Source organism: Apostichopus japonicus, chromosome 7, assembly GCF_037975245.1.
Source record: "Apostichopus japonicus isolate 1M-3 chromosome 7, ASM3797524v1, whole genome shotgun sequence".
Classification (NCBI taxonomy): domain Eukaryota; kingdom Metazoa; phylum Echinodermata; class Holothuroidea; order Aspidochirotida; family Stichopodidae; genus Apostichopus; species Apostichopus japonicus.
Window position 1 is genome coordinate 7,493,896 of NC_092567.1, and position 128,160 is coordinate 7,622,055.

The 128,160-nt window shown below is 36.9% G+C and overlaps 3 protein-coding genes and 1 long non-coding RNA gene across 11 annotated transcripts in view; all 4 read left to right on the forward strand.

The window, feature by feature from the left end:
• Positions 1 to 48,517, forward strand: part of LOC139970061 (uncharacterized) — a 126,865-nt gene extending 78,348 nt beyond the window's left edge. The window contains exons 5-10 of the mRNA XM_071975693.1: positions 17,548 to 17,756; positions 27,080 to 27,156; positions 33,666 to 33,721; positions 44,661 to 44,696; positions 47,260 to 47,357; positions 47,818 to 48,517. Of these exons, the coding sequence (XP_071831794.1) occupies positions 17,548 to 17,756; positions 27,080 to 27,156; positions 33,666 to 33,721; positions 44,661 to 44,696; positions 47,260 to 47,322 (441 nt within the window). The 3' untranslated portion in view covers positions 47,323 to 47,357; positions 47,818 to 48,517. The remainder of the gene's footprint in view (positions 1 to 17,547; positions 17,757 to 27,079; positions 27,157 to 33,665; positions 33,722 to 44,660; positions 44,697 to 47,259; positions 47,358 to 47,817) is intronic.
• Positions 1,770 to 5,338, forward strand: LOC139970142 (uncharacterized). 4 transcript variants are annotated; one of them, XR_011794044.1, is made up of 4 exons: positions 1,770 to 2,130; positions 3,026 to 3,183; positions 4,272 to 4,387; positions 5,040 to 5,338. It is a non-coding gene; the product is annotated as an uncharacterized lncRNA (long non-coding RNA). The 4 variants fall into 4 exon arrangements; XR_011794046.1 differs by having other exon boundaries at positions 2,130 to 2,161; XR_011794045.1 differs by lacking the exon at positions 1,770 to 2,130 and adding an exon at positions 2,195 to 2,234.
• Positions 48,518 to 69,594: 21,077 nt separating the features above from the next.
• LOC139970015 (NACHT, LRR and PYD domains-containing protein 3-like) lies at positions 69,595 to 119,637 on the forward strand. Of its 5 annotated transcripts, XM_071975534.1 has the most exons (17): positions 69,595 to 70,019; positions 81,804 to 81,875; positions 101,876 to 102,068; positions 102,656 to 102,751; positions 104,287 to 104,333; positions 105,509 to 105,542; positions 106,190 to 107,673; positions 108,519 to 108,736; positions 109,453 to 109,529; positions 110,064 to 110,116; positions 110,596 to 110,715; positions 113,115 to 113,323; positions 113,840 to 113,916; positions 115,529 to 115,593; positions 116,568 to 116,615; positions 117,148 to 117,173; positions 118,022 to 119,637. In XM_071975534.1, the coding sequence occupies exons 4-17, from the start codon at positions 102,745 to 102,747 to the stop codon at positions 118,110 to 118,112; spliced, it is 2,556 nt and encodes an 851-aa protein (XP_071831635.1). In that variant the 5' UTR covers positions 69,595 to 70,019; positions 81,804 to 81,875; positions 101,876 to 102,068; positions 102,656 to 102,744; the 3' UTR covers positions 118,113 to 119,637. The 5 variants fall into 5 exon arrangements, with proteins under 5 accessions (XP_071831635.1, XP_071831634.1, XP_071831637.1 ...); XM_071975533.1 differs by lacking the exons at positions 69,595 to 70,019; positions 81,804 to 81,875 and adding an exon at positions 96,120 to 96,278; XM_071975535.1 differs by lacking the exons at positions 69,595 to 70,019; positions 81,804 to 81,875 and adding an exon at positions 96,130 to 96,278 and having other exon boundaries at positions 101,886 to 102,068.
• On the forward strand, positions 75,530 to 76,960 carry LOC139970203 (uncharacterized). The gene has a single exon (XM_071975841.1). The coding sequence runs from the start codon at positions 75,530 to 75,532 to the stop codon at positions 76,958 to 76,960; it is 1,431 nt and encodes a 476-aa protein (XP_071831942.1).
• Positions 119,638 to 128,160: the final 8,523 nt, after the last annotated feature.

Below are 128,160 nucleotides of genomic sequence, written 5' to 3' on the forward strand. Positions count from 1 at the left end.
AGTGGATCTGGTGACACTGTGCATGGAACTGTGCCTGGCTCTCTATGTTACTGGTTTTGTGTACACCTTATTTGAATGATGCTTCTTTAGCCTCACAAGATGTGATTGTGAATCTTAGAACTGGTGTGCGACAGTTTATCAGGAGTTTGGCTAAAATTAACAAAGAAGAAAAGGAGATACAAACCCAACCATAATCTTCAGCTGATATGATAGACAGCTTTGAGATGAATATCAAAGGTGGAGTTGATTTGCATTCTACTGTCCAATTTTATATTTCAAATCATATTTCCAATATTTAAGCAAATGCTAAAAACAGTAATCTCTACTGTACTACAGTCAATAAATATCATAACAAACATAACACATTAAATTTCAAGATTATATCCATAGTTGTGTGACATATGTGTGACCTACCTAAATTAATCAAGGTGTTCTTGTTTTGATGGAGTGTTCATTACAAATACTTCTAACACAAAGCTCAGCAATACAGACTTAGTTGACTTCTTTAATGTTTCTACAGCATTATGGAATATCTAAAATGGTATTTCAAGTTTTTTTATTTTAATCTGAAGAAAATAAGTACCTCAACAGAAGACATATTTGTAGGTAACCCAAGCTACTTTCATATAAACCAACAAGTTGTCTTCCAGTTTTACAATTCTGGGAGTGTCAGGAGTTCTAGAAGACTTTATTCATATGAGTCTAGAAGGCAATTTTTATTTCAGTTTGGCAAATGGTAAAATGTACCAGAGGGTGTTGAGGTAGCTATTGTGTCATACTGTAGCAAGGTCATTACAAACATACCAAGTACTGGATTAATCCAGCAAGAATCCGATCGTTTTAATGTCCTTACTAGGGCGTAATCCTGTCAGTTGTATTTTGAGAAGATGAGTTAAAACTTTATATACATTATTTTAGTGCGAGTGAATGGAGATAAAAGAGTATTCCTAGATCTGCGACGCTATCCATACAATCTACCACACATCTTTGAAACGTTATCAATACTGTTCAACACTTACCATTAATGTGATTACCATCACATGGAGGAAATATCAGATGATGAACCATTCATTGTCCTTGTCAGCACAGTATGAACGTGACTTCCATCAAAAACTGGTAACTACAGGTGGAATAGGTGATCCCCTAACAGCTCGCTTCATAATTAACCTAATGAAGAGAAAAGAAAGTGATGTCAATGAGATTTAAGTCCTAATTATAGGAGACATTGAGAATGTCAGTCAGAAATAGTCTCTGGCTAACTACCATGTATACATGAACAATCACAGAGAAAAAAATACAGAGGAGTGAAAGTACACTTCAGTTTCCAATAACCAGGTATTAAGTGTAAAAACAATTAGCCAGTTAAGCATCAAACTTGAACCGGATTGTCCGTTGTTTAGTGGAAGTGGCATATAAATGTGTGGTGCAGTGATATAAATGAGCTCCCAAAGGAGAGTCCAACCTCACACAAACCCTACCATGCATGGTTTGGGCTTGACTGAGAAATTTGTGAGATTTCGCACCTCTCTTTCCTATTAAAGACAGAATGTCTTTGAGTTTCCACTTATCAGGAGATAATTGTATCTAATTTAGTGTATCAGCTTGTGAATGGGTTTTTTATATTATTTTTCTTCATTTAATGGCACCAGGCCTCTGGAGATTGCATTGGCTACATTGACCTAGTTACACCACTCTCGGGGGGGGGGGGGAGTCTCTTTCTAGATTTTAGATCACCAAAGGTTTATAAAGTACCCTGTTCAGCTGGTCAATACACTCTAAAAACTGTTGGGCAAAACTGGTTGGGCAAACAAAGCATTGCCCAATATGAGTAAATATTAACCAACAACTGAGTAAAAGAAATTACACAACTGATATGGGTAAACTTTGTTGGGCAAAAATTAAGATGTAGTTTATTGTTACTTTCTGTTGGGCAAACCAGCTTGATTTGCCCAATGTTGTGCAAAAACCAGCATTTTTGCGCCATTACTATACTGGTACTCTGCGCGATGTGCATGCATCATGAGTAGATCGTATATAGTGAACGTGTTATAACTTACACAATGGCTGACGAATTTGTTAGCGCAGTACTCAAGAGGTGGGAAATGCCAGAGTTATGTGCTACATTTGAAGGTGAGCGTAAAGAAAAACAATCCTCTGCTTGGTGTGTGCATCGAACACTACGATCTCTACATACCAGTGGTATCGAATGATCGTTCGTTCTCTCGGTGCTACATGTTGGCTATACCAGGCATACGTAAAGGCTTCTAATACTAATTGTATTTCCAGCATAGTTGTATTACGTTAGGCTAGCTTGTAGTGAAGCGATTGAAAGGCTCCACAGGCGCGCCCGCAAGTGTGTAACTAGGTCTAAGTTACTCACATTGTATTAACGTTGCGAACGCCTGTGTAATGCAGATCCTTGTCAACTTACGGTAAGCTATGCGTACGCACCAGGTCTCTCTAGCCTATATCTTGGCTAGACAAGGTTTCATTGTAGCACATTTTCGTTGTAAATAATAAATTGTACTCCCTTTTTTAGTTTTATATGGCAAATGACCACATGAACCCTTATTAGCTTAACGTTAGACCTAGCCTGTCATAACTTAGGCCTAATGTTAGACTTACACGTACGTTGTTAATGCTAGTAGTAGTACGTACATACAGTAGTATAATAATGGACCCTTCGAAGTTCGAACACTTTAGCACTAAAATGCTCCAGAATTGTATCTGTTCACACTTCTTTTAAAATGATACTATCGATGGCAGAAGAAACATTCTCGTTAGAAAAAAAGTCGCTTCATAGGTTTCGTCAAATTGATCCTATTGTATTTGTGCCATGGTGAAATTATGCATTCGTTAGGGGTGTCCGAACTTCGAGGGTTTTTCAAACTTCAAAGTAGCCTAAGTTATAGGCCTGGCATTTAATGAGTTCTAGGCTATAATAATATTAGTATAGCATAGAACATCAGCGCTAGTAATGTTATAGGCTTATAATGCTGTTTGCATATTTTTCTCTTTCCTACAGGTAGAACAGGACTTCGAATTATTACAAAAACCAACTGCCAACAAATTATACAACAGAGTGGGATATTTGACAATGGACATTTTGTGCTATACAGGCGATCATCCCAAACTGGCCGAACTTTTTGCATTTTGAGAAGACGTTGGATGCACTGACTGATGGTAAGCCAAATTTATTATATAGTCATGGCCTGTGAATTCATAGCTAGCTTCATTCAGAGCTTATGCCATGACAATGTAGTTTCTCTTTCCAGTATGTCTGTAAAGATGGGTCAATATTTGGATTAACCTTCAAAATATGTTTTTGGTGGTTTGTTACTTTTTAAAAATCTATCAAAATCAACTGATCTGAAAGGACCAAATCAGCTGGTTAATGTCAAATGGTGGCTTCTGAACCTTTCTGCAAACTTTCTCCAAACATTGCACTCAATATGATTAACTGGCTACTATTTTATTTGTAGTCGCGTTCGGGTTTGTGTGTGGTTGAAGTGAGACCCAGCCCTGTTATAATATTAACTCAATGACAGTCACTTGGACATGTATCAGTGTTGTTTGTAGGTTCCACAAAGGGTTTGAATAATTCCTGTTGATTTCTCAACAAGTGAAATATTTTTTGTCAGCAGGAGAGATGACTGAAAACCTCATTATTAGCCCTGTTTACTCATTAATGCTCAATTGAATATAATATTTGGATTAATTCTACTGTCGATAAGCACAAACTTGAAAATGGCCAATGAGATGGATTCCTTATGTGTATACTTTTCCAATGCTGAGGAAAAGAAATTAGCTTGTTGTGTTGTGTACTCTTCTCAAGATGTTTTATGAGCAGGAAGATTAAACATGTTAAAACGTCTAGAAGTTGATTTTTCCAAAAATCTTTGGACAATTGTATTCAGATTTTAGTACGACTGTGTCAATGAAAGGTTAGCACATACTATGGGCTTTTTTATTTTTTTCCTTCAAAATCTTATAAAATTTGGCTTGAAATTAGTGTGTAGGGTAGGTACTTAAGTCTTCTAATACAAATGTGTAGGTCCCCTATGAGTACACATGCCACATTAACTTTCATGTTGCTGTTATTAATGTGTATGAGCATAAAGTTGTAGAGCACATTTAGGGCGGTGTAGATCCCTTGAATTTTATCCTCAGTCCTTGAAGTTTAATATGGTCAGACTATAGTGTGCCTTATTAATGTTTTTGTCGTTTATATCTGCAAGCATTCTCATTTCTTGCCCTAATCTCTTTTACAGATGAAAAGAAGAACTAAGCTTTCTTTCTGTTGCCATTGCTTTTTCGAGGACTGGCAAAGAAAAGCGGATCTACTACGGTGACTAGTTGCCTTCAAGCATTCATAGACGATCAGCCAGTAAGCAAAATCATTAATTATATATATTTTTTGGTATTCTTTTGGTGGTACACCTTTTGGTTCATACCAGCTCAGCTGAAAGTTTGTTTAACCTCATAAACTTGGTGTGTTGTTGTTTATAGTGAGCAGAAGAATGCTACTTATTGTGCTAGTGGTCAAAGGTCATTTGAGGTTAACAAGGGCCAAACACTTAAAACCTTGTAAATATGCTAACTTAAAGAGTGAAAGTTAGATGAATCTCATATGTGATGCATATAGGTTTGCCAACATGAGTACATGAATCCCATTGATTATAGTAGAGGTCAGAGGTCATTAGAAGCCACTAGGGCAATTTTTTTTAAATTACACTAGTGATGAAATGGGGGAAGGTTCAATAAATTTCATCGTCGGTATGTAAACCCTGGTCATAATAATGAAGTGATCCGGTACTTGATAGTGCAAGGGAAAGGTCATTTGACATTAATGGGGTGGGCGTTACACTTTGAAAACCTTGTCAAGATAACTATGTTGCCTTTCCTGACCTGTTTTTTCTTTTAATTATACTGGTCCACAGTATCATAGCATTGTGCAGAAGTCTTAAAACTCTGTCTATCCACCTGTTTTTGTTACATTTTATTTGCAACTCGAGGAGTTTATTTTCTTTAATTTGCAGTCGGTGACAAGTGTTAGAGGACTACTGCAAGACAATATCGAAGGATGAGCGACCACAGCTATTCATTCTGTGCTTAGGAGAGAGCAAAGGTTCCCCTCAGCATTTTTTTGTGATAATTGAGAGACATCCAATAATGCAGTCCTCACTCCTAACGGCAGTAGACTATTTGTTTTAAAGTCATTATGTGTTGGACATTAACTTCCAAACTCAATGTAAGGGGGTTTGGGAGTTTTTCCATGCTGAGGTATATGAACTTGGTTTTATCAAAAGTCGTTCACTGAGTGCCTTTGGAGCTTTCGTAGCAAGTGTTTAAGGGTCAAAGTGTCTTGCAACAAACTTTTCAAATGTTTTCTCGGTATTAACCTGACATGTTTACATTTTAAGGTTGCTTTAGTTTCATATATATTTACATATTAAAGGGAAATAGTAACTGTTTGCCTTGGCAAACTGTACCTACAAAAAATCTGTATTTTTTTTTGGGGGGGGGTGTGGGGGTAGATTTGTTATTGTATACAGTTGTGAAAGGTTGAGGCAGGGTTGGTATATCAAACAAACATTTAATTTTGTGTGTTTAACAGATCAGGTGCCAGCAGTGTCCCTATGATCACTTATAATTATGATCTTGAAGCTGCTTTTATTTCTAGTATGTAGAATCAATGTGGGATGTGTAACCATTTGGCTTTTGTTTGAAAAGATGTTTAAATTTTACAGTTCATCAATCATCTAAGCACAATCAAAATGTTAGCAAAATATGCCTTGGCTCCTTGTTAAAGCAATTGCAGATACAATGGTGTATCAATATTTTTCAGTTTGTGTGTCCTTGTTTAAAACATAAAATGGTTAGCTTCAATTGACTATATGTTGGAAATTATCAGTGATATTATATTCACTTATTAAGACCAGAGTTGCTTGAAAAAGACCAACATTAGCTGTACATGATTGTGTGTTGCACCTGTGCCTTGTGTAGTTGATGTCAACATACAGGAGGTCTTCTGTGGTCAACACATTTCAAGAACTGAATATAGTAAACAATGGCAAAATATGGATAGCTAATATTTTCAGCTTTAATATTGTTGATATGTGTTTATCCCCATTGTGAGTTTATGAAAATATTGCTTTGGATGGAAGTTACAGATCATTTAACTAGGTAAATAGAAGTCAAGCACTGAATGCTGTGAGAATTCATACTGGAGGAACAATCTGAAGTTGGCTAAAAAATAAAAGTATGAAAAACATGTATTACTTGTTTGTTCTTTATCATTCTCTGTTTAAGCTTTATAACCTATTAAATAAACCCAGTTGTATGAAAAATGTTACAATCCAATGTTGGTATTGTATTAGTTAACCAACCACTATTATTTTTAACTAGCTGTTGGGCAAGAATCATTGGGTAAAGAAAAATCCATTGGTAAAAGGTTTTACACAACCATTGGGCAAATCGCTGACCAACATTGTTGGGTAAAGGCGTTGGGCAAAGGTGTTGGGCAAAGGTGTTGGGTATTTATTTAACCGTTTGCTGGGCAAAATCATTAACCAACTTAGTTGGGCACTTTTTTGCCCAACATCAACCAGGAGGCATACGGACCCAACGGTTGTGTAAATAATTGCCCAGGTTGGGCAATAATTTGCCCAACAATTTTAAGAGTGTAGCCATACAATATGGTGAGTTCTTTCTACAAATTTGGCAGATGAAGACACTTATAACCTCAAAATTTTGAGTTAAAAAGTTTTGAGATGAAAAAGACTAAATTTTGACTTTTGAGGTGAAAATCTTGAGATAAAAATTCAAAATATTGAGAAAACAAATTCAAAATTTTGAAATTTGGGGTCACTTATATATTTTTCTTAAGCCACAGTACTAAGTCGGTGAAGTTGCAGGTAGATCAGTTTTGAGACCAATTAGATTTCTTAAAACCAACTGCAGTGACTGGCTCAGCAATGTTTAAAAATTAAACAAGCATAAGTGACAATTCTTTATTCACAGCTGTACATTCTCAGATTAGTAGGAAGTATTTCCAATTGTGTTTTCTATTTATAGTGGCTGGACTTACAAGGGTACTGCAAAGCTCTCCAAATCTTCATTATTTTCACATAGTTTCTGGAATCTGCTAGCAATTTTGAGCACATGAGGACATGTCAGTAATGGAAATACTTAATCTGATTTTACTCTGAGCCCTAGCAGGGGACTTCAGAAAAGCTCTGTAACATCTCTGAGACTTCTTGTCCTCTTCTACTAAGCATAAAGTGCATGTAAATACATGTTAGAGAGAAAAATGTGATTTCTATGAAGTATAAATCTAAGCCCTGGTGGGAGTCCCTTCGGACTTTAGCTGAGGCATTTTCACTTTTCAGATATTTAACGTTCTCTGATAGTGATTTTGCAGCCCTAGTGGAGCCTATGGGGAAGGGGGGTGGGGGCAAGTGCTCACCACCCTAATGGATACCAGTGCTTGTATATGTTTGAATGCCCTCTAAATGTGTTTATTTTAAACAGTATTTAGCTCTCAAATATCCAAGGAAGAAATGTTATCATGACATGTTATTGATAACTAGTGGCACGGGAAATTAACTTCCTTAACCATGCTTGCTAGCGGTAGCCAGCAGTTTTGGTGAATAAAGTCACAACAACCAGATTACTTCATTCTTACCATTCCTATGGAACTCTGTGCATCAAGAAGTGTAGGATACTGAAAGAAGCTTGATAGGTTCATAGGTCCTGATCTCCAGTAGTCCAGTACAGTCTCCGTCTTCATATTTACTAGAGGGTTTCTTCCTACGGTTGAATTATTACATCTTGGAGCCGTTAGAGCCTCAGTAACTTCTAAATCAAAAGTGAAACACTAACATGAAATCAAATTAGTTATTTAGACAGGTGCGTATCCAGGGGGGGGCGTTGGGGGCGCGCGCCCCCCGGGTAAGGGAAAGAGGAGAGAAAAAAAAGAGAAGAAAAACGGGAAAAAACGAGGGGAAAAAAGAAAAGGAGGAGAGAAAGGAAGGGAAAAGAAAAAGAAAAAAAAAAGAGAGAAAAAGGAGAAAAGGAGGGAGTAGAAGAGAGCCAAGACCTCGGGAAGAGAAAGAGGAACAGTCATAGATAAAGCGCTGATCCTTATTATATACACAGGGTAGCCAGTGACAGATCAAGGATTACGGAGGGGGTGTGCGCCTCACCCTACCCCTTACACCGACAACTCCATTTTTGACGTTTCCATTTTTCCTCTCTCACTAATGTATCTATATAAATACTATATATGGTCTATCATAACGCGTGTGTGTGTATGGACGCCTTAAACTATTGTATAAATTGTAGTACAATTGTGCTATATGGAACCAACTGTGGCTGGTCTTGAACTCGACCGCGTCGTCGGGGAACATGACGCATTTCGGGAAGGGGGCGACCGCCCCCCCCCCCATGCAAATTTTCTTTATGACATCGCTAGTAATTTCAAAATAGACAATGCTTAGATGCAACTTACAAGGCCTGGGAAGTGTCATTTCCAGCGATCTGGGAGGCATTTTCGGCCAAAATTTTTCTTGTACGCTTCGCGCCAACCCATGGTGGCGCTTCGCTTAGATAGTTTGCCTACAGGCTTCGCCCCTCCCTTGGCAATTACTCGCTACACGCCTGTTCGAATTTGTAAAGCAAACAGCAGATATAAGATCATATCAGTGAGCATTGAAATGCATGTTCCACGATGAACAGCCTCAAAAAACTGTTTATGTGTGTAGTCAAAGGCGTAGGAGCCAAATTGGATTTGGGGCTGTAACGACTTGCCCGAAAAAAGCCGAAATTTTTCGCGCGCTTCGCGCGCGTTCAACATATCAATGCCAATATCAGCCCCCGCCTCCTACGGGACCTACGCCTATGTGTGTAGCGTTCGGTTTCGATATACCTGATATCGGAGGAAATATCTGCTATTTGTCATTTCCTTCAGCCAAGTTTTATAATAGCCATTATAACAGGTTGCAATATTTCTACACCAAGAAATTAACTGTGTCGCAATTTTCCAAAATTTCATCACCAACATTCTTCATCATACTTTCTTCTACTCGTGCAATGTTGACCTGTCTGTTAGGGGATCAAGGAGGTTTTTCTATATTGGTTGTCCATAGATTGCATTTTGTGCAACATCATGGGTATCTTTTGAAGTGATTTTTATTCACGAGAAATGGGAATTTTCAAATTCTCAACAAATAATCGGCTTAAAACCTTCAAAAGTGGGGCTTTCGGATATTGTGGGAGGTGACGTAGAATCACCTACAAAAGCAATCATCCATAGGACATGCAATCAGGTCGAACATGATGTGTGACTGGTGAAAATCTTCAAAAAGGTTATGGATGGAAAAAAACTTTTGGGATATACTTGGTTCTCAGGCAAAAGTGTACATCTGGTTGCTCATTTTCAAGCCCGAGAAGTGCCATTTCCGGTGATCTGGGGGGTATCAAAACCAAAAATTTCTTGTACGCTCCGCGCCAACCGACGGTGGCGCTCTGCTTAGATGGTAATTCGCGCCCCCCCCCCGGGTTAGAAAATCCTGGATACGCGCCTGTTAGATATTTCAGAAGGCTTCAGAAACAAAAGGATAATCACAACAAAGAAACACTCATGATAGCAGTTCCACGTTGATCCAATAAAACACTACAGTAATGCTTGTATATGATATGGAATATTGAATCTCAATCTTTGGAAAACCTTGCGCTTCATTTGACCTTTACTCACTGGCAGGTTAGCACTTAAATCCACAATATCCCAGGAGAGGATACAACTCCAGAGTACTTTAAGAGTAGGTTTTTATGACTTAATTTGGCTAAAACCTTTCAGACAGTTGGATGATCTCGCGAATTATGTAGAACACTTTTAAATTAATAATATGATCAAATTATTTCAAGAAGGAAAACCTACCCTTCAACTTGTAACCAACTATAACAGGCATGCATCACCATACTTCAACTAGGGTGTTACTAAAACGAATGACAATTGCGTTACACATACTGTAACAAATGACAATATGTTGTACACACTAAAAAATTGCGTTGACTAAAACGAATGACAGTAATGACAGCACAGACATTTGCTTCAACCTGATATCACAGTTCATACCTCGTGGGTATCTAGTAAAGTACGGACAAGATAAAAACGCACCTTAGAGTAAGCGAAATTGTAAGTCTGATTTTAAAAAGTAAATTTAACGTCATTTTTCCGATATTAATTGTTAGAAACTAACAATACTATAATCTTGAAACGGCTTCAGTTATCTTTCTATATAAATCTACAGAGGTAAAAAGCACAGCACTCAAGCGCATTCTCACACAAAAACTCTCCCTGTGGTTCCTATCCGTAAATTACACCAAAACCCTGCAACCACGTAATATGCCATTTTCCTCAAATCATTTTTGCGCAGAAAACCAATAACCGCATTTACTCCACTCCGTTAATCATTCTATCTCTTCTCAACACTGTCATTCGCAAATGATAATTTACCCTGTACAAAGTCAATTGTCATTCGGTCATTTGCTGTAATTCGTTTTAGTTTGTCCCCTTCAACTAGCCCTACATTGTGCTGAGCATAGGACACGCTTTATGCTGGCATTGCATACTATTGAATATTGTAACTAAAATCGTTAGACTAGGCCTAAATTAGGCTGCACTTAGGTTATATGACTAGAGAAGACCTAAGCCATAACGTTGAACGTTATGATGGCCTGTGAGCCTGTCCTTGTACGTGCATAGCCTAACGCTATGAAAGGAACTCAACTGATACGTGGGATTTCTTCTTTGACAATTGTATTATACTCCGTTTGTTTCTTTCAGTATCATGTTCACCATCTGGAATGTGTTGCATTATCTTCATATTTCGTAAGCCAGTACTGTAGCTTCGGGGAATCACGTCAAACAAACATGGAAGTACTGTACTGTACAACCATACATGTACCATTCTTCAAACGCTGTTTACACTGTGGCGTTGGTTTGTTTTGATTTTGAAAATTAAACTTGTTCAAGTCGTTTTCCGTGGCTACGAGGGAAATTCCCCTATTTTTCAGATAAATGGTCAATCTTCCAATTGAAATAATAGCAATTTACCGAAAATGGCAAATTCCTTAGATCTAATAAGTGAGGACTTCAACAATATGTTGGAAAATGTCATTTTATCATTTGCACCTTGACATTTTTCTGCTAATGTTGCGTTCATAGAATCCTGTACAGCAGCTTGAAATTGCCATCAAGACAGCAAGATAAACATGTCTTAGACAGTTTCTTCAGCCATGATGCGAATTTTTTTTTTCCCAAACAGGTTTGCAATTGCGTGGTCTTCCGCCAATCAGATTGCTCGTGACGTCAGCATCAATAATGGGCATGGCTTCGAAGTTCGTAGACATGCACTGAGTTACACACTGACACTTAATTAAGTCTAGTTACGGGGTTTCCCATCAAACGCCCTAACTCTACTTTTAATGCTTGAATCACATGTTGACCTTACTTATGATACATACGCTACATTCTATTGGGTTCGTGTTTACGTTATTCAAGATTTGTGAGCCGTTCTTCCACAATCGGAATTCGTTTCGTAGAATGGGTAGGCCTACACTAAAATCAACTTCACGAGTCTTGAATGAATATACGCAAACAGTTTAGTGTACTGAGTATGATATTTTCTGTCACTGCACTGTGTACACAGTTGACAGTTATAATACATATAGGCCACCAGCGCATGTGTGATGTACCATGTACGAACATCACTGTGCGATGTTATCGATTAATGCATGCCTACACATAAAACTTCCATCAAAGTAGATGATCATACCATACTAGTGTGCTCAATATGTCTGAACCAATTCCAAACACATCTACATATATTAAAGAATAGCTTCGGGTAATTTTGAACGGGCATATCTTGGTTGCAACGAATGGATGCAGACACTTTGGAAACCTGGAAGTGAAGGTTTCTATCGTGATGACGTAACATTTTCGACCAATCATGAGCGCCTATTTACACGCAATTGCAAACCTGTTTTGGAAAAAAAAAAATTCGCAGCCCGGATAGGCTATTGATTAACTACAAGCTTGGAAAAAAGGTCAATACTTTTTTATTTCTAAAAACTTTTGAAATGACGGGATGAAAATTTTGGGTATTTCAACATTAATCAGAAACGTTATAAGTTGTACACTAGGATATGGAAGTCGAAGGGGGGGGGATAGGCAATGTTACATTTAGCTGATAAGATGGCCACTGCTACGGGTGTACACCCGTCCCCAACCCCCCCCCCCCCTCCGACTTTACAAAAAAGTATTGATTGGCAAAAATGGTGTATGGAGCCAATTTAAGACCTAACTGTAGTCTAATTATGCTCAGAGTGCACCATTTAACGTGAATTTTCAAAGCAATTTCAGGGGCGGATATACATGGGATTTGCCTTCAACAGGCCAACTAGCACACCGCCACCTTTTTTAAATTGTTACTTCTATTCTAGCCTTTCCATAATAGTGTAGGACCTACTTAAATCAGTTGGGATTTGCTCTCCCCCCCCCCTTTGAAATCCTATATTAAAATGGGGGTTGAGAAGGGTCCCATTCTCCTAGTCCTGTGAACCGATTTCAAGTAGTAGATAACCTATGCATCTGCTATATATTAAAATGTGGTAACATGCTATAGTGTATACCTCTTTTTCAGGCATTACTATATATAGGAATAATAACTGGTTGGGCAATATGCCCGCCCAACGGCTATTTACCGAATAACTGGACGAGCAAGACTGTACTGTCTGATTTTCCATGCAATTATGCAATAGTGATTTTAACATCGGTCAGTTTCAGTTTTCAAACTTCAAACTAGTATTCTTTAGCAAAACCTCAAGTTTAGACAAAATTATAGTCTAACTACGCCTCAGAATCGTTTCAGATCGAGGACCTCTAAATGTAATTGCATTCAACGACTCCACGGCAACACCACCAAAAGTTTCGCCACCTATAGTCTGACCATAAAGGTTCATTCCCCTACCTAAATTGATCGGGAGAATTTTGGAATGTGAACCCACGTTACTGGGTACTAAACCTTACAGGAGAGTTGATCCGTTTTCAGGATCGGAGAGGCAAACTTATCGCTTATGCACTTAATCAGAAATATACACAAGTTAGCCACAAGATGTACCTCCTCCTTTATATTCTACACCCTTCCTCATATCTACTGTACATGTGACAAATCACTTGATTTGCGTAACAAGGGAGCAAAAAATGAACTGGTTTGGGAGGGGGTCGGGAGGCATCGCAATTAAGCAAGCAGTACACATTTTGTCATTACTGTGACCACATGGAACGCTGAAAAATTTCAAAATTTTCATATCAAAATGTTAATTATTTTATCCCGAAAGTTTTGAATGTTTCTGGGAATTTCAACCCTTTTTCAAAATTGAAACCCTTTTCTTGAAAATCAAGTTTGTCTTAAAATTGCAATCTGTAATATAACCGAAATTCTCATTATTAAACTACTTTTTCTAGAATTTAAAAGCGCTTCGATTGATTTTGAACTCTTTAACTCCCTTCATGTAAAATGTCGATTTCTTTTTTTTTTAAACTTAAACTTTTAAAATGTCGACTTATCATCTAAAAATATTAGCGTTTTATTTCAAACTTGTACGTTTCTCTCGAAATTGCCATTGCATTTCTTGAAATCAAGATTTCTTTCTTATATAAATTTCAACTATTTCATCTAAAAAAAAATAAACCTTTATTGATAAGGATGGTACTAAGTAAAAAGAAAGAATGGGGGGCTACATGAATTGACTATTAACATTATTGGTGAAATGTCGACATAGTATTTTGATTTGAGCAATTACGAGGTACGTGAAAAGACAAAACATCGTTTGATTGCAAAGATTTAGCTGCATAATCCAGCACTGACATGGAATTAATTACAAAGGTGGTTGGGTGGGGAGGAATGAAAAAAAGTTGTGTAGTTACGTTTATTCCAGTAAGTTCATTATGATCAAGTGATTATTTGTAAAAACAAAAATGTAACTTGCCACAGACACGTTTTGTCTGCACGATATGTCTGCAAGATGTGTATGACTGAACAAGGATGTTCAATTTATGTTATTCCATGTAGGTTTTAATATTCATTAAACATGTACTCCTTCCAATCATTTGAAACAGACGGTATTCAAACTGTTGTGTGAATTGTTTGTTTATGCATCCACTAGCAGATAATAAGGTGGGTGAAGGAGTACAAAAGATGCTATTTTGCCCAAATTTTAACCGGTGGTGGGGGAGGGGTGCACGGGGACTAACACCCTACCGCTAAGGGGGAAATGTCAATGATAGCTTGATCTACTTGATATAGGTTGCGTTGTATTATTTACTTCCTCGACCCCTTCCTTATACTACATAAGGAATCGACGTCAGTTTACAAACCGTCTGTTTCCACATGGCATGTATAACGTTACGTACATTTATTACTATTGGCGCAAAAATGTCCGTTACAAATCTCAAACATCACCCGCGAACAGCTGGGAAACACTTGTATATGAATATCGGTGACTCATGCTATTGAATACCTGTTCACATCTAGTATATATCAGTATCACTGACAATGAATGGTTTAGTGTTATATCAGTGGAGTTGCAGAGTTCGTAGTATATTCGTGGGAGTTGTTTGTTACCATTGACTTGTTGAGTGGTTATTAAGATGGATTGTTTAATGGAGAGGAACCGCTGTGAATAGTTAAAACAGTAATTATTGATCAGCGAGATAATTTGACGGTATGGTATAGAGGCATAGGCTAGGATGTGTACAAAGGCCATGCCAAACTTAGGTAGGCTATAGGTTCTAACCTATAGCCTAATGTTGTTATTTAATAAACTATGAAACACTCAAGTACCTGCCTTTTTTATATTTTATTTAAAAGAATTTTTCCATTTAAATTTTATGAGTTTTGTCCGTCCAAGTCCTTAAAAGTCTTCATGCTCCAGTAAATGGTGCACTTCAGCTGTACAAATGAATCTGATGGTTGATATCAGATCCATAGTACTAATAGTCGCCTCTAAAAACAAAACAATTATAAAAAGTTCCTCCTCAAACATGAAAAAGAAGAAAGTATGATTAACATGCATTCATCATCTTCCATAGCAAAGTTTCCACTCGTGTCATGTTTCACTTTTATTTCGTAACAACCGTAAGTTTTTTTTTATCTCTGCGTTTTCACAAATGATAATTGGGATGTCAAAGTTACAAATGGTAGGTCATTTGTTTTGAAACAAAGCATTTGAAAATTTGGGATCTGGAGGGACCTTTTGGACCCTGTAACAGTGAAATCTGCCTTAGACTAGTAATAGAGTTAGGCTATGTTAAAAATCTCAAACATCACCCGCGAAAAGCTAGAATTACTACGGTACTTTGAGCAAGAGGACATGCTTTGCAAGTCTTACTAATAAATAATACAAATCTTAGCCTATAGTTGTTGACTGATTATCAAAAAATTCCAAGTTAAAGCATATCTTAAATATAAAGGAATTGAATAAAATACAATAGAGACATTGAGTCTTCTTTAGGGATCTTAACTTAAGCGAAGAATAAAACCAGCGATTAACATTCTATGTGAGCTGATGCCTATCCTTTACTTCTAAAACAATTGCTTCATTCTAGCTAACAAAAAGTATCCATAGACAAACTTTGGAAATTTTCTTATCCCTTCAAAAAATTTAAATCACAGAAAATGGTTCAACTCGATTTAGCCTACTCGTACATAATATAGCCTTATAGGCGTGAATACAAGTCAATCTATAACATTCCACAATTATTATTGTAATCACCTAACTTACTAAATCTACCAGGTCGGACATATGAGCCACTCGTGTGAGAAACCTGCAGCTTTTTACCGAGCAGGCTGACTGAAATAATGTTAGGCCTATTTAATTTTTATTTTTTTTCTATTTTATTTTACTCCTGACAATATACCTGACACTTAATGTGATATATAGTTTTGTTAAATACTGTATAGGGCCTAGAGCTTTGAGCCTCTATAAAACAGTTTTCCAATTAAGTCTAATCATAATCACATGCAATACATAGTTATTAAAAAGGAATCTTTCGTCCATGTCTTTCCAGCAGCAACTAGATCGTGTTGTTCTACTCACAGCTGGTTTTGTCTTAATTTTGCCCACTTAATTATAAAAACCGTATGTCATTTCCAAGCCAACAGATTTATGGCCACATGATATTTAAAAAGTAAAATGGTTTTGAAATTGAAAGTGCGCCAATTCTGTTACGCTGCTGCAACACTCAATAACAGAAGTTCACCAGAGCCGTAGCTCTAATGTTAAGTGTTCCGCTAACTGTTCACACCCGATGAACTCCATAGTAACATACGATATTTCAATGAAGAACCAATCAACCGGATTAAACTTAAAAGTAATAATTAATTAGTATAATTAAACCCTCAAGGATATGAAGTGTTTCCAGATAACAATATTATTTGTAATAAAAAATGTAAAAAGCGGATGGTACTATGTAATTGGAAGAAACGATAAAGTTTAGAAAGTTAAGATCATAAGCATTACTCAATTTAGGAATATCTACAAACACAAAGAAAGAACAAAACTACATTTCGAGAAAAAAAAATCCACTAGAAGTTATGTCACACTCAAACCGTAACATAGGAAAAAATTTAATAACAAAACACAAATGGACATCATCATTTAAACAAATCGTATTAATTAGAAATAATTATAATTCAAGCAGAATAGTCGGATTTGGATCAATAATTAAATATTTTGTATATTAAAATTTGAGTTTATGCCTCATCAACCTTCTCTCTTGAAACTTGAATTTGATCTACCGTACATCTGCTTCTCTAAATTGCATTTTAATTATAAGAAACAACCTATTGATTTAAATATAATTCTTCCAAATCTCCTTAAACTTTATAAAAACCTGGTATCAGTTAGAGTAGAAGTTTCCTTTTCATGATTCCTATAACATTAAATTACATTATCTTCTGAAAGTTCTAAATAAAAATACAAATAAATTTGATCAATTGTTTTCTTCAACAGATAGATGATCTTTATTATTATTTACCCAATTTTTATAAAATTCTCAACCCGTCATTGAGATTTGTTACCTCTTAACTAATAAATAAAAATGTGTAGCCTCGCATTCTTCTTTTATTAAACCTTACTAGCTATAAAAAACTTTAATGAATAATTTAATTGTTAAACAATTAAACTAACCCTTTAATCCTACATTACCACCTTATTATTCTCTAATCTATTCTAAGTATTCCTGTTTATATTTGTCTCCCCTTAAAATCAGCCCCATATTGTCGTTCCAATAACTGATTCTTTCTTACAAATAAACACGACCTAAATGTCTTAGTTTATCGCTTTATTTTCCTTTATCTTTATTTCGTTTTTATTATTTTTATTATTTATACTATTATAACAATTATTCTAATTCTAACCAAATCCAATCTATTTATCTCTATCTACTCTATTATCAGTAACTCTATTCTTTCATTCTAGATTCCTATTTCCTGTCTGGATCTAATAGCCTGCTCTCCTAGAGTTGATGAGTCTGGTCTGAACCTTATCCTTCGGTCTGGTCTCTCTCTCTCTATCCTGAGTTCTCTCCAGTTGCTGCGGATCACTGACAGCGACAGGAGACTAACTAATGGAGAGTTGGCGGCCATCTTGTCTTACTCCTCACATTGTACAAGCTTGAAGGAGCTGTGGTAAGTAATCCAGTGTAGATGTTAGAATCATCATAACAGTTAAACAGGGAATTAATTTAATTGATAAAAGTTATCAATATTAAACTAACATAATATAATGTAAAGTCTGCTGTATTTTTATGTCAAGGATGTTATTCAATTAGTTTAATTGAATTTATTTTAATAATTAGCTCATCGTGAAAAGAATTTTGTAGGATGTTATGATAAATAAACAAAATGTAATGCATTAATAAGAAATATTTTAAGAGTGTTGGTAAGAGAGGGGTGGACGGGGTGGACGGGGTTGTGTAACTGTTCTTTGTTTATTTTTATGTTAAAATTTAACTAAATAGGCTTTAGAATTACAGGAATGTTTATTAGGATAAAATAAGACATATATAGACAAGGTAGTTGGATTTTAATAAATCTAATGAGTTTAATAAACATTTAAAATAGGGTTTACAGTTTATAAGTAATAAATGTGACTTCTCAAGCTGAAACCAAAAATGATATTTGCTTTACAATTATGTTCAATCTATTTAAAATTTGTTGTTCAACAAAAGAGATTGAAAATCGTTATTAATATAAAAGAAACAAAATAATGGCAATAAAATAGCAAAACCTATAAATCTATACTTAAAAACCGAAGACATTGTGACCAGATTATAATACTCTAGTAAAACTGAAATTTATACCAAACTAGCAACCAATTAAACAGTTTTAAAAGTTGCAATTTAAAAAATAGTTACCAAAACAAGTTAATAAGTAAAAGTTATCAAGAAAGGAAATAAATAATTGTAATGGAGTTAATTAAAAAGTTTTTTTTTTTTTACTATTCCATGAAATCATTAAGGCAAATATGTATCTCATAAATTAGAGAGGTTAATATTTAATCCATTTAAAACTACATAAGTTTCTATTTTATAGTTTGATATACAATTTGACACCAAATGAGCTAAATTATATTTATTCTCATTATTTTTTCATAACTTTAAACAATAATTTAAAAGTCATCGTGAGCTTCATTTTTTTATAATTCATAACTTTGAACAAAATTTGCTAAATACTTTAATATTCATCATATTTATATTACGTCAAATATGATTCGATCATGACATCTCTGCTTTGCCCTTTACAATTTAGTGTAATTGAATTTCCCCTCCACCCCCCCCCCACATCAACCCCTCACTTATAACCCATTCGTACAAAGGTTTCACTCAATACATACCCGACACCTCCCGTTTACCAATCCATCGTTACCCTACCTGCCCCCTCAGCTAACCGTCATTACACTCTTTGTTCTTCGCAGTTTCCCTTTTCAATATATTCTTACCCTCCTCCCACCCTAACCCTATCATCACCCTCTTTGTTCCTGTCACCGGGTGGTTGTCTTTATTATCTCCAGCTCCATTATCAGTTACTTGTGATTTCTTTGTTTCTTTAGGTCCATTGTTTTCTTTATATAGACCTACTAAGTGTAGTTTTGTAAACAGAGACGTAAACCTCGCTGATACTTTAATTTATTTATTTTTCTCAGTCAAAGTGTTTACACAACGAATATATTCAGTTTACTATATCGCTACTCTTCTCACCTTCATTAGTTTATCAGACCAACCTCATAAAGAGTTTAAAATTTCCATCTTTACACACTCACGTTAATGTTATTAATTGATATGTTCCACAGTGTATGACGTGTTACTAAAGCAATGAAAGAAATATTTTAGTCGCCCAATCCGCCTCACCCGACACTCCGAGAAAGGGAAAAAACTATTCAGTAATACCATCAATAAAATACCAAATAAATGAAAATTATTCAGCATGTCATATCTTCAATGCCATTCCAGGAATAACTGTAACCTCGGAAAATGTATCACTGAAACAGCTTATACATTAGCAGTATTGCTTGGTCGGTTCATAAAAAAAATGTAATCAGATCTATGATTATTCACTTTCTAGACTATCAGTGCTCTATCCCAATCCCCGAGTTCAGTATCCTCTTCAGTAAATTTAGTCCGGTGGTTCTTAAATTGGTCCCTGCCGCCAGGGGGGCGTTGCTAGTCTCAGGGGCGCTATAGGGTACAGGGGACGAGTAGGGGGCATTGGCACTGATTTGGGAGTCCCTGGCGATTCCGACACATCACTTAGGGCACAATAACTTAGCCATCTAGGTGGTCAATAAAGTTTGTGACCCAAAATTATCCACAAAAAGCTTTAGAAATTCAATTACTCCACCCCTAGGTCCAATTTCTTTCGCGTTTGGATGATATTGTAGCAGAGACATCTCTTGTAACTTATCAGCGCATATCGCCACTATCTTAAGGCCCAGTCACACTATACCGATTTTTTATCGGAATACTATCTGATTTTCCCGGAGGAATCAAACAATTAGTTTTTCGTTCGGGTCTTCCAGCCACAGTGATAAAGGACCTGATTTGCTATCTGGTGAGACATTCCGATGTGGAATAGCCCTCTCCTAACTTTTGATATTGACTCCGTTTCCTTTTATCGGATAGCTATCCGATTTCTCTTCCGATTTTTATCGTTTTTCGATGTGACGTCACTTTAGAATGTAGTCTGTTCCAGAACCCCTCAGATTTGGAGTAGGTATTCGAATATTCCACTGCATTCATTACATTCACTACCACAAACCTCACTCTTCGGCCTAAAATCGTAAAAATCGGACCGTATTCCGATAAAATATCGCTGTAGTGTGACCGGGCCTTTAGCCTGCCATTTGGGGTATTCCGTGAGCTGGCCACTGAATATGAAGTCGAGGGGAAGGGATAGGGGGAGGGGCGGGCATTGCGACAGTTCAAAATGGTTGAAGGGGGTGGTCGTTTAAAACAGTTTGGGAACCACTGGTTTAGTCTAACCTCCTCCACCTTTTAGACAGCCTATACCTGTTCCCACCACTGCCCTTCCCTTCGCCCTCCTATTCAGAAAGATGCATCTGTATGGTTTTAGAGAGCCAATCGAATCCAGTCTATGTTTCTAACCGATAACATCATCACCGCTTTAGTACACACAGTAGGCTTACTCTGCTTCTACAATAGTTTTCTGTAAAAATATTCATCGCCTACATTATACAGACGATTAATTCAAACAACTTATGTTCTAAAGCAAGTCAAAATAAAAAATATGCACCTGAAATTCCCGTAAATATCTCATTTGCATAATAATATATGACCCTAGCCAGTTTAAGCTAATGAATAGAAATAGTTAAACAAACAGGTGCTCATTGTACCCCCAAATATTGTCAGTGAACGTGAAGAGGTTACCATGGAAACATTAATTAAGTAGGTCAGTAGGTGTACAGCAGTGACTACGAATCATCCGTTGGGGCAAATCCATCAAATAACATGTTTATGTCAGACGCCTTGTTATTGCATACGTTGCGTTCTTATTTTTTGGTTCTTCTTTGTAAGATTTATTTTAAATGAGCAAACTTGCTCTAACTTGTTGTTTAATGTATGCCCACATGCTGTCATGCAAACCGATAGAAAACTTGAATAGAGAGGGTTTATAGACAACACAAAGTTATGAATACAAATTAAAGTAGGACTGATTCTTGTTATGTTCAGGTTATCGTCTTGAATTTAAGTTGCACTTCTCCCTGGTTGGAGTCTGCAAACTAGATAACACATTATTGTGTAGCTCTCAATATAAGTATAGTTAGAAGGGAGTGAATGTATTATTGACAAAAATATGTTTTATGATTCCCATTGTTGAGCTCCGGACTTGAAAATTACGGTATTAAACGCCTTGCATAAACGGACACCGTCATGTGTTTCACTGTTGAATTTTATTAAATTTGTTTGACTGTTTAGCAGGAACACAAACAGGGTGATTAAGTTCGTATTGTTACGAGGGCCCATTGTTACGCTGGTCACTGTTAGTGAGAAACCTAATGTTATAATATAGAAAGTATTTGAAGTGGCCTACGTGACAAATCAATATTTGAGAAATTAGGTCGGGTTACGGTATCAGAATGTTATTTATGTAATGAGTAATACACGATTGTTCTTGTATATTCCTTATGATGACACGCTTGTCTCGGGTTCCCGTCGGCTTACGTGAAATCCCGTTGTACGCGGTGCACGCATCTTCGTGGATTCTCTGGAATGTTCGCGAGATATGCAAAGGACTTCCAAGAACAGAGAAACTGGGTCGAATTGTTACTCAGGTGTATCGAGAAAGATCTAGATGATTCTTGACATGGCGAACCGTATAAAAACCCGCCCAAGATCGGAGAATTTCTCAGTTTCTGAACGAATACAGCCGGCGACACATATTATACTATTCTACTATATATCGTCAGTGCTCAACTGCCAGTAGTTTCTGAGGGATTGAGATATCGATACCAAGATTGATTCTACGCTTCCATTCAGAAGAGGACTTTGCTGTGAAACTACAGTTTTCCAGTCATTTTTTCGGAGATTGATTCTACACAAGATTGATTCTACACTTCCATTCAGAAGAGGACTTTGATGTGAAACTACAGTTTTCCAGTCATTTTTTCGGAGATTGATTCTACACAAGATTGATTCTACACTTCCATTCAGAAGAGGACTTTGCTGTGAAACTACAGTTTTCCAGTCATTTTTCGGAGATTGATTCTACACAAGATTGATTCTACACTTCCATTCAGAAGAAGACTTTGCTGTGAAACTACAGTTTTCCAGTCATTTTTTTCGGAGAAGGTGAAGAATTTCTGTCTCCGTTGAGGAAGTTCGTTACACCAGGAGTTGGAGGCTATAAAGCTGATTTTGGACTGACTCTGGTAATATTTAGTCGGCGAGAAGTTCGACTTGTGCTTCACTCGATTGTGGCTGGAAGTCCGTCTTCTATTTTGGAGCTTCGCCGGAAAGAAGGTGACTGCTGTTTTTGGGATCGCGAGAAATTTCGTCGAGGACCAGTGAATTTCGCGGTACAACGGACCGAGAATCGTCGTCATCAAGGTCGTGGCCGCTGAGGGATATCGCCGTTGGAAGAGACCAGCGTGTTTTAAAGTGTATCCTATCTTGTTAAGTTTGTGAGTAATTTTCTATATATTTGTAATTACCACTTGTTGTTGGTTCAAACTCCACTGTTCAACATGGTTTACGTTCTCATTCAAATTCTCTAGACTCGTCAATTGGTCTGTGTTCCTTACGGAAACGAACCCAGGCTTGTGTCTCGTTAAAAATTCGTTAAAAATTAATTATGGAGACCTCTCGCATTCCAACGTAACAGTATTGAGAAGAATATTATGCGTGTCAAACAATGAGCTAAACAATAATAATAGGATGGTTAAAAGCCGTATTGAATATTTACTTTGAGTATAAAACATTGTGCGAGATTACTATAAAACTCTTAAAGTAAAAGCTTAATATCATCCAATCAAATCTGCGATATTCAATATAGTTCCCGAAATAAACATAATGCAATTATCTATTATTTGTATCGCCCTTGGTTTGTCTCCGTCTGAGTCCGAATCGAAATAAAAGAAATTGTACCAAATATGTGTAGCTCGGAAATATCGTAGAATAGCAAGTAACCCAAAAATTTGAAAGGATTTATTTAAATGTGTACTTCTGCCGCCACAAAGTAATAAATCATGTTATTGTCGATCATAATGTCCTATATTATTTAGACATTATATTCATTTGATAACTATTGTTTTTTAAATACGAAACTAAAATCCTTCTAAGTATCGCAAAACTACTGAATGCAATTGCGTGAAAGCGTTCGAAATCCATACCCTATACAAAAGTTGTATTGTAAACAGAACATGTTTCGAAGGGATTGTACCGTCATTGAAACAACGGTGTTTTCAATTTCTACTTTAAAACTTGAAAATTTCAAACAAAGGCTTGTACTGAGCCCCCACCTTCCCCTACCGTGCACGCTCACCTCAGTTTGGGTCTTAAAGTTGCACATTAATAATATAAAACAATGTAATTTGGTGAGATAAATTTTAAAATAGGGTGTGAAGAAACCGAGAATTATGATCCAATTGAACTATTAGACCATGACGGCTGAACTTGAAGAAAGGCTAAACTGTATCGACCAGACCTTTTCTATCTTTCAAACAAACTATTCTAAAATAGTACGCTTCGTAAAGTGTCCATGTGTTCTCCCTCGACATTGATACAAAGATTGAAATGAATTCTCAACGCTTTGCAATATACTTTTTACCGATATTGGTTGTTTCTCCCGTTTTTTTTTTTGATATTTACGCCGTCAGTGTTTATAATACATTGACATCCTTTATATTTGACATTGATATTTGATACAATTGATACATTGATATGACTTTTCTCTGCACCATATATAGTGTCTTTACCCTTTGTCCCATTTTTATATTTGGGAAGGAGGGAGGGTGGGGTGGTAGTGGTGGGCTCCAAATATTAATTGCGTCCGTTGGGAGGGGTCCAAACGGGAAGACCCCTTTTCTTTATATAAATTAAATAAATAGTTTCCAATGCTTTAGCAATATCAATTATTATTGCCCATACAGTAGTATTGCCCATCAATACTTCCGCTATCTGCTACATGTGTACATTGAGTTGTCATGTCCGCTATAGCCCTTACATTATATAAAATATTAAGGAATATCCCAAAGCGCATCTTTTACCAGTCAATGAATATATATATAGAAAACAAACGATTGTTAATAAAAACCATTTAAATGAAAGTAAATATTGCAACAGTTCGGTAAATATACGTGTATTATGCTTATTAGATACAAAGTACGTAACCGATATATTTTCTTTCCATTGGCCGGAGGGGAGGGGGGGGGGGAAGGGCTGTAACGGGTCTATAACGACCTGCCCGTAAATATAACCAAATTTATTAGCGCGCTCCGCGCGCGTTCCACATGTCAATGTGCATATCATATAGGCATTCATCGGTTTGTACATCGCATGCAAATAACATACAGTCATTTTCCATGTTATTACCCTTCCATATTGGTTATTATATTGGGAAAGCCGTTACAATGTTAATGGTAATTATAATATAAGTTAAACCACTGAAAACACATTGCAAATTATCTTTCTGTCAGTAGGTGCCCGGAAAGTTATCAGCATATTGCCCGAATTTTTACAAAAATATTTGGTTGGGAGGGGATGGGGGGGGGGGCGGTTGGGCTAATAAGTTTGTGTAATGAGTGCCAGTGGGTACAAAACAAGTTCGTAACAAAAGTGCAGTCGCGAAAAATAGGGTGTCTGAATGACACTGACCGTATCGTTCACAAGTAGCGCAGTGGTGAGGGGGGGGGGGGGGTACAAGGCAGCAGTCGCAATTTTCTGGCTTCAAAACCCATCCAGTTGGATTCTCAGCCACTACACCACCCCCCCCCCCCCAATCACCAGGCCTTAGCTACGTCCCTGAATAAAGGTATAAGGTAGGACGATACTGAGCTAGACATATTAATTGGTTATTATGCAATATCTGTTACCGGTTTATCCAGATAATTTCATTTCATGCTCGCCAAACTCAACTTGTAGACTTAAAGAATCTTACAGACAATATGTTTGTATATTCACATTATCCTTCTCTTAGATTTGAAGTGAACAACATATTAGCAGGGCTTTAAAATATTCATTTCACAGAATACATGCTGGTTTTAGTGTTAAGGTCTCGGCATTTGGGTTAGTTGAGACAGAGTGAAATACTGCTTGGCTTAATGAGTCGCCATAATGTAAGGGGAGGGCGATATTATAAAGAATATCTCCTTAACAACATTTATGTTTATCACCAAACTCATAATAATCATAATGAATAATCATATACTACCACAGTGTTTCAAGGTTTGACACCCTCCATCTACCCCTACCAAGGGCTGGGGGCGCCAGCCCCCCCAGTGAAAAATGCTGCAAATGAGAAAAAATCTCATTTGGAGCACCAAATTGCATCTAAGGCCAGGTGAAAATGCAAAATTATTTGCAAAATGGAGTGGGTGTTGAAGTGTGATATATTGCACCAAATTGCATCTGAGGCCACCTGCAAAAAAATTCTAAGGGGAGGGGGACACCTACCTCCTTAGACTCCTCACCCAGGCCGGCCATCAGTCTTAGCCCCCACTCAAAAGTACCTTCCTACGCCACTGACCCCTACCACCTGAAAGGGTAATTCATATCGGCCCCATGCAAGATATGTTGTGGTCGCTATTTGATTGTTTTGCCAGAAATAAATAACATTTAGAAAGATATAACAACAAAACTAACTAAATTGCTGAAAAAAGTAACACCAGAGTTGTAAACTCCCCACAACACGATCCATATATCATTGGTGTATTTATTTGTAGGTCAAGTTACCTTTATAAAGGCACTATGTGTATACTTCACTGCAAATGTTTGCGATGAAACCGTCCATTTACCTTGTCAGGGGCGACGGAGCCGTGGAAGAGGATGTGTGTGTGTGTGGGGGGGGGGGGGTTATTGAGCACATACTCTTCCTATCTTCTCGTTACCCTGAAAAGTGGCTTCCATTTGTTAAAGGAACTTACCAGTTATACTTGGTAATTTAAAGTACCCTCTTGTTGTATTTTGTTAACAAGTGCTTTATGTCTAAGAAATTGCTATTTGGCTTCAAAATAATAATAATGATAAAATATGCAGTTCAAAAGTAACGGTATAAAAACATATTTTGTTGAAAACCATCAAATACTTGAATTTGTGGAAAAGTGTTTACAGGTTTGAGATACATCCATTAAGTTGAACATTTAATGTGTAGCATCTTAAATATTTGGAGATTAAGAAACATTTCAGCTTTAAGATTGATCGTTTCTAGATTTTATATTTAACCAGTGACCTGTAACAAACTAAGACAGTTTAGTTCTCCTTTAAAGTGAGAAGGATTCACGAAGACGAACTATAAAGTCAATTAATTTACCGAAAATAACATACGAAGTAAACCACGTGATCCGAGCATACATTTGAAACAAGGAACCTGTATTACTCTGTTTGTTGTGTACAATGTGGTATTTCTACATGCTTGAACAACTTTATAATAATTTAAAGCTAAACATATAACCAACAATTCTGATCATGTGGACGGCTATACTTTTCACAATTATTATCAACCGCATATAATTTACATACAGCAGTTCCAACTATCATCATTATTATCAACATTACTACATCCATTCTAATTTATTTTTCTTGGAATCGTTGAAACAAAAGACTTGTGATTATAATTAATTCTGATTAGAATGATCAATCAGATGTGATATATTTCCTTGTTATATGTTGTTTACTTTGTTTATCTTCATTGATTTAGTAAACACTAAACCTGACTAGGAGGACATTCCACTACGCCCTCTACATCTTACACGATGATTACTCTACTTCTCTCCATAGGTTTCAATTGTACAATCTGCCAGACACTATTCCGGTTGGATCTATTCCATCTTCCTTGAAATCAAGAAATGTGAAAGGTATTGTAACAATGACGTCATAATGGACACATTTAACATTTCTTACATTTAATTAAAGGCTTTACCAACTATGTGAATTTCTTTTGACTTGTTGATTGTTGTTAATTCACATACAAGAGAGTAATAAATCAGCAACATATGATTGCCATTTCATATGAAGGAGACACCCAAAACAGAGTCTTGTGATAGTAAACAACGAACTGAATAATATAATATAACAACACTTATTATTGCTAGGCTTGGTTTATTTGAGAGATAAGTCATGTTCCTTTATTACAGAGCGACAATGATTGTGTAAGGTTTGAAGTAATGTTCTGCCCCTCAGAGACTGTCAACCCCCCGCCCCTCCATAAAAAAGCACATTTAAGCTACCATTCTTTCAATCTGAATTGCAGAATAAAGCCGCAAAGTTTTAATGAACTTCTTTTCCAAGTTCTGCAAACGAAGTTCTTGTTTCTCTGAAATTGCTGCAGAGTGTATTAAAAAATAAGCGAAAACAAAACAGAGACCAAAAATGTATCGTATTCGAAATATACTAAAAGGTAACATTAGCATAAATACTTTATAAAGGCAAAGATAAGACACTCGTTCTGCAGTTTTGTAAAGAAACAGACGGTCGTCAAGCCGACAGTTCATATATGGGTAGGAGGTATGGGGGTCTGTGGTCTATCCCCAGAGAAAGGCGAAGTTAAGACTTCAAATGATACCTTCTGAGGCATAGTTTGACTTATATGACTTGACTTGACTTATGTCCAATATCTATGTATAAACGCAACATTGTGCTTTAACTATTCTAAGTTAGTTTGAAATGCGTGGTGGTGGGGTGGGGGGTGGTGGGGAGATACCCCACCACCCCCTTGATGGGCGCTTGAAGAGAGTGCAATCTACACGTATTGGCGAACATTAAGGTAGCATACGCCCATTAAAATCCCCATTGACTTACACACTAAATCACAAAAGTAATGCCTTCTCTAAGCCTAGATAGAAGTTTTCACTTGCTAAGCGCTACCCATCACTGGATAGCTGACAAGTTGGCCTTTCATGGCACCATCAATTTTCCGTACCATGACCGTGAAAATTTTTTGCTACGAGAGCCGGAACTTTTCGTCACTTGTAAACAAACCTCTTTACTCGGCCATAAACAATCTTCGTCCGCTGCTCCTGAGAGGGCTAAACTGGTCTAAAATTGCCTCAATTTTACCCATTTTTTTAACCACATGTGCTTCTGTTCATGCTCTTTAACATCCAAGCCACAAAAAAGCTCATCCTAATTGATAACATAGCAAAAAAGTTGTTCTCCTAATTGGCACTTTTCCTGAAGGAGAACATTTGCCGCGGATAGACGCTAATAGGAGTATGCCACCTTAACATCCATGCATGATTCGTCTTGAAAAATAATAGTGGAATTAAAATGTGGGTAATGATTATGAGAGAAAGTATGAGAACTATATGTGAATTTAAAGCCAATTGTTTATTTTTTATTTATACACTTACGAAAGTAATAATACAAACATCGAAGAAAAGAAAACAGTATCGGTCTGTCTGTTACTCCCCTTACGTCTACATTTCCCCAGATTTGGATAATATGTGGCTAATGAAATGAAGCAGCTTCCAGAGGTTTCGCCCCTGATCCCCCCCCCCCCCACCAGTGCCTAACACTACTATCCGCAGAAAATTGAGTTCTTCTCATATATAGATTTCTGTGTTTTAAAAATGTCTTCAAGAGAACGAAAAATATCTTCAAAGGGTGCAGCTTAAGTCCATCGGATCCCCACCAGCCTGCTTGGAATACAATATAGATGACTATAATTTATTTATTACATCTGATTTGTGTTTTAGTGCTTTAAACTCGCTACTAGAGAAAGAGCGATATCACCAAATGCAAAAACTTCAGGGGGCTTTCCCTCGTAGAGCCAACCAGGGCTTGAAATATATTCCAAAGAAAGCCCCTCGACCCCGTTTGAGCTCTCAGAAACGTTCTGTAAAATGTTGAGTTTGAGCTTCTTCCTGACAACCCTATCTAAAAATTTTGCAGCTTCCGGGGGCTTCGCATCACACCCTGTAATAGCATTAAACTATCAAAGAAAAATAGCTAATTTACAGTTTTGGTCTGTAAATCTGCATACAAAGCGAAATGTTCATAAAACAGGCTCTATGCATATTAGATGAGTACTAGTTTAATTTTGAAATATACATTTTGTGTATCGATTCGTTATAGTTTTACATCGATATTATATAATTAATGAGGTAACGATGTATACTTTATTCTATTTTACGCGTGTTATCTGTCGAAGTTTTAACTTAATATTTGTGTTTGATTTTCGCTGAGATGCTAAATTGCCATAAAGAAAAATTAAATATTAGAGTAACCACTAATCTTGCAAGTAGTAGTTAAGAGAGGGATTCAGATACAATTCAAGAAGTTTTATTCATCGGTCAACGCGTAAATACAAGAACAGATCAGTAACGTTTGATCTGTATGGTCCACCATGTTGTCTACAGACGTCTACAATATATGATTCATTGTAATCGTTTAAGTGAGTTAAAACTAACCGAATGCATTACTAGGAAGACATTACGAATACAGACTACGAATACAGGCGAGTGGTCGAGTGAAGGAGGGAGGTACAAATATTGCAAGCCGGGCTTCTTGCTCATGTGATATGTACTCGTTGGTTGTTATGGTATTTCTTTTTTTTTTTTTTTGTGGGGGGGGTGAGGGTGGAGTGATTTGACTAAAGAGCTACAGTTTATGTTCGTCTTGCTTTTATGTTATAAACGTCGCTAGTCAAAAACAATGGTAAATGTACAAAAAAAGTACATAAATGGCAGATCACTATGCCATCTTACATTACATCTCCGAAATAAACGTTTTGAAGCGATACTCCTGTTGTTATGAACAACTGAATTTCATGTTTTGATGTATAATAAATAAAAATACAAACGCAAATGAAATTAAAAAAAACCTTTCATAAAAATTCTTCCGACTGTTTCTTTTACTGCGATCCAGGGTTTGCATTAGCCGCGGGATTGCGCGATTCCAGCAGTTTTTTATTTCAAATCCCGCATGTAAAAAATTGCCAAGACGGGATGTGCCGTAGATAAATTTCAGATCTCAACTGAAATTAAACATACATTACGGCTGTGACCGTGTAGCGATTCATCAATACACGATCGTATTTGGAATAAACGTTTAGTAAAAAGTCGCGATTATATTTGTTTGTTATCCCGTCCATAATCCATCTTAACATTCTGTTATTATCCTTGCCAACATTTCCTTCTATTAATAAATGAATGAAAAAATATAGCAATTTTGAGAATTCTAGCTGCTTGAGGACATCAAAGACACATGCACTTGACAAACTATGTTTGCGTAAAATGCCAACAAATCTCCGACCACATGGTAGCCTAAAATCACAAAGAGTCAACATGGAAATCTAGCCTAACCATCTGTTTATTCGCTTAAATTGTGTCGCAGTTATAGCTGGCACTAAAATATTCACCGAATACTTTCGGTGCTATCTCTGACCACATGGTAGTCAACCACCAGTCTAAGTCAATGGGAAAATCTAAATTAACCATCTGCGTCTTTGCTCAAATTGTAAGGCAGTTGGCTAAAACTAAAATATCCATGGAATACTTCCATTATTACTGCTATCTTCGACAACATGCTAGCCTAACACATCGGTTTTATTACACACACACAAAAGCGTAGACTTGTTTACAACTTTCAATTACCTGGAAATCGGCAATTGTTTGGAAGGTATGTACTATATCTTGAAGAGGTAATATAGTGTGGTACGTGCAGTGCACAATTGCTGCTGCGATGGATTAAAGATATTACCTTTGAGTAGTTTTTTTTTTTTCCGGTATAATATTTTCGGTGTTGAGCGATTTTATCCACACAGGAAAAAGAACCATTACGAATGGCTAAGCCTGGAAATAGTAAGCAATTGAAACAGCCATATACACTTCAATGAAGTTATCTCATTAAAATAATCTTCCGCAGTCGCGTGCATTGATTAATCAAAACATGAAATAATGAATATAAAGCACTCTCGTAGCAGTTACGAGATCCCCTCCCCCCCCCCCCCCAGAAAATGAGTACCTTCGTTATTGCTGTTATCTTTAACCACATGGTAGTCAACCACCAGCCTAGGTCAATGGGGAAATCTAGCCTAAACAAATGCATATTTGCTAAAATTGCAAGGCAGTTAGCTGGAGCTAAAATATCCATGAAATACATTAATTATTACTGCTATCTTCGACCACATGCTAGCCTAACACCACATCGTTTTTTTTACACACACACACAAATGCGTAGCCTTGTTTACAACTTTCAATTACCTCGACATCGGCAATTTTTTGGAAGGTGTACGTGCTATGTTTTGAAGAGGTTATATAGTATTGTAGGTACACAGTTGCTGTTGCGATGGATTAAACATTTCAATTTTGAGTAGTTTTCACCAGTATAATATTTTCATTTTCGGTGTTGAGTGAATGTATCCACACAGGAAAAAGAACCATTACGAATGCCTAAACCTGGAAATCATAATATCATAAAAGCAATCGCATAGCAATTACGCGACCCCCCCCCTCCCCCCTCAGAAAACGGGTACCCGTTTTGAGTGTTTTCGATTCGGGTACACGAATGTTCGGTCGGCTACCCGGGTATTTGGTTACCCGACTCAGACCTAGACTGTTTTTACTCATTAAATAAAACTAATGCTCAAGAGAAATTTTTCATCCTTCGCTTGGATCAAGTAAATGATGATGGATGCAACTATGCTGCAGGCTATGGTAGTCTCTGATGAAAAAGGAATTTTCATGGTTATTCAAAATAAATACGTGTTTCTTGAGTTTAAATGGAAATAAACATTTGTCATATCGTCACCAGTATTGTAACTGAATCATAACCGTAATACTAGGGACGTGCAGTTAGTTACAGATGATTTGTCTAGTCGTGTAGCTCCGTAATTTAACTCAAGTAATTACAAATACATTTAGTCTTTTTCTATCATCAATATTTAAATTATTAGTTTTCATGGTATTTGATGACGTCACTAATGCGTTGTAATATAAAGCTGAATATCTTGAAATCGGGTAGCTTTACAAACATCACGAGCAATCAAATGTTTCATTTCTCTGTACATAAACATATCTATACTAATATTCTACCTACATTCATTATTTCAATTAATTAATAGTAATGTAAATACATACAAACCTCTCTATCTCCATCCCTCAACATTATTTCTGATACTCGTACACATTGTACCCTTGTTCAATGTTATGTGTTTAAAGGACACATCGAGATTCCCATTGTTAATGTTGGAGTGACGTCACTGCTGATGTCATCATTGATCAATCTGAAAGACAGAATTAGTTAGTGTAAACAACACGTTTGCCTCGATCCAGTAAATGTTTTCTACTTTAGACAGATGTGTGTATAATAGCTACTAAATTATCTCGTGATAACAGCTTAGAGAGAGATTCAGAGACGATGCAGCCAAAGTCACATAAGTTTGTGCATTATTTAACATTTTGAAAACGTTGATATTTGGACGAGCAACTAAGTGACATAAAACTTAAATTTATAATTTCATTTTCTGACACTCTCATAACGTATTCCTGCCACCCCACCCCCTACCACTCTATCCACTTTGTACCGTGTTCCTACACCTATGATTTATTCTTAGTACAGTTAAAGAACATTAAACCAGGGAGATGTTATGGAACTCCCTGATTAAACAAAGGAACCCTGAGCGTATAACAAATAAACTTCATTTACCGAACTGGAATGCTCTCAGATCCAGCATTCCTCTTACATGGAGACTTGCTACGTGGTTATGAACATGTTTTGTTTAATATTGTAAATATATAATTTAACTTAATTTAGCTATTCAAACAAAAATCCCGTTTTCTTTTCTTTTTTTTCAATTGATTTGACACGGTGTTTAATTATGGCTCTCGTGATTCATGATGACGTCACTGATGTCGGGTGTTCTCTGATCAGTTCATCGTCTCATGGATTATTATTCTTAATCTTAGCATCGAATACTCGACTATCATGATTTGGTTCTCAAGTTAGTCCAAGACTTGTTTCTGTTTGAATTGGAGCATAAGCTTTCATTTAGGTTCATTGTACAATTGATCAGATATATGAATAAGATGATAACAATACTAACCTGATTGTGTATAACTAACAGGATAATGGTTGTAAATTGATCAGTTATAAAATCCGAGATGATAATGATAGTAATTGATCGGTAATCTTACTGAGATATGAAGTTGGTAAACTGATCAGCTATATTACTGAGATGGTAATGATAGTAAACTGATCAGATCAAAATTAAGGAATCATCCAGTTTGATTACTCAGCCGATATGAAGTTATCATCGAGGGTCAACATAAATCAGATAAATATAATGCTCATGATTTCATGCCACACTAAAACGATTTAACTTGCACTTGAATTTGTCATTACTTTCTTTCATTTTGTTCATCAGTTTGGAACAATAATGTTGGTTTTCGTCGCCTGAATCTACAGACTGGTCTATGGCAGGTAAGACATTGTGCACCGTGCTTTTTTCAGCTATTGTTCATAATGTATTCTGGTCAGCTAATTTGAGCTAAGCTACCCTCTGTAGTACTTTACCAGTAAATATAAAATCAATACTGTAATAATATAATCGGTAAAATACAGTAAATTGCTTGTATTAATTGAATTAGAATTAGAATTATAGTTGATGGCAGCAATATAATTAGATTGTGATGAACAGAAAAGAACTTATAAACCAACAGAGATTTCCAGATATCTTCTTGCTCTTGTTCCCAAACGTGGTCAGATTTCTTTTCTTATTGTGCACCGTTTGCCACCCCGAATGCCACCCTGTGTGTCCCTTATTACCCAACCATAAATTTGTTTTACTATTCAAGATATTCTCTTCAAGTATATATAAAGGCACAAGACTGGCTTGCAGAAACGAGAAACACATGCTAATTTTTCTTTATTAAATCAGGGTTGTATTAATTTGTGTTAACATTGAAAAAAAAAAGGATTCTTCATCAGAACATAGTAAATACTTATGTATATTTTTATACTATATATCTACTGACAAGATAATATCATAAAATTATTTACATACTGCTCGATTGCTGAAGGATATGTTACTTACGTGGTGTCCAGTTCACAGGGATAATTTGGAAGCTATTAATAGGAACAGATGTCTGTGTAATTTGACTCTAAAAACATATTTTAAAGTTGATTCATATGCTTTCGTAGTATTTAACTCAAATAAAGTTGTGAATTAAGTCATTGGGTAGACGTTTTAATAAATTTAAATAAAGCTGCATGCTACGTAATAGGTTATAACGTTGACCAATCCATATAATATTTACATATAACTGGATACCACTGCAACTAATTAAGAGATCTAAATATGTTGTTTCAATCACATTACTGCTACTTATTAGTGAGTTATTTATCGTTTAATCAGATTCAGACAATACTGTGTCCCACAAATTATTAGCCATGTTTTAGTTGTAAGTTTCCAAACCTTTAATATCTCTGCCTACTCTCGTCTTTCCTGGGCCCTATTTCATAAAAGTTAAGAACATTCTTATATTGGAGTTAAGAAGAATAATCGTTCTTAAGTCTGTAATTGTTCTTAACTTTAAGAACATTCTTATCTTCTATTTCATAAACAACTTTAATATCTCTGCCTACTCTCATCTTTCCTGGGCCCTATTTCATAAAAGTTCAGAACATTCTTATCTTGGAGTTAAGAAGAATAATCGTTCTTAAGTCTGTAATTGTTCTTAACTTTAAGAACATTTTTATCTTCTATTTCATAAACAACTTTAATATCTCTGCCTACTCTCATCTTTCCTGGGCCCTATTTCATAAAAGTTCAGAACATTCTTATCTTGGAGTTAAGAAGAATAATCGTTCTTAAGTCTGTAATTGTTCTTAACTTTAAGAACATTTTTATCTTCTATTTCATAAAACAACTTAAGAAGAATTCGTTCTTATCTTTGTCCTGAAATCGTTCTTAACTTTAAGAATGATCAGCATCACATTTAAGTATGTTCTTAAGTGTCACATTTCAATTAGGCGGGACATTTTCAATCAAAACACATCATTGCTAATGTAGGTGTTTAAAATGGATGCCAATGATGGCTATGTATATGGCTTTTTGGGCTGCTTGAAAGAGAACACCAACGAGCTCTATGGAGAGAAAAGGTATTCAGGGACAGAACCAACCCACTGCATCAATAGACAGACCAGACCGGCAGATGCATTCGAAGTGCCGGTTCAGTAGACTTGCGTGCATCAACATCATTGATATACTTCAAGATGATATTTCTTTAAGCATATGCCCTACTTAATATAGGATAGGCTGTATAATAAGCATAGACTTAGGAGGCCGGGCGGGGGCTGGGGGGGGGGGAGGGCTTCAGCCCCGACCAAATATATTTGTGAAAATTCGGGCAATATGCTGAGAATTTTTCGGGCACCTACTGAAAGAAAAATAATTTTCAATGTGTTTTTCAATGGTTAAACTGATATTATCATAATCATTATTATTGTAACGACTTCCCCAATAATTATAACCAATATGGAAGGGTAAAACAACAAATGATTGTATGTTATTTGCATGCAATGTAATTACCGATGCATCCCTATATGAAATGCACATTAACATGTTGAACACGCGAAAATTTTGGTTATATTTTTCAGGCAAGTCGTTACAGCCCCCCAAATCAAATTGGGCTCCTACTCCTATGATAATATGGTGGGGTGGTGATGGGATGGCAATCACAGCTACTATAATGGGGGTAACTACAGTATAGAAAGGTTAATTTCTGACTGGGGTGGGAGGGAGTGGGAAGTAGAACTACTTGACGCAAGGTTGGGGGGAGGGGGAAGAACCGTTCTTGACGGAAAGTCGAACTGTTGCCCGACTTTATACCGTCTTCCTGGGGGAGGGGTGTAAGGGGGTATTCCCTCCCCTTTGAAAATTTTGGTTTTTATATGGGGACTATATGCAAAATGATGCTATCATTTGCCCTAATTTGCACAGATTTTTGCCGGTATCTGAGGTCTTCAGATTTTTTTTTTTGGGGGGGGGGCAGACACCCCCACCTTGTACGCCTATGGTCGGTACATTCGTGCTTTTGTTGATAAATTTGTGCCCATTGCCCTCCCTTCACGAACTTTCTCGTAGCTGTTTACGCAACTAATTATAACTTTATAAGTTATTCGCTTAAACTACAAAAAACTACAGGGGCGGGTCAAGAATTATTGGCAGGAGGCGGTTTAAGGGTTATTTGTGATAGCTGTCCTGGGGGAGGGATCTAAGAGGAGGGGTGTTCCCCTCAACTTTGAGAATAATTATGGGTCCTTAGATATAATCTTTGAAGCAAAGTAATTTAACAAATTGTTTCTTGCCAGAAGTCCCCCCCCCCCCCGAGGTGTAATTATCTATGATAAAAATTAAATACAAACCATTTTGGCAAAGAATCAAGAACTTGGTTAAGTGTGACGTACGGGAACTGTTTGCATTGACTTTGTATATATGTAGAACTCATTTGAAGCTAGCGAACATGGTCGACCCACCAAAGTACACAAAACGCAGGATTGAAGCTGGCAAACAGTGTAATTCTATCTTCAAAATCTTACCAAGTTTTGTATGGTGGAGTATAAGAATCGCAAGAAACAATTTGTTAAAGTTGACAAGTGAAACGTAGTAAAAATGGACTATTTTATGTAAATTTTAACTGAAACTTGCAAATTCTTAGGTTATTCACAGGTATACTTTGGTTATTCACAGAAATATATAAAAAATCCTAGTTGGAAAATTTAGAAATTCCGCATGTCAGATTTATTTTGAAGGAAATCTATTATTTTCTACATTTTTATTTGGCAAGAACCTTACAAATTAATATAGGATACTGGAATAGAAATTTTAAAGTGAATTGTGAAATTGTTCAATTATAATGAATATAAACTGGCTTTTACAATAGGATTCACGGCAAAAGATATTAAAGGGCAATTCCTATCGTCCCATATAAGACTCAAATAAACGTAGAATGTGGCAATGTGGAATGCTTGAGTTATTACAGTAGACCATACACAAACTTCTGAAGAGACTCAGATCGCATGGCTGAAGTACATGCGATGAATGGGCATGCAGGCAATATAGGATGATTTGTTTTCAGCATAGAAGTTTGCAGTCTCGAGGGTGATGGGAGAGCTATGCCCTTCAACTAGCAGGATGATAGGGAAGGTGATATTCCTCTCTCTTAACGCTCGGTAAAAAAAATGGCGTTCCATTCGTAAACAAACTTCCGTGTTAATCCAGCCATTCGAGGATTGTCCCTCGCACCATTCCTCTGGAGCACCCTCCCGAGGATTGTAACAGAAGCGGTTGTTCGGGAAGATGAACATAGGCTCCTTTTTTCCGTGTTGCTCAACTGGTAGATGTCCATGCTTCCTGCCAGTGGAAACCCACTTTCGTCACAGTTGAAAATGTGACTACCATCTTTAAGAATTTCCTCCCAGTTTTTCACCGCCTCGGAACTGATACACACCTTATACTTATAGACTCCACTGTTAACATAGCTCTTTCTTTTCCCAGAGTCTCCCCAACTTTCTCCACTATATTCCGGTTTCTCTTCAGAAAGTCCCTAAACCACTGTGCTTCTGAAAAAGATAACAAAATTATAAGTTCCATACATATTTGTTCCTCATATATCTATGTTATTGTTAAACCTGGGGTGGCGCCATGAATTCCCCGACACAGGGCTAAGGTCTCCGACAGGGGGGGGGGGGGGCTAAGATCTCCGACAAGAAATCTGGGTGCACAAAATATAATATATATAAAAAAGTAAAAGAATTAGCCTAGCCTAACTTACATATGCTAACTAGGCTTCACTCGAGCAGTTTTAGTGCAACTTTCTGCTCTAGAAAAACACTTTTTTGATGGTATTTAATAAGAACAAAACTACTCGTGAACAGTTTTATTTGGGTTTTTCATTATTTTGGATAAAAAACTGCAAAGAAGGAAAGCTTTAGTCATTACTTACCATTTTCTTTTTTTTCCTTTTGTGAGCAAGAATAGGCGTTTACGAGAAAAAGTTTCAGACAAAGTTGGCGCTGCAGGTCAAAGGTCACATTCAGCCTCTTTCAAAGTTATAAAAGATACAAACTTTTAATAAATTCTTAAATAATCGTTCGTAACTTAAGAAGATTAATCGTTCGTAAGATAGGAACTATTTATTGTTCAAACTTTTTAAAGTGACTTACGAAGAATTATTTAAGAAGATTCGTAAGTAATCTTTATGAAATAGGGCCTTGGTGTGACATTGGTGAAATAAATTAATATAGTGTTTTCAAGGTCCTTATCTTTCATTTTACGGCCAAGTTTATTACGAGCAGATTGTAGCAAAACAACACAAAATACAGAACCTAGAAATATTCATTATGGTATTCTTCCTTGTGAATTAAATCTATCTAATACATTAACTATGTTGCTAGAAAGCTTCTGAGGATTTTAAGGATCACTTGCTTAAACTATTATTAACACAGAGTAGTGTATACGTGACTGACATAAGTGTGTGTCCAAGCAGGCTTAGATAATGAAAGGTCGGGTCTGGTTCTTATTTGAAACCAATAAACTCTGGTATATTCTTCTGAATGGTAACGCTTGCCATGTTCATGTGTATGGGAAGATTAGCTATTTTAAGGACTCCGATCTAATAACTTTTTTTTTTTTTGGGGGGGGAGGGGTAGGATTATAATATTTGTGTAAATTGAGAATAAATGAGAAAACAGTAAGAAACTCTGTAGTATATGTATGTGTAGCTCTACTAACCCGCTTCGTTCTTCTGGTGTACGGATACCATGGTAACCACAACATATTCAATCACTTGATAAAATATGAAAATAAGACAAATACTCGTATTATTTCCCGCGTGTTTTGAACATACACAAATATACATACATGAGACGATTTTGAAGCAGTCAGGATCCGGGGTGGGGGGGGGGGGGGGCTTGGAGTGGAGTTGTTCAAACTACGGTATAGTCGGTAACCGATAATCTGATTTAAATACTCATAAGTTTTCATTGGCTAATACTTTATTTTATCTTGATAATTATCTTCGAGTGTTAAGGATAGTTTATTGCCACACCCGGACCTTCCAGCCTCATTTATTACTTATTGTTAGTATATAGGATTGGGTGGAGAGTTGAGGGCGCCAAATAATATTGAAACAACTCACGTAAACTTTCGTGTCGCGTTTATTCCAAACGTAGAAACAAATTTATAAAAATATGAAAGTGAACAGAAATACATATCTTTAAAATACATTTTTGAGATAAAAGTCTGTAAGTAAATCACGAGCATCGGTATGGTAATTAATAACTAAGCATATCGTTTCAACATTTAGTAGAACACTAGTAGCGTGTATGACTCTGAAACAACATAATTGACAAAACCGACGCTGCTTAACGTTTCCAACATACCACTATAAATCCTCGTGAAACATTGGTATTATTCTTCTGAACCAAAACTTAGCTGTAGTAAAAATCAATGACATTAGCAAATATCTTACTCAAATAATGTCTTCACCTGGACGAATGCACTGAACATATCCCGCTTTTGTGTCACCATCTCGATGTACATTAAATATGAGACCGTATAATGTTGTTAATCATGTTGCATCGTTCTTGTTTATGTTCATTTAATTTCAGGGCAAATGTTCATCATATCACATACAGTTGTAGTAAAAACAGTCCGTTTAGCCGACCCTGTAGCTTACTGTGGCTTCCCTTGCATATTTGTCTTTGTAGCAGGCTCCCTGGTTCTCACTGGTTATGTTCATTTTCTTCGTTTTCTCTGATGTTAGGAGAATTTGGTCTTCCATTAAATAAAGCTGTTAATACATAATAGGTTGTAAATTGACTAAACCGTGAAATATTTGCAGAATTATTGGATACCCTGCAACTAACAAAGATATCTAGATATGTTGTCACAATCACGTGACTGCTCATGGTTAGTGAATTATTTGTCGTTTAACCAGATTTAGACAATTTGTGTCCCATCAATTTAATCTTTCCAGGTGGACTGAAGTAACATTATGTTTTCAAGTCCTTCTCATTCGTTTAATGGTCAAGTTTGTTACAGTACCAGCAGATTGTAGCAAAAACAACACAAAGTACAGAAAGTAAACTGTTGCTACTCTTTCTTCTTAGTTCAATTTTACTCAATTATTAACTCAAATTTATCAAGGTAAATGTTCCTGCGACGGTTCCACGTATACACTCATGTGTATAATAAATTAAATACCTGTATTTTCTAGGTCAGAAATGAGGATGAACTCGTAGTGTAACAGATGGTGACCGATGCGAAGCAGCGCGAGTCAATATTTTTGTACTTTGCATGGTAACAAAATCATACCAGAAACTGGTTTTTATCGCCTTTTTTATTGCTTGTGAACATCCGACTCACCGTTTTCCAGAGTACAAATGATATTGGCAATTGATATAAGGAATAGGTGATACGTTTATTGATAAAATGAAAGAAAATTGAAGACTATTTTGTAAATTGTGAAAATATTATATTCGTGGTTTGGAATAAACTGTATAGAAGAAGATCTTAAAAATATATTTTTTGGTGACACCAGATTCGCTCTGTAGAGCACATCATTACTGATGATTCGGTGAAGCTGTGATTAAATCACTTCCCACGCACATAAACACAACAGACCATAATACCAGCCAGTGTGAGGGGGCAATTATACTACTGCTTCGTTCTGTTGTCTAGATACCATGGTAACCAAAGAACTGGACACGTATTTTGCAACGCTGTATATAGAACACAATGTTGAAAAAGATCACGCACATGAATCTATTTTTTTGCGTCGCGGATATATATATATGCTAAGCCTTTGTCGTATATTGCTTTCTGCATTTTGTTAAAGTGCTTTAATATGTGCAGTAGACAAAAAGGATTCTAGTCATTCTGTTTGAATAAACTTTACAGCAACGCAAAGAAGAAATATCTGAAGGGCTTTATTTCATTCTTTGGGGCAAGATATTAAGATTGTGTAAATTTCTGTTGGCTTTAACTAAAATACCTTAAGTGCAAGATACAATGGGTGTTCCATACGAATAGTGCATGTCTTCTCAATACAATAGGTATTGTCCAATCAAAACGCTTAAAGGAATAATTAGTTAACGGAAGAGCTGTTAATGTTGCAGATTATAATGATGGGGATTTTTAATCTATTTTTTTTTTATACACTGTTATTGATGAAAGAATTATCCCTCGCAATCGAAATGGTATAAGCAATGCTATAACTAAAATATCACCTTTGACGATGTCATAAGAGGGATTTGTCTGAAATACAGACTAAGCTGATTTACAGATACGACTGCCTGGTATAAACTACAACACATAGTCATATATATAGTATATTGCTATATGTATACTGTTGCTGTCGATACGGGGGCTAAGACATGTTCGTATACTTGGATGAAAGTGCTACAGTATGCATAGCTATAGAGACTTAACTAGTTTTGTTGAAATTCTAACTTTCAGATATTGACATAAAGATTCAGTTGTTTTTTTGTATTACATTGTTGTAAACTGTGACAGATCAGTGAGTTATGGGACATTAGTATGTAATACAGGTCACGGTAGGTCAGAGCGTTAATCTAGGATATGATCTTCATTTTCCCGACACTCTTACATGTTGTCAAGTGTGTACCTCCTGTCACGCTCACATTAAGTGTTAGAAAGTCCCCATGACGATATTACAAAGTCTTCATCAAGTTGTATTTTGTTGGTGCTAGAAATAAACTGTCCCTACTCCTCTCTTTCAACGCCCTTTCATCTGATTTGGAAACATATTCATGTGTTCCTGAAGCATCCATATCTGTTGTTGTATTATGTTATTAATTTAACATGAAACGAAACCTTATAAAACTGTAAATGTTAGATAGACTTGTGCGCAAACGTGGTAATTAATGTAATCACACGTAGCACTTAATTATATTATTCTGATTCAGTAAACTTGAACCCAATTAAAGACGATCGGTCATAAAAATCCATGTATTGCCTAATTATCGTTATAGCATACTTTCTCTGGTTTAATGTGTAATATATAAATGAACATATTAAAGATGGAAAAGCATCTTCATAACAGATTCTAATGGCGGGGGGGGGGGGGGGGCTAGGTCCAGAACTGAAGTAACGATAATTATATATTGTGTTAATGTTCATTTGTCCAACGACGAGGACTTATTTGTCCAGGATGTATTTATCGTCAAATACAACATATACGTCAGGAACCCTTGTTACTAGGCATGGTACAAATATTATGAGGTATGGTAAAAATAAATGAAACTAAATGAAGTCTCCCTTCCACCCCCGTACCCCAGCACTTTCGTCTTATTTCCTTATTATTGTTGTTGTCCTTCTTTCTCTGCATGTAAACTCCTTTATGCTCTCCTTATATTATAAGTAATTGCAATGTGAATCAATACAAATTCTCAACTTTAAAGTAGAGAATATTCAGACAGATAAAAACATATAAAACAAAATGAATCTATTGTGCTTCAATTATCTCTCTTCTTCGGTTCTAGTAGTTTGAGTTGTAATGGGATTTGAGGGATCCCTATTGATTATATTTCATGATTTATTTCGATTAATGTATATATATACGTGACTGATGTGAATGTGTGGGTCCAAGCAGGCTTATATATAAAAGGACGTATGTGGGTTTAACTTTAAAATAAGAAACAAATGGATTTTTTTAGGTAGGTTAAATCACCTCGATGTACTTTAACATACTAGAAAAATTAAAGGAGAGGTGATTACCTAAAAGTTTAACTAAAATATTCAATTTAAGGTTTTTATTTCATTTTTAAGAAACGCAGGGATGTGCCCACGCTGGGCGGCCCCGAACAGCATTACAAATTACCGCCCAGCACTGTCTTAAAAATCGTGAATCCCGCCCAGCACTATTTTCATCTAAAATCCCGACATTCCTAACAATATATTCAACATAAATTGGGCTTAGCCTATGCCAAAATCATACAGACTATTAATGTATCAGTTACGCATGCGAGAAACATTACTTACGGCTCCCAATCGGTCCCTTGCAAAATCTCTTTGAAACAAACTAATAACTTTTACCAGGTACGTAATATATTTCACTAAAAAAAATGTATATTGTAATCAAAACTAGTACATGTGTATGTGCTTAAAAGTGCCAGCATTTGGCATCTGAGCACCTTCAAAATTCGAAGGGGGGAGGGGGACAGCCCCTTTCCCCTTAGACCCCTCCCACAGGACGGCGATCAGTATACCCGGCACTCAGGAAATCCTGGGCACATCCCTGGAAACGTCTTTTTTTACCATCTTCTGTACGTACAGTAGTATGAATAGGCAGCAGCATTATCATATGACAAAAAGTCAACGGTGAATCTGAACTAATAGTGGTTTTAAAATATTTGTAGTATTTCTTTCGTATTTTGAATAACGGCTAAATAAAATTTTAAAAATAGTATCTCGAAGGAGCCTGGGTCGGAGTTGGAGGAGGGGTGGGGGTGTTGAAAGTTCCTAGTAATGTGGTTGATTTTGTAAAATTTACCACCCGGCAAATTGACTAATGTTTTATCTTCATGATTATATTCAAGTGCTGACGATAATTTAATGCAACATCCGGGCCTTTTATTCTCACATGGTCCGTATTGTTATTAGTATACTTTTTCCATCAGAATCATTCAATATGTCTATATCATATAGTATAAGAAACACTCTGATGTAGTTGAGTCCATTTACGTCCTGATTCCGAGCCTAGTGCGAGACCACTTTGTTCGGGTATGGTACTCTCGAGTCCGAACAGCGTTCTATAGAGTATATGAGCAAACCAAGTCCGAGTCCATCTAATATATAGAGACACAGCAATGAAGAGCTCACGCGGTTTCTGCCTATACTTGTCTTATAGACACGCAGGGAGTATCGGTTAAATAAACCCACTCTAAATATTCCTTAATTTACAGACCGTCGCTTTTTGGTCTAAATGTTCCTTGCCTAACGTTGAACAAAGAGAGTAAAATATAAGAAAACTGATTATGTGTGCATGTACAAATTACCAATTAAACATAAGGTTGTAGTGTTTAATGACGTCACTCAGTGTTTGATTACGTCACTAAGTGTTTAATGACGGGCTTAAAACTAACTATGTCTTCCCTATAAAGCTGATGTTTATATTCATGTTATTAAGTCCGTGCATCTTACATTGACGAGTCTGTCTCCTTTATTGACTTTAGGGTATTCAATGTAGATGTGCGTTTACCTGCCAGGAATAGTTTACTGTTATATTTGTGAAGATATATCATTCAAATTTATATATTTTTTTCTTCGTCATATTATGTTTTCCTGAAATTCAATTTCAAAATTTCATGAATAAAATATTTCTCTTCCCTTCAGGCCTGTGACAATGATGGCAATCTACCAGGAGAAGAGGTAAGAGAGACATAGATTCATGTTCCTGTTTATTAGTAACGGTAACTTTAATAACAGACAAAGAGGTGTTAATTAATGTGAAACAAAGAAATAAGACAAAAGAGTAGTATACTTCGTTTCTCATCAGGGTGGGAAGGGGAGGGGGTGGGGAGGCCAACTGTAGAAATCTATACTCAAATCTACCATAAATCTCTACTCCGGTATACTTTGATATGATACAATTATTAAACTCATTTCGCTGGGGTCGAGAGGGGTTGGGGATGGCTTAGGAGGGTATCCGTTGGGTAATAGCATCATGAATCACTGTGAAACGAGAGCATACACTGTGTCATAAAAACACTAACTCGGAGCGAACTGTTTTCACATGATATAATGAAACTAGTAAAAATGAACGGTTGATGTTTTAGTGACTGAGTGATGACGTCATACCGTAATCCCTTACAGAGTGGATTAAATGGAGGAGGGTGCAAGAAGTAAGTTCCAGTTCAGGTCCGTTTATATAAAAGACATGAACACAACGGTGTAGGTAGCTCACGACACTACAGTGATTTGGATTGAAGCTGCGTGCATGAGAGTTGACTCTCTCCACATAAACTTTAAAATATACATTTATTGAGCAATATACTTCCTAAATGTGTCAGTTGAAAGCCTCAAGTAAGATTTCGAGATATTTTACACTAGTTGTTATCTCAAGTAATTGATTATTTATTATCACAACCTGTTACAGATATTTTTTTATACGGTCACCGTCGTTTTTAGTCTGTATATTTTGGGCAATATGAAAGCCAATTTCTGAATATTTTACCAAACCATTCTTAAGTTAGTCAAAACGAGCTAGCGGTGAATTACAATTATACTTATTGTTTACATCGGTCTGAGTCCGCCCTCCCCCTTCCACCGTTCATATGTACACTGGTGTTATTGGGACGGTTAATTCGACTGGTTTATAAATCTAAACGATGTATCGATGATTAAATTATAGTTTGGGAAATAAGGTAACGATAGCAAGAAAGACTCTGTTTTTCGTATTTAACGCTTAAACTGTTAATAGTCTTTCGCACTATAATATGCATTTATATTTAACACCTAAACTGTTAATGTATGTATTTTATATCTTCCTGCAAGCAGGAACTCGCAAATAAGCCATCATTGGCTTATCAAAGCCGCAAGCTGACCGAAGTCAGTCTCTTAGATTCATATTTAACGTCCATTATTATTAATTGTCTGTTACTGGACGACATTCATTAATTTTGGAGTGACTCGAACTCGGGACCTTATGATTGAAAGGCACCGCCGTTAATAGCTTTCCACTGAAGATAAAATATGCTGATGATAACACAAGTTCCGTCAAAACAAAACATAAAGCAGAACCCGGTCTAGCATGGTCAAGAGAACCAACCAAACTAAGTATCCCCTTATATGTCAATAATGATCAATTCAGGGAATTTCCTTATTAAAGGTACGTCAGATAGTGACACGGCCTACCCAACATTTTACTTAACTTTTACACAAAATGTTACGATTGGCTTCAAAGTTCTAGAGGAAGAAGGGAGAGGGGTGGGTCCAGCTGGGAATATATAAACCCCGTTTATGGATCAGTTTACCTTCAGAATGGAGTAAACTGGTCATTTTAACACCCTAAGAATGCTGCACCCTTCACCATCTCTTGAACTCTAACCTTTCTATTGCATAATCACATGAGTCAATGTCCAATTTGATTAGGCTCCTACATTTGTGAATACTTAAGAAAAGCTCATAATGAGATTTGAGTGACCTGGATATGGTTCTGTAACGATTACATTAATTTTGAAAGGGATTGTCGAACTTCCATAATGATGATAATGTTAAACGTTGCAATTTAATTGAAAATGGCTACTCAGCTAGACGGGATCAGCTTATAAACAGGACATTTCCCTGCATCGCACTAATGTGTGATAGTACATTGGGATGCATTGATTGAGTCATCGTGATATCAAGCGGAAATCCCCTGAGTAGTTCATTTGATGGTTACCGGCAGGGAAGAGGATGGGGTTTGGAGATAAGTGAACTGTTTCTTGTACAGTAATCCTGTTTTACACAGAAATCTTTTTATAGATTGGGAAAGGGATTATATCCTCGTGCTGTGAGTCAATATGTGTTGACATATGCTATTCATTTTGTTATTTATATACTTATTTGGAATATTTCAAGCAAACAGTAGAACTTTATATAGAATTCAATTTTTACAAATCCTTGGAATCAATACGACCACAGCATAAGTGACCATGGTTTCATGAATTACGCCTTCATGCGTATATCATGTTCAGTAACAAAATATTCGCAAGACGAACTCGTTAGGAATCCCTAAAGTAATAACTGAAATAATAATAATGAACAGGACAACAATTTCCAAGACATTTGAAAAATGCAAAGTTTTATGTTACATGACTCGATTTATCTGAAATAACACTTTTAATATGGATGCATATGATGAATATTGACAACATTTAACTATATACTGCACTGTCTTTGTTTCTGTGTTATTTTATACATATTCATTACTTAAATTTTTCCTCTTGTTTAGGGATTCGATGAGGAGAGTTATCAGGAAAGCCTGGCGAACTTCAACCGGGCAAGGCGCAAGTAACTGCAAGTCAATACAGCTGAATACTCTCTTCTTTGGTATTTAACATTGTATTTGTTAACAGTGATTGTCTGCTATTGTTAATGGTAAAATTTTAATATATTAAAATGAATCTCCACCATTAACCATAATTTGTATTCCTATGTTTGTGATTACCGTTTTTTTTTCTCTGGTCACTAATATCATTTGCTTCAACTTTAATTGGTTTTATCACATATTTCATGAACATAACTGATCCCTGATTATTTGTATAGAAATGAGTGATAAGTTCCTTCCATTAACATAAACATCGTTTGTTTGTTTACTGTGTCGCGGTGTTTTGTTTAGCTGGTGAGTTAAATTAATTGTAGGCTCATGGTATTGTTGGCGCTTTTTTTTCCGGGGAAGGGGGTTGCTTAGGTAACACTTCCCCATTATTCTACTAATAAGTATACTTTTTGACTAATTATTATGATACCGATATAACCTGATATATATCATTTTATCTTTATTTTACAGCTCAATGCAAACTGCATGTTCATCTGGCGATGCCAATTATCAGCAGGACTATGACATCATTCTCAAATTGATGCAGTAATTTTAGCGAGAAAGAATCTAATTTAGATTTTAGGTTCAAACTCTTAATATCTCCCAAATACTAGAAACAGCGCCAGATAGAGCTCCAGTATTATACAGATGCAACTAGTCCATTATGATTGTGACGTCATCAAATGCCTATATTCTCCAGACAATGGAATGGTGCCTTGATAAAGACTGTAACTTTTACATTCATTGTGAATGGATCTTGTCGAGAGGTTAGGTTGTACAATAATGTTAACAATTCCATACAAAATAAAGAAGTGAAATTGGAAAGAGTTCTGTTTAATTTAAATTTGTTTAAAGAATTACTTAAGGGGAATTTCAGTCTTTAATTGTTATAGTCCAAAAAAGGAGTGATATTTAGTGTTTCTCCATGTACGAAGTAATTTCTAACGTTTCAAAAATAATATTACTGTCCATATATGCTTTCTTTTCTAACTCTAAATTCGTTTACTCTCTAAGCCAAAGGCAAACTTGCTAAGAGCCAATTAAACTACTAATGACGTCATCCATCAATCACTACGTCATCAGTATAGGAGACTATATTTTCTTAGATGTCAACTATGATGAGAGAGAAGAAAGAGAGCATATTCCTTTTCTTACTTTTAGTGTGTGTGGAGAGGGGGAGGAGGAGAGTGGGGGAGGGGGAGGGGGGGGGGGGGGTTGAGGGGTTAGACCCACCACAACGGTGACCAAGTAGATGTTATAGTAGTTATTTGCACCACAACCAGAACGCTAATTTGTATAATGGGAATTAAACGGTTATGTACAGTACTTTTTTCTACAATTTAAATTAATATGTAACAAAGTCATCGTTACTTGTGTGAATGAAGAGAAAGGTTTGTTCACCTACTCGTGTGTCCCTGATCAGATATTACTGGACCTGCTCTCGCTCTCCACGCACTCCTCGTGTGCAGGGTATAACATCCTTCATTGGTCCAATTGTATGTAATGTTATGATTCATCCCAATTCCAGACCCATATCTTTACATTCCACCCACTCCCCCCACCTCTACCCCGACAAACACTTGACTACTCAGAAAATTAATTATACGTCTAATTATGTTAATACTTCTAAACTTATTTTTTTTAAGCAGACATGTTTGGAATGTTTTGATTAAGATATGTACATACTGTGCATGATTAAACTGTTTCTTTGTTCTTCCTTTTACTACATTTGATGTAAACTGTGACGTATCGATTACGTATTGTCTAAAATCTAACAAAGAGTAGAGCCACGTTAATTGTGTCAACGTTAAGACTAAGTGACATTCATTGGTTATCTACAATACCATTTGTGTTATTAAAATCGATCTGCAAGAACTTTAGAGGTGATATTAATTAATATCTGTGATATGTTTGTTCTATGTCAGCATTTCTTTATTTCTTTCTGTTCCTATAAATTATCGTTCTTAACATGAAGACAAGATGACGTCATATCATCTGATTTAAAATAACAAATGTGTATTCTGTATATTACGTAACTGAGACTTCAATGACTTCATCTATCAATACTATAATTTTCTTATTCTATTATTATGTTCATTTTCTTATTCTATTTTAATGTTAAGCTTCGCTTTATGATTGTATTTATTAATTGAAAATCTGTTTGTTTTAAAACAGCATTTTAATAATTTAGTTTATTATAAATTTTACGCCATATCCTATTTGTTGTATTAACTGATCCAATCAGCGCACGCAGAACATGAACGCTTACATTAGTTTACCGACAAACAAACATACAAACGTTATTATTTAGTGTTAACGCTAACTCTTCGAAATTAACAGTCAAGTTAAGGGCGCTTTGATCATGCGCAGTTAGTTCAATCTCTCCAGGTATGGTGATATGACGTAAATATAAGATGTATAACATAAATACAGACATTAATGAGATAGACAGGTTCTCATTATAGTGAGCTCTTTTCGTTATGTTTTGAATCAAAACTGACCATGCATAACGTCGATAATCTTAAAAATGAAAGTCAAGAGGAAATTTTACTTTTGACTTATTAAAGAGAATCGTATACTAATCATCCTGGTAAAATTTGTATCCAATTCCTACTTTGCGTTTTGGACATATCGATAACTGAAATTTTAACAGTTTGTACTATAAGTGAACTTGAAGCAAACAGGTGTGATGTCATAGCAGGTGTGATGTCAAGTGTGATGTCACTGACAGCAAAATGTTTTTTTTCTTTTTTTCATGTTTTCACTTGCTTGGTTTGACTTTGGTTTGGAAAAGATCCCGACTTTGTTTTAGGGTATGTGATCAAGGGCGTAGGAACCGGGGGGCTGGGGGCGCCAGCCCCCCAGTGAAAAATGTGGAGGGGGGAAGTATCATTCCGCCCCCCGCTTCGCAAGTCAGAAAACCCCTTTTTCATTTCCAAATGAGAAAAAAAAATCTCATTTGGAGCACCAAATTGCATCTGAGGCCAGGTGAAAATACAAAATTAAGTTTACAAAACGGAGTGGGTGTTGAAGTGTGCTATATTTCACCAAATTGCATCTGAGGCCACCTGGAAATGCAAAACATTCCAAAGGGGAGGGGGTGTCCCCCTCCCCTTAGACCCCTCCCCAGGCCGGCCATCAATCTTCAGCCCCCCCCCCCACTCAAAAGTTCCTTCCTACGCCACTGTATGTGATAATAGCTATACCCATAACTTAGTACATACCAAGTTTGCAAAAAAAAATAGACCCCCCTCTTCCCATTTTTGATTCCTTGTCGAAGGCAAAAGAAACCTATATGCGATGATGATGTTGTGTGTCTGTGTGTGCTTCTCTGACACTTGCCTGGATCCGCGATAACTAAACAACGGAGTGATGGATATTTGTCATACTTGCTAAATGTAGATATATTTTAGTAAGAAGGTGTGCCCTATTTGTAAGCGCTGACTTTATGAATATTAATGAGGTGACCCGAACTTGTGGGCCCCAATATTTTTGGGACCATTTGAGCGCAAAGTTTTATTTGGCCTAATTTTTGGGAAGGGCCAACATTGTAAATTGCAATAACTCCACAACCTTCAAGTACATTAGGTTGTATCCAAACTTGGAATACAGTTGTTGGTTGATAGCTAGTACATGTGGGCATAAATATTATAATACCGTATTGGGTGATGACGTAAAACACTTTGATATTCCATTAATCAAGTAACCATAGTGACCGTTGGACTCTTGTTAATATGTTATTGTCTTTGTTTACTTTCCGTTGTTATTATATTCCTAAAATACAGCCTTGTGTGTTAAGACAATACGATCACGTGAGTTTACACAATATATCAAGATTGAATAAGTTAATAACACTGATAATGTTCTGTACATTAAGTAAACATTAAAGACAATAGAACTCTCTCTGTGTTTCATTTTTCGTGTTTATTATTGCTTTCAAGTTTTTATTTTACTGCATCTTTTAAAGTTTCTATTTGTTTGTGAAACTACAGGAGAATCAAACCCAACGATCATTTTAATATTATGTGATAGGTAAGCTATCTATCATTTTAATATTACATGATATGTAAGCTATCGATCATTTCAATATTATGTGATTGGTAAGCTATCGATTATTTTAATATTATGTGATTTGTAAGCTATCGATCATTTTAATATTATGTGATAGGTAAGCTATCGATCATTTTACTATTATGTGATAGGTAAGCTATCGATCATTGTAATATTATGTGATAGGTAAGCTATCGATCATTTTAATATTACATGGTAGGTAAGCTATCGATCATTTTAATATTATGTGATTGGTAAGCTATCGATTATTTTAATATTATGTGATAGGTAAGCTATCGACGAGCAGGTCACTTTAGGGCACTTTACGCATTTGAGAACAATTGCATTTGAACTTAGAGATACCGTTTCTATACAAGACTCGTAGAGTTGAATAAGTTTTGAAATATTACAATTTGCCTTTATTAATTGCTTCATATACAGTCTTGTTTTATATGGTATATAAGCAGAACTTAAAACAGTTATTGTTTTAGCGTTACATAATTTTGGCGTAGTAAGCTGACAAGTAATTCTTAAATACAAAGATCGGCTCTGTATTGTATATACTCTTCATTTTATTCTTTCATTGTTATTGTAATGCGCCTTATAAATCATTATACTGGTTTCATTGTATTTCAGATCTTTATTATCTTTATTCTCCGATATTTTCCTTCGATTTAGAATAATTCTTAGACTATATCTAATACTTTCTCTAATTATTGTTATATTTAGTGCATTCTACTTCATCCATTTATTAATTATATTTTCTTTCAAGATTTACTTGTTTTCTTTCGTTCCTCCTATTTCTATATTATGAATTAATCTTTGATATTACTAACGCGTACTCCAGTGAATATTAGAAGAATATTGTTAAATGTTATCATAATAACAATGACTAGCTGTCTACCGTTATACCATTGATTGTGAAACTCAAATCAAATTAAACATTGTCTTCGACATTATTTAATAACAATGACATGTTTGTTTTTTTAATCCAGTTCTTTGTTCCATAATTATGATCGGAAATGATGTTTCTTTGAAGACAATAGGAACACGTGACTTTTACTGCTACTTAATGATGCTGATTGATGATTTATGAATATTCATAATCTCTTCATTGTAATTCAGTTTTTGTCATATTTGCTTTAACCCAATCGGATATTATGAAGCTATAAAGTTTACCAATATAACCCAAGCCCTGTCACGCAAAATTTAATATATTAACATAACTACAAACACAGATTAACACATAAATATGGAAGAAATCACTGCGTTGCGGTATCTGTTTATGATATTACATATTTCCAAGGATATAATTATCCCTTTATTTTGTAATTGTTCTTGGTATCTTTCGTATTTATCTATGCTTCTACAAATGCTTGTACACAAGTATTAAAACCAAACACACTTGTTCCCTTTGAGGCGATCCTGGTCTCTCATTGTGATACAATTACAACCGATTCATCCCATTTATATGTTTCTACATCATTAGTTCATATCATAGAAACTAATAATGAAATTATTGATATGTATGTTGTAATGTCAATGGAAGCAATAAAAGAAAGCTAATCAGAGATATATTGTCAACAGTGTTATCTCTGTGTAACATGTAGTGTATGTACTAACTTGTAATTTCAACCTCTTACTCTGTTATATCTTGCATCAAGGTCACACAGAAGGTATACAGTAACTCTCAAAACAGGTGAGGCTGGTATAGTTGTGGTCCAGACGACATTCTTCTTTTCCTGATAAAAGTGTCGCTATCGCTCTGTGTGCCGTAAATTTAAACTTTCTCTTCAAGTTCATCCCAAACTTTTCTAGAAACAAGTGTTGGTCCCGCCTGACCTCAGATGACCTTCGACAGAAATTGAGTGAAACCGGTAGATAATGAGTATAACTGGGTATATGATTCTAGCCTAGTTACGTAAGTTCAAATATAATTTAATTTCATTCTAACCAAACTAGAATCTGTTTAGAACTGTTTAGCTGCTCCAAAGACTTGTTTTTTATCTGTAATTCAAAAGCAAAATATTTTGTGTCTCACAATTTAATGTATGATTCTGTATCGTTTTATTTCTATGACTGAGTAAATGGCTTATGTTATCCTTCATGCTGTGACTTTGTGGTCTGAAGTGCAAGAGATATATCTTCTAGTTAACAGCGCACATTGTGGTATGCCGCAAGCTGACATATTGTGGCAATTCATCCTAAGCAAGCGTTAGTATCAGATTGATGAAAAGTTCAGTGATAGGGTGATGATTGTTCCTAGTTATTTGTTTACGTGTTTAATTAGTCAACGTACTTATAATATTTATTAAATTAATAAACAAAAGCAACAGAACACACATCAAGTTGCACGACGTTAGGAGTATTTGGTTGTATAACGAGAAAATTTGACAAGAAAACTGGCTGATCTTATTTTACGTCAGTGTTTAATAAGACCACCTACTGATAATAATGACGTAAAGAAATAACACGAACTTAAGTTTAGTTGGTTCGCTGAGAAGTGGATGGGGTTTGGGAATTTTGAATCATTAGCATATATGACGTCATCATCAACTGTTGGCATGTAAGATATGCATCAACATATATATTTCACGGGGAGATTAAAGTGGAGGTAAGGGGGAATGGGGGTGGGTGTATTGCTGTGCTTAAGTTCCATTACTTACCTGTAGTTCTGGGCTACATTCGCTTCAATATCTTACTATAAACAAAAATAAAACAATGTTGACGTATTTGAAGTATATTTTTACCCCTCTTTTGGGAGTTGGCAGGAAATATTGTTTAACAAGTAGAAATTTTAACCCAAAAAGTTAGTTGACCCATTTCGAGGGTTAGACAGGAACGGCATGGGTGTGAAAGACTTCTGTTACCGGAAAGATGTTACAACCTGATCATGTTGGGTTAGGTTATAAGTGAAAATAATTTAACATTTAACGACGCTTTAAATTTTACTTTTGTGCTTATTTGTAACATTTTATTTCGTCTCCCTAGGCAAGCCATGAATTTTAACTACTATGATAATATAATCAACCTATCTTACCATGTGGCTGCGGCCGTGCACCTGCTGAAAAAAAAAATTGTTTGAACTAATAATACAGGATAAAACACATTTGTGTTATCTGACACAAATTTAGTGTAAGTTTTCACTGCTTTATTTACAAGCATTCTATCTGCATGTATTATTACATCGTGTAATGATATCTTAATTTACCTGAAGTTACTCTTAAGAAAACAATTCTTTACACATCAGTGATGAAAAGAAAGTGTTCCGCTCTTTGTAAACCATAAAGCAACCGTATTACGACTTACCAAGAATGTTACCTCAATCTTCAGAGTATTGACAATTATATTGCAGTCAGTCAAATAAGGTATATTGTTTTGAGTCGGTAATGAGAGCAATTTATAAAGTACATAAAGCTTGTAACCCGTCGTCAGACCAGAGATATTTTTTTCTAGATTAAATCCTTTGAAGAACTTAAGTTGAACTGGAAACATCCAAACTTTAATGTACTGTTTGTTTGAATTAAGTATAACAATTTTAACGAACAACTTTGCTACGGTAGTCCTGGAGCGAATAACATATTTATCAAAATCAACCGAATTATTTGTTTTAAATTTACAAATAATATTCTATTTAGCCTAAAACGAAATAGTCCCACGTTACAGACTAGCATTCAATCTAAAAAGTGCTCTTAAAATATTTTGCATTCAAACTGAAACCATTTCTGTGCTCTGACCTTAACAATATCAGCATTGATCGCCGCACAGTTTCCATATCTCTGTGAATAAATGGTACGAGCGCCCTCTAAAATAATAAAGTTTGAATCACACGGGAGAAGAACACAACTAGCTTTTGATTATAACAAATTTACCGTAGGATGAAGAATGTGGATTACGGTCAGGGAAGTCAGAGTGAAGTTGTATGATAATTTAGATCATCCATGCTTATTTGAGATTAGAAAGGCCGTCCTGACATTCATTTGTTGTTGATGTTCACAATAATGAATATTCAAAGAACATAATGATATAGATATTAAACATCAAGAGAAACAACAGTGGAATCAGAGTAATGTACAGCTTACTACCATCAAAGCTATTTATATTCCTCGGAGGTTGGGGCGGGGGAGTTTTGAGAGATTATAACCAATTTGATTTCGTTAAACGTTGTGAATACAACTATACATTTACAGGCTGAATTGAGTTATAGCTAAACCATTCGTTTGAACGATATGTTTATGATGGAAGTTAAAGGCCTAACTTGTTTTTATGTACATAATTTGAACAGGATGACTATCGAAATATTGCTCGTTATGGTCATTTGGCAAGTATGAATACAAACGATTAGTCCGGTTAATTAGTCCAAATTCTAGCATTCGATAAGCCTGCATTGTCGGTCGAAAAACCTTGCTTAACAATGATAAACTTCGAATGTTAACCAGACAATCGGTCTAATTTTTAACCAATGATCCAATTTAATTGCTTGTAAGCTTTCATTTTCAGTCGTAATACCTGGAGAACTGGTTCAAAACAAGACCGGCATTGAACAATGATCCAATTTTTCAGACAGAATTAAACTGGAATATATCATTAGTGGGTATGTTGCTTTGCCATACACGTGATTCAGGAATAATTTCGGCATGCGAGGAAACATCCGGTAAGATTAGTATAACAATACGCGTAAAGTCCTATTCTTTGTTCCCAAGAAAAATGAATGAAAAGAAAACCGCAGGTGGCTTTGCAAACATTCCAGGCACAGATATTCTGTATCTAGTCATACAGTATTGTATTAATGATAGTTGAATAGGCTCGTTGCTCGTGCATCAAATCCAACATAAGCAATTTAACGTACGGAGACTGCTGGTGATAGTGTAACCATTTAGTTAAATACTATTTACTTCGAAGGCATCTCAATTAAAAGATAATGCAACCTTCTCATCGTACTCTACATCGATGGAAATGTTTGTGCAAATTATTCTCGTTGGATCAATATCCCAGGATTTTACCTGGTGAATATTTTGCAATGATTTCGTAATCCAAAGTGATGTACCATGAATTCAGTATCAATAGTTTTTAGAGACGTAAACATCATTTCGAGGGTTGAGAAAATGATTCCTTGTGAAGGAGGATTTCATTTTTCGAGAGGACCACTTTAGTTTTATACCTGGATACATTTTAAACTATATAACATAACGATAATCCATATCAGGTGGTGAAGTTCGTACATAATTTTACCTTCCTGACTTCCAGAAAGTTTTTGGAGATCAACAGAAATTGGATGTCAAAGTATTGTCTCGTTGACCTCTCGTCATCCCATGTGAGTACACATTTCAATGAAAATCTTTGCTAATATTGATAATCTGGAATAGACGGTATTAGTTTAAAAACTAACAACAGTTAACTTCTCCAAGACATAGGTTATTGTCACATCAACATCCAGAAACACTATTCAGAATAAATAACTTTAACTAGCCCATTATTTTTTTTTTAAAAAGAAGCAACTTTTAATGACCTTCATTATAATTATTTTTGATAAACATTTAAATTAAAATATCGGCTTAACAAGTAACAATCTAACTTTTGTTACGGTAAAAAATGATGTTTTGAACATCCTCCGATGATCAATCACGACCCAAGCCCAAAGTGAACAATTATAATAAAGTGAATTATGTAAGACAATAGTCATTCACTTTCTTGATAGAGGCTGAATTAGTTAGTGCAGTCATTGTCTGTCATTTGTGCTGATTACACAGAAACCAAAACAAATACACATTGACCTGTGACTGATTCCTTTGCGTAATAAAAGTAAATTAGTCATCATTTCCAGGGTAAGAAAATCGTTTCTTGGAAACTAAATTATAGAAAAACCTAACTTGATATTACATACGAATTAAACTAATTATCAAACGAACTATGTCACGCTAATGCATCAATTAATCGCCTTTCACTGTTTTGCGTAATTCAATGGCGTTAAGTACCTCCGTCAAAAGCTCGGTCTAAATCATTTCTTTAATATGGTAATAACAAACTGTCTCCATGAAAACATAATGTCCAGGCAAGTACAATTATATTCGTGATGTTCAGTTTATTCGAAATGTTTAAAGCACCAATGTAGTCTATACCAACCATTTACTGCTTTTTCTCTACGAAAAATTCTTGACCAACCTTCAAAATAATTTTCAATTACCAGAATTGATTTTGCCACCATTTGAATATAAATTGCTGTCATTGTGAAAATGGAAAAGCCCAAGTTTATATTCTTTAGTACCATCATTATAAAATGTATGAAATATTAAAATATCTTTACAGGGATTAAAAAGCAGTATAGCGCATGCGCCAATTTGGAGACATTTCCCCTTCTTTACTCATACTGCTTCTTAAAAATTTGACATTCTCGTGTAATATGATCGAACCATTGACTATACGACGTTGTTGAAGTATCAAACTAAGCCGCAAATTAATATCAGAGAGATCCCTATCAGTAGTGTGCCATCAGTGTTATCAATAACAGAACATACAGATCTAAGCGTCACTAAGTTACCGTATTCCAAGATAAACATACACAGGTTTTCATCCACGGCACTGAATTTAGTTGACAGTGGTAAAATGTCTAAAGTTATTTCCATTATGATGATCAAATGATTACTTCCTGAAACGTTTAATTTCATTTTCCTTTTTAATCATAATATTATTAGAAATTAGGTTCATGCTGCATCAAGCAAAGTATGTCGGCTGTAGTTTCACAGCGTTGTAAATCTACGAAAAGTTCGATCGAATTATCTTTGCTGGTACCTTCGGTTCTATTTCTTTTTCGTAACTCAATAAAATGACGGCTATTGCAAGCTCATCACCACGACTCAATAGAGATGCAGAACTTTAGGGTTGAGAACGTGACTGCTGGTGGAAGAGGATAGTATAGCTATCAATGTTATCAGTTTGACGTCATCTGCATACTTTATAGTCTTCGCTTCCGAATTCTCATTTCCTGGATGAAGTTCGTACGTATGATGTTTATCTTTGGATATTTAATATTAAATATGATTGTTGAAAGAACATCATTTAAATTATATATATTTCAATGTACATTCTTAACTTACGGAGCCTTAGACATTAAATTGCTAAATACACGTTATCAGTTAGTAACGATTCTGCCTAAATGCCGCAGTTTGTGTTGAATTTCCACCTTCAAAAGTACAACAACGTACCTACATAACCTAACATATAATATACTGCAATCTACTTAAATCACTCCAGAAACGATAAAATTAGACAAAGAGTGTAAGAGTTTGCACAATAATGCATAATTGATCTTTAATATTTGCTATCATATTATATCGTAAAGCCATTTATTATCACTGGCTTATCTAACGAAACTCTGATAAGGTAAGATCACCCAGGCTCCATTAAGCATCAAGTTATATTGTCCGTCATATACTCAGCTCGTTCAGTTATCAGATTCAAAGTAACATGACGATAAATCGAGGATCAATATGAATATTGATAAACATTAATAGCATAGCACATAGGATGCATGATACAATCTGATCATATAACAACTATTTCGGTTATATTGATAAACATTCCTCTTCCTTTTATAAAATTTGACCCAAGAAAGGTTTAACTATCAAAATAAGTTCATCTTCTCCGAACTGGGTTTAAATTAATGACGTCAGCACTGGACACAAATGTCTGAACTAATTTTGTAATTATAAACGTTCATCGAATGGAAACGAATCCGATCAAACTTGATCTGTGAAATCTGCTCTTTGTGTTTCTTTGCCATTTCTTTTTGCTCTGCTATAACAAAGCTAGTGGGGTGAAGGAGGGGGTGCAATGGTGCGCATAGGCGTCGCAGACAGAAGTGCTCCATAAGAGCCGTCCTTCTTTCCATAGTTACAACTTTGAGAACTTTTTTTACCGTTAAGTCAAAGGCACCCTCCCCCTATCCATATAGGTCATGCCACTGTTAGCGTATAATTGTCAACGCTATAAATATGTATGTTACCTGTGTCTTTTTCCGCCTAAAGTGTGGGATATTATTAATAGTGGTGGCTGTTTCAATTATATATTTTTCTATCTAAACTGTACATGTTGTAAACCACAAAAATACCACTGCTGTCAGCATAGGTTTTATTTTAATATTTTATATATTTAGTTTTGAGAAATGACAGTTTAAACAGCTGACGTCATCAATAAAAGTGACTGGATTATACAATCTAGTACGGAGACCAGGGGCGTCGTGCGAAAATAAATTTAGGGGGGGGGCCCGTGAGAAGGTGATGACTATCTAAGCGGAGCGCTACCACGGGTTGGCGCGCAGCGTACAAGAACATTTTTCGTCTGGCAGACCCCTCAGATTGCAGGAAACGGCACTTCCCGTGCTTTATGGCAGTATAAGCAACACCCCTAAAATTGATCAAAATTAATGGCAATTTTTTATTTTGGGAAATATTCTCGAAGGAAGTGATCGCCATTTATTCCTCAGTTTACCAACCTCGTCTCCCAGAAGCGCCCAAAATTGAAGACATTTTTGTGTTGGCTGATCCATGATCGCCTCCCATGCCCGTGAGAAGTGGTGACTGGGTAAAGAAAAAGCGATGCCGTTTGAAAACATGGGCAGAAAAAGCGAAAGTAGCGAAACCTAAGGTAAAACGTGCGATAACGAAGTGATTATTTTCCAGGTTAATTGTGACTGTATTTGAAATGATTATTATTATTCATTTTTTCAAAACTACCCATCAGATCATGAGGAAAATTTATCCTAGTGGACCTTTTAGCGAACTGATTGCATTACTTAAGAAGAAGTTCACATGGAGTCCCATAATCTCTGTTCACTACATTTATCTTAACTTTCCGAATTTTGTTACAGGCTTAGAAAACAATTAAAAAATTTGCCATTTTTTCATGCAAAATTGACTGACTTTGGCAAAGGTAACGGGTTGCCCTTACTCTGTGACTACGTATATATAATATTGTTCAACGATGGCAGCGTTGATGGCACATTTGGTTCATTAGTTATCAACCAGTAATTATTTAACTGTTTCGATTGACTGAATATCAACAATTAACAACCATTGACCAAGCAGTCAACAGAAGCCCCATTTCTCGTAGGCCCTAGAAGAAATTCAGTTGCTGACACTGTTCGAAAACACTTTTTTTTTTTTAAATTATGACAACATTTTATGACACCTTTGACAAAATTTAGTACATATTTGTCACGCATAAATTGAAACTTATTCAAATAGTGTTGAAAATTATCAAATTTATTTATACAGACTTTAAATGAAATATCACAAAAAAAGACAGAAAAAGGAAAATATAAGAAGAACTCCAAAAAAGTGTAAACAATATTTAAAGTATTGCAAATTATGAATTCGTTTGCTCTGATAACTTCACATTGTCAAGAAACAATGAAACTTCCAATGACGTCATTCATCAATCACTACGTCATCAGTATGTACGACCATCTTTCTCATGGACGTCAATTGGTTAAAATCACAATCAATAAAATATAACAATGTTAACTAATACACAATGATGTCAATTTGTTTTTAATCTGTATATCATATATCACGTACACTCGATGATTAGGAAAGCCTATATTACTTGTATTGTGCTTTATTTCCTAACCATAGTTTTACATAATGGCCTTAACTATTATATGACGTATCTGTTACGTAATGTCTTGAATCATTACTTATGACACTGTATTATAATTTGCCAATGTTCACACTAAATGTCATTTTCTATTTCGCTGCTTATCTGGAAATTTCAACAACTGTTCCAAATTGAATATAATTTCATAAAAAATTATATCTTTCCTGGAAATTGTCTTAAACTCTTTTAAAAATGTTAGGATTGTGGTACTAAAGAAGTGGAAATTTCGAAATAACAGGTCCATCTTTGCACTTTTAATATCCAATTTGCATTTTTTTTCAAACTTTCACTCAAACTTTCACTACTATATTTCAAACTTTCGCCTATGTTCTCTTACTTTCGACTTTAAGATGGCAAGGTTTAAAAAAGTATTTCGACTTATTATCTTAACATATTTTTTTTATTTAATAATTCGGCTTATTCCTTATGATATCGCCTTAATACCTCACCAGTTCAACTATGTTATCTCAGAATATCAACGTTTCTTGATTAGATTGGTGTTATGTAATAAGGGGGTAAAGAAAGGACCACATGGATAAACTGTTGACATTTCGACTTAGTATGCGAAAAATGTGTTAACCGATTATGAAATATGTAAAAACAAGATGTACATTGATATAGAGGCTATGAGTATTTCATCTACTTGATATAGGCTCCTGATGGTTTGGTTGTTCTTATGCATATCTCTGGTAAGAAAATGAAGATTGTGAGCAACATATTTAATAGGGCGGGCACAAGGATTTACTGGGAGAGCATGTGCCCATTCAGTTAGTATGTTATTTACTTCGCTGGTGTCAGGTTCTGACCAAGTCATGTATATTACACATCATAGTATATACCTCGGTCTCACTAAGAGATGTGTGTGACCATAATCATATGTCCGCTACGAGCTATAATCTTGTCTAATGTATAAATTCCTAATGTAATTGTTGTGACATGTTACATTTGTTTTGCTTTGCTTTAACGGAGGATGGTACCGCCCGATTGATACATTTTATATAGGCGTGGAATGCGGGTGGGGGGGGGGGGGGTATGTTTCATTATAAATAATTTGATCAATCTTTTCCGCAAATTTTCTAGAGGATTTCAGAACGTAGTATAAGACCCTATACAGGCCGTACCACAAACTACAATTGTTAAGAATAGATACAAGGAGAGTGAATTTAAATTGCTATTTCATTTGGCATAGTGTTTCTCATATACAAGACAGTACCAATGTATTTAATAAAACGTTTACATAGATTGTCACCGAGACAACGCTCAATGATTGCTGAACAACGTAGTCGGAGGTGTTTTACCCGTTTAGTTTGCACACGTGGTTCAAAAGGACCACGGTGAAAACCATAAAGTAAAAATATCTAAACATTAATATACAAACATTGGTAAACCAAACACATGAATTTATACAAATCAATAATAACATAATACAGAATAAGGTTTCCTCTTATAAATAATGCACAAAGGGAAGAGGTATAGCAAATAACATTTGGTACCATGAAACTCAAAGCATAGAGTAAGATTAACAACAATTACCTCCATAATAATAATAACGCTCAACTTACCATCGCTGACGGGCAAAACTAGCCGCACGACAAACTGCGACATACAGAGGCATTCAGGGGTTTACTGCAGCTATTGGGGGTTTACGGCGGCTTTCTGGAGAATCATAGAATACCAATAAAAATAATAACCTCTCGAGAGATACTCCACGAAGATGATACTTTAACCCGAGATACTCTTACAAATAAGCAACGCAATAAATACACGAAAAGGCAACAAAGATGGTACAAAGCATATAGCAAAATCACATTAAAAGCAAATCTCAAGAATGCGATATTAAAGAAGTATACAATTAGGATATCTACCCCTTTAATGCCTTTATAAAAAATATATAGGATAATAGTACTTAGGATTTCACTATGAGAGCACATGCGACGCCACCCTGCACCATGAGAGGAATGGAGCATGTAACTACGTAACACTCACATAATATGTAAGTATTCATCGATTACGTAAGTATGCGAAGCAAGGAGGCGGGTATAAAAGGTCACACCCTAACCACCTAAACACCATTGGGCTAGGGCAGCATTGACTTTACCCCGATTTCGACCAAGCAGAAATTTCCCTTTAACCACGCTAAGGAAATAACACACATCGGCAACGATGACATAGATCATTAATATGTTGCTTCCAGGATAAATTTTCATCAATAATTATTCCTAAGTATTTTGTTAAATGTGATTTAAAAATATGAAATACTCTCAAGTGAAAAATATCGTAACAGTAATGACTATTATTACGAGCAAGGAAATTGTGTTGCTGGTTTGCTAAATATGTAAAATTAACTTGCTAGCGTCAAATTGCATCAATAAATTAACTAAACTATGACTCCTATAGAATTTTTTTTTTATATTTGTCTATTATCTTTATTTCCCCCAGGAGGGTGGTATTGCCAGGGTCGTAGTAGCCTTCAAGTAAAGTCAGCTTCGCCTTCTCTTAGTTTGGACTTTTTTTTCGGAAAAGCTTCCATTCTGAAAATAATTTGCTTGTCTATTCTTACGTTTACTGCATTGATTAAAATACTGTTTATGCCTGTTTATATCCGGAATGATTCTGCTAACAAGCAGGATTACGACTCGATAAGGTTTGACCCCCTCCTAACCAAGTAAATAATTTGGTATTTTAAAGAAACTATTGCCAATGAGACTATAGCTTTGACCATTAATTCTGGTTAAAAGAGTAATATAGTACGGTCGGATTCGTTCAATACGGCAACATACGGAAACGTTGTACTCAAAGCCGAAGTCCTCTTTGTACATACCCTTTGGCCAGCAACGGCAAATCGTTATTTCTCATAAGGTTGCCTTTACAAACATCGTAGAGTCTGTATCGTTTGTAATTTTTTTAGCAAAAACAATCTACAGGGTAGATTAAAATTATCAAATGAACATTAAAATTCCGCTTGGTAATATGGAATTAGCAAATGTTAATAATTTTATGTAGTTAAAATTTCGTTAAATGTTGTATAAATAACTGCTGACACGGCAGACGACGCATGGGGAACAAACGTATGTATTATAAATAAGGTTTTCATTCGACTTCTAAACACATATATTACATGCCAACCTTACGTATTACCAGTTGAATCCCTCTGTCAAATATAACGAGGTACAGGTACGACCCTTGCAATGTTATCTGCGAATTTATAACGTAACACATCCGGAGACTGTGCAATCTAAGTTTTTCAATACCGCCCTAATTCCCATTTCGTTAACATTTCATAAACAATATAAAAACCACAGGGTGTCACATTGTAAGGATAGGTGGAAGTCACAGATAACAGTGTCTAACAGCTAAAGGTTTACCTTTTCAAAAAGAAATAGACCCTCCTCTTTTCATGATTGATATTGTTAGAAACTTTTGAGAAAATGGGTTGCACTCAAGTCAATCTTACACCTCCCACTATCCATAAAGTTTGCTCCTCCCCCCCTCTCCCCTTCCCCGATACCGCCATATTCTGCCATTGCTTACAAGAGTAGTACTCCAAAGTCCTAAAAGTCAAACACATTTGAACATAACATATCGAGGGTAGGTTACACATGTTGTTAGAAATCTTCCTTTATCTCTCTCGACGCTGCACAGCAGGGAATAATCACGCTTTACTTCTGAAGGAGCCGGCGAGTTGTAGTCACGTCAAATGATTTTTATCGAGTTGACAATGCACATACTCATCTTGATAATTTTGGCCAAGATATTAATAGAGCGTATACTTGGCAACTCTATCAAAATCATATCTTTGACTTGTTGCCAAGTTACTTGAAACAGCAAACTCGATTTGTTTTATCATTTTCGTCAAGCGGTAACGTTAGCGTAACTCGTCAGCTCAACAAAAATAAACAACTTTAAAGTGTTTTGAAGAACTCACCTGTCCCTTCAGAACCACTGTAAATTTGTCACCAGTGTCGTAAATATATGAGATTAGATGCGGCGGATATTGCATATTGTCAAAGCATTCTTACACGCACGCTACGATAACGAGATCTGTATTTTTGAAAATCTACTTAAATTTTTTGACTGAAGAATCCGACGAGAAAAGTATGTTTTGTCATGACGAGTAATTCCAGTCATCACCCGCTGTTTACTGAATTTCCAAATAGTCTGAAAAGTTCCATTGCGGGGCCAGGGCGCGATTTTTCCCCGAAAAGGTTTGCAAATACGGAGTTTTCATTTCATCAGATTGCTCTGAACGTCAGCATCAATAATGACCATCACTTGATAGACAGTTGGAAGACAAACACTGAATCAGAAGAATGATAAGGTCCATGGGTCTTAAATGTCAAAACATGAATGAGTTCATTGACGTCACTGAAACATGATGCTTAAGCTGAACAGATAAAATGTTGTTGTTGATGTCCTGTGACACTTAGTTAAGTCTAGTTACGGGGTTTCCTTCTAATCGTCCGAAATTTACCTTTAATGCTTGGATCACTTGTTGAACTTACTTATGATACATACGCTACATTGTAAGATTCGTGAGTCGTTCTATTGAAACCGGAATTCGATTCGTGCAATGGATACACTAAAATAACAAGTCTTAAATGAATATACGCAAACATGACAGCAGCAGTAGTTTGAATCAGTGATACAATACGTACGTGAATTGCGCAACTAGATTAGGACTACAGTAAGTCTGCAATATTCCTGTCTAAAAGTTGGAAAATGGTTTGCGAATAATCAGGCTTAATTTATACAACTTTTCTGTTAAATCATATGTTTCTCCATTGGGTTAGATCATATATAGAGGAAACTATTGGATATACACAATACATATAGGACTAAACAGGATAGGCCGAAGCTCAAGTGAGGGGTGAACAATGCTGGGTAACTGTCATCAATAACTGATAAAGACTGGAAGAAATATTTTTGGTCGAGAGGAAGTTGGTCCTTTTGTTGAGTCAAAGCATAGATACAAGCTACTGATAAGCAATCCTGTCATCTCGAGAAAACCTCTGGCCAATGTTAAGAAGTGGTTCCAGAAGGGGGAGGGAGTTGGGTGGGGGGGGGGGGCTGTTGAGAACAGAACTGTTTTTGTAGCACAACACAGTTCTAAAATGTCCATACTGTATAGTGTGCAGTATGGTATACTACCGTCACTGCACTGTGTACATAGTTTTAATACATATAGGCCTACAGCGCATGTGTGATGCACCCTGTACAAAACTGTTACGTGCTTTGTGCTATGTTATCGATAAATGCCTTCACAGAAAACTTTGATCAAACATCGATAGTTGATCTTACAATATAACAAACTAGTGTGCTAAATATGTCTAAACCAATTCCAAAGATATCTACATATACTGACGAAAAGCTTAGGGTAGTTTTGAACGTTTAAACCTTCGTTGCAACGAATTGATTAAAACATTTTGCTTACCGCGAAGTACAAGGTTTCTATGTTGATGACGTAACTTCCGACCAATCATGAGCGACTATTTACACACAATTGCAAACCTGTTTGGGAAAAAACCGCAAACAGGGCAGGGCCTGGGTACGCTCCCCCTCCAGATTTGTGAAAACTGGTTAAAAGAAGGAAAATTTCCTTTTTTTTGTAATAAAAAGGGTCCTTTACTAATTTAAAAATGTCGTTTTGTTGATAAATTAAGCAATATGTCATTTGAAAGTGCCTTTTTGTTTAACCCCCCCCCCTTCGCAACCCCTGCCCAAAAGTTAGATTTCCATAAAGGAATGATGTGTGTATTTGGGCATACATGGTAAAATGACACACTATTTTAAGAAATTCATGCATTTACTTGAGAAGAAGGAGATACGATATTAAGGAAACAGATACATCTATTGGAAACGTATTTATCACTGTATAAGAAATGATACATAAGAGATGTATTAGGGTATGAATGTAACATTTAAGTTCCAAGATGAAATACAGTAGTTTAGTTTGTTACATCACGATTGCAAGTCAATGATCCTGTCCGGATCGAATACCTGTAGGATACCAAATCCATTTTGGAATCCATTTTGTGTAACAAAATGAAAAATAGCGGCATGTATGAAACGTTGAATAGCGAGTTTCATTCTGGTACATTAAACAAATAAAACATGAAGTATAATTCAAAGAACAATTCGCAATCAACCCCCCCCCTCCCCCACACCCTTACACACCGCTACAATTACCACTCCATGTTGGTTTTTGCAGATGTATGTAAGTATGTAAGGACACTACACAAAAGAAACAACATTAAGTAATTCCTATTCATGATTCATTGTCTTCATAGCATTATTGGCAGAATATAGCAACATTTTGCATCTAAGCACCCTTCCATTTTACAAGAGTGCATTCCTGGGGAGCATCGAATGAACCCAAAAACCTCTTTGTTATGGTACCTTATCATAGGTATATGGTCCCCAATTGACAAAAGTATAGTTGTAGGACAACAAATGAGCTTTACATACTCGTCAATACAAACGATCTCCGTTTCGCAGATGAAGCATTGTAAGAAACATCAAGAACAACAAATTACAACTTTCGATGAAGGTCGTTCTATTGAAATATCGACTTCTGAAATATAATGTTGTTGTTACCATGGTTACATTGGACGCGGTTTGTAATAAAGATCATAATATTTTTCATGACAGAAATCAAAAGTACTCGTATGAAATAGTATAATTCGTACTCGGTACTGAATACTGTATACAGAATAATGTACTCGAAAACTGGTACTCGGTGCTCGGATCCTAACAAGCCAGTCATCGGGCTAGGATACCTGGGTTCTCGGGAACCTCAAGTACTTAAAAGTACTTGGTACTTGGATAAATGTACCTGGCTACAACACTGTTACTATTCTTTTCAATTTTGTTTGACATCAATGTATTTGGTCAAATCTTCAACAACCAGAACAATTAACTTCTTATAAGCCTATAGACTACTTTCACATCAATAAACAGAGTACAACCCATCATTAATTGACTTGGATTGGCCCATGATTTTATTATAAAAATGACAAATAAAATAAATTATACTGGTACAAACAGTTGAATAGCAGCTGTTTGAAATCAGATCATATGGAAAAAAGGAACTTCGTGCAGCTGCTGATTAAATATCAATACGGAATAATTATGCTAAATTTCAAACTTTTGTTCTGTCAAATTTTCAGCGAATCTATGAGATATCTTCATATCTTTACCACGGAACAAACAAAAAATGCTATAACATTTGAAATATCGATCGGATTGGAGAATAAACAAGCAAATCTTAAATAAAAAAAAACAGCTAACAGTGGGACTGACTAAATTGTTCTTCTCATTGAAATTATGTATTCAAATTCTTCAAATTCAATCTTCGGTGATCAATCAATTTACCCATAAAGACAAATAATAATAATAATAAAAAAGTTTGTAGCCAGGGTTATTTTTTAGAAGTCACAAGTAAAAGTGGGGGTGGGGGGTAGGGGTGGGGATAGGATCAATTTAAAGAAAGCTGCCTTCACACATGTTATAATATACAATTATCTAATGAAGTTCAACATGACTGTCAAATCTTCAGCCCCCTTGCCCACATTTGGAAAATGCAATGAGTGACAAATTTACAATAAAATGGCCAACGTTTTCAGACAAGACAGTGGAAATTTGAAAATAAGATGTCAAATGTTCGATTTATTGCTATCCTTTCGACTTGATATATGGCAAGCGTAAGCAAAAATATTTGCAGAATATAGAAATTGGCAAGGAGATTTGCGTTGCAAAGGAACAACCAGTCCTGTCGTCTGTTGTTCGTGTCTGTGTTCATTTGTGTACAGTCTTGACTAGCTGCGTGAGTTCCAGCTGCAGTTCGATTGTTTGAAAAAAGTACTCACAATGAAAATGTTTTACTTAAAAATTGCGGTAAACATCGAGATATGTACCACTTAGCTAGATTCCATTCTTCAGGTGTAGCTTCACAAGGAACGTGGTATATATAAGATCATGACTTCAATTGTTGTGGAAACATATACATTCAAGGCGAACCACTAGACTTGAGTGTCAAAAGGGACAAGGGGTCATAATGGTTAGTATACGTTGTTATGCGCGATTCCGCATTGACATATACGATCGAGGTTAATGTACACGCCGATTGTTGAGTAATTGTCGTGTGCCTCGTCGACAAGAGGTTAGATTATTTTCGGGGTACAAATTAGAAAATAGAACTTGATCCAAGTTAGAACTTAGCTAGGCAAGGACTTCACAGTAGGGTGAAATGTGAATATCTTCTAAATAGAAAACGTAATAAGTTTGATGTAGCGAAATTTTCATTTGAACAGTCCCATATTCAAAATGCGTGTCATAACCAATGAACGTTACTTAAAACAGGCGCATTCGTAAAAGCCGTTACAAAGGCTTTAACGCCATCAGTGAATACATTTAGTAGCTGGTGTTTCCCTGCTATTGTATATAGTATGACCTCTGCCTCGGTTGGATACATATGAATTGATTTCTTATGTTACTGCGTTACCTTCAGAAATGACTCGTATTTTAGTAAAGCTTTCAAATACAGGTAAACGATAGAAACTGTGATACAATTGCTCAAATCAGAACGTATGGCACATCAGTTGTACGACAGGTTTAACACGGCGATCACGGTAATACACGAAGTAGTGGATGTTCCTCCAAATAGCTTTGTATATCGGATTGATGTCTGCACACTTTGATATACTTACTGGTTTTGTAATGGAATTTCGATACTGTCACATTGACCTTAGATTTAGAAAGGCTTGATCTATGGCTATGGCATTGTATGTACATCAACACTTCCTAAACCAAACAGTTGGACATCACCACCCATTCCAGGACCATTCGATACTGGAACCAATTATCAAGGATTGAATATAACAATGTTGGATTTCCATATTACTGAAACTAAAAGTGATTGAGTCAACGATATTTACTCCAGAACAAAGGACATCCAATTAAACCCTGATTAGGTAAGTAAGTAAGGTTAATAGATTGTACTTATAAATGGAGGAATTAAGGGAGGTAGGTATAGTGCAGGACCTGGTGACAAAGGGGGAATCCACGACTCCCACTTCCCCCTACACACACAAACACGCTAGACTTCATCTAGTGTCGATTTGTATTCAAGTTATTCCATTTTGGAGTGAGTTTGTGTATGTGTGATTTCCCTTTGTTGTTGATTTTGAACTCACCTATGTGGTTCCCTTTCTTCTTTGTTTTTCGTTAACAACCTGCACTAATTTGAGCATTTATTGCTCTACACGTAGACCGTTTTGCATTCCCGTTGCGGAATATAGATTTTATTTGGGCGTTTGTGTCTAGGAACTTAGGGAAAAAAGTTTCACAGATCCCTCCGAGAGTTAACGTTAACCCCCACCCCCACCCCACTCATCCGCCGTACATTATAAAGGTCACGGGCATTTTGTTTGGTAAGGCACATATTAACAACTAAAACACCCTGTACAACAAACCCTGTACTTGTACAAGTACCTTGGAATTTTATAAAGTTATTATATTGTACTAATCAATGAAGGAATTAAGGAAGGTACGGATAGTGCAAGACCTGATAGCCAGGCAAAAGACTTGTACCCCAGTCCCCTCCCATCAAAATATATATATATAAAAAAAAACATGTCATGGATTATGGCTTGTTCAAGAAAATCTACTTTTCATCGAAGCGTATTAAAACAGCAAGAACAACTATAAAGTGCTTAAACTCCGTAACGGTTGCCATGATACAAGTATTCCATCTGACGTCACTGTGTCTATACTTCTTTATTACAAGTATTGTCTCTTTGTGGCAACAAATTCGCATGAGTGGTTTCTATTGTTCAAGTTTATAAAGTATTTTCTGCATACGAAACTTACCCGACTACTAAGTTTGTAAAAGTACACTGTCTTCGCTATGCCAGATATTGTACACTGCAATATGCTGGAAGCAAAATGTCTTTAATGTGAATACAGTTATTGTAAGATTAGTTTCTGCAAGCTCTAAATCCAGACCTACATAGCTAGGTCTTCTCAGTTACTGGAGAAGTTCAATACACTGAACTACTTAATCCACACTAATCACCATTGCTTACAATATATAGTGTACACTTTCAGGGAGGATTGTTTCCACTGATGTGCTATCACTCTGGTCATAGACTAGTCATTAATCGAATTTTACGAAGACAATATTTGTATTTGTATTAATTCATGGTGTGGGTAGGATCAAAATCAAAAGAAAACCGCTGCGAGAGAACACGAAATACTTAATACTACTGTAGTCTATAGCCAATGGATCCCCAACACAGTTCTGGGATTCAAACAAAAGCCATTGAATTCGTCGTTCTCACGTTTTTTTTTTATGGAACTAGAAATCTAAACAAGCAAGTAGTTTGGGAGAGACTAAAAGAACGAAGTCTTTTTTTCTTTACATAATGGCCAGTAAACGGTTTAGTAAATTTAATTTGGTTTTAAAAGCAATGATTGCAATATTGTATTCGAAATTGAGGTCGAATGACTGTCACGCAAATATGTTTACTTATAGATTATTTACACAGTCGAACCAAATGCTAAATACATGATCATTTTGTGTGTGCTATCAGGAGAATGATCGAGGTTCTACTTATTTAAATCTTAAAGCATCTTTTTGAGTCCTGTCTATGATTTTCTCAACCTCATTGACCCCACGGTGCCATAACGACATACACACCTAGCTTATCTATTCAAATCTAACCTCAAATGGTGGTATAAGGTCGAATGATTTACAAATCAGAACGTTGTTTCTCTCGATGATATTTTCCGTTAGGTTCGCAATAAGCCCCGCCTATAACATGAATATTTAAATTATTTGCACGTCATGGGATAATGAGGTAAATAATTTCACTTTGCCGACGTCGTAAGCAATCCAGTAAACCAATATGTACTACAACACATTGCTCTATTTGTGTACTCTGAGTATGGCTGTGATAACGACTCAGTTTTTCGGATTGCTGTGAATGAATCTATTTTAAGCAACAGCTTATAAATAAACTTGTCAGTTATTCACTTATTGGTTGAATTCAAACTAGTGGATTTGGGGAACTGTATGAGATTGCTTTTAAATGGGGAATTTGTCGGAAGACTCTTAATTAATATCTGCAGAAGTCCTTAATTACTGGCCAATTGGCGCTCTAGGTAGGGAAGAACTTGGCTAATATTTTAGTTTGCTGTTTTGTGATGAATACATTTAAAAACCCCGATGGGCATGTCAAAAGGGTGGCAAAACGGCGACAAAACGCAAAAAGCTGCTTTAAGAAGTTATAACAACTTGCAATCAAAATACCGATTACAGTAGTAGCCCACCCCGCTGAAGAAGGCTACATGAGGTGGGGGCGGGGAATTCGAGAAACATCTTTTCTGTTGCTGAGATATAAATGTTTGAGTTTAGTCATAAAAGAGAAAAGTACTGATTGTGCAATAACCTATCACGTCACAACATTATGCACCTTGAATTGTCTTTGTTTTCTGTTACATATGAACGTGGCTTACTTAACCTTTATTAGTAGGGCCATATAATGTAGTAATGTACAAATTCGTAGCTATCGACCAACTCTTCAAGCGTTCCATACGCATTTGTGATAAATAACTGAATTATGAAACAGACACAGGCTGTTATGCGTATTATAGTATAATAATGACTCAGATCATGTCCGGAGTAAAGTTATGGAAACCCTGGTTTAATGTTTAAGCAGGGGGGTCACTGGTATGTGCGATAGTCTTTGTCTAGGGGTATCAATGTAATGCTGGCTGCCGGGGTTTATGTTAACAGTCTGGTGGACGTTTTCGTCTCTAAATTTTGTATACGGGGAAGTAACAAGACGGATAGGCCGTTGGGCGGGGTCAGCTCATGTATGTTGCAGGGTAGAGAGCTTTGCGGCTTGTTATTGGTTTCTGATATGTGTCAATGCTATCGGATATGTCGTAATTGGTCAGTTACTCGTGTATAGCCTTCTACACAGCGGGTCGTTTATATTGCTATGCGAGTATAGCGTTTTTATACATTAATTTGGTATACATTAAGAACAAGTTGCCAGGCAGAATCCTTGACGAATTTTATAGCGTTCGTCAGAGGCAATGTTTTAGAGGTTATTTTGGGGCTTCTGCAGAAGACATATGGATCGGATTGATGCACTCTGCAGCTGCGTTGCGTACACTGCTTGTGCGGTTGCAAGGTTGTTGCAGCGTAGGGTTCACGGGCCGACGCGGTCCATCGTTAGCTGTGCTGCGGGTGACATCCCTATGTTCCGAAGTCTCTATGTTCCGACGTTTCTATGTTCCAACAAATTGTTTGGACTCTTAATTTGTTTTGACCAAGCTTCTTTCGGACCCATTTTTTTTTGTGAGATTCAATGTTTTTGGTCCCCCATTTTTCGGATCATTTTTTTTTGGGGTACTTAATTTGTTGGTCCCCAAATTTTTTGGGACCCAATTTCTTTGAGGGGGGACTCAATTTTTTTGGATCAACATTTTTTCTGACCTACCTTTTTGGGGGATACAATTTTTTGGACGCACCAATTTTTTTTTTCAGGAAAAAAAGGGCCCAAAGTTTGCGATGACCCAAATAGTGCTTGTGACCGAAATTTAATTGTTTGTACTCAAATTTTTTGGGGCCAAAATCAGTTGGGTCAAAAAAATTTTGGTCCGAAAAAAGTTGGTCCGAAAACATGTTGGTGTCAAAAATTTTGGTCATAAAATATAGTGGTCTAAAATAATTTTGGTCCGAAAAAAGTTGGTCTGAAAACATGTTGGTCAACAATTTTGGTCCAAAAAAAATTGAGTCCGAAAAAATTTGGGTAAAAAAATTAGTCCAACAAAATTGTCGGAACATAGAGACGTCGGAACATAGAGACGTCGGAACATAGAGACGTCGGAACATAGAGATGTAACCGTACTGCGTTGCCTTTGACGAATTCATCATTTGCTGCGCTGCGTTGTCTTTAACGCGATACGTATAGTTTAGCTCTCTTCTAGGCAACTTGCGCATAATAGAATAGCTGTGCCGTGATAGGGTTAGTTAATGTACGTTGTCCGTGTGTCGTGTGTTAGTCGTTAAGGTATTCCTACTTAAATATATTTATTTATTTGTTTATAACACTTCGAAAGATTTACTACAGGAACATTGTATATAGACAAGTATATATACTTATTAATCTCAGGATGCACTGTTAGTGTATTTTATTCAACGGTGTCCTCGATTCTATCCCTACCAACCCTACACCTAACTTACCAATCGGGTACGCTACAACATAACTGGAGCGGACAGCGTTACACTACATTGCATGAGTGATACAAGAGTTCAGAGCCACAATGGAGCATGTCACAGGGTCGGTGCGTTGTTTCACGCGATTCTGCATTGAAATATTTGGTCAAGGGTAAAGTATACGACGATGGTTGATTAATTTTCGTGTGTCTCGTCGACAAGTACATAGTTCTCGTAAAGAGTTATAGTACTTGATCCAAGCTAACACTTAGCTAGGCAAGGACTTCATAGTGCGATGACATTATGTTATTTAAGTTCTAAATAGAACCGTTATAGTGGGTTCAGTTTCGTGAGAACATCATTGAACAGTATTCATATTCAAAGTGCGTGTCATAACCAACAAGCGTTACTTAAAACAGGACGATTCGAAAAGTCGTTATAAAAGCTTTTACGTCATCAGTGTAAACATATAGTAACTGACGTTTCCTCGCTGTTAGGATCACATGTGTGTATGTGACTTGCATTTGCTGTTGATTTTGAACTATGTTGAACCTATGTGGTGTGCTTTCTTCTTTGTTTAACAATAAATATATTCTAATCAATTAAGGAATTAAAAAAGTAAGTCAACGTACCCACCACTTCCTACAGTAAATTGGTCACGTGTCACCAGTCGGATGAGACAGCTATCTACAACTAGAAAACCTATACTTGCACAGGTACCTAGAAAGTATATTAAGTCAACATATTGTAATTTGTGCCTCACCACTACCCCAATGATATTGTAGCGTGACGTATTATGGGGAATAACATCCCATGTAAAGACTTTTGGTAGTGGAATCTTTCTTTTGTGTTCACTGTGGTAACCTCTGTATTAAGCTGTCTGTATTTTGTGCGTGTATTTGTCCCTTCACAGAATTTGCAGTTTAAAGCTTCTATAAAAACTATACCTAACTACATGTCCTCAAGTTCTATTTCGATGTAGCCGTCCTCACAACAACTAGTGCATTTAAAATTAATGTTTAGAGTCGAGGATTAATTCGCATTAAGTAGAAGCTCACTGTAGTGGCGTAATAAAATATATTACACACTTGGCGTTCGATAGAGAGTCAGAGTAAAGATGGCGTCGAAGTCTGCTACCAGAAGTTATCAATAAAACGAGTTATCCGTATTGTATTCAACTGTAAACGAATGCCTTGAACTGTGTCCTTATTTGAAACAACAAGTACTCTACATTGGCGACGAGGATAATTTGCGATGGCCACATTTACGATTCCACCGCCTCCACCTCTGGATATAGATTCATCAAGTCTTGCAACAAGCTTCAAGAAATTTAAACAGGCATTCACAAACTTCGAACTTGCAACGGGGATAGCCACACCAGACAACTCGCTGCGGGTGGCGACTCTGCTAGCCGTGATAGGGCAGCCAGCGGTCGACCTATACAACACGTTTACGTGGGCTGGCGAAGCTGACGCAAAGACATATCAGAAGGTAATCGATCAGTTTGAAGTGCATTGTAAGGGACATGCTAATACTACATATGAACGGTACATATTTAACACGAGAGTACAAAGAGAGGGTGAATCGTTTGAGAGCTTTTTTACATCTCTCAAGTCATTAGCAGAAACATGTGAATTTGACACATTGACAGAATCTCTCATAAGGCACAGGATAATTCTAGGCATGAAAAATGCTAACATTAGTCAACGCCTCCTTCGTGAAGCACACTTGACCCTAACTCAAAACATCACAATTGTCCGAGCAGCTGAAGCAGCCTCTGCACATGCCAGTGAGATTGCAAAGAGCACTATGACTGACATTTCTGACGTGCACTACGTCAAGCACGAACGTCAAAACCGTCAGAAACCCGCTAAATTTCAACAACAGAAGAACTCAAAGTCACAGATCTGCCGTAACTGTGGTGACAAATACCCTCATACTGATCATCCATGTCCAGCACAAGGAAAAACCTGCTTATTCTGCAAAAAGCAAAATCACTTTGCAAAAGTGTGCAAAACCAAGCTGAAACAACAAGCAATGGTTAACCTTGTAGAACAGACAACACAACACTCACAACCATCTCTCCAAGCAGCGCAAGGTGAGTCAAATAACGAGGACTATCTATTTGCCATAGGTCCATCAGATGAGAGTAATCAACTACTCAAAGTATCCGTGATCATCAATGATGTTAAGACTACAGCTGTCATTGACACAGGTACGTCAGTGAACATAATGAGTCGAGAAACTCTGAACACAATCTGTACAGAACAATCACCACTCGAACCTACAGGCAAACAAGTCTATGCATTTGGTGCCAACAGTCCTATTGAGGTTCTTGGAAAAATCTCTCTGCTTGTACGTCACAAAGCGCAGATGCTAAGAGATATATTCTTCATTACGGAGCACAGTGGTCCCACTCTGCTACGTCTGAACACTGCGAAAGAGCTCCACATGATCGCTGTTACATACAATGTTCATGCAGCACCGTCGGTCATCGATGAATTCAGTGATCGGTTCGTTGGACTAGGCAAGCTAGCAGGCGTCACATGCAAACTACACGTGGATCAGTCCGTCACTCCTGTTACTCAGCCGCATCGCAGGATACCTTTCCACGTCAGACAACATGTCGAAGCTGAACTGAAACGCTTACAAGAATTGGATATCATCGAGCCTGTGAGAGATTGAATTTTGGAGTGAATAGCGGAGCGGAACAGTTCCAAAATCTGATACAGTCAGCCCTGGCAGGTCTTCAAGGCGTGATTAACATCAATGACGACATATTGGTATATGCCAAGAATCAACAAGAATACAACGAGCGGCTAGTGAAGTGCATGCAACGTCTAAGAGAGAAGAGCCTTACTCTCAATGGCGATAAATGTGAGTTCAACAAATCTTCGGTTGAATTCTTTGGGCATATCTTCAGCTCATCAGGCGTATCACCAAGTCCCACGAAAGTCCAATCGTTGATCGAGGCACCACCTCCTTGCAATCGGGAAGAAGTCCGAAGCTTTCTTGGGTTAGCAAACTACTGTGCAAGATTCATTCCATACCTTGCATCACTATCTGAACCACTTCGTGATCTGACCAGACAGAGCGTTCCATGGCCATGGGAAGAGCGTCACGCCAAATCCTTCAATGACATCAAGCATGCAATAGCACAGCACTGCCATATGGCATACTTCGACTCGCGTCTTCATTCCACAGTCGTTGTAGATGCTAGTCCCGTAGGGCTATGTGCTATGCTAGTACAAGGCAGTGACCGAAGCAACAAAATCGTAGCACTAGCGAGTCGTTCACTTACAGCTGTCGAGAAGCGGTATTCACAAACCGAGCGTGAAGCCCTGGCAGTAACGTGGGGAATCACACACTTCTACCTGTACTTGTATGGCAGCAAGTTCACGGTCATCACAGACCATAAGCCACTAGTGCCATTGTTCAACAGATCCAATTCATCTCCACCAGCGAGAATAGAAAGATGGATGCTGCACCTTCAGCAGTATGATTTTTCTCTAGATTACCAACCAGGTGCAACCAACCCGGCCGACTATTTGTCGCGACATCCGTTAGCTAGCACATCAACCGTTGAGCCAAACGCAGAAGAGCACATCAACTTCATCGTTGAAAACGCAGTGCCCAAATCGATCAACATGGATGAGATAGTTGCAGCGACCACATCAGATCCTGTTTTGCAAGCATGCATCAAAGCTGTCGAAGGGAATAGCTGGTACTCGATTACACCAGAGCTGCAGTGCTTCAAAAACGTAAAGAATGAGCTCAGCGTAGCAAAAGATGGAAAAGTGCTACTCTGTGATCACAGAATTGTGATTCCGTCAATCCTTCGCGATCGCATCATCACAATCGCACACCAAGGACACCAAGGTGTCGTTCGCACAAAACAGCTGATTCGCGAAAAAGTTTGGTTTCCTGGAATAGACAAGCGTGTGGAAGAAAAGATCAGTCAATGTATTCCATGCCAAGCAACAGGCAGTTCAACTACGCGTGAACCTGTCCAAATGTCAGCACTTCCAACACATCCTTGGAAAGAAGTCAGCATAGACTTCTCAGATCTTCCAACCGGAGAGCATCTTCTTGTCATCATCGACGATTATAGCAGATTCCCAGTGGTTGAAATTCTCACATCTACTTCTAGTAAAGCGGTTATCCCCCATTAGCTCGCATATTTGCATTGTTCGGTATTCCAGAAGTAGTCCGTACTGATAACGGACCACCTTTCAATAGCGAATATTTCATGAAGTTTTACAATACTTAGGATTCCGACATCGTAGAATCACACCGCGATGGCCACAGGCCAATGGAGAAGTAGAGCGATTCATGCGCGTTCTAAAGAAAGTTGTCCGCACAGCAACCGCCGAGCGTAAGTCTTGGAAACAAGAGCTATACACGTTTCTGAGAAACTACCGAGCTACTCCACATAGAACGTCTGGGGCACCACCAGCTACAGTAATGTTCCAGCGTCCAATCCGCACTCGCTTACCTGAGCCTCAATCGCACACAGCAAATGATAGCGAAATTCGCAATCGCGATAAGTCCATGTAACAGAAGCAGAAGGTAAACGCGGAAAAGCATCAAAGAATCAGAGAATCGGAAATGAGAGTCGGTAACTATGTCCTTGTGAAGCGTGATGGGCATATCGGTAAATACACTACTCCTTTCGACACCAGACCGTTGAAGGTCATAGTGATCAAGGGTTCGCAAATCGTTGCATCTCGTGGCTCCTACCGCGTAACGCGAAACTCATCACACTTCAAAGTCTTGAAAGGTCAGCATGACATTCATGCTGCAACAGATGATTACGATGATACACCATCGCCACAAATCGCAAACCCCCCTCGAAACGAGAGAATACAAACTCCTCCTATGGTAGCACGAAGAAATCCACCCCGTAATCGTGCTCCACCTAGGAATCTGAATGATTATTATGCTTAACTGTATTACTCACAATAACAAATCAAAGACATTTCAACATTTTGTTGCATGTTTAATGTTTAAGTTTACAATGGTTAAGTTAACAGAGTATAGAATTACTCAAATATCATTTTGGAAACGGTTATTTTATTCTTTGTTTGACAATTCGCACAGGTTTGAAATCTTACACAAAAGTTTATGTGTTTTGACAAGTAATCAATGTTGGTACATTTACAGTTATTTTGAAGGAAAAACACATCCTTCAACTCATTTGCATTTTGTGTTGTAAAGAAGAAAGTCACTTCTTGTACATGTAAATGAATGTCACGGAAAGTTGTAGGTAAAAAGAGAAAAGTTTATCTGTGTTGTAGTTTAAAGAGAAAAGTCTCTCTGTATTAGCTGTCATTTTAGTTTTACTTGAAACAAAAGAAGTTTAGACTTCATACGGTTGAAGCAGTTTATTTGACATGTCATACAAAGAAGATTTGAAGGTCTTAATTATATCATATTCTCAAAAGACTAAACATAGGTTTTTACATATTCCTTGCTAACACAATGCTAACATTTATTATTTATGAACAAATGCATAATTGATAAGCAGACAGTATTCATGGTATTGCATAGTTGAAGAAACCTATTGTGCAACACATTTTGTGACATTCCAAGTGATACAGTGTGTTCATTATACTAACCATATTGTTCGTTTTGAGATTTACCATATTGTTAGACTTGAGATTTGATATACTAGAGTATTATTGTTTCAGTAATCGACAAAAGTTATTTATGCAGTGCCTATTCTGATACTTAAAAGCAAATCAAACATTTGTATTGTTGAGTTCAATCCACAAGTTAGGAGGATTGTAGTGTCGTAATAAAATATATTACACACTTGGCGTTCGATAGAGAGTCAGAGTAAAGATGGCGTCGAAGTCTGCTACCAGAAGTTATCAATAAAACGAGTTATCCGTATTGTATTCAACTGTAAACGAATGCCTTGAACTGTGTCCTTATTTGAAACAACAAGTACTCTACACTCACTATGCAGGTTATACCTAAGTACCTGCGACAAAAATAAAGGTTGAATGGCACATTACTACGATCCGCATATAAAATATAGTTTAACTTTCTGAGAAGGTACCAGATATATGACGTACATGTGAGCATGCGTACATGCTGTAAATACGGTGATACGACCTTAATCGATGTTGGTGACCATATAGCCATATTGGCCGTTCACTATATTGATATAGCGGGGAACATTTACATGTGGTTCAGGCGACGAATATATTGCATTCAAGAGACAAAACTAATTTAACGTAAGAGTCCAGCGGTATATTAGAGTTATAACTAACACACTTATGTTAGGTACTAATTGAGAGAGCCGAAATTAAACAACATTCTAGCATTCAAACAAAAATGATGGCTGCTAGGAAGGAGCATGAGGGCAAGGGGGTGAGGACATGGGAGGAAAGGAAATAACACCGTTATTTCGCGTATGTCTTTTGCACAAGAAATAACAATTTTTTTCATATAGAAGATTAATTAAGCTTCTACAGCGTTGCTGCTTTTGTTTTAACAATATAGCAATCCGTCACAAACCTACAAGCATCTGTGTGTAGTCATGCATAGAGCCAATGTATGGTTCGTTAACCTTTACAGTGGTTCGTAATTCGCTATTTTGGCTACTCTATACATATCACGTTTTATGCTAGACACATTCGAATCACAAACCTCCATTTCCTCGTAGAATACATATAATTCTGATACATTCCTAAGGAAAGTAAATACCGAAACTGAAGCATTTAATACTTATTCCTGTTGTATATATTTATCATCTTTACCAAATCTCAAATTCCTTGTCTTCCATTATTTAACTCTGATCTTCCAAAAAAACGACATTGGCGAAGCGTCTTGCAAATGCGATACCGTATCCATAGTAACTGTCATGTTAAAACGCACAATGAAATAACGCGGATGCTATACATCAAGTTTGTTAAAACTTCTTCGAACTTCAATCACCTCCACCGCCAACCCTCACTCTCCATTCTACCTCTAGATTTAACCATTGCATTTTTTTATGAGTCTGCCCTGCAATAAAATAAAACAAATTAATTGTATCCCTTCAATTGATGGAACCTCATATTACCTTTTCACCCCTGTCTAACATCCCCCACCCTGTTCTCCCGGTAACCATCATTACATTTTCACACCAAAGTACATTTTTCCAAAATAAAATCAGCTTGCTACCATTTATCATTATTACAATTGTTGAAGCAAGATATGAAGCTTTTTATCAAATTCTCAGCACAGTATACATTCCTAACATATCTGTGTAACTATATTTTCCGATCGCCTCGATTTTACCTGATGATATTCGGGGAAGTCGTGGTAATAGAGCTTTACGTGTACTTGGGTGTATTTTACTGACGCAGCTTTTCTACTGCAAGATATGGACGGAATGCTAAGTTCCTAGAAACTATTTCAATACCTTTTGTGTCGGTTACGTCAATACTAAGGCCAGGGTGACTACTTTTGGTTTTTCACCAATCTAGGTTGACGCTACTTTCTTTATGAAGATTTCAAGTTTTCTATCGGTTTACAGATTCCATCGGTTTTGCGAGAAGTGTTGATCACCTCAGCCGTATTGAAAGTATCTGGCAGAAATATCTAACTGGTAAGTGAAGCAGTAAATGCTATAGTAGAAAGTGAATTTAGTAAACTAAACACACATAGGAAACGTTATTTTTTCTGCTATGTAGTTCTGGTATAATGTGTCTTGTTGTGTGGTTTTTGCCCAAGTCTACTGAATGCTGCTTTGAAGTACTTTCAATTAGCAGCCTCCTTTTTCCACGAAAATCCATGTCGGCAAGGAAGTCTTCAAAAGATTCCAAATGTCGTTTGCCAATAGAGAATATTTCCAAAACACCAAATTAATATTATTATCTAACAATGATGAATATTGTGTAAAAGTAAGTTGGCCTGACGTTTCGATCCTAGCAGGATCTTTTTCAAAGGTTAAATGACAAGTAAGAGTAACAGAAGGGACAAAAACACGCACAGAATACAGACAGGTTATTGAGCATGATGAACACAAAGAGATGGATGTAAGGGGATTAGTAGACAATGGATGGAGAGAAGAAAGAAAGAAACCAACAGGGGAAGAGGAGAGGTAGGAGATAAACAGAGGAGGGACAAAAAGAGGATTAAGGGAAGGGGTTAGGGAATAAACTGGAGAACGACAAAGACAGAAATGTGTGGAGAAAAAAGGATGGAAGAGATCGAGCTATGAGAAGAGGAGTCGTGGGGGGGGGGGGGACAAGGGGAGAAGGAGGTGGGGACAAAAGAAAAGTTAGTCATGTCCTTCCTGAATGTTGAGCCCATGAGGCTGAATGGTGCGAAGACGTTGCATCCACAGCCTCTCTCTGCTGATTCGTATTAGGTGAATATTAGCAGAAAAATATTGTTATGGAACTAAAACTGCGTATGTTAACATAACCCAAAAATAAAATAAAATAAAAACTACACATGACTGTGTCACCGGAGTGACACGGACCCAGCCATTTATCCTTTCATGACCTTTGACCCTAAATTTGTGTATACCTTCTAGACACTGGTGAAAAGCAATGCATAATGTGTTGGTCGCATTATCATAGGCATCGGAGTAAATTAAATCATTGACACCTAGATGACCGCATTTGACCTTTGACCCCATAACCGTTATTATGTTTTTGTTCTATTTTTATGTTTCTTTTGTTTGTTGTTTTCTATAATGCAGTTTCTTTTAAGAAGGCCTATTTGCTTTAAATTACATTACAATCATGAGATTCAAAGCTTTCAATTTAAATTGGATTTTGAAAAAGGGTAAATCTGCAAAGTGGGTGTGTCGAATAGGCTACTAACACATTTGCGTGAATTTTGACCCCACAAGCAGAGGTCATATAATAAGGTAGTCATTGACTTTTCTTAATCTTTTATCAAGGCCTACAAGATGGCACATTTAGTTCTGTGTTTTGACCTTGTTTTCATTTTTTTGCACAGTTAACGTTTATGACCCTTGTGACGTCATGCATGACCTTCGACCCTAATTGAGCACAACCCAAATACACTGACTACATTTCATTCATATACCATACGGCCATAGGTCAGATGAAGAGGTCACCATTGACAAATTTCAAATTTCTGTCCGAAGCCAACATGCTGACACTGTTACTGTTGTCATTTCAGATTGTTTGAATTGTGACCTTTCTTTGACCTTTGACCTCTTAACCCTATGTCAGACTTAAAGGTCACTGTGGACAATTTTGAATGTCTGCCAAAGTACGTGAACATGATGACTTTGTTACTTTTTTCCATTTCGGGTTGTTTGTGATTTGACCTTTCTTTGACCTTTGACCCCCTCAACCGTAAGTCAGACAAAGAGGTCGCTGTGGACTATTTTGGATGTCTACGAAAGGTGAGTATGAAGACTTTGTTACTTTTTTCCATTTGGGGTTGTTTGTGATTTGACATTTCTTTGACCTTTGACCCCTTAACTGTAAGCTAGACAAAGAGGTCAATGTGGACAATTTTGGATGCCTGTGCAAGGTGAACATGTTGACACTGTTACTTTTGCCATTTGAGGTTGTTTGTGATTTGATCTTTCTTTGACCTTTGACCCATAACCATAGGTTGGACGAAGAGGTCACCGTGGACATTGTTTATGTTTGCCCAAGGCCAACACATTGACACTGTTACTTTTATCATTTAAGCTTGTTTTACATTTGACCTTGTTTTTGACTCTTGTGACCCCAAATGACCTTTGATCAAAATTTCAAAAATAAGTTTTGTAGAGGGCTTCAAGCTCTATCATATGCATAAGACATATGATCAGGCTACATAATCTGTAGGAGTAGCGTTTTTTGTAAATTTTACATCTTGACCTTTGACCCCTTAACCGTATGTCAGATGAAAAGGTCAAAGTTGACTTTTGTCCGGTCATAATATACAAGATGAGATATTCAATTTTGCAATTTGAGCTTACTCTATTTTTTATGCAGTTAACCATTTTGACCCTAGTGACCCCTGTGTGACCTTTGACCGTATCTCTGTACAGCCTTAGTACTGTACTGCACTTTGACCATTTCTCTGCAAACCCTAACTTCACATAAAGCTGCCAAAAATACATCAAATCAGTCAAAATCTTTGAAAAGTTTCAAATGAAAAACATATTGCTACCTTATAGAGCCTAGATGATAAACTTCCGCAGGGAAATTGAATCAACAGTAAAAAAGATAGTTTGGATACGTAATCCTTAGTTAGATTTCGTTCACGAATCATTTTGTGAATGGTCCTGGCCACAAACTTTTTCGGGTTTCTTACCCTCAACTTCATGGAGTTTGGAAAGCCGAAATTGCAAATAAATCAGATCATATCCCTACACTAGTTTGGAGTGCCCTAATTGCAAATAAACAAGTGCATATCCCGTCATACCCTAGCATATATTGAGGGAAAAAGTTGACCGTGGCTATTCTTACACCTAGTTGTAACAATTATTTATTAACTATTTTTACGACATCGGCGAATTCATGCGCAGTAAAGTAAATAAAGCAACTTCGCATGTAGTAGGGTTAATCCTGACCTTAACCCTAACCCTAACCCTTACCCTAATCGGAAAACAATGGTTACTCCTAGTTGTAAAAATAGTACTCTTGGTTGTAAAAATAGCAACTGCGCATGCGTTATCCGAAATTATTGTTATGACTAGTCGTAAGAATAGCCACTTTGAAAAAAAATTGTATTTAAAGTACCTTTTTTAACAGGTACTTGTGGTTGCGAGTCATGCAATTGACCAATTTTGCATAATTCTACTAGGTAGGCCTAAAGTCAACTGATATTCTTATAATCCTTGTTTAGTGCTCTGATCTCGCTGGTAATGTCACTAATCATCCTTTGCGAGATGTACACCAGTCTATTGCAGAGTACCGATGAAGATGTAGCCTACATCTTACAGCCTACATCCTTACAGCCTACAGCCTACATCTAAGGTCCCCGGTTCGAGTCACTCCCAGATATATGTCGACCAGTTACAGAGTTGTTGAAAATTAACAATTCATAATCATGGACGTTAAATATGAATGTGAGAGACTGACTTCGGTCAGCTTGCTGCTTTGATAAGCCAATTAGGCTTCTTCGCGAGTTCCTACTTGCAGGAGGATCTAATATACATACATACATGTAGCTATTATGGTTTGTCCCGAACATATTTAGTCATATAGAGGCATAGGAACTGAGAGGGGGGGCGGGGGAGTCTTCGTATTGTTATGATACCAGGTGCGTATCCGGGGTGGGGCGTTGGGGGCGCGCGCCCCCCGGGTAAGAAAAAGAGGAGAGAAAAAAAAAGAGAAGAAAAAAGGAAAAAAAGAGGGGAAAAAAGAGGAGGAGGAGAGGAAGGAAGGGAAAAGAAAAAGAAGAAAGAGAGAAAAAGGAGAAAAGGAGGGAGTAAAAGAAAAACGCGAAGACACCGGGAAGAGAAAGAGAAACAGTGACATCATTACAGCGCTGAAGGGTAGCCAGTGACGGATCAATGATTTCGTAAAAGTTTGACTCACGCTACCCCTTACACCGACAACTCCATTTTTTTGACGTTTCCATTTTCCTCTCTCACTAATGATCTATAAATATACTATATATGGTCTATCATAACGCGTGTGTAGAATTGTGCTATGAAACCAACTGTGGCTGGTCTCGAACTCGACCGTGTCGTCGGGGAACATGACGCATTTTGGGATGGGGGCGACCGCCCGCCCCCCCATTCAGCATTTTTTTAAATGATATCGCTAAGTAATTTCAAAATAGAAAGTGCTTAGATGCAATTTACAAGGCCTGGGAAGTGTCATTTCCAGCAATCTGGGAGGCATTTTCGGCCAAAATTTGCTTGTACGCTTCGCGCTAACAAATGGTCCTGGGTAGTGCCATTTCCAGCGATCTGGGAGGCATTTTCGGCCAAAATTTTCTTGTACGCTTCGCGCCAACATATGGTGGCGCTACGCTTAGATAATTTGCCTACAGGCTTCACCCCTCCCTTGGCAAATTCCTCGCTACGCGCGTGTTCGAATTTGTAACGCAAACAGCAGATATCACATCATATCAGTGAGCATGAAAATGGCGTTCCAGGATGAAAAGCCTCAAAACTGTCTGACCTGCCTGAAAAAATAACCAAAATTGTTCGCGCGCTTCGCACGCGTTCAACGTGTTAATGTCAATATCATATAAGCAAGCATCGGTTATTACATCGCATGCCATCATGTACCGTACGGTCCGTTAAAATTGCGCAGTATACCGCGGGATGCTTATGTAAACAACGACATGTCTCATGTAGATGTATAAAAAACATGGAGGTCCAATTATGTCAAAACTCTCTTTTACATTGTAATGGCGAATTAGGGGCTGCACCCCCACCGCGCAGTGGCGGAGCGTCCATACGGTCAGGGGGGCGGATGCCCCCCCCCCCCCCTGACGGACTCAAATGAACTGCTGGCGCCTTTTTCAGCTCTTTACCACTTTTTACTTATTCTAGATTATTAACTTTTTTATTGCGCTCTCATCTACTTATTGACATTTGTCACATTTTGTTTGTGTAATTTGGCGATGACACCTTATTCTTCGTTTATCTGCAGGCCCGGAAAGGGTCATTTCCGGCGATCTAGGGAGTATCTTTACTCAAAAATTTTCTGTACGCTACGCGCCAACCAGTGGTGGCGCTCCGCTTAGATAGTGTCGAAAGCGCCCCTACAGACCATTCTCGCCCCTCCTGACCAATAGCCCTAGCTCCGCCACTGCCGCCGCGCCTCCTACGCCTATGTGTGTAGTGTTCGGTTTTCGGAAATATCTGCTATTTTTTCATTTCCTTCAACCAAGTTTTATAATAGCCGTTATAAGAGGTTTTATTATTTGTACATGCACCAATAAATTAACTGTGTCTGAATTTTCGAAAATTTCTGACCAACATTCTGCATCACACTTCCCTCTACTCGTGCAATTTTGACCGGTCTGTTCGGGGTTGAAGGAAGTTTTTCTATATTGGTTGTCCATAGATGACATTTTTTACAACATTATGGGTGTGTTTTCAAGTGAGTTTATTCACGAGAAATGTGAATTTTCAAATTCTAAACAAATACGGGGCTTAAAACCTTGAAAAGTGGGGTTGACGGGTATTGTGGGCCGCGACGTAGAATCACCTACAAAAGCAAAGACCCACAGGAGATGCGATCAGGTCGAACATGATGTGTGCCGGGTTGACAATCTTCAAAAAGGTTATGGATGGGAAAAAACTATTAGGAAATACTTGGTTCTCAGGCAAAAAGTGTACATCTGGTTGGTCATTTCAAGCCTGAGAAGTGCCGTTTCCGGTGATCTGGGGGGTATCAAAACAAGAAATTTTCGTGTACGCTGCGCGCCAACCGATGGTGGCGCTCCGCTTAGATAGTAATTCGCGCCCCCCGGGTTTGAAAATCCTGGATACGCGCCTGGATACGGTATCATGGATACTTTATAGGCTTACGTGGGCTTGTTATTCGCGTTCTACTTGCCAGATATATTTATACTTTATTGTGAAATTGATTGATAGAAATGGGACAGGGCCCACCTTCACGGGTCACTTCTCGCATAACCGAAAGAACTTGGACAACGGAATGAAAATGAAGAACGGAATGTAATTAGACAACGGGAGTTTTCGCGACGGCAACATATTCTGCAACTGTAACATAAATCATAAATGGGGTACAAACGGCGTGCATTACGATTGACCTTAACCTTTGACGTTGAATTTATGAACCGCCTAACCATGTTTTTACATGAAGTTTACCTTCCGCTCGCTCATTCACATTAATTGTATGCTTGTTCAAGCCTCAAGGAACGATTTTTGCACAGGGGAGCGATAGCTCCCACTAGTTTATGGAACGCAAATATGGAACGCGAAAAGGGCAACCATATTTCGCTGTCTAAACTAAAGTTGTTGCTGCTGTTTTATCATGTTGTTGCTCAAACTTACATTGTTGTCTAAACTTACGTTGTCTAAACTTATGTTGTTGTCTAAACTTGTCTAAACTAACGTTATTGCCCATTCACGTGATGTAAAAAATATGGGCATTTCGCGCGAAATTCGACTTGCGCTGTATATGCATACTCGTCGTTAATTGACTGACCAATTACGAAATAGTCAGTAAGATTGACACATATCCCGACCCAATTACAAGCCGGTCAACGCTCTCCACCATGCTACATACATGAGCTGACCCCGCCCACTTTGCTCCTCTAGTAACTTCCGTTTATGCGAAGAACAAAGGCGGCCTTGTCCACAGGACTGTTTTCCTAAACCCAGGCAGCAAGAACCTACGAAGATCTAGAGAGGACATGGTTAAAAAAAAGAAATTTACGTACGTACGTAATAATTATCACGTACGTACGTGATAATACTACGTACGTACGTAATAATATCACGTACGTACGTGGTATTACTACGTACGTACATCATAATTACTACGTACGTACGTGATAATTACTATGTACGTACGTAATAATTACTACGGTACGTACTTATGTAGGGATTATCACGTACGTATTTAATAATTATAACGAATGTAGGCCAACGTATACGTACGTGTTTAGTGATATATATGTTAACACTTGTCTAACGTAAGCGAGCCTACGTTATATACTGCGGGTGATACATCTTCATATCAAAGATCGAGAGGGATGAACTTGTTCGTATGTACATTAATTTAGGGTATAGTCAGAAGGAAATCCTTTATTACTTTGACAGCAAAGCATCGGATAATAGTTAGGCGAAAGACATCTCAGACGCATTTTGAGGAGCCTTTTCTTTTATCGCATGAAACATTCAGACATTGTGGATGTGGAGATTTTTATATTGTGGCAAGCCTAAGCACAGACTGTGGTGTTAGTCGAACGAACGTACCAATTGTCTGTCTCCGGCATTTTTTAGTTACTATAAGTATAAGCTTGACTTCTGTGGTGTACGTATCTTGCATGTTGACAAATATGTTACAGTATTAGACCGGCAGCCCAGTGCACTTTGATCAAACGAACGAGGTACCAATATCTGAGTATTGGAACATTTGTGGAAAAACCCAATATATCCAAAAGTGGATGTCTGCCGTGGTCGCTCTGCTGCATGTGGCCCCTGGGGCCGGTTAAAGGGGGCCCAAAAATGCATCTGATCAAACGAACGAGGTACCACTTGAAACCAATGTCAACTTAATGCATGAATGCCACATAGTACTGAATGGCCCATGCCAGACACATTTTCTGCTGCAAAGGGCCCGCCAGACGCCCAAGAAGGGCCCCTAAAAAAATGTATCTGATCAAACGAACGAGGTACCACTTGAAACCAATGTCAACTTAATGCATGAATGCCACAAAGTACTGAATGGCCCATGCCAGACAAATTTTCTGCTGCTAAGGGCCCACCAGACGCCCCCAAATATGGCCCAAATGCCCGTTAGCATAGCATTGACCCAGATTAAATATGCAAGGAACCACTCAAAACCGGTTTGGAATGTTCGGGTTGATCTTACAGACTATGGAAATCATCATGCCAGACACATTTTCTGCTACAAAGGGCCCGCCAGACGCCCCAAAAGGGTCCATAAAAATGCATTTGATCAAACGAACGAGGTACCACTTGAAACCAATGTCAACTTAATGCATGAATGCCACAAAGTATTGAATGGCCCATGCCAGACAAATTTTCTGCTGCTAAGGGCCCGCCAGACGCCCCCAAATATGGCCCAAATGCCCGTTAGCGTAGCATTGACCCAGATTAAATATGCAAGGTACCACTCAAAATCGGTTTGGAATGTTCGGGTTGATCTTACAGACTATGGAAATCATCATGCCAGACAAATTTTCTGCTACAAACGGGCTAACAGATACACTAAAAAAGGGCCCCCAAATTGGCCATGATCAATCATAGTTGGTACCACACAAAACCAATATTAAATGCAAAGGTACTTTCCACAGAGTAAAGAACTGCCAATGCAAGACAAATTTTCTTCTGCATAGGTCCCACCAGATAGAAAGTATAGGGGGCCCAATGCGGCCCTATATGGGCCTAATGAATTGTATATCGATGCAGACTATATGTGCCTTGTGACATGACATTTGTAGCATTCCGCAGAGTAAAGAAATGCCAATACAATACAAATTTTCTTCTGCAAAGTGCCCACTACATGTAAAAAAAATATGCAGTTTAAATAGTTAAGATACCACAAGAAACCAATCTACATTTCATTGAGGAAAACAAAAATGACGCGAACTCAGTCTTTGAGGGAGATCCTGACAGTTATAATGCATTCTCAAATCCATTCTTTTTCCTTTTATCCATTCTTTTTCCTTTTATCCAGTCAGTACTTTGTATCGTGAGCAGTGTTTAACTTGGCAGTTACTTTGTTTCGCTGGAAACACTGGAGCAGATTAAAATCAGTTTATGTATTGTAAATAAGAAACCCAAAATCATTTTGTATCTCAAAACACTGTGTTTACGTTAGCATTGTAAATCTACAAAGTTTAAAATCTTGAGAAAGAACGCTGAAGTGTCATCTTAAGACATACATGTAGTCGAACAAAAGAGATTGTTTTGTTTCTTAAGCTCAGACAAAGAAAAATTATCAAACAATGGTGAAAATGCTTTATAACGCGTACTTAACGATAAAGGTTTGGGTTGCAACTATCCAATGTGGTTTTTAAAAGATACATAATTGAAGCATAGAAATGTTTATGTACCTTCATGCTAGGTACACTCTTTAAAGGACTTAATATGCTAAGATTGAACAAACAGATACTGATATCACCACGTATGACTCCATTTCTTGATACAAAATATAAAATGAGTAATTGGCCTATGTTACTCCATCTTGGTCTTTTAGAACTTCCATCATTACACTAATTCAATTCGAATAGCTTCGAATAGCTCTTTCAGCGTCGCTGGCCCTAGACTTTGGAACGCTCTCCCCGTCGACACAAGAAATTCGAAGACCATCAGAACTTTTAAAGCTGCTTAAAAGACTCATTTATTTAAGAAATCGTTTTCATAATTGTTTTGTTTGTTCAGCGCCATTGAGTGTTTTTTACAGTAATGTGCGCTATACCAAGTTTTACTACCTTAACCCTTAACAAGTCAAACAAATAGATGAGGTATCCATTTTTCAGAAATATGAATACTAGATGAGGGTTTTTGTTTTCATCTATGAAGGAATCTTTTACCTTTCAAGAAAGTCATCTTGCTAGTTTAAAATGTACTAAAATCATAATTGGCAAAGATAGTAACAAAAGATCACTATGTGATTACTCTGAACATGACACATGTTAGGTTCGAAGTATAAGAACTGAGAATTCATGTCTCTTGACCGTGATTAAACACTGGAGTGTGTGCATTGTAAAAAGACACTGCATTTGCCATTCAGACAGATCTCAAAAGAATCATTAGTAAGTTTATGAAAATTAAGTATTCCCATGAACTTGATTCTAAAAAGACAATGGAAGCTCAAATCTATGTTTCATTGTCGGAATCATCACTCCAAGATGGTTCAGTACTTGAATCATCGGCATCAAACTCGGAAGCCACGTCTGGTCGGCTACTTTGAAAATCTTCGCTCAGTTCCCCCTCTTGGAATAGATGATCTTGGAGAGCCGGTCCCTCAAACCAGTCAGGGCTGTAGCACCCATTCTTGCTCTTCCAACCGTAGTTCTGTGGATCCAAGCCAGGCAAGACTCTTCCTCAGAGTGTTAGAATTATAATGTGGGGAACTGTAATTTTTGCCCAGGCCAGCAAATCCCAAAATATTTAGAGGCTTAGGTGAAAGTGTTATCTTTATTTTGCTTAGAGCAGCGAATAGCTATATAAGATAAAACACTGGTCTTGTGTACAGTAACTCCAATTTATGCTGGAAACAATATAATCATGAGCTTGAAATGTCATGTTACAAGGCACATATATCCAATTCTTTAGACCCATATATAGGGCCACATTGGGCCACCTATTCTTTCTATCTGGTGGGACCTATGCAGAAGAAAATTTGTCTTGCATTGGCAGTTCTTTACTCTGTGGAAAGTACCTTTGCATTTAATATTGTTTTTGTGTGGTTCCAAACCGGTTTGAGTGGTACCTTGCATATTTAATCTGGGTCAATGCTACGATAATGGGCATTTTGGGCCATATTTGGGGGTGTCTGGCGGGCCCTTAGCAGTAGAAAATTTGTCTGGCATAGGCCATGCAGTACTTTGTGGCATTCATGCATTAAGTTGACATTGGTTTCAAGTGGTACCTCGTTCGTTTGATCAAATGCATTTTTATGGGCCCTTTTGGGGCGTCTGGCGGGCCCTTTGTAGCAGAAAATTTGTCTGGCATGATGATTTCCATAGTCTGTAAGATCAACCCGAACATTCCAAACCGGTTTTGAGTGGTACCTTGCATATTTAATCTGGGTCAATGCTACGCTAATGGGCATTTGGGCCATATTTGGGGGCGTCTGGCGGGCCCTTAGCAGCAGAAAATTTGTCTGGCATAGGCCATGCAGTACTTTGTGGCATTCATGCATTAAGTTGACATTGGTTTCAAGTGGTACCTCGTTCGTTTGATCAGATGCATTTTTTTAGGGGCCCTTCTTGGGCGTCTGGCGGGCCCTTTGCAGCAGAAAATTTGTCTGGCATGGGCCATGCAGTACTATGTGGCATTCATGCATTAAGTTGACATTGGTTTCAAGTGGTACCTCGTTCGTTTGATCAGAAGCATTTTTGGGCCCCCTTTAACCGGCCCCAGGGGCCACATGCAGCAGAGCGACCACGGCAGACATACACTTTTGGATATACTGGGTTTTTCCACAAATGTTCCAATACTCAGATATTGGTACCTCGTTCGTTTGATCAAAGTGCACTGGGCTGCCGGTCTATATGTACGTACCGCGAACCGCCACTTCTTACTATCTTCAGTATAGAACGTAAAATTATCACGTACCGTACGTACGTGATAAATATCACGTACGTACGTAATATTTATTACGTACGTACGTACGTTATAAATATTACGTACGTACGTAATAAATATTACGTACGTACGAAATAATTTTTTTTTACCATGTCCTCTCTAGATCTTCGTAAGAACCAACCCCCTGCGTATAGTAATCATATGAAGCCCACGTGGTAAAGCAATTGTTGAACTGCGCCGATGGCAACAACGTAAGTTAGACAACGAAATCAGTTTGGACGCGCGAAAGGGCAAACTGATTACGTAGTCTAATCTAAGTTTGCTGTTGCTCAAACTCACGTTGATGTCTAAAATTCCGTTAAACTTAGCAACGAAATAAGTTTGCCTTATTCGCGTTCCATAGACTAGTGGGAGCTATCGCTCCCCTGTGCATAAATTCTCAAGGAACGGTAGGTGCTTGCAAACTATGGTTCGTTAGCAGTGTTACCAGCTTTAGCGCTTTTACACTAGATCTAGCGTTTTTTGGCTTTGCTGGGGTTCTAGCGTACGTTTTTTCTAATTTTGGTAATTCTAGCGCTTTTGCCTAAAACTAGTTAAATTTACCAAAAATAGACCATTTTCAGATTTTTTAGACCAAATTCTTACTTGGAGACCCATCCATATTTATTTTGAGTATTTTTGCCCAATATTCGGAATTTCTTGCCGAAAATTCCCATATTTTTTTCAAATTTTCTGGGTCAGACTATCACTCAAATCAACTATTCAAAACCGGTGTGAAGTTAGATAATTTTTTCCCGTTCCTCGTTCGACATTCGCGAATGAGTAACTGCTACCGATTCAGTTACGTATTCGACAATGGTATCGACGTAACACCTCTGGCAAGACAAAAGCTTTCTTACAAGATGTTCAACATATGGTCGTGGAAAGAGGTTTATCTATGGCCCAGGGGTCATATGAACTCTAATGACTATGTAGAAGGGTACCATAATGCATCTTGTCCGGTCCAAATAGTTTTTGACCAACTAAAATGACCAGTACTTCATCAGCTCTTAAATTAATGTAAAAAAATTACTTTAGGCCCTAATCAAGACTAGCACGCCTTGGACCACCTTACCAATGGGTCATATGAATTCTTAACACATTGTAGAAGGATACCATAATGCGTCTTGCCCGGTCCAAAGAGTGCTTGACCAATTAAACTGACCATTAAATCAACATTTTTTTAAATAAATGTAACGGGAACTGAAATCAAAACATTTGGGCCCTAATAAAATCCAGCACGCCTTGGACCGCCCAACCAATGGGTCATGGGAAGTCTGAGGACCTTGTAGAAGGGTACCATAATGCGTCTTGCCCGGTCCAAAGCGTGCTTGACCAATTTAAATGACCATTAAATCATTACTTCTTCAATGAGTGTAACGGGACCACGAAAAAGCTTTGGGCCCTAATCCATGCAGCACGCCTTGGACCACCTAACTAATGGGTAACATTAACTCTAAGGACATTGTAGAAGAGTACCATAATGCGTCTTGCCCGGTCCAAAGAGTGTTTGACCAATTTAAATGACCACTAAATCATTACTTCTTCAATGAGTGTAACGGGACCACGAAAAAGCTTTGGGCCCTAATCCATGCAGCACGCCTTGGAACACCTAACCAATGGGTAATATGTACTCTAAGGACATTGTAGAAGAGTACCATAATGCGTCTTGCCCGGTCCAAAGAGTGCTTGACCAATTTTAATGACCACTAAATCATTACTTCTTTAATGAGTGTAATTGGACCATGAAAAAGCTTTGGGCCCTAATCCATGCAGCACGCCTTGGACCACCAAACCGATGGTTAACATGATTTCTAGGGACATTGTAGAAGGGTACCATAATGCGTCTTGCCCGGTCCAAAGCGTGCTTGACCAATTTAAATGACCATTAAGTTATTACTTTTTTAATGAGTGAAAAGGGACCACGAAAAAGCTTTGGGCCCTAATCCATGCAACACGTTTTGGATTAGGGCCCAAAGCCTTTTTTGTGGTCCCGTTACACTCATTAAAAAAGTAATGATTTAGTGCAGGTCATTTAAATTGGTCAAGCACTCTTTGGACCGGGCAAGACGCATTATGTTACCCTTCTACAAGATCCTTAGACTTCCTACGACCCATTGGTTGGGCGGTCCAAGGCGTGCTGGTTTTGATTAGGGCCCTCATGTTTTTATTTCAGTTCCCGTTACATTTATTTAAAAAAAATGTTGATATAATGGTCATTTTAATTGGTCAAGCACTCTTTGGACCGGGCAAGACGCATTATGGTATCCTTCTACAATGTGTCAAGAATTCATATGACCCATTGGTAAGGTGGTCCAAGGCGTGCTAGTCTTGATTAGGGCCTAAAGTATTTTTTTACATTAATTTAAGAACTGATGAAGTACTGGTCATTTTAGTTGGCCAAGAACTATTTGGACCGGGCAAGATGCATTATGGTACCCTTCTACATAGTCATCGGAGTTCATATGACCCATGGGCCATAGATAAACCTCTTTCCACGACCAAATGTTGAACATCTTGTAAAAAAGCTTTTGTCTTGCCAGAGGTGTTACGTCGATACAATTGTCGAATACGTAACCGAATAGGCAGCTCAGTTACTCATTCGCGAATATCGAACGAGGAACGGGGAATAAGTATCTAACTTCACACCGGTTCTATTCAAAATCTATTTTGTGATCGGTGACCATTCCTCCTACGAATCTGTGCTAAATTGACTCGAAACAACACGAAAGTTAGGGAAACTACCATTTAGCGTTTTCTGGGGTTTTATTTTCGCCAATCTAGCGTTTTTTCGTCAACTGTCGCTGGTAACACTGGTTATAACAAACACACACGACCGCAGTTGTAGTACTGTGTGTCATGTCTTACTGTCCTTTTTTTCTTAGTGGCTGCTGTTAGTGGCTGCTCTTAGTGGCTGCTACCTTCAATGAGGCTTATTTTACGCGCTGGTCCGAACAGGAACTTTCCGCGTTCGGTTTCTCTACTTATATGCTTCAAACCACTGGGACTTACAGTACATCTTGATAATGCGAGTTGGTAACTATAAGTTAAACACAGGTAAGTGTTTATCATTTTATTTATTAATTAACATCTAGGAGACTACGACTTGAACAAGTTGACTAGTATTATCATAAATGTCTTCTACAACTAATACTATAATAATAATACAAGTACTACTAGTGTAGCCAGCCTGTAGGCCAGTACAGCTGTAGTAATAATAAACGGAAGCTATGTGTGTCGACCATATTCTTCAGAACGGTGTTAGTATAATAATATGGTTGCCCTACAAAATTTCACGATAGCGTTGAAATATTGTAAACCACCATACTGAATTAATTCAACTATCAGAACCGTAACTGTGTATAGCAAAGGCTTCACAGTTAACGCACCTTCGTTATTGACGCACCTTCAAATATTACTACTAGCAACATACAGCAGGCAACCTAGCCTAAACTGTTTGCAGCAAAGAAGAGTTACATATTTGATGAGTTTAATTCCATATCAGTTATATGCTGATCAAATTGTGGTTTTCTAAGCTTTCAACATCCTCCCCCCAGTTTTGCACATGTTTTTGGCATTTGGAAATCTTACTCCCAAATAAAACCCAAAATTACCTCAGTACAACATACAATTACGATACCATTAGTACATTACCACATACCACTACTCTCTGGGCCCTGACCTGTCTGAGCTAAGACTAGTCTCAGAGCATAGTAAACAGCATCCAAAGTCAATGGATGTATGTACTTAGGCCTACACTTCAGTTAGCTTATCAACGAATGTGTTAATTTAGGGGTATGAAAGAACTAGACATGGCAGACATTTTGTAGTCAAATTCTGCTCAATTGGTCTTGCATATTGGCACAGAACAATTAATATTTTGAGATCACTAGCATTCCTATCTCAAAGGGGAGTGGGGTAGCGGCAGAAAAACCAAGGTGAGTGCAGATTTTGCATATATACAATGTACAGAATCAATTATTTTCTCTTTTTTTGGCCACCTTAGTACTGCCCAGTAGTTTAGCTATAGTATTACTCTGCAATGAATTTGGCAGTCAATGTTCTGTAAAATTCTGAACACCAAGTGCTTTTGAGAAGCAGAAATACATGTAAGCCTATCACATGTAGGTTAACTTGAGCAATAATGGTAGTTGAAGTAAACTATGTGCAGGTCTAAACATTACAGGTACTCTATGATTATGTGTCTAACACAATCAGTGGTCAAAATGCTAGGCCTAGGCAACACTACCTAGGCATCTGTTTATAGCATTAGCAAACTGGCAACTATATAAGGCTAATCATACCAGCATGAGTACTCAAGAATCAAGTGTAATATTATTGTTGCTACTGAGCTTATCATTGCTACAGTACCATTTACTGTAGGTCCTGAGGCAGTTTCCAGTTACAGTTTCCAGGCTGGGTCAACCACATTTCATGTATTTTGAATACACTTATTCCAAATTTACTGAGCTATCCTTACAACAAAATGTCATGTACATTGATTACTGTTGCTTAGCAAGCTTCGTGAAATTAGTGTCAAACACTCATATATCTATATAGGACCTACAGTAGCTTTAAGTCGTAACTTTAATATGAGTAAATAGCTCACTTTGTGACATTAATAAGACCCCAACAGGGTCCATCCCAGTAATCTCAGGTCTAAAAGTCTAAATTTTGACCAAATACTCATTTAAGACAACAGAAATCACTAAAGCGTGATATCACAGAACATTATTCCTGAAATATCAATTGCTACACTATATATGCTAAGCATTTAAGCCATTAACATACTGGATTTCAGCCAAATTGCGAAAAATCACAATTTTGCATAAAGGTTTGGTCAGTTAATTGCTCCCATTGACTTGCACTACGTAGGCTAATTGAGCTGCGATACCTGTACTATTTGTAATATGTTGCATATCTGTTAGCAGTCCTGTCTCCTATATATTAGCATGTATGATAGCATACATACATGGCATGAATGTTAGCATGTATATATGATAGCATACATGTTAGCTTGTAGGCTATGTAAGCAGTATGATACCATACATGTATGTTAGCATGAATGTTAGCATGAATGTTAGCATGTATGCTAGCATGTATGTAAGCATGTATGATAGCATACTGTACATGTATGTTAGTATGTATGATTGCAAGTATGTTAGCCTGTATAAGCCTGCTTGTTAGCCTGTATGTTTGTGTGTTTGTTAGTGTGTATGCTACCGTGTATGTTAGCGTGTATGTTAGCATGTTATAAGCAGTATGATAGCATGTATGTCAGGCTGTATGTTAGCCTGTTTCTTAGCATACATGTAAGTTAGCATACATGTAAGTTAGCATGTATGTTAGCATGTACATACATATATGTTAGCTTGAAGGCTATGTTAGCATGTAAGATAGCAAGTATGTTAGCAAACATGTATGATAGCATGAATGTTAGCATACATGTATGTTAGCATGTATGTTAGCATGAATGTTAGCATGTGTGTTAGCATGGATGATAGCATGTATGTCAGCATGCATGATAGCATACATGTATGTTAGTATGTATGATAGCAAGTATGTTAGCCTGTATGTAAGCCTGCTTGTTAGCCTATATGTTAGCCTGTTTGTTAGTGTGTACATGCTAGCGTGTATGTTAGCATGTTATAAGCAGTATGATAGCGTGTATGTCAGGCTGTATGTTAGCCTGTTTTTAGCATACATGTAAGTTAGCATACATGTTAGCATACATGTATACATATATGTTAGCTTGAAGGCTATGTTAGCCTGTAAGATAGCAAGTATGTTAGCCTGTTTGTTAGCCTGTATGTTAGCATGTTAAAAGCTGGTAGCATCTATGTCAGGCTGTCAGTCTGTTTGCTAGCATACTGTACATGTTGTATGTTAGCATGTATGTTAGCATGAGCATATGTAAGTTAGCATACTGTACATTAGCATGTATGTTAGCATGCTATAAGCAACATGAAGGACTTAAACACTTTTTGGTTCCTTGCTTAAGCAAAAGGAACCTATATACATAGTCAACTAGATCTGCCATAGTGAGAGGGTGTGCCCTATTGTTCTCGGTGCCTGTAAAGGTCACCAAAGGTCAGTTAGGGGCCAAAAACCAAAACGATAAACAAGCAATAACTCCCATTGACAGGGTGCGACATGATTGTTATTTTGGAACTTGTAATATACTGTATACTTGTAAATAACGTAGGGGATAATTTTTCAACTTAACAGTGGTGTGATCCAAGGTCAACAAAGGTCAATTAGGGGTCAAAAACAGGTGTTTTTGTGATAACTTGAGAACAAAATGTCCGTCAAGGTTGGGAGTTACACTAAATGTAATCCAATAGTGGACCCGCATCTTTGTGACCGTTGACCTTAGGTTGACCTCTGGTGACCTGTATAAGCTTCTTTAGTTGTTTGAATTTCTTGTGGCCATCCAGATCATAAATGGTCTTTCGATCAAAAATGTCCATGGGTTGACCCCTGTGCGACCTTCAGGTGCAAAGTTGACAGATACAATTAAGTTTTTTTTTATTTTATTTTTTTTATAAATATATGCTCTATTTAGGAGATATATACAGGACAAAAAAAACAAAAAAAAAACAAGTTTGTCAACATTTAACTATATGATAGAGTTATACATGCTCTAAAGAAGAAACTAACTCCCGCTTCGATCGGACACCCGGTTCGTAAGTTATGAGGTGCCAAAGGTTGGATTTGATACCTTTTTAGCAATAACATTGTGTGTGTACATTGGAGTTCATAACAATTTTAGGGTGAAGTGCACATCAAAGGGAACATTTTTCATAAAAACTGTCATGCTATCCAAGATCATTCAAGGTCTCTTATGGACAAAAACCTGCCCACTGATGGGGTGCAATACGGTAAAAAAAAGGTCACTTATGGGTCAAAAACTCAATCTCCAAACTGATAAAAATTGTCCATGGTTGATCCCTGTGCCACCTTCATGCGCAAAGTTATCAGAGGTCAAGGTTTTGTTTAGTTTTGAGAGGTGGATCTCATGACCTAGGAATATACAGTAAAAGTAATACTTATAGGTGTCTACAGGTGCAGTGCTGTACCCATTGACTACTGGAAATGTACATGTATATATATATGTACAGTATACTCCAGTAGTCTATGAGTACAGCAATGCCCCCTTACACACCAAGAGCCTGTACAGTATTACCTTAAGTATAACTGTAGACACTACAGTCTTAGTCATTGAGTATTGCACTGCTCAGGACTTACACACACAGAAGTATGACTTTACTGTATAACTGTTGACACTACTTAGTCACTGGCTACTGCACTACCCCCTAACAAACCCACAGGTATTTCTTTCTATAACTTTACATACTGTACTACAGTAGTCATTGAGAACTGCACTGCTCTTTGCACATCCAGAGGTGTTACTTTACTGTACCTATAACTGTAGACACTACAGTAGTCATTCAGTACTGCACTGCCCCCTCACACACCCAGAGGTATTTACTTACTTGTACATACTGCAGTAGTCATTGAGTACTGCACTGCCCCATAACACACCCAGAGGTATGTACTGTATAACTGTACTTACTATCCAGTACTGCACTGTTCCATTGCGCACCCAGAGGAATTACTGTACCTTACTGTATAACTGTGGACACTACAGTACTTAGTCATTGAATACTGCACTACCCCCTAACACACCCACAGGTATTTCTTTCAGGAACTTTACATACTACAGTAGTCATTGAGTACTGCACTGCTCTTTGCACACCGCCCAGAGGTATTACTTTACTGTTTAACTGTAGACACTATGTAGTAATTGAGTATATACTGCACTGCCCCCTAACAAACCCACAGGTATTTCTTTCCTGTATAACTTTACATACTGTACTACAGTAGTCATTGAGGACTGCACTGCTCCTTGCACACCCAGAGGTATTACTTAACTGTATAATGTACCTACTGTACTACAGTACTGTAGTCATTCAGTACTGCTCTGCTCTTTGCACACCCAGAGGTATTACTTTACTGTATAACTATATAGACGCTACAGTAGTCATTGAGTACTGCACTACTTCTTACACACCCAGAGGTATTACTTTACTGTATAAATGTTGATACTACAGTAGTCATCGAGTACTGTACTGCTCCCCTACACACCCAGAGGTAATACTTTACTGTATAACTGTAGACACTACAGTAATCATTGAGTACTTTACTGCTCCCTTTCACACACATCTCAGGTCTTATTTTACTGTATAACTTTAGATACTTGTAGTCATTGAGTACTGAACTGCTCCAGTTGCACACCCAGAGGTATGACATAACTTTATAATTTTCCTACTACTCTTTGAGTGCTGCACTACTCCTTGCACACCAAGATGTTTTACTTTACTTTATAACTGTAGACATTACAGTAGTAATTGAGTAAGTGCACTACTCCCTTTCACACCCAGAGGTATTACTTTATATGAATGGACTGTAATGTAACATTTGTGGACAATGGAACGTATACGTTTATATGATCTGTCTAATATATGTTTTCTTTAATGTATGGACTTTTTTACATGTTAAGTTCGTATTGACTAATGTACAACGTATTTAAGTTATTTACCAGTCATTGCGGGAAAGAAACCCACAATTTAGAACTCCTTTTTCTTGAATAGCCTATCCAAGCCCACCATACATAATTGTAGAAGAATGTGACCATACACAGTATTGTGTACTTGACGTCGCAAGAGCAGGAAACGTGGCGTGTTCAGTTGGTGGAATACTACCAGAAGTCAAACTCCAATGGAGAACTTAGGAAAACTATCCTGCTCTATCTCTAACAGATCTGGAAAGGACATCAACAGAAAAGTGAGAAATCTTTGACATTTCTCTTACAACAAACTTCAAAATGTTATCAGCGCCTGAAAGAGGGATCACATTAGAGTGTTTTATAATGAGTGTTTTATACCTGAAGTTACATTAGAGTTGATCTAAATATTCTCTTTTATCTTGTTCTAAGAGGTGAATGATTTTGCAATTGTGAGATCCGGTACAGTAGCCTGCTCGTGTAGTTAGAATACAGCCCGTATGTTCAGTGAATTTTATGTCTGATAGAAGTTGTGCTTCTAAATGAATGGCTAGTTTGCATCTCCAATGACTTCTTCTTCGATCCGACTTATGGTTTCTAAATCTGACTTTAAGCTCCATCAGAACAACTTTATTTTTATCTGCTTTTTTATATCGCCAAAAGGCTAGTTTTTTCTCACACACTGATGAATACTGATACACAGTAGTCTAAACTACAGTATCTGAAATATGTGCACTTGGAAAGTGCAGTTTATTTTATTGAATAATTGTTGTCTTTGTGATAATGTTAACCCTTTCAGATCCTCACTTAATATTTTCAAATGCTTAATTTCAAATTGCTAATTAACATGTGTTTTTCCAATTTACAGACAACAAGGGGACTTTGGGTTCATCGAAAGTTGCTGTGGTTACAATTATAATTGTAGTACTTCTAATTCTGGTGGTTTTGGTCGTCTGTATGAAAGGTACTGTACCATGGTGCATAGCACAATTACTTTGCAATATATAGCAAAGTTTGTCAGCTATTTTCTTGTATTCTATTTGTATTCATTGCATCTATATTATCCTTATTGACTAACAGAAAAGTATAGCAACTATTTGTTTTATCTAAATTTATATTTTTTATGTTTTTTATTTTGATGATAATAGTAACCGTTGCATTGATGATGGCGTTTGTGTACATGTGCGCGTTTGTGATGCCCAGCTTGTAAACATGATATCTCAAGAAGGATGGTTCGGACCAATATCATATGTAATGTGTAGACTTACCACATTGAGTACAAGAAGCCTATTGTTTTTGGTGAAGGTCAAGGGTCATTTGGGGTCATGAGGAGTCAAATTGTAAAAATCTGGTAAACACAATATTTCAAGAAAGGAAGGTCGGACCAACTTCATATTTGGTGAGCTTAAATTCACATTGAGTACAAGAATCCTATTGTTTTTGGTGGGGGTCAAAAGTCATTTGAGGTCACCAAGGATCGAATTGTGAAAACCTTTTAAACACGATATCTCAAGATGGGAAGCATGGGCATACCTTATATTTGATTTGTAAAAGTACCAAATTAAGTCAAAGAAGCCTATTGTTTTTGGTGGAGGTCAAAGGTCATTTGGGGTCACTAGGGGTCAAATTGTGAAAACCTTTTAAACATGATGTGTCAAGAAGGAAAGCATGACGAACAGACCTTATATTTAATGTGTAGAAGAACCTTATTGATTAAAAGAAGCTCATTTTTGTCGGGGAAGTGGAAGGTCATTTGGGGTCATCAGAGGTCAAATTATGAAAACCTTGTAAACATGATATCTCAATATTAGAAGCTTGGGCAGATCGCATAGTTGGTATGAAGGTGTATTGCATTGAGTGAAAGAAGCCCATTGATTTTGGTGGAGCTCAAGGTTCACTTGGGGAAAACAGGTCAAATGGTGAAAGCTTTGTAAACATGATCTTGCAAGAAGGGAACCTTGGACAAGTTAAGGAGCCTATTACTGTTTTTGGTGGAGGTCTAAGGTCATATGAAGACAACAAATGCCAAACATTTACTTCACTCCCCTCTTACCTGTCTCTCTACACTAACACACCTTCCTAACATAATATCATGAGGGAAGCTTGGACAGATCGCATATTTGGTATGTAATTGTACAACATTGGGCGGAGGTCAGTGGTCGTTTGAGTTCACCAGGTGTCAAATTGTGAGACCCATGTTTTACACAATATTTCAACAAGGACAGATGTCATATTTAGTATCTTGATGTATCTATCACATTTAGTACAAGATGCCTGTTGTTGAGGTGAATGGTAATTTCAGGACAGCCTCTGTCATTGTGACTTCTTTTTTTTTTCACATCACACTGCTTTTCACTGTATTACTATGTTCAAGTATGTTGTACACCCTCACTGTACATGATGTCAGATTCATGAAGAAAACTGCTGATGTTACATCATCGAAACCACGATGCATCTTTGCATTCTGGTTAATTAACCTTACATAAATTATTCCTGCAGTGTTAAACTTCCGAAGGAGTCGGAGGAAAATTGTGGAAGACGAAGAGGTAAGACTGTAATATCTGAAAATATATATAAGATCAAGGGAAGCAAAATATATAAAGCTGTTAAACATACTGTAACGCTAATTCAGTCTAAGATTCCGGGGGCACTTAAATATTCCCTACTGAGGACTGGTGGTGGTATGGAAACAAATGCGGCTTGGATGATTGTATGTTAGTAACGACGAGCCTTTAATCTCGCAATAACACGCAAAGAATGTAACACATAGATAAACTTAAGTAAAGAAACAGGCGCTGAGATTTCGTAATCTATTACTTTAATCAGTCACGGTACATACCATAAAGAAAATGGTTACAAACGTGTGACTTGTCTGATGATCACCAAACACGTGGGAAACTCAGAGATTACACATGATTAAACAAAATATACTACTGTATATTAACTTGCGCTACCTATATTTATTGAGCATTTTTGATGCCGGAAGTGAACAACTGAATTAATCGATACACATAATATGTTGCAACAACAAGTTAACATTATACTCATTTGAAATATTTAGCATTCCTACCAATGGATAGTTTCATGTTGTAAAAGATATAAGTAATACACGCAACTGTCAGGAAATCCTCTCCCTACCAGTTTTGTGTTGAGAATAACATGTACATTACGATCATCCCTGCAGCAAAAACCACCCCATTCCCCCTGGTCTTAGCCAAAAACAGGGAAGATTAAATATCTACCTGAGTTGGTAATGCAAGCCATACTGAATTCTTCTCTGCACAAATTCATGATTAAAAGAAACAGTGTATTTTTTCAGTGGTCAAGCCAAACTTGTCTTCACACACAGGAAAGTAGTACTGGCCATTAGAGCACTTGTGTTTGCAATCATACAGGTGACTGGTCAACTCAAGGATGAATCCTAATGACAGTATTTGGGGTAGTTTATGCTATCAAGTAACAAATTATTATGCTTTAGTGAATTAGATGAGGACAGTTTTTCTATAGGCAAGCTTGACTGCCATGTAGACTCTGAGTACATTTATATAAGAATAAGGTATAACCTACGGTTACTTAGCAACATCAAACATATTATGTTAACTTGTATCCTATTTAATAGAAAATGTTAGTTACATAGTCAAATTATTTGCAAATAGTGACTTCAAATTGATAATTTTATTGATAATATGTTTGAAAGTATCATTACCTCTCTCTTGTTTAGATGTTGCCCAAGACTAAGACTCACCGCACACCTGGTAAGTCTGATGTACAAGTTATTGCAAGCTGAGTGCAGTGAATGCTGCAAACAATACCTTCAATTGCTTTAAGATACTGTTAAATACCACGCATAAATTAAAATAAATTTCAACATACATATCCTCTACAAATGATAATGTATAATAATGTAACTGATTCCAGTGACTTTATTGCTGTCATATCAAATTCATGTTGCAGTTAACTTTACCAAATGGGGATACAGTATATAAATGACACAATAATTTCACGGTTCCTTATGTGGTTTATGAAAATAAGATATGAACATTCTGAATACATCAGAATGCGCCCCACTTCAGATAACAGTTATGACCCAATGATGACTCTCAAATGGTCTGAGCCAAGAATTTTTTTTTTTTTTACACATCTTTGCCAAATGTTGGAATCGGTTGTCTCTTTGCAATTAAAGCAGCTGTTCAAATAACCATTTAGTTTGAGAACGAATCTAAAGTTAAGCAATTCAATTAACATATCAAGACATTTTCTACAACAAAATTTGGTTGAGCAGCTACCAATAATGACATTCCCAATTAAAAAAAAAAACTTTCATCAGACCATTTTCATTATTGAATTTGTTCCTGATATAAAATAAGATTGTCACTAATCACACTTTTCTGGTTTCCTACAGAGGAGGAACAATTCATCAAGGAACTAAAGGCAAAGTATGAGATACTTTATCACTCCGTACAACCATTGCCTTACATCAGAGACAGAATGTATTGTGTTGATAAAGTATATGTTTATAGCGGCATTGAACGGTTAGTTCAACAAGCACATGGAAACAAAATGTGGAAACTTTTAGAGTCACATCATGAACTACTAAAGAAACCTGAGAATTGTGGTAGGCAAATTATAGAGGGCGAACCTGGATCCGGAAAATCAACACTGACACTACAGCTTGCATACGATTGGTGCCAAAGAGTTCCAAAATCCCCTTTAAGTAACGTACCGGTACTTATTTACCTGCGGCTAAGACAACTGAGAGGGGTGAAGTCAATATACCAAGCAATACGTCGTTTTATATTACCCAGAGACTCAGATCTGAGTGAGGTTATAGTGGAATCAATCATAAAGAATTGTTCAGGTGTATTGGTTATTTTGGATGGATTTGACGAATACCCTGATAAAGACGATCAAGAGACTGATATTTCTCTTATCCTTCGGAGAGAAATGTTGCAGGATATAGACGTCATTCTGACTACCAGGCCTTTCTACTTACCGAAAGAATTTGCACCGCATAGTGATCGAATACGTTTAACAGGTTTCAACGAGGACATCCGAGATCAATATATTCAGAAAGCAGTTGTACACGGTGACGAACAAGCTGCCAGGGAAATAATACTTAAACTCCAACGAAACCCTCTACTTGGTGACTTGTGTCAAGTTCGTTTGTTGTTTGTTTTGTTTGCTCACATGAGCCACGAGAACAAAGACTTGAAGACATTCAAATGCGTTACTAGCTTCTTTCGTAATGTGATAGCTTGCTTACATAGTCATTTGATGAACAAACCAATTGAAAAGGTATGTTTTGACTTAAAACATGATGAGTTGAACAAGGTTGCTTTTGAGGCATTGAACGGTAGAAACCAACTGATTGTGTGGGATAGTACTTCCCTGAGAAAACGACTTGGGGATGACTTTTATGAGCAGTATCTTAATACTGGAATATTTTTTGAGGAAGAAATACTGACTGGTGATCAATTTCTCTACAAAAAGGAAGTCAGATTCTTCCACAAATTGTTCTGTGAGTGGTATGCTGCCCACTACATTGCTGATTATCTATCTCAAGAATCTTTAACCTCTGCCACAACAGAGAGCCAGAGTGTAGCTGAACTGCTCCGTTTTTTGGATCCTTTTGAACTTCACTATGTTTACAGATTTGCCTGTGGTCTTAATAAGACTGCTTCAGGTAAAATTGTAAATTATCTGCAAAACAACCTTAAACATAAAAAGTTTGCTATGATGTGCATGCTGGAACAAGACTATAAAAATGAGAATGTTGTTGATGCAATCACAAAGTTGGCCTCTAAAGTGGTCCACGTGCATGGCGATGACAGTCAACTACATCAGAGATCAACTTTACAAGTTTTGGAATTCGCGAGTGCAACACAGGTGAAGTAATTTTCTTTCACTGCAATCAAGACATATTTCCTCAGGTTTGTGGTCATGTGGTCACGGTCTTGTACTGTTATTGTACAATATAATTATAATCAGTGTGTTCTTATACCTACAAAAAACAATGCAAAACTTCCAGCCTCCACTGGGATTCGGACCTTTGCCCTCTCATGTATTTAAGTGCTTGGTTTATTTTTCTGCCAAGTCCTGTTTTGATTTTTCCAGTTTGCACTGCATTTCTTGAAAGTTATATAATAGCAATCGATTCTTGAGATCAGATTCCCAACTGTATACATATCTTCAGAGGTTGAATCCCAAAATAACGACTTAATGACCATACGAACGTAAACAATTTCAAATGCTAACAACACTTAGTGTCAATGTCGTTACCAATAGTGTCACTTGATTTATTGCTTTCATGTGGCCATACTGCCAGTAATAAACGAACACACTATGACATAGACAATCCAAACCTTGAAAATATTGAATAATTTGAGTTTTAGTTGTGAGGTCTTCATAACAGCAAATGGTGTTAAATGCAGAACTGAAGTCCATAAAACAAGTCCTTGCATAATTACTAGGAGTGTCCACATGTTGACGTAGAATAGTGTCCAGAAGCAGGCGGGCATCCCCACCCGATCTACCACTGCGATATGCGAATCGGTATTTGTCCAGTGATGGACTACAGTTCAATATTTCGCTACGAAGAAGTTTCTCAAAACACTTCATTGAAACACTGGTCTAACTCAATTACATAAAACCCTCCATCCGTTCATAATGTAGCATGATTCTTTTACTAGAGGATAACTACAATACATTAACCTTGTTCATTTCTCTAACAGATTACCATAGCCTGCCTTCACCTGACCATGGCCTTCAAGGAGTGTGATGGATACACTATTTTACTCCAATCTGGCCTCTCTCTCTGTCCTTTAGTGACAGTAGAAAAGATACACATAGAGACTGAGAAGGAAGGAAATGAACCGTATGCAATATCAGAGATACAGTTAACAAACATCTTCGGTTTTGCGCTTCGTTGTCAGTCTGTTAAGGAGCTGTCGTAAGTTGAATCTCATGTTTTTTGTTATCATACTATGTACCTACAAGTATTCTCTCTTGTTACATTTAAAATAACTGATTAACCAAAGTAATAAAGATAAACACAGAGCTCTGACAAAACTTGTATTAGAAATGACGTACCATCAAGAAATACATTGTAATCGGAAATTTTAGTGTTACAATCATGAAAAAAGATGAGTTGTTTATGTTGGTATGACTAGCCATCACGGTATTAATTATAACCAAAAGAAACAATGACAGTTGTGAATTTGGAAGGTAAGAATATTTTTCATATATCATTGGGAATATGTCTTACATGATATGATAAGTATCATCAAAGAGGCCAAGGTGTAATTGAACCCAACAAATTTCTTCATGAATTTTGGAGGATTTAATCAGTAATGTGGTAGTATGAGGTAATCCCCCACTCTTAAAAACAGAGGACAATATACTGTGCGTGGAATTGTATTACAAACAAGTCTATTTTACAATCTATCTGATTGTCTGCACACCAATTCCTTTCATGGACTCCTAGCACGACCTAAGGATGAGCCTAAACATACTGTATATTACACTATTACCTTCCTGCAGTTATGGGCTCATTTGCTCATATTAAACAGCAAAATGATGTCCACAGAAATGATGTCCACAAAATGATGTCCACTGTTTTGCTATCTTTCTCTCATGTTGGTTTGTTTCTTCCTTTCTACTTCAAAGGTTCAGTGAATGTCTGCTGCCTCTTTCGCCCTCTCAAGAGTCTATCAATGCAGAGATGATATCTAGGAAACTTAAAAGTAACTATCGATTCTGTCAGTATTGGTTGATTATTTGATAAAATCTAGTCATTTAGGAGCTGATATAAGAGATAATATATTGTAACATTTTCATAAGAAGTGCAAAGAGCAGATTGTAAGCCTTTGGTAAAAGCAACAATGATGCAAAAGTAGAAAATATGACAAAATAAATTGCTTTGTCAGGAGGATTACATTGATTTCAGGAGCAGTAAGTGTTAACCGCCTAAATGATTCGTCCTGCTCGACACATTCCTTTGGTACAAGCTACTGTAATGGCAATATGTTATTAACCAATCTATACTTAGGATATTTGTTTAAGAACATTACTTTAAGTTTAAACACCGAAATCATGTCGTTTTAAGTCAAGCCATATTTATTGGATGAAAAGCACCAAATTCAAAGTTATAGGTCTTAAGTGTTCCATTTTTAGTGTAGAGGTATCCGTTTCATTTATGTGAAAAAGTTAATTCCTCTCCTTCATAAATCCTGAAATGTCTTTAAATTTAACATATTTTTACATACTTGTCATCATAGTATACTGGCGAGACTACGGTTACAGCCTGAATCTCCATTCTGGTGATTGGGAGGTATGATTCTTTTGTTCTTAGTTGCCAGGGCTTTTTGTTATTGTGTACGTGTCCATTAGTGCAGAACAAGTTGGAAGTAGTGTAAATGCCGACAACCACTAGACAACGACAGAGATTGTGACATAGCTTAGGGAAAATAATGTGTAGTTCTAGATTGTGGAAACAATATTTTAAAATATGAGTTGGTCATTGGACATTTTTGTTTACTAATTAATTCAGATCATTAATCAACTGAAGATACTCAAGGTAACCGTGTATGACGTTTCTTTTCTATTGAGAGTATTTTAACTTTTCTGTACATAGTGGTAAGTCTGGTAGTATCAAAAGGACGTTTTGCTGGATGTGTTTTGGACTTATTTTCATAACAATGGATTTTCTTTAAGCTATAGTAATACCAATGATGCTACAATTAGAATAGTAAAAAAAGTAAAAACAGATCTAGATAAGTTTACACTGCTTCATTTTGTGTTTATTTTCAGGTTGATAATATCAATATTATTGAGTCACTGTGTTCAGAGAGGTTACAGATCTGGACTAAAGATAGTAAATTACAACAGAATTGTACTTTGCAGCTACTGAAGAACGCATCTAACAATGATGTAAGTCAGTAGTCTAATATCAAAATCCCTATGATGGACTAGATATGTCAAAATACATCATCCCCATTATGTACTAGATATGTCATACCTATTATGTTATTAAGTGTTTTTTGAGATACCATAGTATCATTTTGCATTTTGCAGTCAAATTATTTAACAAATTTGATTCATTGTCTTCAACAGTGTTACGAATACAGGATTTTGCATCCGGAACGCAAAGTTCCAGAGATGGACGCAAACACTTCGCATTGCGTCTCGCGGATGGAAACCCTAAGTACACACACTCAGAACTAGGTCTATGTGCAAAACATAACAAAACAAATTTTTGAATGAATATCTTTTGAATGAACATTATTTTCCAAACCTCAGGATAACCAAAATTTCTTCCAATCAGTCTGATGATTGAATTTGTCTTAAAGCAAATAAATAATAGCAATCAACCACAAGGTACTGATTTATAACTCCGTACCTTGTTATTACAACATTTACATTACAGAGATTTACATGCAAACAGTGGTCATGGTTCTTTTCAAAACTTCCCATGATTTGATTGGCTAATAGTTCCTTACCCATTGTCTGGAAACATTCTTGTGTCTGTAGTGCTCAATGAACACAAATAATGTAAATTAACAACATTATAACATTACTTTCCTGTGTAGAGATGACAATGTTTGTGCTATTAGCTATCATATGTGTGCACTCAAATATCATAACATTAGGCCCTGTTGACAGTCATGGTATGAAATTTTGGTTGAATTTTTTTCTACGATATCACGTAATATTTGAGTCATTGTTTTGATCAAAACAATTTGTGAGTTGAGACAAGTTAGGAATTTTGTAGGAACCTAACATCTCGGAAACTAAAAAATTATTTTCACCTCACAGTACGCTTGTTCTCTCCGCATTGAGAGTTGCTCAAGTAATATGTACATTCACACCACAGTAATTTCTTTGTTGCAAAGGTTTTCGCACTGTATTTGACCATGTGCCCTACTGATTTATTTTTCTTGTGCAACATTCATGCATCGTCAAAATTAGCTATTGAAGCTTGAGTTTTTATTGGACTTTGTGTGAAGAGTTATTTACATACTGTAAGGGCAATGGGTCGGAACTGGCCGGGGTTGGGCCACTTGCCAATGGTTGTTGAGGAAAGGGAAAACTTTGTTCAATTTTAAATCAAACTTACGAATAACATTGCATAGGTTAACTGTTAATGGTAACTTACGACAGGGCTTCAAAAAAGTTGTGAGCAAGTAGTTCTAGGCCTTTAGGGATGTGTTCTTGTGTCGTCGAGATATATTTATATTTTCTACAAAATTTAAGGGGCTCAATCAAATGAGTTAAACGTGCAGTGTTTTTACTTTTACATGTTCTCTCTAAGCACTCCTATTACTTAACATGAATTTCCAACATTCACAGCATATGCATAGCCTATAACATTTCACACACGCTTTGTAAGGAAGTTGTTTACCATGCAGTAGTATGGATTGTGTGATCTAGGAAAGCATATATGGTAACTAGTCAACGGTTAAATTCCTCGCTTCGGAACTTTGAAAGTCATTTTGTTGGTGTATAATAGTTACAGGTTTATCATTTGATGATTTTTTGTGCATGGCATAGACCTATATGCCAATGTGCTTTCAGGGTTCATTATAGCTCAGTATTATGTGTTCCTGTAGAGGTATTTTACATTGCATTTTTCATGGAGGACTATAGGGACGCAAGTTTTTCTGAGCGGACTCAAACGCTGTTAAACTTTTAATCCTAGTAACCATACTGTTCTTCACAGTGTACTAACTTTCACGCTAAATGTACACATAAGATAATCATATCATAATGAATTATTTTTCCAAGGAGTACTCCAGCTAGTGGCACACATAACATAAGATGATTAAAAGATTACATATCACTCTGTAGTGACAATATATCTATAATTCATAAGGTGTTTGGTTTGACACAATAACAACAGGACGTTTAACATAACTAATTCATATGAAGAAATTTTCTCACTACATTCCTAATCTAACAGTCCATATTTCATCCTGGTTATCATTCATATATCAGTCATTTTGCCCATTTTATGTTTCATGCATTTATTCATTTTAGTGTTACTGTTGTTTTTTTATACATTGTGTACTATGTTAGATAAAGAAGTTGGATCAACCCATATTAAAAATGGTGAAGAAAAATGTTGTTTCTGTTAATAATAATGTTAGATTTCAATAAACAAACTTGAGCCTAATCGTAATAATGCGAAGAGTGGATTTATGCTAGTATTAAGATGGATAAGTGATACCTTCAGGAAAGTTACTGGCCACAGTAGGTTATAATCGTATAAATAATCGATATAGCTCTAAATCATTTCAATGTTGATTGAATGGTACGTTAATTTCCTTCAGATCCCCATCTTCCATCTGGAGCTTCTACAATCCTTCTCCAAGGCTGACGCTGGTAACATCATCCTCTGTTCAGGGCTACAATTGTCCTGTCCTGTGTCATTAAAGAAGCTATCGATAGATACATATGAGGAGGGAAGAGAACTGACAGAGACAGAGGTTGTTGGCATATTGATGTTTGCACAACATTCACAGCGATTGGAAAAGCTAATGTGAGTATTTCAATGAATATCGTATCTTAGTAATGCGTACCTAGATACCACTTTCACACTTTAAATAGGCATAAATACCTACAAAGTTTTATCACTATTTGCCAAGTGGAAAGATACTCTCACAGGACAGAACTTTATTGTTTCTGAAGTGAGTATTTACAGACCCATTTTTTACCTTCGCCTTGTTTGTTAAACTCTACATTTGGATCGTGAGGAGTGGTGCTTTGTTCGGGTTAATTGTCATTTTAGGGACTTGGCAGAAAATAAGATATATTTCAAATATTTCCCAAAACAAATGCTATATCATTGAATGACTTTCCTTCTAATGAATAGCTTTACTCCTTGTTTATATATGATATACAGGTTAGCTTTATCGTCTGTGTTATTGTCAATGCTTTACTCGTTCAGGTCATTGACAGTAATCGTCTGAAAAATTTACCAAAAATAATATCTGATAACTTTTTGTGAATTGTGATCAGGCAATTGATCAACTCATGGTTCTGCTTTATTTCACAGGTTCTTATTTTGTCTGTTGCCCCAGTCTATTGCTGCTGATGATATTCCTTCAATATTGAAGTCAAGGAAAGTGAAAGGTACTTTATGCGAATGCTCAGGTTAACCTCTGTCGATTGATCAATATCGACAGTTGGTGCATTAACGTCATGATCTGGTACTGATTACTATTATTACAGCAGCCAATCATTGTAGTCAATAATGTAAATTGTATTACTTATCATTGGTTGCCTGAAGTTATCATTAAAATAAGAAACTAAATGTGTGAAACATCAAGCAAAGGATGTATATTTATAGACGATTCTGATATGATGGAGACATCAAGCCTCTAACTTGTTTTATATTCAAAATGAAATAAAACTGTTAGCATGCTGCTTATCCACTAAGGAGCCTGTGTAAGAGAATGTGTAAAAGTAAGTTGGCCTGACATTTCAATCCTACAGTAGCAGGAACTTCTTCAGAGGCTAAATGAAAAGTATCAGTAACAGAAGGGACAGAAACACACACAGAATACAAACAGGTTAATGAGCAGGGTGAACACAAAGAGATAGATGTAAGAGGATTAATAGACAAGGGATGGAGAGTAGAAAGAAACCAACAGGGGAAGAGGAGAGGTAGGAGATCCAAAGAGAGGATTAAGGGAACAGGATAGGGAGTAAACTGGAGGACACAGACAGAAATGTGTGGAGAAAAAAAAAGGAGTGGAAGAGGGCTAAGGGAAGAGGAGTGACAGGGGGGACAAGGGGAGAAGGGGGGGACAGAAGAAAAGTTAGTCATGTCCTTCCTGAATGTTGAGCTCATGAGGTTGAATGATGTGAAGGCTTTGCATCCACAGTCTCCCTCTGCTGTTTCGTACCAGGTCAGGGAGGCTACCTAAGGAAACAATCCCCTGTTGGGACATGTTATTCATGGTATGGTTGGGAAGGTTATTAGTCTTATATTCTAATACATGCTACATGCAGTCATAAGCTTGATACAAGACTCAAGAGAGGTGGTACAGCTGGCTGAGATGTTGTTGTTTTGACTTCTGTATTCAGAGTGTATGTCACTGCTAGACAATTATACATACACTAGGTGTCTAAATATAAACATACCACCACAGAGATATGGTGAGGAATTAAGAACCAGACTGAATTAGTATTAGATACCCTCAGGATGTTCTACAGTTACAATAATATTATGCAGTGAGGGTAATTTAAGACTGGGAATATCTCCAGATCAGGGTTTACATGAAATACATCCAGTATGTTACATACTGTATGCTGTGCATTAAACGTTTGCCTTTTGCATGATACATGCCAGTGAAGGGGAGACCATGATCTAACTATAATATAATGATATGCTTTTCTAAAGAATGTCAGGTTAAATGTTTTAAAGAAACAATGATACACAAACTGGTTTATCCTGTTTCAAAGCTTTCCTCATAAATGAAAGTTACATTTTTCACTCGATAACAGAACAGAGAATGGTGGCAAAACTTGCCCTTCTGCCTTGTTTTGCGCATGTTCTACATGTTAATGTAATCATGTAAAATAGCTGGGTGTAGCAGATTCTTGTACAGTCTCTTCACAATAAATTGCTCAAGGCTTATGTGGCTGTAGTGTACCTAGGTCATTGGGGTGTCTGGGAGTAAAATAATCATGTTTTATTTTTATTTTGTTAATCATGGCATTGTAACCTCTTTCATTTTAGTCACTTGGTTACCGTACGATAGTGGCAAAATTTATGACCTCAACCTTGAATCTGGTCGATGGATGGTGAGTATTAAGAACTTATTAAAACATGTTTCACTAACCTATTGCTTGACAACTGGTTATATAATTATCTGGAAAGAAGTATTAATGTATTCAAAGAATCGCAACTCCCCAACGACTGTTAAGTGATTTAAAAAATGAATCAATAAAAGAAAGGAACAGTTTGACAGGTAAGATGCATCAATATATTTTGCTCAGATTGTTGAGGTGGACTCACATATTGAATCAAGTAACAAGAAAATTACGCAGAATAACATAATGTCTGTGTAACCTTACTTTGACCAGTGTTCGTATCGAATGATTGTTTTTCAATTAACAGTTCAGGGGGAATATGGAAAAATGTTTAACCGGTTAGTTAAAATGTTTAACCGGTTAGTTTTCAGAGTTTTTTTTTTTGTTGTGGTCACTCAAGTACATTAAATTAACATTGATTGCAGTACCGTCGTGCATCTTGCCTGAAAGTAGTAGATGAAAACCTCATGCAATTATCTTCTGTATAACAACAGTTGAGTTTTCGAATCCAGAATCAATTGCTTCGCACTGTCAGTTACAACTGCTGCGTGTGTGTCCAGTATCGTATAGTCTTTGCATTAACTTTTGATCAGCGTCAGTCTCCGATACCGTTACATAAATATCAAAAAGGTTGATAGGCAACAAAGAACAGTTGATAGATCATTCATTCTTGTCACCTTTGCTCCTGTAATTACCAGATACTGTACGTGCTCCTTATTGCAGTTTGAATATTAACGTCATCAGAGTGTCGTCAAAGTGTCACATGACATATATTATTGATATAACTTTAATCCCAAGCATCGCTGATATTCATCCCAAAGTAACATTTTTCTTTGTAGCATACTTCCTTCTTTGTTTGAATTGAAAAGAAAATTAATTCTTGATTCACCTCATAACTGTTGGAGTGATTTTGTGACGTCATATTGGTAAAGCTCATAAACCTTCCTATTTTATCTAACTTATAGTATGATGATCGTACGCTCGATGTGACAGATGCAGTTTACAGCAAGGAGGTAGGTAGTGAAGTATAATGTATTACAATACACAAGGATTCATTGGTTTAATCTCGATGAACAATGTAATGGAGGAGATTGATCATTAACCTACAAAATAATCTGAACATTTTTTGGCATGTATAGAAATATAATAACGTTTGAAATGAACGATTCAAAAAAAGATGGTCGCTGTGTGCACGTTGAACACAAAAGAATAGATTACATATCGCAAATAGGAAATGTTGAGTTTTGCTGTCTTTATATAAGTAACATAAGGCTTGCTTACTAGATCTTAGAAAACACATAGTGATTCACGGATTCATTAGGCATAACAAACAATTAGCTTCTTAATGTTACTCTATTAACCCATATTACTATGAAAAAGTAATATTAAGGGTAACATTAAGTTGATTACTCCATATTTTCTAATCTAATTTGATTGACAATGTGATTTCACAAATCCCTAACAGCCGTATACTTTTGAAATTTGAATTATTTTGTCATACAATAAAATTACAGCTGTCATTTATGATTGACTTCTTTCATACAGGTTAGCGAATTCCGGGAAGTATGGCAGTAAGTTATTTTTATGTGTATTTTTTCGTACAATTGGTGATTTAGTGAGTTAACATACGCAAATCCCCATCATTACGATAATCTCTGCCTATAGCAAATACCACCCAAATCCCCTGTTTTGGGCCAAAAACAGGGGAGATTGAATATCTACCGGAGTTGGTAATGCTAGCCATACTGAACGCTCTTCTGCACAATTTCACAATTAAACACACAGTGTATCATTTCAGTGTCAAGCCAAACTTGTCATCACACACCAGAAAGTAGTACTGGCCATGAGAGCACTTGTGGTGACTGGTCAATTAAATTGGTGCACTCAAGGATGAATCCTTATGGCAGTATTTGGGGTAGTTTATGCTATCAAGTAACCCATTATTAATGCTTGAGTGAATTTGAGGAGGACTGTTTTTATATAGACAGGCTTGACCAACAAGGGAGTAGTATACATCATGCTAATTCAAACCCCACCCCTCCCCCACCCTCCCCCCATGAAGCAGCATGATATATACTACTTATGGGTTTTAGATAAACAAAGGATACACATTTTTATGTAGGTTGTGTATATCAAATAGGATGCAGTGACGGCCATATGTAATTGATATATATATATATATATATATATATATATATATATATATATATATATATATATATATATATATATATATATTACATAATATCTTTTTAAGAATGAATTATAGATGACATCGCTGCAGCCTGCTCAAACCAGCAAAGTCAAAACTATATTTTCTTGAATAGAATTGGGTAAAACAATGTTAAACTTTATTTGCGTTGTAACGTAGATCTATGTTCACATTTCGTTGCAACTGTTGCAATTTATCTTACTGCAGGGGTACAGACTGTCAAAAGGCTAGAGAAAGGAAACTGAAGGTACCAGATGATGATACACTGACGCCACTGCTAACTGCAAGATCAGTATAAATCAGCCACGTAACTGCCACATCAGTATAGATCAGCCACGTAACTGCCACATCAGTATAAATCAGCCACGTAACTGCCAGATCAATATAAATCAGTACAGGTATCAACGAAGATCTTATAACATTGGTACTGAATGAACGATTGAAGTTTATGAAAAAAATAAGTGCAACATTCTTGGATTGGATTAAGTAGGTATAATGTTCAAGTACATTGAGTAACAAAACTATAACACATGCTCATTTGGATGGAAAAGACCAAATAACAATTTCTATGGAACGGATTTGAACCAGTCACCTCAGCATCACAACTCCTGCGATATAGAAACTGAGGTACCCTGCCTTAATTTTTCAATGATTCCTATATTGACATTTCTTCTGGGGTCGCTAGTCAGAAGCTATGCATTGAAAAACCGCCCTTTAGTAAGAAAGCAGTTCATTTTTCGTCACTGCCCACTTCTTCATCTTTCAAGGTTATTAGTCTGGAACGTTAGCCTGTGTTTTACGAAATCTATTCGCCAAGCCTAGCAAAGGAAACGAGCGTGGCAAAGTCACTTGCACAGCTCAAATTGCCTGTGATCTACTGCGAGAGCCTATTAACATGCTTGAGGCAGGTAAACTGTAATGGCAGTCGTATTAAAGGGCGCATTTTCAAATGGATACCTTGCATATCGTGTGGCCTTGCAGGAATCACGCCCATTATCATTCGATATAACCATTGCTTACAATTTTGCAGTTCAAAATTTTGTTTTAAATTATTTATCAATGCACTGAATGACATTACATTGAAATTTTCAGTTCCACTCTTTATATACGTAACTTACACTCTTTACATACGTAACTTAAGTAAAGAAGGTTATAAAGAATAACATTAAACGTTTGCCATGTGGTACATAAAATTACACTATTACGTCATTACCAACAACTATATTGATGTGGTGGAGACTTGATTACAACATAGCTTAATTCGAGGTCTTATTGTAGGGAAAAATGATCAAGAAAAGAAGAATTCATTATCAACTACTTAGAAATGGTAAAGAGATCAAACAATTTAAATTTAACAAGTCTCAAGCAGAGAATTAAGCAGCCGAGCAAGTTTATGACTGATACAATTCGACTTGTAATATTATTCTTATGAATCTCATGAAAGTTGGAAGGTAGAACTTTGTTATACTGTTTAAGCATAAACGTACCAAACTCACTTTATATTCGCATTGTCAAATTTCAAAAAATCCCCCAAGAAACTACAATATTACATCTGGAATAACACTCGCACACACAAAACACAAAATGTTACCTCAATTTGTTAACATGTTTACAATTATGTTTGTTTTTGTTAGTAGTAGGCCATATGAAGCTTTTCAGCATTTAACATATTCTTTTGGTCCATGAACTGATAGATATCCTCTATTAACTATGGCAGGCATTTTGTGCCAACTTGTTGTGCCGTGAAAAGTCATCATTTTGTTTCACAATGACTTTCTGGTTCTGATATCAAATCCCTACCCTTTAGAAAAAAATGGTTGGTTCACGTTCATTTTGTCATTATTTGTAATCAATTTTGATATTTTAGGCAATTTACTATAATTGCCAATGCACATTGTATATTAACACTTCATGAGATCTCTCTTGCATCTACTATTGATACTTTTTTACATTCCTTTTAAGAGAAAGTCATATTGTAGCATGCAATACATATAAGTCTGTAAAAGCTAACTTCATTTGCTGAATCCTTGGAACGTATTAACTCCAGTTTTTAACTTTGCATCTAAAGAACAGGCTGGGAATTTGTATTTTGTAACACCTACATTTAAGTCATTCAGAACAATGGTACTCAAGGCAAATACTTTTAATGTCAGGAAACATGCGTGTACTTTAGACTGAGCTTACTGGAAACATCTTGACTTCACTTGTGATTGGTTCTTTGAAGTATTTAATTAATTACAGCAATAGTAATACTTTTAAAGTGTTGATGTTTTCCAGTATGTTTTATAATAATCTTTTTTACATGACCACTTTGTAAGTTACCTGAGAGAACTCATTTTTTTTTCTTCAAATCACTTATTCAGGAATATGGAAGAATAAATAAAGATAATTATCTTAACCTTTTCAACCATTTATTTGAATTATTGATACTGATTTGAAGGCTTACTAGCCAAACCGTTACTAAATTTCAATGCAAGATCAGTATTCCCTATCTGCTTACCCACGCTACCCTATGCTATCGGGAGTACCATCTCTTAATCTGACAAAGAAGGGCTAATTAAAAGAAAGGCCTTAAGCATGATTGCAAATGATTTAGTGAGGAAATAAGGAGGATATGAAAGTTCACCAGTCATGTACGTGGTAGTCATGATGGACTGGTCTCATTGATCCAAATTTAGATAAATTGGACGAGATCAATTCAAGGATTAGCCTGATCAATACTATAACAGAGATTCCCAAGTCATAGACACTCATGTTAATTTGTCCTGACTCCCAAACTTAAAGCTCGAATTCTAGCTGAACAAAATACTTGGTCGAGTTACAACTCTTATAACCATTTCAGTACTTCTTTTTGTGGAATTGTTATAATAATACGTAAGAAAATACACACAACAGCCTTCTAGACTTACCAAAGTAGAAGTCCTGATATATTTCAATTTGGGCAATTTATACAGATAAGGCCAAATGGATTAATGGAGTATTGGAGTAATGGAGGCCAAATGGAGTAATGGATACTTAGTTATAATGTCACCTATAATTGGATGGTCTAGGGATTGATTATGTAAACCTACTGGCAACTTATTTCAGCTAACAAATGAACACCTGCTTTGGTGGTTTATTGAATATTTGGATATAAAATTTTTACTTTGATCAAAGTACTCACCGACGAGAGAAAGTACTTCTTTCTGAAAGGACCGGATGGCTAGAAATATATCTGATGGTGACATCTATAGGGGAAGGGGAGGGGGAGGGAGGAAGAGATATAGTACGAAAAGAGAAGACAAAAACTCATTTCTCCTCTTGTATTGTGTTCCCGAAAGCGAGCTCTCGCAGAGCTTTTGACAGGGGCGGCGATTTGTTTCAAATATTGGGAAGGGGGGGGGGGCATTTGCTTGGGTGCAGGCGCTTAGCAACTTTCATCCCCAAAATTGTTAGCATAAATCGTGATATTTTATATATATATATATATATATATATATATATATATATATATATATATATATATATATATATATAAATATATATATATATATATATATATATATATATATATAGGCCTATATGTAGATGTGTAAATGTATATATAGTAACTGGTTGCTACAGCCCTGATTTCCTTTTTTATCGGCAAACCAAATTTCATTACGGATGCAGTCCGTCTAGCTAATTCATTTTGAAAAAGTAAAAACTACTTTCGGTGAAAGTCTCTGACGTTTCTTTGGTGATATTTAGTAACAAATTGTGGAATTTGCCAAGGAAGGGGCAAATTGTGAAGGCATACCAGGCGCGTATCCAGGATTTTCTAACCCGGGGGGCGCGAATTACTATCTAAGCGGAGCGCCACCATCGGTTGGTGTGGAGCGTACAAGAAAATTTCTGGTTTTGATACCCCCAGATCACCGGAAATGACACTTCTCGGGCTTGAAAATGAGCAACCAGATGTACACTTTTGCCTGAGAACCAAGTATTTCCCAAAAGTTTTTTCCATCCATAACCTTTTTGAAGATTGTCACCAGTCACACATCATGTTCGACCTCATTGCATGTCCTATGGGTCATTGCTTTTGTAGGTTATTATACGTCACGGCCCACAATATCCGAAAGCCCCACTTTTGAAGGTTTTAAGCCCATTACTTGTTGAGAATTTGAAAATTCACTTTTCTCGTGAATAAAATCACTTCAAAACATACCCATAATGTTGCACAAAATTCAATCTATAGACAAGCAATATAGAAAAACCTCCTTGAACCCCTAACAGACAGGTCAAAATTGAACGAGTAGAGCGAAGTATGATGAAGAATGCTGGTCAGGAATTTTTCTAAAATTCCGACACAGTTAATTTATTGGTGTAGAAATATTGCAACCTCTTATAACAGCTATTAAAACTTGGTTGAAGGAATTGAAATGAAAAATAGCAGATATTTCCGATATCAGGTATCAGATATTTCGAAACCGAACACTACACACATAGGCGTAGGAGGCGGGGGCTGCAGCCCCCCCCCCCCAACCATTTTTTTCGCCCTGAAAATTCGGGCAATATGCTGAGAATTTTTCGGGCACCTACTGAAAGAAAAATAAATTGCAATGATGTAGCTTAAGGAAATGGATAGTTTAAAAATGATCTCCTTGGTAATTAAAATAAAGTTGTAAGCTTGGCCGACTAATTCGCCATTACTAATGTAAAAGAGAGTTTTGACATAATTGGACCTGTATGCTTTTTCTCCATCGACATAAGACATTTGGTTGTTTACATTAGCATCCGGCGGTATACTGTGCAACTTTCACCGACCGTATGGTACACGATGGCATGCGATGTAATAACAGATTCTTACATATATGATATTGACCTTAACATGTTGAACGCGCGCGAAGCGCGCGAAAAATTTTGGTTACATTTTTCGGGCAAGTCGTTACAGCCCCCAAATCCAATTTGGCTCCTACGTCTTTGACAACACACATAGACAGTTTTGATGCTGATATGATGTGACATCTGCTCTTTGCTTTACCAATTTGAATTGGCGTGTAGCTAGTAATTTGCCAAGGGAGGGGCGAAGCCTGTAGGCAGCTAAGCGTAGCGCCACCATGAGTTGGCGCGAAGCGTACAAGAAAATTTTGGCCGAAAATGCCCCCCAGATCGCTGGAAATGACACTTCCCAGGCCTTGTAAGTTGCATCTAAGCATTTGCTATTTTGAAATTACTAGCGATATCATAAAGAAAATTTGCTCGGGGGGGGGCGGTCGCCCCCTTCCCGAAATGCGTCATGTTCCCCGACGACTCGGTCGAGTTCAAAACCAGCCACAGTTGGTTATGATAGACTATATATAGTATACATATAGATACGTTAGTGAGAGAGGAAAAATGGAAACGTCAAAAATGGAGTTGTCGGTGTAAGGGGTAGGGTGAGGTGCACGTCCCCTCCGTAATCCTCGATCTGTCACTGGCTACCCTGTGTATATAATATGGATCAGCGCTGTAATTACCGTATGTCACTGTTCCTCTTTCTCTTCCCGGTGTCTTGGCGTTAATCTTCTACTCCCTCCTTTTCTCCTTTTTCTCTCTTTCTTCTTTTTCTTTTCCCTTCCTTCCTCTCCTCCTTTTCTTTTTTCCCCCTCTTTTCCCCTTGTTTCTTCTCTTTTTTCTCTCCTCTTTTTCTTACCCGGGGGGGCGCGCGCCCCCAACGCCCCCTGGATACGCGCCTTATATATATATATATATATATATATATATATATATATATATATATATATATATATATATATATATATATATATATATATATATATATATATATATATATGTATATACTAACCACGTGCCGTGCCGTGCCGTATATTGATTTCTGCAATTTCAAGTTAAAGAGTATCTCAGATGTGCAGTAGACTCTCCTTTGGAGAAGTTGGATGATCCGTTTACAGCAATGGTTGGATGACAAGATTAACTTAGCTGGTTTCGTTAACAGTATCGACTTAATAACCATCAAATAGCACCCAAAAGCTTTCATCAGTTTGATGAATTATTATAACTTGGATAGATGCATGAAATGCATGAGATGCATAATGCATGAGATGCATGAGAAACCTGGTTGCTCTTTAACCAGCATCGGAACTTAAATAACACCTATCACAGTTTGTTCATAACACATATACATACTAGCTTCACCTTCTTATACATGTAGGAACTTGAGCTGAAGTTGTTTCTATTCTAAAATCCTGCTGAGGTTATTGCAAGCGGTCAGATTCATAGTTCCTTCTATAATATTGCTAAGTATACCGTTCTTCAAATAACATGTGCACTTAGAGTTTCCGCAAAAAAAATATTGTTCATTTCATTTCCGTTATCACCAGTATAAATATACAATATTTATTAATAGGAGAACCAAAGACATATAAAAATATGTACATTAATATGAACATAAATATCAGAAAGTAAAAGATTAAAGAACTGTTGAAAACTTATGTTACTAAAAATAATCTACAAACAGGATCCAAGTCATTATGTTTGAATAAACTTTACAGCAAAGCAAAGAAAAAAAACTAAGACTCCGGTCACACGTATAAAATCTCATCTTCCGACCATCGTTTCTTAACTATAGTCCGGACAGAATTTACGAGGAAATTACGAGCGATCCCATCATTAAACTAAGTACGGTAGCGGTCACACGTACTCACACGACGTTGTACTATATTCGGACGATCGTTATTCGCGAACACATGCATCGGTGAGTTAATTATGCTTTTGCAACGCTATCATGCGCAGTTGTGTTGGGTCGGTCAAGGGTCACGGTTTTGATGATGTTTCGCGGGGTTATTAGATGTAAGTAGTAGATGATGGCGATGGAAGCTCAATTTGCAGTAGCGCTTTCATTGTTTTATTATTATGAGGTTTGTATTACGAAGGAGGCGTCACATATTGGAAGAAGCATTCCTGCAAAGACAAAAAGCCGCTGTTCTTCGACAGAGAGCGTGTAGGCGCATATTCATTCGTAATACACAGCGAAATAGTATGGATATGCAATCCCAGCACGCACTGCTCACGCTAATGTGTATGCGTCCGTTCGTATCCCTCTTTCGCCATCATTTCCGCACACATTCTAAACACCTCCTTATTCCCGGTGTTTTCCACCATACTCTGTATCTACTCCCCCCAAAATATATCAATTAGTGTCAGGACTTCTTGTTCCTCCCAGGTTTTACCGCGAGCTGTGGCCGCCATTGCGAGTTGTCTTGTCGAATTGTCCGGAGTGTTGATTGTTGTGTTGTTTTGTGGTAGAAACCGTACGTGTGCATGTACCGTTCACTTATTAGTGTACAGTATGCAGTGCAGTGCAGGTTTGTTTTGTTTACATCGTATGTATCTAGGCACGCGTCGCTATGTCAAGGGATTGAAATCGGGGATTTCCGGCCGAGGTCAGTGTTTATGCTAAAATGTGTATTCTGACAACGCAATTGAGGTGATACGCATGGTTATTTCTGCTAACGATGGTCGGACCATGGTTAATTCGGGGCTAATGATGCTAATTACCATCTTTAGTGGACGATGGTCGGACGATCGTCAGACCATAGTAGAGAGCGGTCACACGCAAATTGTACCGTGGTCGGACCATGGTCGGACCATCGTTATGTCTGAAAAAATGTACGTGTGACCGGATTATAGATATAGCAGATTATAGTTATGGGGATTTTTAATCTGATTTTTTTTATACACAATTATTGATGTAAGAATTATCCCTCGCGACCGAAATGGTAAAATTAATCCTATATCTGAAACATCACTTTTGACGATGTCATAGAGGGATTTGTCTTAAGAACAGACTAAGCTGATTTACAGATATACGACTGTCTGGTATAACAGACAACGCATATTCATATAGTCTATATCGCTGTAGGCATTCCGTTGCAGTCGCTCCGGACTAAGGCATGTTTGTTTGGATAAAAGTGCTACAATATACATCGATATAGAGACTTCAAACTAGTCTTGGTGATTTTCTAACTTTAACATATTAACATAAAGATTCAGTTGTTCGTTTGTAATACATTTGTTTGAAGCTGACAGTTACAGATCAGTGAGTTATGTGATATTAGTATGTAATACAGGCGACGGTAGGATAGAGCGTTAATCTAAGATATTATCTTCGTATCCTCGGCACTCTTGAAATGGGCGCAATGTTACATGTTGTCAAGTGTCTACTTCCTGTCAGGCTCATAGTAAACTTTAGAATCTCATGTGAGTATATTACAAAGTTTTCATCACCCTTCTATCATCTTAATCTTTGTCATTTGTTTAACTTTCTCTTGTTACTAGAAAACTACTTTCCATAGTTTATTATAAACTGTCCCTAATCCTGTCTTTCAACGTCCTTTCATCTGATTTGGAACCATATATGTGTGTTCTTAAAGCAGCCATTATGTTATTAATTTAACTTGAAACGAAACATTGTACAACTGTAAATGTGGTGTGTGCTCATTAATGAAATGGTAATTCATGTAATCACACGTTGCACTTGAGGGCAGAATTCTGATTCAGTCAACTTGAATCCAAATAAAGACAATTGGTCATAACAATCTACGTATTGCCTAATTATCGTAACGGCACACTTTCTCTGGTTACATTTGTTATTGTTAAATAGTATATCAAAGATGAAAACAAATTTCCCAAGAGATTATTATGGGGGAGGGGGGGGGGGCTAGTTCTCTTTACTGAAGTAACGATATTTATATATAAAGATACATTTGCAATTGTCGAACGACGAGGAGTTATTTCTACAGGATGTATATATATCGTACAATACACAATATACATTAGAAACCTTGTGACGAGGTTGGTACAAATAAATGAAAACAAATGAAGTCTCCCTTCCACGCTCGTACTCCAGCACTTTCGTCCTATTTCCTAATTATTGTTGTCCTTCTTTCTCTGCATGTAGACTCCTATATGCTCTCCTTATAGATGTAATTGTCTTGTGAATCAATGAACATTTTCAATCTTAAAGTAGAGAACATTCAGACAGATAAAAACATATAAAGCGAAATGAATCTATCGTGCTCCCAGTGTTTCTTAGTCAAAAATGTTTTCTTGGTGAAAATATCGATGGATAATTTTCATCTCTAGAATCTTTACGTCTGACGTCACGACATGCAGCAATACAACAATCATTAAATGTGATTCAGTTCTAGTATTTTGAGTTGTATTAGAATTTGAGGGATCCATATTGATTATATTTCATTATTTATTTATATTAATGTATATATATACGTGACTGATATGAATATATGGGTCCAAGCAGGCTTATATATGAAAGGACGTATCTGGATTTAACTTGAAACTAACAAATGGATTATTTTATGATGAATAAGCAGCAGCATTATGATACAAATAAAGTCAACGGTGAATCTGAACTAATAATGGTTTTAAAATATTTGTATTATTCCTTTCGTCTTTTGAATAACGGCTAAATCTAATTTAAAATAAATAGTATCTCGAAGGAGCTTGGGCCCGAGTGGGAGGAGAGTTTCTTATAGTATAAGAAACACTCTGATGTAGTTGAGTCCAATTATTCCTTATTCCGAGCCGAGTCCGGGACTACTTGGTTCGAGTGTGGTACTCTCGAGTTCGAACAGAGATCTGTAGAGTATATGAGCAACCCAAACCAAGTCCAGCTATAGACATAGCAATAACGGCTCACGCGATACTAATAGACACACAGGGATTATCGGTTACATAAACCCACTCTAAATATTCCTTAATTTACAGGCCGTCGCTTCCTGGTCTAAATGTTGAACAGAGAGAGTCAACTATTGTAGAACTGATTATGTGCGCATGTAAAAACTTCCAATTAAACATATACATTCCCAGGGTAAATTTAGAAAGAAAGCAATATGTGCAGGTTTTATTATATTTCATGATATTTATCAATGTTAACATTTCTAGACTAATCTATTTAATTCTCCCCTTGCGTCTCTTATTTTATGTGTTCATCATACAACTGATTTTTCCAAACGTTCATGGAAATCTCTACACGATCAACAATACGATAGAAACAGACCATCTAAGACGAAAACGAGGGGTGTAGGGGGGGGGGGGGGACTAATATGATGATTTGTGGGCTAACCAATATTTTGCTTTAGTTTTGCCATTACGTCGATCCAACCACGATGTACTGGAGTCTATCTTTGAATGATGCCATATTTTCCCTTCTCATGAGAAGTTCATCATTATGACGTCACTCAATGTTTGATGACGTCAATCAGTTTTGATGACGTCACTCAGTGTTGATGACGGGTTTAAAACTAACTATGTCTTCCCTATAACGCTGATGTTTATATTCATTATTAAGTCCGTGCATTTTACAT

Coding starts and splice junctions, on each gene's coding strand:
- LOC139970203 (XM_071975841.1), top strand. CDS start 75,530: ATGGCCACATTTACGATTCCACCGCCTCCACCTCTGGATATAGATTCA.
- LOC139970015 (XM_071975534.1), top strand. Junction 107,674..108,518: donor AATTCGCGAGTGCAACACAG/GTGAAGTAATTT, acceptor TTTCTCTAACAG/ATTACCATAGCCTGCCTTCA. Junction 109,530..110,063: donor GATATCTAGGAAACTTAAAA/GTAACTATCGAT, acceptor TTGTCATCATAG/TATACTGGCGAGACTACGGT.